The sequence below is a fragment of the Neolamprologus brichardi genome, chromosome 11, assembly GCF_056152115.1.
Source record: "Neolamprologus brichardi isolate AB-2024 chromosome 11, ASM5615211v1, whole genome shotgun sequence".
NCBI classification, from domain to species: domain Eukaryota; kingdom Metazoa; phylum Chordata; class Actinopteri; order Cichliformes; family Cichlidae; genus Neolamprologus; species Neolamprologus brichardi.
In genome coordinates, this window is record NC_142114.1 from 19,189,568 (window position 1) to 19,310,000 (window position 120,433).

Below are 120,433 nucleotides of genomic sequence, written 5' to 3' on the forward strand. Positions count from 1 at the left end.
AAGTTTTTCATCAACATTTACACAACTATGTAACTATTACTTTTAGCCATCTTATTTTGTTGCTTGTTCAGCCACTTTTTTCTGTTTAAATAGAATTTTACTGGAGTTTATAAATAATTATAATATTAACTAGAGCTCTCCAACAATCAGATGATCACCTATGAGCAGGATGACCAGCTGTCCATCCTTAACTCAGCATTTTTTTTTCTTTGTCCCCTTCTCACATTTTGAGATAGTCTCCCATATTTTGATTGCTTTCTCAAAAAGTCTGGCTTTTACCCAAAGTATATGATGGGAAGGCTTTTTACTATATTCAGAACTTCAGCCTGTCTAATGCCACACTCATCAGGGAAAGACACCAAGAAGTCACAGGCTTTGCAGATTTGGGTGACTATGATGGAAGCTGCCATGAAGAAAATAAAGCAGCAGTATATTCTGAGAGACAGGAGGGGGTATGGCGTAAAGTGACAGAATACATGTATGTCATAATCTTATAAAAATAGTGACACTTGTCAGATATGGCTAAAAAAATAAAATAAAATAAAAAAATCTATGGATAGATCCAAACTGAAATCCAAAACCTGTTGAGCAGCTGAAATAACAGCATGAAAACATTCAGACTACCTTTCAGTATTATTGATGTGTCCCACTTTGTCTCACAAAAACACAGCGGTTGCTTCACATTTAGTTTGATCTGGCCACCCTACCTGTGAGCACCACATGGCGATGGTGAGGAGGAAAAAAAAACTCCCTCTTACTAGGAAGAAGCCTCAAATCAGACTCAGGGAGGTGCAGCTGTCTGGCACTGCTGTCTCGGTTTGTGGGGACAGTAAAGGCATAAAAGAAAAACAGAGAGGGTAGAAACAATAAGCAGGATGTGATGCCAGCCCAAAAAATCCAAAGGCATTTGGCCATGATTTGCCAACTTGTGGCAACATTGCTCTGTGTGTACACAGCCCTTCAAAAGAAGAAAAACGATTTTCCTCAAACGCTGCACTAATGTGATAAAACAACATGAATAAAATGTATTTTACAAACGTTACTATGACATTACATCTGATCAGAGACCAGGGAGATGCACAAATTCCTTTGGGGATTTCCCATCCAGTGAAAAAATCTACACAAATCAAATATCCAGAGCCATCTGCTGCGACGACCCTCTGTGGGTAAGAGAGCAGCAGAAAGAAGCGTTGTTACTATGGTTGTAGATCCAAGTCAGGGAAGTGTTTTTACATCACGTTATCAAATGAAACATTGTGCTATCATTTGTATCATTGTTGTGACAAGCTTTTGTTATAATAAGAGTGAGGGGCGGACGCCCTGGACAGGTGTTTTGCAGGGCTAATGCCAGATTTAGACTATGACGTAACCTATATAAGTGGCCGACATCGTTGTCGGAGTTTATGTTAATACACACTCACATTACACAGTACATAATAATTACCGTGAGGTCGTGTCCCGGTGTTTTATATGTGGTACCAGCCAACAAATAAAATGCTGGTACTTTTACCTCCTCGTCCTTTGTTGTGTGATTATTTTTTTTAGGGGCAAATATATTTGTCTCTCAAATCTCTCTTTTTCTGACATTTGTGAGTCCTTATGTTGATGCTGAGACGATGATTGATACATTCTCACTGATAAATTTACAAACTGTGGCAAAAAATTGCTGGAAATGAAAAGGAAGAATCGAGGGTGCCGAACAGGCCAGTCACAGTCGTTGTGGGCTGTGTCGACTCGACATGTAGTTACACCGCGGCGCACGTCAGGTTACTCTGTAGATTTCCCAATTAAGTATGAATCCCAAACATTTAGACCTATGGCCAAAAACACCAGATGACCTGACATGTTTGTCTTTGTACTGTGAGAGGAAGGGAACCCACACAAGCACTGCCAAACTCCGTGTGTGTGTGAGTGGGTTCAAACCAGGACTTTCTGACTGTGAGATGACAGTGCTAACCACCGCACCACTGTGCTGCCCAGCATTGCGTAATATGAACTTTAAGTAAGCACAAGAGACCAATTGAGGAAGTTAACACTTAGCTGCCCTAACCACGGGTAGTTGAACCGACTATCCTGAAATATAATCATGGCATTTTTCTTTTTTAAACTACTTGAAATAAAATTACTCTGTATTTTTAGTTTGGATTTAGTGGTGAAACACCAGTAAATGCAGTGTAAATAAAACCCACAAATTACTCAGTCTGCAGTGTGCTCTTACAGCACATGGCCTGGAGTTATGCTCTAAAAGCAGAGTGAAACTGAGGTTCTTGTAGGTATATCTTACAATGATCTGGGTAAAATTAGCATGTACTTTCCTGAAGCGAATTATAGTAAATATAGCAAATGTTACACACCAACAGTATTAAAAAATAACAACACAGACCTACAGTGAGTTCCACTAAACCCACTTAATACTGAGTCTCTAGAGAAGCGTTAATGCCGTGTTTTTTTTTTTTTTTTTTTTTTTTTAAATGGCATTTTTATTGACATCTTGGCAAGTTGTAGATGCCGGGAAAAGCTTTGTTTCCAAGGTAACATGACAGAAAAATCTCGTAGCTGACATAGATTAGCCCTTGTGTTTTAATAAAAAAGGAACATTTAATTTAGCATGGGAGCCATCTAATTTATATATGGTAATTGGTGTTTTCATCTGTCATCTTTCCAGTGACACGCATGACACATGTCTTCAAGTACGTTATGAGCATTCAAAGGGGATTAATTTCTATATTTGTGTACTACACTCATAATTTTGCCTTTAAGCATTTCATGCAAATAATATCTTGGCTAAATGTGAAGACGGCTAATTTCACCCAGACCTAAACGGATACCTAAAAGTACTACTGCAGTGTATTTGTGATGGATGCAATATCAACATCAGAGCAACACTGGTACGTGGCTATTAAAGGTCAAACAATTTACCAGGCAAAATCATATATACTAGTAATTCTACAGGCGAAGGAAAATATCATAAATCACATTAAGGTCAGCGTACAGTATGTGCTGCACTACACAATGCAAGAAAAATGATACCGTTACGTTGGGAGACAGACATGTTTTATTAAGCTGCATGCATGCAGTACGCACCTTTACATCTCTGCGGTGTTTTAAGATTATTCATCCCAGCTGAAAAAGGTTTCACTTCTTCCACGGCGATCTGTCTTAACAAATAAAGTCTGAGTTACGGGGCATGCAGAAACATGATGTACTTCTTTGTATTTGACTAAGTGAGCGCACTTATGCAAACTTATTCAGCCGGCTACAGCTGACTTCCCAACTTTATTATCACATCGATGTTATTAATGTATGACTGACCTATTTAAGTAATGGTATACATTTATCATTCTCTATGTCTTGTGATTATATATTTATTGCTGGCACATGCTTCCTCTCCGCCCTCTGTCCTTTTCTTTTTCTCCCTTTTCGCTCCTTTTTTCTTTTTCTTTTTTTTTGCATCCTCACCCTCCTCTCTGTCTCTCTCGTCCCTCACCAACCCCCCACACCAACCCCCCATCTCTCTCTTTGCTGAGGTGGCTGTAACTGCTGTGACTTTGACAAAGTATTCTCCACGTGTATTTCAGCGTACGTGTGGATGCAGGGTGTGTGTGTTTCTTTTTTTTTTTTTAGTTTGCAAATGTGTCCGACTGTTGCGCACGCAGCGTCCATCTGTGTGTGTCAGCTTACTGCAGCGTGCTCGCACTTACGTCTGCTGCTGCTGCTGCTTATGTCACGCTACAGTCGTGTGTTCTGTCCTCCGTTACCCTCTCACTTTTTTCATCACTTGCTCTCTTGTTCACCTTGTTTCTGCCTATGTGATACCCCCCCACACCTCCCTCTGCTAGTCCCCTCCCTCATGTTTGCTCCTTCCTCTCTCTCTCTCATTGATAGTGAAGCATATGTGACTGGAATACTGAGGAGCTAATCATTATGCCATGAGCACAGCGCAGTGCTCGGGCAGAATGTCAATTCTCCCTCCTCTCTCTGTCTTCCTCTGCCTTTCCCTCCCCTCTCGTCCACGCTTTCCAAGCAGTAGTTAACATGGAAGCCACATTTGCGCTCTGCACAGTGAAAATTAAGGAAACACTCTCACACGTAACGCCCGGCGCTTGCAAACACTGGGCTTTTAACACCTGCACTTAAGTGCAATGTGTAATGGTTCGGCGAGGTTTACATTTGTGCTGCGGATGGTATTTGGAGTGTGCGCGCGTTACATAGTTGTTATGTAAAAGCGCTCCACATCAATTTGTCAAGAGCAAAGTGGTGTGGGATGGAGATGAGAGACAGCTGTTGAATGCATATTTAGAGAGAGGAGGGAGACTGAAACAGAGAGTGACAGCAGACTTTCTGTGGAGGCCTAAATCACCACTAATATTAAGGTAAATAACCAAGTAGGATTATTCGCATTATATTGTAAACACTTAAAAAGATGGAGGTATGATACGGAGATAGTCGTGCGCATGCAGCAGTCTCGGTGTCACTCAGCAGCGAAGGAAAAAACAAATGAGAGCGGGGTAAATTAAACCAGAGGTAAATTAGACCGCGTGCACGCGCTTGGACTGCGGGGTGCACGTCAGCGTGTCTGATGAAATGGGAGAGACAGCACGCGGAGACTCCTCCTGACTTCTTGAAAACTGCAGCTGTGGGTCACAGCTAGGGGTAACGCTGTGTGTACGCAGCCCTCCAAATCTTCCACCGAAAAACACACACACACACACAAACACACCACATGCACACAGACTACAAAGGAACTTTAAATTTGCAAGTTGGACAGACGCACAAACAGTCATATCCAAATGTCCACATAAACACACACACACACATGCATAGAAAAAACCCCAGCCGTGGCCTAAGGGAACCTCTAGCGTGACATGGTTGCAGTCTAATAGGCTCAAGCATGAGTGAGTAATAGGTGTTCCAGCACTGTCCGCCCACTGGACAAAGACATCTTGAGATGCACATTATTTTATGAGATGCAAAGTGAATAGGTGAAAACATGATGATGCATTGGGTGGGCGGTGAGTGGAGGGGGCTGTTTGAAACCAAAGCGGAGGAGACAGCTCAGCATTGTCACATGCTATATTTGCTTCCTGGTTTGATTAGGGGACAGGTTAGCGGACAAGCCAGAGTTGATATACCCAGAGGCTATCATTTAATATATGAGACGCAAATAGGTTTTAACATTAGCGTACAGCACTTAGCATGCAGGTTATGAATGAAATAAGTCATAGGTTGGACTGGAGCAGTGCGGATTAATTAGTGATCAACACACAAGCATTTTTTTTTTTTTTTGTTTTTTTGCTGCCACTTTATTAAATGAAATAGATTACATCTGGACAAATCTTTTAAAGCATAGTGTACAAACATCACTGTTAGGCAACACAGTGTTGTCACTAGCAATTAAAGCGCCACCTCATGCACAGAGTGACAAAATCAATGATTCAACACACCGTGGTGAGTTTAAAAGCCTTGGAGGACACAAAATGCTAAGAGAGCGCTGGGGCTGTAAGGTTAAGAAAAAGATCTATATTGAAAAGGCTACTTGGACCCACCAGAGAGGAGCAGTGGTATCATAAGGCCAGTGTCCCAGTCTCGTTAGGGGGGATGAGACAGCATAGCCTGATCGAAAGTGGGGATATGGGAGTTAGGCAGTGACATCATAGACTGTGAGCTGCTTCTCTGGAGACTGCCGTCTGCTTGCAATGGGCTCGTGCTGTTGCTGAGTTGTGCCTTGTATGACTGAACATTATAGTGAGAAGGGTGTCAGCTCCATTCAAGGGAGTTGTGCATGAAGAGTCGGGGTGCTCCAGTGAGAGGAGGAATGTTTTTCAGCAATGGTTTGGGTGTGTGGGAGAGGAAGTAGTCCCCACTTTTCTGTGAGTTACATATACTTGATTACAAGTAAAAGTGTTCTACTGAAAGTTTGATTCATTAGTAAAAAGTATAGGCAGCCCATTCTTCTTAATAAGCCAAAGGACTCACTATGCTGAAATGCCATTTACCACTTGAAATCAATTCAACTCAATTAAATTTTATTAAGCATTGCATTAGTTCATGTCTGTCAGGACCACTTTAGTCAAAACTGGATTTTTCTTTTCCATCTGTGGTAATTTCTGTCTGCTGCTGGACCACCTGGGGAGCTGGGGGTGTGGTTTGGGATCAATGACAACCGACATCACATTGATTCGGTTAGAAATGGTATGAAATGAGCTGGGGTGGAGGTGGGTTTCCAAAGTGGCTTACAGAAGCATGATTATAATTAAAATGCTTATCTAATTAACTTGCTATTGAAGACTATCATATATATATATTTATTAAACATTTACTCAAACACTCACACTGGATGGATGCATCCATGGGGGGGGGGGCGGACTCTGGTTCAGTATCATGCTGAAGGATCCTTCGACATGCTGACTGAAGTAGGCAGGGAATCGATCCGCAACCTTGTATCACTCATGTTTAAAGGGCTCATAATCATGCTTTTCCATATTTTCTGTCACTGTGTTGTTACAGTTGTTCACGCTCATATTAAACAACGATGACATAATATGTGCAAAAACTGTTCAGAGCTTCAGACGCTCTAAACACCCAGCTGATTTCTCAGACACTCGGCTCTGTCTTCGAGCACAGAAGCCCCTCCCCCAAGTGGGATATCTAGCTGGCTAGACAAAACCTAAAACCCCAGATAGCAGGTATCACAATGGTGGTTTCTCTGGCGAATCAGAGTTTCTGCTTAAAGATCTTTGCACGCTCACATAAAGGCACCGCCTACTCCAGACAGAGAGCAAAAAAATGGGTAATAAAGATTAAACATAAAATGTAACAGTACAACGAGATGCTGTTACTGCAAATAAACTACAAATGTAACAGATGAATTTTCTGATCTGCGCATTATTAGCTGCAATTGGAGCAGTGCAAAAGAGACTTAACAGCATTTGAAGCAAGCATGAAAACATTTATACACTTTATGAATCACCAGATTAACGCATGCAAATTTCAGTACCAGTGCAGCTCACATAATATGAACTGCTGTAAGTTTACAGCTGGGCTTCACTCGGTTGTTTTAGTAAGGTGCTGCTTCAGAAGTTCCACAAAAAAGTACGAAAAGCATAAATGGTATTTCTTCAAGAGAGAATCTTTATCACGCTCATGAGACGCTGTACACAGAAAGAATCAGTGAAATGATGATGCTTCTGGACGAGTTTAAACCAAACCATGAGTTACTGCAGAACACTTTACACTCAACATAACTCGCTAACCCATTAATCTCACTTTGTAGTTCACCCTTCCTGCATTCAGACCTTCTGTTTGCCAGTGGTAGCCTGTCAGAAGAAATGTGGATGCATCAAAATGACTTATTTTAGACTGTGGCTTCACCCAGGCTCAGTAAAAGATAAATAAGGGTCATATGTAAATCTGAATTCTGCAAAACTGCTCTAGTAGAGTCCAAGAATAAAAATATAGAGATGGAAATGAGCTAACAGCACGCTGTGATACAGTTATGCACTGGTTTATCGACTGAAGATTGCATCTGCCAATATTTGTCTTGTTGACCGCGCACTCATGCATCCGCACCTCCAGCCAATTTAGAATCACCAGTTAACCTCGCAAGCACGTCTTTGGGCCGCTTGCGAGGTTAATTGGTGCTAATGCCTCAAAGAAAGGTCCAAGCCGACCAGGAGCGTTATTGCTAACCGCTACACCACTGTGTTGCTCTTATCAGCAATACATTTCCATACATTTGCACGACTTAATTTGTCCTTATATAAAGAACATGTGATGGAGGCGGTGGCGTCCAGTAAAGTGGATTTCATTTAAATATGAAAAGAATTCATGAAAAATTGACACTATCAATAAGAAATAAAAAAAGCATGTTCGATGATTTATTAATTCACGACGTGAGGAGAACGATTCATGGTGGCGTGAATGATGCAGCGCTGCTCAGGTCGTCTGACCAAACTAGCTCACAGGGCTCTCTCCTTTTATTACAACCTTCATCGCAAAGTTAAAAAAACTTTATTGCAGGTTTGTCTGACGAGCCCGAGGGAATCAATAACGACAACAACAAAACAAAGAAAAAAAATACACCGGCATCGGTTGTTGTTTCGTATATTCTTAGTTAAACGCGGCGCCAGCATCACAATTTCACAATTAGTGGTTCCCCTCTCTGATTGGATCTACGCCTTCATGTGTCTGTGTGTGCACATTAGCGACATTATGTCAACATGCGCCTTTGCGTTTGAGCCGACGGGCGTGTTTACATTGTGGCGAGCTGGTGTGTGCACGTTTGTGTGTGTGTGTGTGTCACGGGGTACGAGACGAGGCGAGTGGTGCGGTCGTGTGATAGTGTTTGTCACCCCGAGCGAGCAGCCACGTCAAACTCTGTCAGGGTAGTTTTCCCCGGCCGTGGATGTAACACATCCCTCTGATTACTCTCTCTGTCTTTCTGTTGCCGTGTGTGTGAGTGTGCGTCTCATTCAGATAGTGTGCGTTTTCTTCATGACCAGCTTTTTCTTTTGCCCCCCCACATTTCAAATGCTTATCGGACAAACTGACAGTGAGAGCAAAGAGAGAGAATGGAGGGGTGATGGGTTTTTTATTTTTGATATCCATCTTTGAGAAAAAATACCTAGGAGGGAGAGAGAGTGTGTAGAGGAGTGGGTGTTGGGAAGGAGGAGGGAGGGTGAGGAGAGAGTAGGAGGGTGCAGAGAGGGACAGAGAGAGAGCTAGCTGATTAGATTGGAGAAAGCCAAGGAGGTACGGGTATACTATTGAGCAAGGGGAGAGGCAGAGGGGAGGGTGACTAAGTGAATGCAGTTTGCCGTCGCGTGTCGCCGTATCGCAGCGAAGTCCACTGGCAGGCGGACGGATCGGACCCGAATCAACAAATGGAGACAGAAAAACTGGATGTATACTGCATGTGAGGAGAAACCAAGGGAGGATATAGAGTCTGCCTTAACATCCTTTTATCTTTGCATCTAATACTACTGTGAGGAACCCACAGGGAGGGAAAGAAAAACAGCGGACAACTCATTTTTCCTCTAACACGTCTGTGAAGCAGAGGAGCTGTGAATAGAGTGAGCTGTGGGACTCGCTGGGATTTCTGAATATAAGCTCAGTAAGTATTTGTATAGGCTGTGTAAAGGCACTGTATGAGTGTGTGTGTATATGTGTGTGTGTGGACTGATGCCTCAGCTTTGTGCGCTGCCTCTGATGTTTTTTCCTCATAAGAAAAAGGCGACTATAAGGAGCGCTGGGAGGGAATTTAAATCCAGTTGTGCCGCTGCAGTGTTTCCCTTTATTGTCACATGTTGTTGGCGTCACTGAACTGCTTTTCTTTTCTAATTTAAACAACTACCCCAGACTTGACTCTGTGTGCTGTTTGTGCCTTTTCCTCCTCAGTTGCCGGTGTGTGTATGTGTGTGTGTGTGTGAGAGAGAGAGCTGATAATAGCAGCTCCATTGGTATTCAGCGGAGGGAGCTCCAGGATCTCGCTGCGCCTTTCCCCAGGATGGGATCACAGAGCAGGGATTGTGCTTGCCTGTGGAGAGCCCGCTGAAATGGGTGAGTGTCCATCCCTCTCCTTTTTTTCCCCTCCTCTTTTCATTCTCTTTCACCTCTTAGTTGATTGTTTCATAAATATATATTTATATATGTGTATGGCTTCAGTCTGCAGTTATATACAGAGCATTTTCATTCCTGATGGGCCCCCCTTCATTTCCTTGTGTCTCACCCACTCACCCTGTCCAGCCCCACCTGTTTCCCTCCATCACTCCTTCCATCCTCCTTTTCTTTTACCTCCCCCCAAACGCCTCAGGGCATAAGCCGTCCTATCCAGTTTTAATGGATATAGACAAAATCTGAATGGCTCAATCCATTTTGCTGCCTGTCTCCCCCCTCTCTTTGCCTCCTTTTCCATCTTCCCCTTTTTGGCTGTGTCACCCATCCCCCCCCCCCTTCTTACTTCCATCCCTCTCTTGGTCTCTTTGGGCTCCTCAATACATTCTGTTTGATTTTAGACACACTGAGGACGCTCTGAGACTCTTTCCTGACAAAGGAAATGAATAAAGATGCTGTGGATGTGTTTGTGTGTGTGGAAGGGCTGCTATTTCTGTGTCCGTGTCAATCTTTTTTTTTTTTCCCCACTCAGAGGGAGCAGAGGTTTGTGCTCAGCCTCAGTGTGAAGGACTGGAGGAACAGAAGGTTATGAAGTAGATCGGTGTATATAATAGCTTCTGGCATGACAGCTGTGACACATATGTACATGCACAGACACACAATGTCACTCTTTTTACACGCACCTCCGTCTTTGCACTCCTCGCTGACATACCTTCTGCCCACCATTTCGCACCCACCTACGTCTTTTCACACCTGCGACACCTTAGCATGCTTAAGGTGCCAACAAAGGCTGGACCTACACACACATACACACGCACACAATAGAAAACACTGAGCACTAACCTCACCGTGCTTAGTCTCATCTTAAATGGTCCTTGGAGAATATCGCTGTCACGGGAGGGTCGTATATATCCAACAGAAGTATTGATTGGAGCTGATAAGCTGAATGGCCTCGAATGTTTCACTGTAAATCGGCCATCACCCACCTCACTGGAGTCACTAAACTTATTTAACGATTTTACTCTGTTAAAAGAGATGATATTACTGCAGGGCTCTGAAATGACTTTTTCCCTTTTTTCCTTTTTCCTCTGTACTTTTCTGACTTAAGAAGAGATCCATCACTCGACTCAGAGCGGCAAGCTTTTTTTGATTAGGATTCAGAAAGGACTTTATCATATTCAACAGGTGCAAACTGTTGCATAGTAACAGAGTCGAGACTACCTGTTGGGTAAGATTTGACATTGCGCCTCTATTTTTAGAATTGGGTCATCTGTTTGACAAAAGGTAGTGTGATTTATTAGGAAATGAAAAATAGAAACTCAGCAGGCATCCAAGTCTGTCTAAGCTCGGGCCATCTGTCATCTGCATGCATACCTGTCTACCTGGAGCGGGGTTAATTTAGAGGGATTTATGAATGCGTTTTGCCACAACATGAACTGATACATAGATAATATGTGTCGCTATTTGGAAACTGTACCAAAGTATGACTCACAAAAGGTTCATTGTTTTGTTTGCATTACATTAAATGCAAGAGAGCACAATGAAATGCAAATAGCGTGACCTGTCAGGTCTAAAGTGACAGTACCGAATATGACGCAGCTCTCTGCATGACATTTCAATCCAAATCTCAGTATGTTATAGACAAGAGCAAAATATTTTTACATTTACTGAAGAGGTTCTCCTCATTTCTTTTGCACCAAAACACAACTGAAAAGTGTTAATGTTGTTTCAACTGCAGAGGAATAAACTGTTTTATGCGTCTTTACCACTGTAACGTCAAGAGTATCACACTCGATACGTGAGTTTTTGTGATGTTTCGAGACTTTTTTCCCCCCCCTGGAAAAAAAAACTTAAATAAATTGCATGATACATTTTTAAGCAATAAACTGCAAAAATGACAGATTTAGCAAATATGATACATATTAAAACTCATTTGCAAATTAATATATATTTTTTTCGTCAGCAATAACAGCAATAACTACTCTTTTTTTTTTCAAAAAAATTGAATTTTCTGGCAATTATTTAATGGTTCAGGTTTTAAAAGGTTAAATAAAAATGAGCATAAAGTTATTTTTTAAAATATCTAAGATATTTGTCTCTCTTCTGTCTTGTTCATTTGAATGTGTCTTATTTTAATATTTGAATCAATTTTGTGTAAATATATCCTCAAGGTATTGTTTTCATCCATTGTGTCAAACAGATAATCCATCTTAGCATTACATCTCACATGATTTTGTGTTATTGCTATAATAGAAGAAAAGTTGTGTTTTTCAGCTAAAAACGACACTTTTTATTAAAATGTGACATCTAGTCTGGACCAACTAGTTATGTCTTGTGCCTTTGTTGCACCTGATGCAGCCTGTGGAGCCTGTGGTGAACAGACACCTTGGATTCTGAAGAGAAAGAGTAAAAATGATTGCATGAAAGAAGTTAGAGGTGAAGATCTGAAATTGGATAGAGGGAATAAAAGTGAGATGGGGATGGCGAGAGCGTTTGAAGATGAGCTTGTTGGGAGAGAGTGAAAGCCTCAAATCATAGAGTGAGTGGAGAGGAGGTCGGCACAAACAAGCAGCAAAGTCGTGGAAGAGTGACAAGGACGGAATAGACAGCAGGACGACAGGCAGGGTGGAGAGTGGCGAGGAGGAGAATGACATGCGCGATAAGGAAGAGTGACACAAATGTCACCATGCTAACCTTTCATGCACTCTCCCTCTCTCCTCTCTTCTGCTTTTCCTCCTTTCTTTCTCTCCTTCTAGATCTGAAGCCTTGCAGAGATGGGCACCAAATGGACAGCATGGAAGCCAACATCCACCCTCCAGCGACCAGCTTTCCACAGCTAACTGCCTCCACCATCTCCTGCCATCAGCTCGAACCATCCGAGCGAGGGCTGAGTCTGCAGAGTTGAGCCTGGACCAGCCGTCTACCGAAAGCAGAGATAAGCAGAGGGCGACAGGCCTCGGAGGAGTCAACGCGCAACAAGCCAGTCGGCGTGTTGAGCGCACAATTGAGCTTCTTGGACTTCATCTAAAATGAAATAGGCTGCAGTGATGCTTGAGCAATGGTACAGAGCTTTTGGATATGTCCGGATTTATCAACCGGATATATTTTTGAGATTACGACACTTTGGTGCACACCTCAGAGCTCAGCCACTTTTTCCAGATTGGCTTGTGGGCAAAAGCGAGTAATTGAAAATCCCCCCTCGAGAGGCGCTCTGTTTTGATTTGTTGCGGGGGAGGAGGGCCTATCATTATTGTTTTTTTTCTTCTTCTTCTTATTTTTTTTGTGGAACAATTTCCAAAACACCCGGCTTTTATCCCACAAATTTCCCCCAGTTTCTCTCACATTGTGGAGAAGTACATTATGAAGCAGTACCATTCTTCTTCATCCTCCCTCAGTGACGGAGAGAGAGGAGGGACAGACTGTCCAGAATAGATAACGAGCAAGGAGACTGGCACCGAGGAGAGGAGAAGGAGAACAAAAAAAAAAGGAAGAAGGAGAAGAAGCAGAAAACGGAGAAACAGGTGGAAAAAGAAAGAGAAGGAAGCCGACAGAGGGGGAAGAAAAAAAGCAGGGACAGCGAGAAAATAAAGGACAGAATTAACTAGGATTGCACAGAATCTTTTTGGAGACTCTTTGTAATTCGTGTTGAGGCTAGTTAGCGCAATGGATAGGGGAGGGGTTCAGGATTTACACTGGGGAGGGGGGGGGGACTTGAGCAGGAGACTAGAATGATGTCCCGCCTGCACCTGCCTGGTCTGTATCTCAGTGTTTGGGAGGAAGACAGGCTGAAAGATGGCCTGGTAAACAGACAGCTGTATTGAATGACAGACAAGCTCTGAGTCTGGTGAGATAGACAGACAGACAGGAAGACGGGTACACAGCCCAAGTGTCAGGCAGAGAGCCAGGCAGACATCCAGCGCCGGCACAGTAGACGGCGCGCAAATCATTGTCATTCTGTGCAGAGCGTGAGAGGAAGGCAGAGAGCAGGAAAGAAAGCAGAAGAGCATCCTGGTGGTTGTAGCTTCTGGAGAATCTCAGTCAGTGCTGTGGCAAGCTCATGCACTAAAAAAACCCAAACAAGCAGTGAGGGAGGGAGGGGGGGGGCTGTTACTAGAAGGGAAATACAGGTTGGGGAGAGGGAGAGCGAGAGGGACGGAGGTAAAGAAACAGAGGGAGAGAGCAGGTGTCGGAAATCCTCCCCTTCATCTGCTTGTCATTTACTCCTTTATGCTCTCTCGTCGTCTGCCGAGGTGATTGGTTTTCTGTTACCGCCGTTCCTCTGCTTACGGGCCCACTGCAATCCCGAGGAAAACGAGAGGTGGGCAGACAGAGGCAACCAGAATAAGACAGCAAAAAAAAAGAAAAAAGGAAAAGGTGGAGCCTTTTCTGATTGACTCATTTTCACCTGTTCCTTTTGTTATTTGTCGAGGTGGGCTCTTGTTATTTTTGTGTTTGCTTTTATTTAAAAGTCAGAGATAGAAAGAAGAAAAACACACCTGCCCAATCGATCCCCCGTACATCCTCTTTGTACACAAACTTCTTTTTCCACCAATTGTTGATTTCTTGCCTTGCCTATCGGGATTATTTTCTCTTCTCAGTATAAACACGGGATTGCTCCAGATTCCTCCTGAATGTCCTCACACCCACTGACACAGTGTGAACTCCTCTGACTCCCCCCACGCCCCCCCCACCACCACCCTTCACCCCCTTGGCTGAAGCGCTAAAACTCTGTGGTCTCAGATCTCAGTGCCTGTGTTGACTCACTACTACAGTGATAATATGGCACGGCGCTTCTGATACCGTCTGATTCATTCTGTAAGTAGGACCCTCTCTTTCTACGCGTGTACGTCTCCACATGTGTGGCGCATGTCATTAGCATGTTTTTTAGCTTGTGCATGCAGAAGCGCAGAAGTGGCGTGTCTCTCTGCAGTGTTGGTTTTATGGTGTCTTCACAGCGGATTTGCTTTCCTGTGCTTCCTCTGCCCCAGGCGGTTTGTGTGTGTGTGTATGTGTGTGTTTGTGTGTGTCTGCCAAAGAAAGAGATTTTGATCTTACAGCCAAGCTTACAACAGCATCAGAGTGGTGTCAGAATGAGGCGAACAGGGTGTCTTTCCCTGTGTGTGTGTGTGTATGTGTGTGTGTATACTCCTACATTTTAGTCCTGAGGTTAATTTGAACTAATTAATGGTGAGTTTTTTGTTTTTTTTTGCTTCTTGGAGCACTTTTTGGTTCTGTGTCAGTGTACTTATATTCATTAGGGTGAGAAAAGGAGGTGGTGAGGAAAAGGGATGGGGGGCTAAAACCGAAGAGGGTGAACCAGCTAATGAGAATGACTCTGATTCCCTGACTAGTTCTTTGTTGCCTCCATTTCACGTCTAATGCCCTGAGCGTTGCACTCCGGCTGCATATCATTTCAGCCTCCTTTTATCTCCCTATGTGTTGCTTGGATGAAACTCCATACCGAAACCCAGCCTCTGCAATGTCCTGCATATTACTAAGCCCATCTATCTCCACGGACACATCCACATCTTTATACACTCCCACAGTCACCAGGCCTCGCACCGGGAGACGCTCAATCAAGATAGTCCCTTCAAACAGACCAATGAACTGTGAATAACGCCATTACACAAACTCCCAGCTCAGAGCGTTACAGAGACAGAAAGATTGGGAGGGTGAAAAAAAACAGAGAGAGACGGAGAGGGAGACAGAGAATAAAAAAGCTTTCTGGAAATAGAAGAGCAAGAGCAGAAGGAAAATGAGGAGGGAGACAGAGAGTGTGAGACAGAAAGCAACAGAGAGGACGACACGGGGAAGGGAGGGTGAGAAACGGGGAGGGATGAGGGAGCGTGTGGGTCTGGAGGGGCCGCAGAGCAGGAAAAGACCTCTGCTCCATGGGAGCGCTCTGATGGGCTTAGCAAGGCCCTCGCTTTGTTCACAGTGTTGGTCAGCCTCTCAGAATTAAGATTACTAAATAATACGATTACTGCAGCTGCACACTGATAACACGCCGCTGCCGATCCCCTTTGTCACTGTCAGAAAACCCAGAGAAGAGGGGAGGAGTGGCATGTGATGGCATCAAAGGCATGAAAGTACTGACTACATTAGCGAATCACAAGAGCTCCGGCTTCTCAATATGGCTCGCCGCTGAGGCAAATTGGGAAGAGTTGGTGTGACTTTTATGTGGCATGTGGTCATACAGAGGGGAAAAAACTAACCTCAGTCCAGGTGTTTTCTCTTTAAATATATGGATGCTGCCATTACATCTTTTCCTTATCTCTCCTCTGCTTGTTAATGATGCTCTTTTAGATTCAAATGTATTAAAAAAAACAAAACAAAACATGAACAGGGAAACCTCTGTGTTTGCAACCTCCTGGCAAATGTGTACATAGAAGCCAAGAATCTCGCGGTGAGACATGTGCCCCTTATCTTGGTGTTTTACGCCGCATCCTCTGCGTGGGCTATTTGTTTTATGTTTCTGTGCTTGACAGCTTTGACACAGATCCCTGCCAAGTTGACCTTGCACTTTGAAGTGTAATAAACAGCTGAATTCCGGGGCATCGATACATGTTCTTCTAGTAGCTGATAAATGGCCTGCTACCCCATGGGAAAGGGGGGAGGGAGGGAAACAAGCAGGCAGCAGAAACCTCTGTCCACTCCTGCTCAGCGGAAGTAAAGTACAACTGTCTGAAACCCACAGCTCCCAGAGTGGTGAGCTAATATCAGGGCTGGGCTGGACGCGACCCCCCTCCTATGAGATATGAAGTATTTCCACTGTCCTCTCAGCGGGGGCAACCATTTGCCTGCAGAGCTGAAGATTAGCTCGGAGCAGGAAAAAGAAAAGACACATTTAGCATGTGCTAGTGTATCACAGGAGTAACAAATAACAAACCAGAGCTGAGGGCGCAAAACGAGATCAATGAAATATGACACACAGCACAAACACGCGGCTCAAAAACGTCCCTAAACCAACTTGGCAAGCGTTCAGTTCAGTTTCTGTTCCTGCGTGGCACGTTTGTCATCTAGCTGAGGTTTCATGTGCGTGTCTTGTGTTTTTGCTTCACTGACATTAGATGAACTCTGACCCCAGGCCCTCTGCAGCTCTGCTCCATGGTCACAAAGTAACTGGGTGACTCACACTGTAGAACCAGTCAAAGAGCATCCGTGCTGGATTATGTGCGCTCTGCTCGTCGAGCACAGACTTGCAGAAACAGAAAAGCAATATGGAGATGATGTGCCAAATTATTAGCTACGTGTTTGTGACATTTAATCTTTTTAAGTGCTTCTCACAGCAGCAGCGTTCGGTGTCGCTGCGGCGCTCCCCAATCATTTCACTCGGCTTTGTCTAAATTGTGGCAGAAGTGTGCATGGTTCACGAGACAGCCTTTTACAGCGAATTTCCCGTTGCCCTGCTTTGTACCAGTCGGGCCCTTTCAGATCACTGATCCAATCCTCCCTCTGGGTTACATTTTTCTAATTGCTGGCGCACATTTTTATTTTGTGATTCCACTTTCGATAGCGTTTGAGAATATCTTTCACTTGTGTTGTGCTGTTCAGGCCAAAACATATTTTCACATTGTTCGCATTATCATTCATTTTTCAGTTCTTCAGTGGGAACAGCTGTTCTCTCTTTAGCTTAGCTGGATTGTAGCAGGGAATGAGATTCATTTCTGGTGGTGGAGCAAGAACAGATCATTATCAGACTGTTATCACTGCTGAATCAATATTTTGGGACTGTGGCTGTCTCTTGGATGGCCGTTTACTCCTAAAGGGCCTCACGCAGCTGCCGCTCTAAGGTGAACTGGGTTAATTTGGGATATGAGATCTCTTCAAATACTGATGAGCCCTCCAGTTTCTTCTGTAGTGCAATGTTTACCTAGCAGTTTGTCCAGGCCTGCTTGCTTCAGGCTAGCTGGCCTCGAGGGATGAATTGAGGAAGTGAATGAATGTGTATGTGCGAAGAAGGTGACAAGAAATGGACATCGGGACACGCATGCCTTTTCCATAATGTGCTCCCGGCTGGGCCGTTTGGCTGGCCATAAAGTGAATGCTGCTAATGGCCTTTCAGTTAATGGAGTCATTAAGATGGGATTGCGAGAAGATAAAAGCAATGTGTGTAATGTGCTTGAACTGGGATAGAAGTGTGATCATTTGTATATGTGTGCTGTTACTGTAAGCGTTTTGTGCATTTCTGGTTATTTGGTGCTTTAGTACCTGCGACAGTAAGATGGCACTTACTCTTTCCTGCATTAGCATTAGTAGAAAAGGTCAGTATTCTATCAGCGTAATTGTAATACGGTCTGAGGGGCTCAGGTGATCAGTCTTGACCCGACCTGTCCTAATCAGCAGGCTGGTGGAGGCTCAGTGAGTCACAACTGTGATGTTTTACTGGCGATTGCTGCTGCCTTGCATGAGCGTCTGAGTGACAAAAGGGGGATAAATCTAATTTAAAGTCGTTCAAGGAGAATGTGCAACGATGGAGAAAGGCATTTTGGGTCGAGTTGCGTGCAGTTTTCATGGTGGCGCGGCTGCTCATTATGTCAGTTTCTTGATTTTAACCAGAGGGAAAGCTTGTGTCACCGTGCCCGTCATTTTTTTAGGCTTCAGCTGTAGATGTTCCAGCTTGCCTCGTGCGCTGTTTGCATTCAATTAAATGAAGGCTGGGAATGTTTCACAATAAGGTCACCGTAAGTGTCGGTATAAATGAATTAAAGTGAAGCAGAAAACTTGATCTAATAAGACAGGCATGAGTAGCTTCACTCGATAAATTTCAGAATGACATCCTGTTTTTTTTTTTTTTTTGGGGGGGGGGGGGGGTTTAACCTAAAATTCAGGTGTATGTTTCACTGCACAGCTTATAAATATCCAACACTAACAAGTTGTTGCCAGCCTCGGGGGTATTACCCATATTTATCTGTCTGATGGTGTCAGTCTATCTATCAGGAGATCAGAAAATAAATTTCAGGGTGAAGGAGCTCACCTTTTAATCTAATCAGCTGGTAAGCAGGCAAAGCCCGCAGCTGGAAAATGGAGTCTCAGCTGAGAATATCATCCTGCAATCACCGATCAAACCTGTCTGAATACCCCTAAGGAGGCCTGAGGGGGTCATGCTTCAGAATGCATAAAGCTGATTTAATTTTATTTAGGGATCGGCTTATAAGAGCATACTTTAGCAATTATCATTCGGATGACAGACAAAAGTACAAACAGGTGGACTGATATATGTGTATCTGTTTTTGTTTGTCAGTGTGACTACAGAAGAGAAGTGTCTTTTAATCCAGTATGAGCTGAACCCTCTGAAAGCATTCTTGAATTCTTCCGTTCAGCTGCTCTGACACATTTCCACATAACTGCTTTTGAGTGTAAGATTGTTGAAAAGTCATTCAGGTAATAGCGGTGTCATCCTCGGTCTGGTAAGTCTGTTTCACATTTTAATGTTTCGCTGCTGCTGCTGTTGAGAAGACGCTCGCCTGACGCTGCATTAATGGCACTGATCATCAACGTCATATCTACACGTGTAGTATAGCTCGCTTAGATCGTATAATATTGAAACTTACTTGAACAGAAAAGATAACACTGGCGTTTTTGAAGAGAGAATATGTAGTATTTTCAAGTTTGATACATTTACTACACTCCATGGGTACACCTCAACTATGCTGGGTAGGACCGCCCTTTTGTGGCATCAATTTAACGAGATGCTGCAGACTTTCCTCAGAGATTTTGGCCTGTATGAACTTGATAGCATCACACAGTTGCTGCTGATTTTCTGGCTGCACATCCATGATGTGAGTCTGTCGTTCCAGCGTTTCCTAAAAGTGCTCTGTAGGATTGAGATGTGGTGACTGTGGACACTTTGAGCACAGTGAACTCATTGTCATGTTCAAGAAACCAGTTTGAGATGATTTGAGCTTTGTGACATGGTGTGTTATCCTGCTGGAAGCAGCAGGAGGTGGGTACACTGTGGTCATAAATGATCAGCAGCAGTATTCAGAAAGGCTGTGGCGTGTAAACGATGCTCAGCTAGTACTCGGAGCTCAAAATGTGCCAAGAAAAAAATCCCCCATGTCATTACACCACCATCCCCAGCCTGAGCTGTTGATACAAGACAGGATGAATCCACGCTTTCATGTTGTTTACACCCAATTCTGACCCCACCAGCTAAGTGTTGCAGCAGAAATTGAGACTCATTAGAGCATGCCGTGTTTTTCTTATCTTCTGTTGCCCAAAGTTGGTGAACTCGTGTGAATTCTAGCCTCAGCTTCCTGCTCATAGCTGACAGAAAAAGCAGCACCCGGAGTGCTCTTCTGCTGCTGCAGTCGATGTGTTGTCCATTCAGAGATGCTCTTCTGCATACCTTGGTTTTAACGAGTGGTTATTTGACTCTTCAGCCAGAGAACTGGATATTTTCTCTATTTTCACTCTTGTTCTCTCTCTGTCATCAACTACCACGTCACATTCTTAGTTATTAAAATCACTTTTCCCCCCCATTCTAATGCTCTGTTTGAACTTCAGCAGGTCGTCTTGATCATGTCTACATGCCTAAATGCATTGAGCTGCTTTCCTGTGTTTGGCTGATTTGTATTATATTTGTATTAACAAGCAGCCAAACAGATGTACCTGTGGCCCATGAGTGTATATCTGTCCTTCTATAAACATTATCACAACTGTCAGTCATATCTTTGGCTAACTCATACTATAATCATATGGGACATTTGCAGGTACTCTACTCTGACACCTGTTATAGTCCTACATTTTCAATTTGAAAAAAGATATAGAACATGGCACCTTTCTTTAGTAATATCTTTGAGATAAATCTGTTGTATGTGTGACACTGAAATGTAACATAACTTTATTGTGCTTATGACATTTTCAAATTGGTCCGATTTCCAGCAAATACAGTAACTGACGATTTTTATCTCCTCTGCTAGACCACCTTTACTTTCCCAAGCCCCCTGATTTCCCCACCATTTACATGTTGTGAAACACACATTAGAAAGACAAGAAGTCGACTCTTCTTCTCATTCCTGAAATGTAGGGAAAGGCTAAATTTCATCACTACTTATATATTTTGCTTTGTGTCGTTTTTCCTCAACACTGGTATTTTGGGATTGTGAGTCAAGAGCCTGTAATCAGCTCCACCAATCAGGAGTATTAACATGCCAGTCAGTTCCAGCTGCCTCTGTCCAAATGGTGATGCAGCAGTTGATTGTGGGCTATTGCCTGAATTTAAACTGCTGCAGATTTAATTGTCCCAGCGAAACGTAAATACTCCAAATGGGCTCATATCGTGTAATCATAATGGAATTTAAAAACATACAGCATATGTGGTCATTTAAGTCGTGTTTTTTTTATGGACTTTAATTTTCTGCAAACGTGCGGTGCGTCTGGAAAATTTTGGCACTCACTTTTCTGCTGAGTCAAATAATTGGCTGTGATGACAACCCGGAGCTGTTGGCCCCTGCTGCAACCAGATACAGCAAAGTGTCATTAAACAGTACAATATTATCTGCATCATCGCCTTTTTGAGGCATAACTTTCAGATGAGCTTGGATGTAAAGTGGTAGCCTGTGAATAGTGTAATTTCATACACCCAGGGAAGGAAGTGTTGACTATAATTAAGCTCATATGGAGGTGTGCGTGACGAGAAGTGAAGATGCTTTGCTATAGAAAAGAAACTCTTTAAACAATTTGACACCTTCCTTGAAGCAGCAGTTTTCTACTTCGCTTAAGCTAAACAATCGCGGCACATTATCCGAGAGGCTCGGTAAAAAAAGCGAAAAACAAATTGTGTCTCTCTGGTTCAGTGGTACTTGATGTAATCTGCTGTGGTGTTTGACCAGTTCTCTTCCAAATCATCACTCGCACAGGAATCAGAGACTGAAGACTCCAGTAATTTGTCATTTTCTCACTGCTGGAGTGACTTTTAACCCAAGCCAGGAAAAGTTATAGTAAGCGTATAGTATTTCTCATTATACATGAACATTTGCCCGCTCGAGTGCGAGTACAGCTTGTGTATACATACCGTGTTTGTACTGTACGTGCGGCGTGAATGTTGTGTAGGTGTTTTCTCCGTCTGTGTCGAGATGAGAGCCGCGTTGTGCTACCCGTGTGTGTGTTTACGATGTTCTTGATGTTGGATTGAAAACACGATGAAAGCCGGGGGACGGGAGGGGCGCGTGTGTTTCATGCATTCTGCCAGTGTCATGGTTCGCGTTGGTGTGCGGTGGATGCCAGAATCAATGTATTTCACGCAAGCAGAGATGTGGTCATGCTGAGAAGCACAAAGAGCTTCAGACTGCTCATGAGACAGTCTTTGATCCAAAGTAAAACAGACTGAGAGAGCACATACTGTACCCTGCTGATCCGCACAGGCGATACCAGCATATTAGCACCTGCAGTCAGCCTCAGTTCTGCTGCTGGCGGGTCCGTCGTGGAAAGTCAGCAAGAAAGTTTAGAATACAAAACGTTGTGTGTTTTACTTTAAACATTTCCAGGTTCAAACTGCTGAACAGTAGGTATTAATGAGAAAATTAATGATTAGGAATAGACTGTAGGAATTAAATGCCAGATGCTCACTGACTTTTTTAATTTAGTGATATCTTATTTTCCAGTTACTGATTGTTGAGACTTAGGAGCAACAGAAACAAGCTTGAAACACACACGAGAAAGCAGATTACATTGAAGGAGTTTAAAGTTCTGATTCAATCATTACACTTTACCTTATTCTACCCACAAGTGTTTTATGCGAGCAAGTTTTAATATTGTTTATTTAATCTGTTTTTTGTTTCTGTGTGTCTGTGTTGCTGCCCTCTTGGCTACCTCTCCCTTGTAAAAGAGAGATTTAATCTCAGTGGTACTAACCTGATTAGATAAAGGTTAAATAGAAAATTAAAAAATGAAAACAATCATATTAAGCAGTCATATATTTTTCTGTTGGACTGTAAATCTGGTATTCACTCTTTTTTCACTCATGTTTTTGGCCTTCACAAACTCCTGAGGGAGCTGTGTGGCTCTTTAGCTGCCAAATGATCCGTTATGCTCACTAGCTAGTCACTAACAATGTGCCATCAGTTTCTTGGTACTGAGCAGGTAGCATCCAGGTTTGTGCTGTAAACAGCTGCCCGCTGTGTCTGGAAGTAATGCTGATGAAAACGGTGATGGTAAACGAAAGTGATGAAGCAGAAGCAATGAACTGAAAGATGCTTAAATGCTCCTTAGGGCTGAAGTGACCAGCAGAGTCACGGGATAATTGTCTGAATCTGCATGTGGAGCTGTCTTTCTAAAACTCACTGCTTATTAAGTACACTTTGCTCGTACCGAGTGGACCTAAATCCTAATAATTGGACCTAATTCTTTACGCTACTCAATTGAGAGCTGGTGACTGTGGAGGCCGTTTTAGTACAGTGAACTAATTATCAGGTTCATAAAAAACATGAATTCTGTTTGCTATTTGACTAATCGACAATGATAGATTTGTAAAATATTTCTGTTTTCCTGTTTTTCCACATTTCGCAGTGGCGACAGTGGGTTAATGCTCACATTGTTAACAGGAATGTGCAGAGTAATGTTCTGTAAAGAAGAAGAGCTTCGAGGTAAATTTAAATGAGTCTTTCTGTTCTGAAATGGCTAATCACCCCCCCCCCCCCTTTAAAAGCTCCAACATAATGATCAATGGTGTCATTTAATTATCAGTAATTGCAGCATGTTTAAGTTATAGTTACAGTACTCATGCTTGCCTAAAGTCATAAAATGCTGCCATAACAACCTGGTAATTCATGAAAACATTTAATAAGCACTGTAATCAATTAACTTTAATCAAGTAGTGATATGAACTGACAACTAAAGCTGTAAAGTAGTTTACAGTATTGTATATTCAATTCAGTTCAGTTTTATTTACATAGTTGGTGACAGTGGGAAGGAAAAACTCTTTTTAACAGGAAGAAACATCTTTTAAAAGCAGCTCAGGGAGGGGCTGTGACCGGTTCAGGATGAGGGGAGGAGGTCAAAAGACACACATACAGAATAAAATAACTCATGTGTATATACTGTATATATTTTTTTATAGCGCTACATCTGTGTACTAGGTAGCTAACGCAATTATTTTTTGTTTGCCTGCTGAGGGATCCTGATATCGTCGGATCTTTGCCCTCTGAAAAATATGGAGAAGACACGCATCCTTCATTTGTACTGCCTGTAGAACTGCGTAAGCTCACCTCCTGATATCACCATTTTCCAATTTTGCCACCTAGACTCGATGGGACATAATCAGTTTGCTAGCAGTTGGCCAGTGGCACTTGCCAGTGATATTCTGTCTCTGATAATAACAGCGGTGTCTCATAAGGGGGATAACCTGCCTTATTGCTCATTGGATTTACATACAGCAGGTAATCGTTGTGACTGCAGGCTATGTGTGACTGATGGTGTGTGTCAGGACTGTACATGCAGCCTTTGTTTTCATTTGGCAATCAGGCCTGTCGGGCAATGCTGCTGCAGAGATCAATGTAGTAGTGTGTGTGTGTGTGTGTGTGTGTGTGTGTGTGTGTGTGTGTGTGTGTGTGTGTGTGTGTAAAATTCATCTAAATGCATACCTGTAGGCCATCATCTTTGCTGCCTCTGTGTATCCGTCTCACTTAGTGTATTGCCTTGAAAACAGAGGAAACAGGGGCTCTTTTTAAGGAGGACCACGCCATTACAATAGCAACCTGATTTACTCTTCCTCAGTGGCTTTGATATCAAAACACTGGTGTACAATAATCTATGCTAAAAGGAAACCCCAAATTCAAAAATATGTTAATATAGGGAAGTGTGTGTGTATAACCATGCGCTCCGAGGCTTATTCAGTGATGGGATTGTTGGAGAGGAGGGAAGGAGTTGTGGGGGAGAGGCGATAGGAAGTGATAGCTCAGCAAAAAGGTGTAAAGCCCTCTGGTGGCTAACTAATCTGCCAGGCTTAGGTCTGCTGCTTTTCTCCATGCCCTCATGGAGTTAAAGCAGAAGCTCTATTGGGGTTCACCTTTCAAGCCATTTGGGACAAAGCCAAGAAGGAAACCCAAACACATCGATTAGCCGTCACAAAGGGGGTTCGAGTGGGGTGTGGGTGGGAGAGTTGGGGGTCTCTTCACTCTCTGCCTGTCCTCTCCTCTGCCTCCTTTGACCTCCTCCTCCAGCTCGGGCCACTGCTTTCTCACGGGTACGGCGGAGAGAAGATTGAGGATGGACAGGGGAGGCGGTTACAGTAAGAATGAAGTGGAATGAAAAAGAGGGAGGTGTGTCGAGCGAGAACAATCGACAAAAAGAAAGATGGGAATCAAACAAACAGGCGAGCCAAGAACAGCCATGTTTTGTTTTGCTCTGATCGCGAGCCAAAATCTGGGAGTATGCTCGTGGTGCAAGTGCTTGCGCGCGTGGGCGCTTTCGGTGTGAGCGTGCGCGCACGGCTCGGAGACAGGTGCGGCGGGCCGGGCCAACGGAGAGCTACTGTAAGTCAGGAAGAGAGAGCGAAGAGGAAGAGAGCAGCTCTTTTGAAAGTGCCAACCGGACAGTCTTTTGAAGTGGCCCATATTGGCATAGCATGAATAATCATGAGCGATGTTTGCTGTCGAGCAAAAGCGAGGCTGAAGGTGTGAAGCTCATTAGAGACCAAGAGGCCGTGTTGATAAAAAGAACTGTTGCCATGATCACTTACTGCATCGAAAAGCCCCGCAAGTTCATGCGGTAGTATTTATCACTTTAACCCTCGTGTTCTTCTAACCGTGCATGCACTGCCGAGAAAAAATGCAGACACTAATTAAAAAGAAGATGTAGATAATCTGCTGTATTATCTGTTCTTTGCTCAGGATTTCAAGATTACCCACCAATTATATTGTCAACTACCCAATGATACTGTTTTGCCTGCGCATTTATAACAAAATTATAATAATTTTGAGAGGTTTTTTGTGCTGTAACGCCTTTTTGCAGGGATAACTTTCACTTTTTTTCAGTAGCTGGAAACAAACTGATGATAACGTCTATTACTCCTGATAACGTTAGCGCAAATTACATAACTCTCCCAGCACTTCCATTCCAAATCATTACTCATCTATAGGCACTTGGAATATTAACCCGGTGCTTCCCCAAGGCTGAAAATATGAACCAGCACCTTATAAGCCCGTGCAGCTCAGTGCAGCGGTGGTGTGATTAGAAACCCTGCCTGGTGAACTGCTAATACACTCACCAGAGTTTGATAGCCTGCAGTATGGCAGGCTGCAGGTTATGAATAACCCTGTGCATAACCGGCCCTCCCCCATATCACTGAGGGTGAAATGCACTGCCTTTTCCATCACTGTTTCAGGCTGTGCTCTTTAAGCTGCTTTTTTTTCTTCTTCTTCTAGCCTGCTGAATACATGTCAAAGCATAGAGTTCATCTGAAAGCATTAGAGGAATCAGTAACAGCCCTTAAGTCTTTCTGAGGCGGATCGGGGTGGAGATTAAGCAACATTGGTTAAAGGGAGACGGGAGGGGAAATGTGTTTTGGTCTTATAAGCATCTGACAGCTCCTCCATAATAGTGAGCTAATCCGTTTTATGCAGCGTGTGTTTGTCTGTCTTCCTTTACACAAACTGGCAACATCCTAACACACATAAAGATTTACACCAAGCCTGCATGCGCATATAAACAATACAGAAACATAGATCCATTGGCATTTAGGCCTAAACCGATGAATGACATTTGAACTGTGATCATTTCCTGATTTGGTGTCTGTCAGAACTGCTCGAGCCTCTGCAGCTAACGACCGGGGAGCCTTATTCCAAGGCTGAGGTGCTATAGTAAGGCATATGGCCGTTCCTGGCACAACACTGTGAGCTAGTTAGACCCCAAATTAACTCACTGTAAGTGCTAATGACAGGTGTCCCTTCACGTTTGGTTTATAGTATGAAAATACTTTTGAGATGCCCGCTATCGCAAGCGTCAGACAAAATATTCCGTTGGACGAGACGCTTCGTCTATTGCTTGGGCGCTCGTTCAAGTCATTAAAAATTAATTCATATCTGACATTTGATATCCATTGTGGAATCACTTCAGTGACATTGATGTGACAGACTCGATTTAGCCAGTTCGGTGACGCGAGTGGAAGAAGTCATTTTTCTCCTTTCCCGTCATTATCTTCCTCGTTGCATCCTGTGATTGCACAGACCAATTAAAACGAATTAACCTCCCATCCAGTTCAGCCTTCTGCCGCCAAATTGTTGTGTCATTTATAAAGCATTACAGCTGCCCCGGCTCGCTCTTTGTTTTTTTTGTTCCACTCTCTCAGGGGCTGTCGAAGGTAATAATTGTGTTTCTTGCTGTGTGATAATGCGGCGCTCTGTGTTCCTTTCGGGTGTGTATTGAAATCTCGATCCTGTCCCTCTGTAGTGGCTATCTCCCTCTGTATCTGAAGAACTGATGCTATCTCCCTCCCCCTGTGAATTTCCTCCTCTCCAGCTGAATTATCTAGCCTCTCCCCCATTGCTCTCCTCCTCAGCTTTCAATATTTCCTCTCTCGCTTTCCTGCCCCCCCCCCAAACTCCTTTATCTCTCCTTCACCACTACATTTCCACCATGTTGCTCCTTCTGTTTTTACTCTCCTCCCTTTGTCTTTTTTGGTCACTACTCTCCTTTGCCCCTTATCTGTCTTCCTCAATCACTCTCCTCTGTCTCTCTTCAGGCTAACTTGGTATCCTAAAGACACTTTGCATGTCTCTGGCCAGGAAGCATCGGTGTGTAACCTGCTAAATTGGAATGTTATGGTGAAGCAACACACACGCATGAGAAACTCTTGAGTTAATGGACAATTTACCTCACCTCATTGTTATAGCCTTTACATTCATTAAGCCCCCTCTGCTCTCTCTTTATCTTTCTCCCACTCACTCTTGTATTCCTTCTTTCTCTGCTCCCCTTGTCTTCATTCTGAGAGCCTGGTTACATCCTTCTGCCTTCCTGCGGCGCATTTCTCATGGGTCTAGTGTTCACCTTTTACTCGCTGCAGCCGTCCTCCATCCTCCAGCTTTGATTGTCCAGTCTGGTTCCTTCAGCCTGTTGGGAGTAAATGGCAATAAATAAATAAATAAATAAATAAATGGTAACAGCCAGCCATAAATCAAGCCAATTGAAAAACATCACCATTAGAGCCTCTTTCCCTCCCTCGTCTGCTGTTTTCTGTGCCCTTCACCTTTGTTCCAGGAGGCAACCAGGGAGGGAAAGTCGGTTATTACCAAGCACTGAGGGTGGGGGGTGGGTGCTTCCAGAGGAACTGAGGTGTAATGACAAACAGAAACGGCACGTGTTACAGCATATGTGTGCAAATTTATCGATTACACGTATTGAGATCTATTCTTCAAGTTGCTATTGGTGCGTGCATCGCGTGTTCTCTGTCCTGACCTGAAGCTTAGAGGAGAAGGCTCATGCAGAAGAAAGAATATCCTTGTGTCAGCACATCCTCAATCCTTTGTGTGTGTGTGGCCACACATGAATTACAGGCTTGGGGAGCAAAGAGAAAAACACGTCACAGTGACACAGTACAAAATGCCCCCAAATAGAAACCGAGATAGACAGAAGTAGGGTGCATGATGGTAAAAACACATTCACAACCAGTGAGTGGAGCAGTGCATTATATGTGCCGTGATGCACAGATGTAGGTGCCACAGACAGACAAACTATATCCTAGTTGACAGAAAATGGGCACATCCATGCAGACACACATTTAGTTATAGCGGCTAACTGCAGGCAGTGCTGCATTGTTCAGGTTTTATTGCGCCCATAAAAGCCGGCATCAGACGGAGGCCTGTCTGGTTTTGGTTACTGTGGCGGTGCTTGTCAGAGTGCACGGCTGAGACCGTTAATGAAGGTCTCAGCGAATAAGAAACACAGTCAGTAAAATAAAATGTGCAGCAATTTACATAAGTATGAAATACATTTTTTCCCTGCTTTTTGATGGTGGTGTCTAGCATATAGATCCACTCACTGGCCACTTTACTGGGTACATGTTGATAGTACTGGGTTGAACCACCTTGTGCCTTCATCATACAGCTGCTGCAGATGTGATGGATGCACACCCATGACGCACATCTCCCAATCCCAACAAATCCCATAGTTGCTCTGTTGGACTGAGAAAAGTTGACTGTGGAAGCGATTTGAGTACTATGAATCAGATGAGTACATTATGGTCATAAAGAGACGCACATGGTCAATAGCAGTATTCTGGTAGGGTGAAGCTTTTAGATGATGCTCATTTGGCCCCAAAATGTGCAACAGAAATATCCTCCACATCATAAAACCACCACCAGCACCAGCAGCAGACTGAACTGTTGATATAAGGCAGGATGAATCCATGCTTTCCATGCGTTGTTTACTCCAAATTCTGACCCTACAATCTGAATGTTACAGCAGACACCGAGGCTCATCAAACCAGACTTTTTTTCCCAATATTCTGTTGTCCAGTTTTGGTGAGTTGTAGCTTCAACTTCCTATCTGTGGCTGACAGGAGTGGCCTGTCTGGTGTCAACAGCAACAATGCCACATTCAGTGTCTTAAATCACCTTCCTTCCCCATTCGGCAGCTCATATTGACCATGTGTTAATGCCTAAATACACTGAGTTACTGCCATGTGATTGCTTGGTTAAAGATAGGTGCAGTAATGAGCAGTTGAACAGGTGTACATAATAAAGTGGCCGTCAAATGCGTGTTTTAAAATGTCCATGTCTAAAATTGTATCTGCACAGGACTACACCAGGGAACCACATTTGCAGGGATAAACAATGTCTGTGTTTACTGACATTATCCTCAGATAGGATTAGAACGTGTGTAATCACTAGTTCTGAGCCTTTTTTCCACCTACTGTTAATAGACTGTCACATAAAAACTGCAGAGCCTGTTGAAAGACAGCAAACTGTTCTTTAAAGCATGTACCTCATTATCCTTTGACACATTTGATCTAGCTCTTTGTGTAAATGGGTCTCCATGCTGTGTAGCAACATGAGCCGCTGCTGTCCAAAGTTTCATTTGTAATTGCAAATATAGTCTTCATATTTCCTGAGCAGGAGTGGGACAGAAGAAAAAACAACAACAAGACAACAACAACAGGCCAAATCACTAAGAGGCTGATTTGCTTGAGATTAAAATTAAAGGGAGCTTTGAGATATTGAGAAGTATTAAAGGCTAATTCCTACTTTACAAATAATGGACACTGCAGATTTACATGGGATTAAACTCACAGATGATCTTTGCTGTTAGAAATTACCTTAGCTGCTTAGGTAATACTAGCCCCGTGTGAATAGCACTGAAGCTAGTGAAGGAGCTGGATTTTGATTTTTGTGAAATATTACATTTAAATATGAAGTTGTAAACTGTCAGAAATAATGTTCCAATTATTTTTGACTGCTCCCATTCAAAAACAGAGAAATGTACTTATTACACTAGCTTATTTTTAGCTGTATCTATGAGACTGAACATTGCATGGTGGTAAATAGCTGTAACTTAAGATTGAGTTGAGCTGTCACTGAAATCTGAAATCTGAACTTCTGCAAGTAAAAAAAACCCAAATTAACAACCGGCACAGAGAAAAGACGCCTCGCGCACAAGCGCATATGAAACGTATTGATGCATATACTGTATGCTTGCACTCGCATCTTCCGCACACTTGGCTGAACCACACATGCCGTGACACATCTTGACAGATACACACCCGTCTACTCATCTTTACAGACTCACAGTGCAAAGGCCATGCTGCACAGAGGTGCTGACGGCTGTCATGTTAATATGCCAGAGAGGCTGGAGGATTGGGTTGTTACCAGCAGCATGAGTTAGACGAGTAGAGCAGAGGGAGGAGGAAGACTTTCATTCCTAAATCATTTATCCACATTTTTCTTCTTCTTTCTTTCTTGACAAAAGTGACATCTTCTCCTGAGCAATGATCTGGTGCCTTATAAGTATGTCAGTCGAGCACAAGCATTGTACACTCACTGAAAACAGGGTTGTTTTGCACAATGCACTACCTTCCCACAGCTAAAACAGTATTATTTCCAAGGCCAAGGACTGTGTTACATTACATCTATTGTGTAACGCGCCACAATACTTACTATGCGACAGTATTGAGGTTTAAAGTAACATTAGCAGGAGTGCGGTTCTGCTTTTCTTTGTCTTTTTTCTTTCTTTTTTTTAAAATTTGATTTTGGAAAGTGTGCACTCCAGCAACCTCAGCCAACCATAATACCCAAGATAGCATTACGCTTGCCAAACTCACTGGTTAGTCTTCATCCTCAAAGTCTGTTTTCTTGTTAAAGTGGAGATTTAAACAGTACATGATAAAACCAAGCATGTGTTTCTTTTGTTTCTGTTTCCAAACAGCGATTAGGCTAGAATAAAGAAATGGGCTCGTCTTACTAACTGGACTCAGTGTTCGTTTGTCCCTTGTTGTGGTCAGTTAACGTCTTTTATCCGTGAATGAGGCTCTAACTTAAAAGAAATACTAAATGTAACCCAATCTTCCCTGAGAAGGGTTTTGTTTGTGTGCAGAGGATTTTATTATTCACTATAAGAAACAAAATCACAATTCGTATCGTAACCTTTATCGATATCTTGGAAATATTCTTACTGGAATCGTGACATTGATTTCAGCAGTATTTCCCAGCACTTCTACTCCACAGTGAGCTTCGGGTCATGATTTATTCCCACAGACTGAATAAACAGAGTAGTTGATGAGAAGAAGAGGGGGAGCTACGGCGTAAGGGGGAGGCAGAAGGATGAGGAGTACGCAAGGCTGAGGGGATAGCTGATGCTCGGATGAAGAGGGCAGCGGGAAGGATGAGGAAGAGGACAAAGAGGTTGTTTGAAGGAAGAATCGGAGGTGGGATTTGTCCTCTGCCGAGTAGGAGTGTGGGCCTCAGTGGCCCCTGCGGCACTATCATCCCAATCTCCATCTCTTAATCACGAAGAACAAAGATCTGCGTGTTATTAAAAATCAGGCCTGTCAAAGGGAGCAAGAGAGCAGGGGGAGAGAAATAAATAAATAATGGCATAGAAGAGTATAAATATAGTGATAACCTCTAGGCATGTGCTATCTATCGCTCGTTTCTCTGTGGCCGTGAAGGAATGCCTCTCCGTCTTGTGCCCCTCTCTTTTAAATAAAATTGAAGCACTGTTGATTTCCATTGTCTGCCTCCGCCACGTCTCTGCGTCCCATCTCTATTTTAGCACAGACTGCCCATCTCTTTTCTCTCTCTCATTTCTATGCTTCTGTTTTGCGACTGTCTGTATCTCAGCATCTTATTAGCTTTGTTCTCATTCCCTGCCTCTTACCTGTTCTTCATTTTCTCTTACGCTCTCCCGCCCCCTCTTCCATCACGCTCTTCTTTCTTTCTTTTCTTTTTTTTTTTTTTTGAGATGTCAAGCTAATCACTCTTCCACTGTCTCCCTCTCTCTCTGTAGCTGTTTGGTGTGAAAGTGATTATGGTGGATGGGGCATTAGGTGGTTTGTGGCGCTTTATGTGTGTGGGTGGGGTGATGATGGCATGTTGAGAGACAGGTGAAAGGTGAGGAAAGGGGCCTGGCTGCAGACGGAGGCGTCAGTGTGTCAGCGCCTATCAGCAGTATTTAGTAGCGGATGCATTAACTCACTGTGATTTGTGGCTCAATATGAAACTGTACAATATTTACAGCCTGGGATAATTACAGGGCTGCAGTCAGCTATCACGGTGTCACCGAGGACATGGGAAATATTAATTACATGTCACGTATTTGGATGCTGACGGACTTTAAGAAGGATTTATGTGCATAAAGCTGTGTCGAATTTCCATATAACGCGTCGTTTCAAAGACTTGGAGAATGAAGAATACTCAAAGTAATCCAAATGCAGACTGTACACTTGGTGTTTGTGCTCTTGATGAATCACTATTCCCACAATGCAGTTCACAAAGAAAAGGCGGAGTTGCTCACATATTGCATCATATCATATATCAGTACAAATAGATTTTTTTTTTATATTTCAGCTGCACAAACTATTTTAATGAGAATACGTTTGTATGTGTGGCGCTGCCATGTAATTTGCTTGAACCCATGCGTTGTGTGACTGGTTCACTTGAGTGACGTGCTAATGCTACTGTAACAGCTTTTTTTTTTTTTTTTTTTTTTTTTTTTTGGAACGATTTCTGCTGAACAAAGTGTACCCCCGTCGCACCCATTCACTAAATTTCCAAATTGAAACAAATCACTGCAGTTTTTATTCTGCCCACATTTGAATGCTTATTAGAATTTCTAATATAAAAGTTTTTGTTATTTAATGTGGAATTATAATGCTCCGAAAGAGGTGTTAGATTTTTATACAAATTACTTTCTGTTCAGTGGCTTCCTCTTTGGGGTGGGGGTGTTTAGTATAAGCCCGGTGGTTTAAAGCCACCGACTGGCTGGTTGACTTTCTGTGGTGAGTTTGCATGTTCTTCCTGCTTGTGCATGTGACAGTAACACAGATGCGAGGTTAATTGACTGTAGGTGTGGATGGTTGTCTTTCTCGCTCTGTCTGATGGACCGGGAACTTGTCTGATTTCCTTCTGGCCCAGTGAGGATGGGCTTCAGTCCCTCCTTGACCCTTTTTAGATAAGCAGCTTGGAAAATTACTGGATGGATGATTATTGCTACACATCAAATCTGCACATCTCTGCATAGCTAAATTATCTGCCTAAGCCTCAACTACTGTTATCAACTATATATGACTCAGCTGACATTTGTCTATGAGTTTGCAAATAAGAACCATGCTGCTGCTTTTGTAAGCTGCTTTGCAACCTACTTTCAGTCAGACTCCTACTTTTTCATGCTTTGTCTGCATGTGAACCCAGTCACACAGGCCTAGAGACCAGTTGGCGACATCCTGGCAACCACCTGTTGCTAGGGAAAAATATTCCCTGACCAGTTGACAAGAGGCTCCTAGAAGTTGCTGGCAGTCTCTAGGTGATATTTGTCATAAATATCTATACACTGTTACTCTAAAAACCTCCCCGTGTTTGCTTTTGTCACTCACAGGTTGCCATAGTTGCCATTTAGTTTCCATGGAAGACACCGACTTATCTGCAACCACTCGCCAGCTGCTTGCTGAGCAGTACTGGCTCTGTAGAAAATGTGATGTAAACCAGAAAAAAGAAGACCTTTCGCTTTCAAAGTAAGAACTGAACTTTTTGAATCGTATTGGTTGCAGATAAAGCACAACGTTTCCTTTCAAGGCCAACAAGCTGTCGTTTTTTAGGTTTCACTGCTACTCGGCAAGAAGTGTATGCAGACATCTTCTGTGCAAACTAAAGGCCTACGATGACAAAAGGATCTGTCTCTAGGCCTGCGTGACGGAGGTCTTAGTAAGTGTTATTTGTAGTTGTTGTGTGTTTGCACACAGAAGGGGAGGGAGGTCCTGAGACAGAGCCGTAACCCCTTAAAATAATGACTGTGCTCTTTAAACAAAGTGTGTGTTTGTTTGTCTGCAGCTGGTGTAGCACTATGTTAGACTGTATTACCCCGTATATTATTGCATTGACCGCTTTGTTTGTCATAATAGAAGTTTAAGTCAGTCATATACCGACACTTCACCTCGCCTCTCTTTTGCTATAAAAATGTATTAACAGAGACCACTCTGACCACTTTGACCTTCTCCTTTCTGCTGTTATCGGTTATGACTTTAAAGTCATCCTGAATCAGTATTTATATTTATCAGTATTTATACTCTGTAAGCACATAAACGGTGCATTCCCTATTTCCCCGTTAGGTCTTATTCTCTCCTCACACACACAAACAGACAAAATTGCACCTGCATGACACAAACCATTTATTCCAATATTTAAACAATCAGCCAAATGCAGTGCAATTTCTCAGCTGCATTCATGATCCTTCTGCGCGATATGGAACACCAGTAGGACATGAAATAAGCATATTGTAGGAAAACAAGTCAGATTTTCAGCATTACTCCAATTTTTTTTATCAGTGAGAGACACAGGTGCACAACATGATTGGTTTTCTAATAGGTAAGTTGGCTTGAGACACATCGAGGTTATGGGACCACCTGGGTGTCTGTGCGCACACGTGTTTCATGGCTTGTTTGACAGCAGTGTGTGTACGTGAGAGAGTGTGTTGTTGCACTCACCCTTGGTTGTGCTCATTAGGCCATTATGAGGATGGTATGTGCCCATTATGTACTGACGCTTCACAAAAGATGCCATACTTTCCAACATAGAGTCACAGTAGAAAGCATGAAAAAAGAAAGAATCAAAATACATGTCGAGATCAAGCGGCCTTACATCAACCTGCAACTGACTGTGAGGCCAGTGCAGAAATGGCTGCTGCATACTGGTTCCTGGGCAACATAATGTGGGTACAGAGCCAAACATCACACTGTTCCTTTAAAGGTTAGCAGCTTGACAGATTGCGGCTGGTTGAGCGGTGTGCTAATGGGCTTGTCAATGCACGATTGTAACAATGGCATCGTAGAGGCATAAAAAGAGGCAAAGATGAAGATATGGAAACGTGATGACGGAACATGCTAGGATGATGGATTTATAAAGCAGAAAAAGTGTTGTGTGGCTTTCTGTTTGTGTCAAGTAAATCATAAGACTTTATCATGGAAAGTTCAAATCCTAATAGCGCTGTAACATTTATCTGAGCATATGCACAGAAAACACAAAGACCGTGGTTCACTTATTCAGAAAGATGGATTAATGAAAATGTCACTGGGAAGTTGTACTTATTTACTGAAGCTAAAACCCAAACATCAGGACCTCTCATGGCTCGTATTAACATGCTTCTTGTGTGATCTGATTATAAGTGGACACCTCTAAATTTAGCTGTTTTCGCACATTAACTCTGGGAAATCTTTGGAGAATTAGACTTGGGCTTTACAAGAAGCCAGCAGGCTTTTTTTTCTTTTTTTTAAAGAGTAATAGCTGACCAGGTGCTGAACACCAAATGCGCTTTTGTTTTTCACCACCTGGATCCACATCAGTTGAGTAGGCATCCCAGATCACCTTCAGATGTGATTAGTAATTGGATCACAGTGCATCTTAGCTGTGTTCACACTCGTGCCACCGCCGCGCATGCTGATGCCAGACTCAGCACACCTTTATCTTCTATTTAGGAGCCGCCTCTTCCCAAGTTTGGTCACTTAAATTTGTAAGTATAATTACGCATTAATTGTGCTTACAAATTATTAAATTAATGAAATATTACAGCAGGACTCTCAAGCTGCTAAATTCTATTCAAATGTGCGATTTTTGCCCTTGGTGACAGGCAGCATTAATCCGACTACAGGGTTTAAACTGCCATCTTACACCTTTTTATGATGTTAAAGATGCTAATCCCCCCCTAGTTTTCTACAGTGAATTAATGCGTTCAGCCAATCAATACATTTTTTCTCTTGCTTTAGCAGTAGCTGCTTGGCTTGCAGTGAATGTGTCGTCCTTGCAGACATGACTACTGTATGGCGCACACAATGCATCCGTCAGTCAAAGCGAGCTAGACGTGCGTGGGTGAGCGTGTTCTCTCATTTACCCTTTTGTGCACGCTTAATTATTGCATCTGCTAAATATATGCTAGCTTGGATTATGACATATGATAAAGGATTGAATGCATAAACCTTAGAATGCACACATAAACATGACATGCACATCCGATTTCTCTCTTTGCTCTACACCTGATGAGCGTGTTTATGTAGCAGTGCTGAGATTCCTGTGGTTTGCTGATGTTCCATCATACCGTTCCCTCGCAGTGAGCTGGCACTGCGCCACAGGGACGGTCACGCTAGTATAGACCCTTTGAACTGAACCGAATTTACTTGAAACATGCAAGAAAAGGGGGTGGAGAAGAAGAAAAACAGAAAAAAGAAAAGGAATTAGGAACAAAGACTCAAAGAAAGAAAAAGCTAATGAAAGGTTTTGCCCTCCAGATGAAGACCAGCCAAGTTAGAAGTTTCTGAAATTCATCTGTGCTAGCATTAATGATTAAAGGCTCGGATTGGGTCCCGAGATAAGGGTGCGTGACGTCCGCAGATAATGCTCGTTTCAACCTTCTTTTTGATTTTGAAGGTCGTACTTGAGGGGCGCTTGACATCTTGACACGCTGACATTTAAAAAGAGTGGGTGTTAGACTTCTCTTTGGCATTTTATTTTATTTTTTAGGAGAGGGTAGTATTACATTAAAGCTAGAATGTGACGAGGGAAAAATATGACTCTGGGCCTGATTTGAACCCAGTCCTGCCTCTCGTGTCAGCGCTAGAGTAGTGCCAGACTTCATAATGCAATGCCGTCCTCTCCAGTCACACTGCACCTCTATCTTTTCCTCCAGTGACAACAGAAGTCAGTCCTGGTGTTGTGTTCCTCTCGCTGTTATCTGTTTGAAACCCAACCCGAGACTTCCCGCACAATCCAGCTCATCAGCAAGTGCTGATAAACTGATTCTCAGCGATTAGATGTTGATTAGTTATTTGCAGCTAGTTCCAGATTAGCAAAAGGGACATCAAAAGAACTAGATGAATGCCAATGAAACAGTCAATTATGGCGCAACAAGACGTCCATGAGCATGATGGAACCTGCAGGCTGTGTGCATTAGTTACTGTACCACTGATGAAGCAATGTGACATCTTGTGTGTGGGCCCGTGGCAGCTTCAGGCCTGCAGAGGCTGTCTAGTTCAACTAATGAGGATGGAGAGAGAGGTCAGAGATGATAGCCAATCTAAATAAGGACCTTGATATGACTTTAACACTGTGTCATAGTTTGTTACTGTGTATGTGTGTGTGTGCTTGGAGGTGATGTCCTCCCACCTTCCTGCTGTTATGTTATGACTAGCATCCTCGCCCCAAGCCCACTGTCAACAGGAGGTGTCATCCACGCAGCTCAGGCATCAACACACTGCTGGCTGGATTTGGAACACTGACAAAGATGGACACACCTTCACAAATACACATATATACAAAATGTATGCAACTGCATATCAAATGTTCTCTTTAGTAGGCATATTCTGCAAGCACAGACAAATAGAGGACATGTGCATGCTCCCACGTGCATGCACATGCTTCCTGCTCTGTCGCTTCTCCCACTGGCTGTTAGTGAGTGTCCGTGTTATGCAAACTCATAACAAAACACTGTCAAAAACTGTGAGTGTATGTCAGCTCACCTGACAGGAACAGCGGGCCATCTTTCATCCCATTTTCACTCTGTCCAGCTGCATCCATCCAGAGACACGCTCTTTACCATGGCTCTTAAATTCAACGCAAGGTGACATGCACCCACTTAAGAGGGCTGCCGACTAAAATTTTATTTGGGTTGTGCTAGAGCACCTAAAAAAATGTTTCTTTATCTGCACCCAGAAATTTTCACCCTGCTTTCTGGCACTGCATTGTTATTCCGCATTGTGTTGTCATGAAGAGGATGCTGTGGTAACACTGTGATCTCTCGGAGCTGATCTCTGTTTGACGATAACAAATGATAAAGGAAAAACACTCTCTAATAAGCTGCCCACTCCGGCTTCTCTACCACAGGAGGATAGTACAAAAGAGCTGCGAATGTGCATGGACAATGGGTGCGGAGCTAGCAGCAGGCACTAGTTGTTGGTTTATTACTTGTCAACAGTGTGTTCATATTTACTTGGGGGTTGTTGTTATATCGCTTACAAATGAAACAACCTTATGACTCTGCTCAGAACTGATTTCACAACCCTCAGACTTTAGACTAATATATATATATATATATATGTATATATGTATATATGTATTTGGTCTGGTTAGCAAAACCAGACCAAACAAGACTTCTCTTTTGATCTACGACCCCAGTAGACGCTTCCAAGATTAGTTTGTGGTCTCAGTTTTACCATATGTTCATTTTGTAAACTTGTAAAATAAGATAAATGCTAAACCAGGATATACTTAAGGTAATGCCGACCTTGTGATTGACAAGTCACTAACATGTGAGCATGCACTGCTCCACTCCATATTGTAAACACCCTTAAATATTAGTAGGTAAGGAGGAAGAAACCCCTTTTAATAGGAAGAGACCTCTGGCATGTGTCAGAACCAGGTCCATAAATTTAAAAAGAAAAGACAGCAAAAAGGAGCGTATAAAGAAACAATGAAGAACAAAAACATGTCTAGTTTCAAAACATCAAGATGACAACTGCTAAAACGCTTCAAAATGCTTCAGGCTTCAAAACCTGACTTGACAAACCAATGTCACTATGGCTCCGTCCAGTCTTTGCGAACATGGTATCGGAACAACACATGACATGTTAAAGGTGCTGGGGTTGTACTGTATGTACAGCAGGAAAAAGCCAGAAAAGTACAGCTAAACCGACATGAACAGATGTCCCTGATGCATGCAGCACTGCACTTGTACATGAAGTATGAAGCTAAAATAGAAACCAAAGTAAAGTGAGTCAATCTTAGAGGCCAATCACAAACTATAGAAACACCTGTGAGTCAAAGCCCAGAGGTTGGTGAAGCAGAGCAGAGAGGAACGAAGGACTCAGCCACACCAACTCTCAGAGCAGGCAATCTGTGAGAAAACATAACTATCCATACATTTAGGCCGACCTGTTTAATATTCTGTTTAATAAGCGAGCCTGTCCGACCGATGAAAACATTTAGTTGCTGTTGACACATCTTATTACATAGCAGTTTGAAGCCTTGATTAATATGGACGCTTTTTCTTGTTTCTGCTTTGTTTCCTTGTTTTCTCCTGATCTGTCGTGATTTTTTTATTTGGCCTCATGTTTTTTTTAATTCTTAAACAATTACCCGGATACACCGCCTATCCCGGCAGATATGGAGCGAGAGGCGGGGTACACTCTGGACAGGCTGTCAGAGGGTTAACGCAGAGAAACAAACAACTACACGCTCTCACGTCCACACATGGCCAGTTTCAAATCGCAGAATAACCAAACATGCGTGTCTTTAAACTGTGGGAGGAAGTTGGAGTACAATGGGAGAAATGTTGGCTTCCTGTCTATACTTTAATAAGTTTTCTCTGGGGTTTCTTTACTGCGCAGCGCTCATTGATTGGGAGAGCCAGCCTCAATTCCTATCTATACTTTAACGCTGGGCTTAGCAGCCACAGTGGAGTTGTTAAGCACTATTTTGCCTGATTGTTAACCAATACCGCCGAGCCAACAGTCCTCACTGTGAGTTCGCTGTCAGGAACAGGACCTCAGCCCCTGTTTCAAATGCACACCAGACGATGGGCTGATAGAAAAGAACGCAAGTAGCATTCAAACAATTCCCAAAGCTGTTTTTCTTGTTGAAAATATTTTCTGGGCAGAAGGAAAGGATTTGAAAATGTTCTGTTGCTACATCTTTAGTTTGATGATAATGGGTATATTTATGTGTAGGCAGTCACAAATGTACTGTATTCAGCATCTCTTTGGTGAGCCAGTGTTTACAGTACGTTTGCAGACACACTGTGGGGGTACGTGTCAGTTTCCACATGAAATGTATGTTCGCTCCTCTGAATCGTAATAACGAAGTCCCGATTCGGTACATCCATATGCTGCCTTCCTGGCTTCCCCTGTGCCTATAGTCTGTCAGCTGTTGTTATTTAAGCCTGCAGGCTCCTGTGATAGGATCATTTAAGACTTACTCGCATCAGTGATAGCGAGAGTGACACCTCCCATTATGTGTCCATGTATGAAGCTGTGTAAAGCTTTGTCACATTTATAGCCATCTCACCTTGCAGCCCCCGTCTTGAAGGCATGCACCGCCACATAAAACGGCTTTACAGTACAGTGTGGGAGTTAAGATTGTTTCCAAAAGTACAAGAATGTGATTTTTTTCTTCTTCTGATACTGAAGGAGAGCACTGACTTTTTCTTTTAGACGCTGCTCCTGGTATAATAGCCTAATTGAGGCAGGAATGGAATTTTCTGTGCGTACGGTTGTGAGACCTGCTGGTCAATCATAGCAACTCACATAGCAACAAGACCTGCGTAGGGCAACTGAAATAGATGAGATGAATCAGTAGCAGTGCTTTACTGTTGGCATGGTGTATGCTGGCCATAGCAGCGCCTTTGTGATCAGTGCTTGTCAGTTTTTCCCTTCATTCTGGGATGGACCACATTGCCAAGAAAAATAACAGTATGGATAAAAGAACCCAATTACATGTTGGAATAATCCAAAAGCGAAAACAGTGTTTACAACATAGCTGCTTTTAACTGAGAGGACTGCCTTCACGCCTAAAGCTGGATACGAGCTAGAACGGACACAAACAACAACAGAAGGAGGGCCACTAGCAGCTTTGCCCCTGGTCAGTCTGTATTTGTACATTCTTGATTGCCGGCCATGTGTACAGATGTTCCAGCTGAAGGTTGTTGACCTGGCCACATGGTGTGCTCACGGTCCGCACCTCGGGTCTTTTACACCGCAGCCTGAAATTAAAACCTGAGGGCATTCTTCACAGATTGATGAGAGTTCACAGAGTGTGGTTGAGCCCGGGGTGAGGGTGACACAGATGCGTACAGCAAACAGGCACGCTTATGCGGTCGGGGAAGGGGACGCATTCATACACAAACACAGATGGACAGGTACAATGTGATCGCAACCTGTTCAGTCACCCTCACGCAGCCCAGAAGCATCCCTCATCGCTCTTTTCTAGATGAGGTCAGCATGTCAACTAGCTCACCCTGAAAAAAAGGGGGAATTAGGGACATTGTGAGTGTGTGTAGTTACATTTTTTGTTAGCATGCTCTAGGCCTTGTTTATATATTAGGCCCGAGTCCTGCATCACTCATTTCAGCACAACACATCAAAGAGACGGGAGCCAATGCCGCTGTACACTGACCATATATGGTTCTTCCTTCATCATCCAGGCACTGGTTTAGCCCATTAGAGAAAGTAGGACAGAGCAGGGTCCTGATGACCATATTTGGCCGGGTGCTCTGTCCCCTGCAGCCATCTTGCCTGCCTCCACCGCACTGTGCCAGGGCACTGCTGCTCAGTTCCTTCCTTATCGTTGCAGATCCCATTTTCTTCTCTTTTCCTCTCCGTCTTATTTTCCACCGCCAGAACACAACCCTCTTCGTCCCCCTTTCTCTTTCTTCTCCCTCTTATCACTCCTTTCCCCCTCCTCTCTCCGACTCATCCTGTTACTGCTCTGGTTTGTCTTTTCTCCCCAAACCAGCTTCTTCCGCTCATCCACCTTCTCCCCGCTTCACCCCTCTTTACTGCTTCCTTTGTTCTTTCCCTTTTCATTGCTTCCTGTGTTCCCCCTTTTCTCTCTTATCCTTTCCCAGCAGGAAGCAGTGGCATCCAGGTTTACTCCGCCGGCTGTGCACAGAGAGCTGGGTCTGCTGGCCCCTGGCCTGTTCTGGCTCTATCCCTGTGTTCCTAATCAGCCCCGCTGCGTGAGGCACACGTGTTTGCAGATTCATTAACGTGCACACATTCTCACACGTAAGCACGGACACTTTGGTGATGGATGAGTTTTTGAGGGTGTTAAGCCTACATCCGCACACACCCACATCCATGTGTTTGTTAATGCATGCGCACTTTCACACACTCCCGATTTGTGTGGGCACGTTAGCACACACACACTCCACCTCCTGGCAGCGGGTTTGATCGCCTGGAAAATGAATACTAAATGCAGGGCAAAATGGCTGGCAGGGATCACCTTGGCTGTGTGCAGCTCACCTCCTGCTCTATACAGGCATGAAACTGGAGCACCTCCATACCTGTCTCTCCACTCAGGATATTCTTGGATCTCACAGCTTGGTAAGGAGACACAAAGAGATATTTTGCTTTTGTTAGTAATTTTCCAGTAAGTAGAGAGGATAAAGGCTCATCATATGCCCTGGCTGTGGTATTCCCTTTGAGCTGTCAGCTTTTCCTTTTAGTGCCTCAGACGGGAAGGAAACATATCAGGCTTTGCTGTGCAGAATTTTTAAAAACACACTGTACACATACACAAACACCCGCGTACAATTTAGTGCCCCTTGTGTGTAAGCAAGCACACAACCACACACATACATATGCAGAACTGTTTAATTTCCCCAGTCACAGGAGTCAAAGGCAGTAGCTAGCAGAGGAGTGGGCCAACTGGGAGCAGGTTTTCCTGAAGCTGATGGAGATCCAGACACATATTCACTCATGTGCATATTGCCTGGCTCTAGAGTGTATTTCCCTCAATTTGTTTTCAGGAGTGTGCCAGTCACATTTTAGTATGATTGAGTTTTACCTTTCTTCTGTTCTTATAATTGTAAAACCCAATTTCAACTTTGCAATATCACTTTATTCGTGATTTTCAGTACAGCGTATTTACCAGTTTGAATACGTGTGCTCAACTCTTCTTTTTTGTACCATTTTCACTTCCTCTTCACTAAATGCCCCACCTGATTAATGGGTGAAATCTGGATGTACGGAGGTCCAACACACAGCCTTCACAGACCGTCGCCTACGTGTTGTAGCAGTTTAATGTCACCAGGGGCCAGTGACACAAACAAGCGGTCTGTGGGCTAATCTTGATGTTCGGTATCTTTTCGTGCTTTTGCTGCTCATGTGGAACTCCGCTGTTGCTCCTTTTCCCGCTCCAACCCACTTTTCGACCAGTCAGTATTCGACCTACGCATAGCGTCATCCACATCGAGTTACGTGCTGCTGGATCCTTGGAGGACTGCACTCTGGCATGTTTGCATTCCTTGTATACCCCTTAGAAGAGGCAAACACCTACTCAAACATACACAAACACAGCACCTTAACACAATCATAACTCTGCTTTGAACTGATTTGATCATAGAGTCCTGCATGTCTGAGAAACACATTTTGCTCTGTTTCCTCCACACTTACACTAAAAATACCTTTCTACACAACTTGAAAATTACAAAAAAATGAGGCAGTTGTAGCTTATCAACTTTTTCTTAGGTCTGGACTACATTAGCAGACTAACTTTAAGTCTTAATATCCACCAAGCAACCAGGGTAAGGATTGTTTTTTATTTTAGCCATGTGCCGAATATACAGATTACTAAATTTGCAGATGTTACATTTCAAATACAAGTACAAAGCTGTTAAATTTCAGTTTTTTATGCAAATAAATTTAAAAAAACAGATGAATGTTAGTCAAACCTGTTAAAGCCTGGCTCATGAGGCAGAGTAAACAGAAAACTTTTACATTTCTTAACATAAGGGAGGAAACAGCATCACTGACTTCATGAGGTGTGTTATTTACAGTGTTATCAGTGTGTCAGTAGATGTTTGAATGTTAGGTGTGTGGTGTTAATCAGGCTGAAGCTACCCAGAAAAATAACAAGGCGCTGGGTGAATGGATAGAGCGAGGTGAAACATCCACCTCTTAAGTGCTCCAAGGAGACTGGGTTAAGGGTAGACTACCTCTACCTTTAGCCCTGGATGGTCTGCCAGTGTGTTGGTGGATTTTAGGAGGTTAATTATCTTTGGAGAGAGCATCTGTCCTTTGGGTCCTTTGGCTCAGGCTTGTTCTGGTGCATCCAGCAGATGCTCAGTTAAATTCTGATCTTGAAAGTTTGGAAGCGAAGCCGACATACTGGGCTCTTTGAGACTGCTGCCATTGGGGAGCGCCCTGGTCACTGACGTGTAGGTGGTCTTCAACAAGTTGTAGTGGTACGAGTCAAAATAGTCCCTGCGAAATGAAAGACCCAAGGTTTCCCCAGAGGAAAATGTTTTCATTTTTGTGTTTTATCCAAATTAATCCTTTAAAAACAGGTGAATGTTAATGAAACATGTTATGACTCATGGGGCATGGTAAATAATGGAAGAGACACAGCTTTAACTAAATCTTTCTAATTTACCAAATGAAGGAAAAAAACATAATTGACTTCATGAGGTGTGTAAGTCACAGAGTGTCAGTCATTAGAGTGTTTGGATGTTTGGTGTGTGGCGGTCTGTAAAATCAAAAATAACCAGGCCGAAGCTAACGAAACAAATGGCTGGGCGAGTGGAGAGAGCAAGTGGCTGAAAACACGCTTACACGTGAGTACTCCAAGGACATTGGTTTGAGGGTAGGCTACCTCTGCCCTTAACCCTAGGTGGGATGCCACTGTTGGTGGATTTTGATGCTCAGTTGAATTATGATCTTGAGATTTTGGAAATGGGACCGATATCTTTGACTTTTTGAGGCTGCTGCCATTGGGGAGCGCCATAGTCACTGACATGCACAATAAGGTGTAGTCCTATGAGTCTGAGTAACGTCTGCATAAATTCAAAGACCCGAAGCTTCCCAAAGGAACAGTAGATTGTCTCAAGAAGAGCGACGCTGTTATCTCCACCTGTCAGTGGGTTTAATATTGCGGCTGATTGTTGTCAACTAAACAAAACTAGCACACTTTGTGAAAATATCCCACAAGTATTCCTCCAAGCCTTTTTTTTTTTCTTTCTTATTTCTGCACGTGTGGCAGGAGAGTAGCATGGCTACTTGGATGGGGTGTTTACAATGCAGCCATGTCTGTGTGTTTATATGCGATTATGAATCTTTTTATGTATATGAGATGTGCTCGTAGCACGGTGGGAATGTGTTTGTGCCCGAGTGTTTGTGTTTGTGAGCGCGTAGTGTTATCAATCCAGACCAGACGACAGAAGCCCTTTAGTGGAGAGTTAGTTCAGTTTAGCATGAAGATGAGGTTTGGAGGCTCGTGTGTGCCAGTGTTACTTTTCCCGTGTGTATGTGTGTCACTGACTGTGTGTGTGCATATTTAGGTTATTTGTGTGTGTGTGTGTGTGTGTGTGTGTGTGTGTGGTCTTTGATGTCAGCTGGTGGCTGCTGCTGTTTGCAGTGTTAGGTAATCACAAAACACAATCATTCTGATCTATTCCTGAACCTCTGCCATTATATATAGCATTCTCCTTATCCACCCACAAACCCTCTACATTTTTCTCTCTCTCTCTCATACACACACTCATTTTGTCTTTTTTTCCCTCTATTTTCCATCTCTCCTCTGCTCTGCCACTCCTCATCTCTGTCCTCCATCTCCTACTCCCACACTCTCTCTATCTCTGTGTTTTGTTATGTATTGCTGCTCTGTGTTGTGTGTCTCCGGGCTCAGGACATTTTTCTTGTCATCTCTCTTTTCCTCCCGTTCCCTCAACCGCTGCCCCTGAGCCCCACGCACACCCCACCGCTAACGCCCCTCCCACTACCCACCCTTTCTGCCCCGTTTCTCCCTAGTCACCTTCCAACATCTCCTCTATACCCTTCCCGTCCTCCTCTTCCCCTCCTTTTTTGCCTTCCATCACATATGTGCACGCTGTCAGAGGGGGAGTATATTGATTGCACGCTTGGCTGACAGTCACACTAATGGACAACTTAGTGTGTGTGTGTGTGTAGTTTAGAGGGGGTGTTTAAACAGCAGTCTTGGCAATAACTCACCTGACCAAGCGAATGGCCATCGGGCAGGCAGGTGGACTGAGCGGTGCCGCAGCACACGGTGCGGCTTGACAGGCTGCATTTGAAAGCAAGTGAGCCAAATGTAGGGCAACTTTCAAATCACACCCTAGTTCTTCTTCTTCGGGGGGAATTTGTTTTTGACCAGACGCGCCAACGTGAACACACTGGCAATAAAACAGACGAGTAAATTCAGGAACTGCAGCAACCCGTCTTCCCTGGTGTCATTTTATATTGTTTTACATTTATCTCAGACATGCAGGATATCAAAAGTGCCGTTTTCAAAAGCACAGTGCAGTTTGTTTTTTGCTAGATTCTGAGCCATGCTCCGCTATAATCACCACTGCAGCATGGACAGCAACAAAGTGTAAGACGTACAATGCAGTTAAAATGCTAATATGGGCAATTCAATTAAAAGTATCTCTTTTCCATCGCCTATAACAATGTTCGGTGGTGTTTTGTGTCCACTCTTTTATGGATTATTATGGAAACAGAGAGTGGGTTTATTTTCTCTCTGGCAGTTTTTGGACATGGCCATGATGATTGCAGAGCCTAATGCAGCAGCAGCTGCTTTGACAGTAGAAAAGCTTTTGATATATGGTGCTGATCTAATAGAGAGAGAGACTGTGACATTTGTGTTCTGCACAGACACGAATACTGCACATGCATAACTCCAACTGTGCTATGAGCCCTGCATGCAAGCAGCGTAATTATATGATTTCTTTACATACTAGCAGAATGCATGCATCATTACTAACAAACCGCATGTACGTGTTATCATAATTGCCGCTGGCATAGCGTGGAGCACGTACGATGCATAAATACTGTCAATTAAATTATATTGTGGGACTGTGCGTTAGAGCACATATTACATCACTTTCAACCTCATACCTCATGCTTTTAATTCATGTCATTTAATTTGTATTCAAACGTGGGAAGATACAGCTGTTAGGCGTGACAGCGGTGATAGTACACCACGAGTAGTAATTCAGATAAATAAGCAATTGAGTAAACACATTTCTCATGCATAATTAAGTTTAACCTGACCTAGATCAAGTAACATGAATGAGTGATTCTAATTTGAGTTGCCAGTTGTAAACCTTATAAACAATGAATGTGGACATTCATAATTCTGTAGTAAGCTGCGGAACTTCTAAGGCTAATGTACCATGGGCTAACTTAATGTATTATGCATCCACTCACCAGTGCCTGGTACTGATTTACTGAACAATGGCGCAAACAAATGCTAATCCCGCATTAAATATGGTGCTCTTGCATAAATATCCTAACCGACATTGCTTTTAGCATATACTATGATCTATTAGCATAGAGCGGGCAGAGGGATAACCAACAATTTAGCATGAGAAAGCTGAGCAGAATGTAGTGCAGCGCTGTTTGACCACTGAATGACAAAATGAATCACTTAATTAACCTTGTGAAGGTTACACTCTGGTCATGGAGACACTTGCACAAACACACAGTCTGAATGTGACCTGCATTTCTGCTGCAGATAAGCACAGAGGCGCTTTCTTTTCTTTGTGTATTCTCTGGCTGGATTCAGAGGCAGCCACTCTGCTGTGGAGATGGTTTGAAGAGCAAATTCATCCCGCTGGTGAGGGACATTAAATATTGACTTAAAGACAGAACCAAGGTCCAAATATTGAGAAATTATTCATCATTTGTAAGATATAATGTTTTTGATCATATGAGCTGTTGTTCTGCGTCAGACCTCTGGCCTCTTGTGCTTTCCGTCTGACCTTGATTATAATCCCATTATACCCATGTTTAGATGAAATATGCATTGAAGTTAGCAGTTTGCTTCTCCAAAACACATTCTCAGCAGCCAAAAACATCGATAACACATTCATCTGCCATTCTATCTGAACACGAGGCACATAAATAAAAAAAGTATTTTTACAGCAGTGTTATGTTTTTGATTTCTAAATAGAATTTTTTTTTTTTTCTGCTGTTGATCATAGACTTCCCTTTTTCCGATGAAGAGGTTATGTGATTGGTGCTGTTTGTCTGTTTGTTGACAGGATTACTTGAAGGTACAGTCGTTTGTTTTGTGACGTTATTTAAGAGAATAAATGAATAATGTATTCATAAACAGACATGGATTAGCGTGCAATGACATCTACCAACAAATTGATGCCTTCTATCAACTTAGAATCCATTAATCCATAAAAAAATCTCCATAATTGGGCCCCGGTTTGTGAAAGCTGCCACGTTGCCATATTGCGGCGCCACCTTGAATACAGTGGCTGAGATGGATATCGACATCTCGCCTAATCGTGTTTTACGTATGTGGCTGGAGACCAGCCACATACATAGTACACCAAAGCTGGAGCAGACGTTCAGAGATAAGAGAACTCATAGGTGTTAGTGTGCTGTGGAGGGACATTAAAATTCATGCCTGCATCTTCAGACCTAAGATATGAATGATCATACCTATATTTTATTTTCAGAGAAGGGGTTGCCATTACCAATGAGGTGAAAACACGAAGGAAAGAGACAACGCTACTGACATCGTATTAAAATGTCCTCTTCTTCCACCTCACCTCAAGCCTCTCCTGACTTGACATCAGGGCTCTAACAATTGAAAATGAGCATAAACACTATTTATGCACACTAATTTTCAATGTTGTTACTTATTGACAACAGATTAGACATCACTCCCCCCTCAGTTGTTGCTGTTTAGCTGGCTGAACAACAGCAATGCCTGGTTATAAGCTAACATTATGCCAGCTGATGTTAGTCCTAAGTGTCCTAAAAATGAAACAAATGGCAGCCAGAGTTGTTTGTCCGATAGCAGCCACCAGTATATAGGATTGAACACTTGAATTGAGGGTAAGAAAACAGAACAGTTGAATGCAATCTAGTGAAAATTTAGACATGAAGTCCTGGTTGTCTATCAGCAACCAGGACTTTTAGAATGATTATTCACTTACTTCTTTATTACTGTTGGTTGCATAGTGGTGCTCAATGTTGCCTCATAGCAAGAAGGTCTATGGTCCGTATCCAGTGTTGGGAAGGTTACTTTTAAAATGTATTCCATTACAAATTACAAAATACATGCCCCAAAATGTATTCTGTAACGTATTCCGTTACGTTACTCGATGAGAGTAACGTATTCTGAATACTTTGGATTACTTAATATATTATCATGCTGTTTACAACTACATGAATGTACTATTGCTGTGATTTATTACTGTTATGAAGGTGAAGGTCCGCGGCTCTGAACCGTAGTAAAGGGACCTCTGGCTAATACGGTGGCTTCATGCTCGTAGCCAAAAACTAGCTTTACTTTGTTGTCTGGGTCAACTTTGCTTGTGAGAAACAGAGAGAGGCGTTGAAAGGCTGCTCCAACGGAACTTATTATTTCGGAGGAAAACACGAACACAGCGTACAGTCGAGTCTTAGAGCTATACCTGCAGCATTCTGCCTATTAGCTTAGCACGACAACAACAAAAAGGCCTCTCTAACCCAGGAAACTCGCAGCGAGAGAGCGTCACCCTGTAACCATGGCAACCGTAACGCTGCCACCTGGAACAACAGAACGTAGCTGTCAAACAAAACCCAAACAGTCCTGACCCGCCACAATATGAAACAGGAAAGTACCGCTGTGTAATCCATTTATTTCAACAAAGTAACTGTATTCTAAATACCACCTTTTTAAACGGTAACTGTAACGGAATACAGTTACTCATATTTTGTATTTTAAATACGTAACGGCGGTACATGTATTCCGTTACTCCCCAACACTGTCCGTATCCACCAGCTGGCTGGGGCCTTTCTATCTGGAGTTTGCATGTCTATGTGGGTTCTTTTTGAGTGCTCTGGCTTACCCCGATAGTCCAAAGAAATCCCTGTTAGTTTAAATGGTGATGGTAAATTAGTTGTAGTTGTGAATACAAGTGTGATTGGTCTGTCTTAGCTCTGGTGTACCTCCCTGTGGACAGTGTCAAGTGGGAGTTGCTGGTCCTAAACTGAATAAGTAGTTCAGAGAATATCACAAGATAAAATAGGAAACAGAATGAGACATTTTGCATCCTATCTTTGCAAATTACATTAAGAAGAAGAAAAACTGGGAACCATGGCCCTGATGCTCTCAAGAAAACATCATAAGCTAATTCAGCTCTACGTACTGTTTCCTTACAGATCTAGAGACTCAATTTGTGCATGCTGTGAAGGCATTTTTAGCCTTGGTGGAAATGACTTTTTCCTACTGCTAATATTTATTTAATCATATAATTAATATATAGAACATATTATATTTGTTTAACTAAAAACATTGCATTGCCTCAAATACTTTGCACATTTATTATGTAACACTGCTGAAACCTGATGCCTAAAAAGCTGTTTCCAACGCACCGTAGCACACAACATAAGTGGATGAATCCTCAAAATATCTTCACTTTTGCTCTGAGTGTGGCGTCCTTTTTTGTTTCCCAGCTGGGTCTGAGAGGTACTGAAAATGCCTCCTGCTCGGGGCATCTGAAAACAAAGTGCAGAATGCTGCAGTCGGTAATGCATTTAGCACAGATGGATACACAAATAAAGAGCTGTTTATGCAAAACGGATGCACACCCATGTTTTGAAAGTGTCCAGTCACTCCATATTTCAGTATTTTGCTGAATCTCGCCGCCTCCCCCCTCTCCCCCCCCCTTCTCCCCCTCCCCAGTCAGTTCCTGTCAGACCTAATAGTGTGATGTCTCGTCTTGAATGGAGATGACCAATTTTAGACTCAGTCATGGGTGTTAGAATCGTACAACATGTTCAGGAGACTCACAATACATTCAGGCAAAATGGAGAATCAAATTTTTATAAATATCGACCATTAGCCCCCGGTTAGACCACAAATTTGAAAACGTAATTACATGCCTAATTCAATGCGATTATTATGTATTGCAGATGATTAACCAGCTCAGCAATATCAATCCGAGCAATTCACATAATACCAAGTTTCAATTCATATTGAACAATTAGAATCTGGAGCAAGTAGTCATAGTACATACACAGCCTCAGGATTAGCATAATAAAATATGGTCAGATGAAAGCAGTTTTTATGGTCAGTAAGTACACATATTAATGTATTTATGGGCTGTTAGGCTTGTAGAATAAAATAACAAAAAAAAGGGTAAAATAATTTGATTAAAAGGATAGTTTATGGCGCAAACTGAATACTGAAAAGTCATTATTTTTTGTGTTGCCTCCTCCAGCTACTTAGCATTTTCCATGCCACAATCTGACAAAGAACATTATTATTAAAAATTAAAAAAAATATTTTCCTGGCATTTCCACTGTTCTGGCTGCAGAAAGAAAGACAACATGGGAGAGAAGGAATAACATCACCCAAGGTCAGGAGCTCTATCCATACCCATGTGTTTTCCAGCAGGAGACAGGCTGAAAAAGAGTCCCTCGGGGCTTTATTGTGTTATCCAATCGCTTCTGTGACCTTTTTAAAATGGATGGTGCAGTTTTTTTTCTTTTAAATGAAATGGCTCATAAAGAACTTGATCAATTATGTAATCCAATACAGCCACCAGCTTTTTTTTTCAGTTATCTAAGCACATTTGGGGATAAAAAGTTGAGTCATTTCTTTGTCATTTTTTTTGCCTTTATTTCGGAGGTGGTATTTTTAGACTCAGGTTTTGGCGACAGCGAGATTTTTCCCACTTTGGTAACACTAAGGCCACAGTCAGTATTATCTTTTAAGGCGCAGACTTCAGATTGTCGCTGAGTCAACACAGATTGGCGATGTCTCGAGTCGCATGGCATTATTCACGGCTTATATTCACCATCTGGCGCTAATGCAAAGTTCTCAGCTATTTTAGCAGCAGCTTCAAAAGTAAAAAATGTATTTTTCATTCACTTATCCTCGGGCACAATCCTCAACGCAACTCGAAAACAATGTCGGACAGAAAAAAAAAATCATGAAGATAAGACGACAGATAATTACTGCATTTGTCTTTGTTAAATCTGATAATTTTTTATTCATAGCCCAGTGCCTGCTTCTAAATATATTAAAATAATGAGCTAAACAAGTAAATATGTGGCAAAACAAAAAAAGCTTTGATTCTACAAGGATGTGGAGCTGGTTGGGAAGTACTAGGACAAATGGAAGTTTCTGATTAATTGCCGTTCTTGCGCTCTTGGTAAATTTAAAGTCTCCCCCTTCTGTGATCGTTTAAACGATCAAGTTAAAGGCTGTAAAATGTTAAATGTCACAGGAAGACATTTCATGGAAACCGAAGATGTTTTTACATTGCCTTACAGGCTGTTTGAAAGTCTTTCATAATACCAGCAGTGATTTAAAAAAAAAATGCCCTTCATCTAACTTTGAGATGATTCAAGTCTTGTTCATTTATTACAAGTCCAGGCACATGCTTCTTTTTTCCTGGGCAAAGAAATAAAATTCTCACAGATTTCTTTGTAAAATGCTTTAAATGAAAGAGGTGGCTGAATAAGCATGATGTAAGAGTTTGCTTCCTTATAGGATTTTAACCCTGGCGTTCCACATCGATACTTGGACCTTGTAAGAGTGCACGATCATTCCTGTCCTGAATGGGAACACTGGCTTGCCCTACATATGTGGGTATTTGCATAGTTACTTTGCATAGATGCAAGTGAATCCTTTTCAGATCCTTAACCGAGTCTGCGAAGTGCAGTCAGAGAGAATTTGTCTCTTGCCCGGGGCAGCTGAAAAACAAACCAAATTTGAGCATGCTGCTTTCTGCAGAGCAAATTAGTACAGACGAAAACACAAACCAGAAGCCCCACATGTAAACGTGAATCACAACAGCACTTTTGCAGCACTTGGTTTCCCCTTTGACTTTCCCTTTTTTCCCTCTTCTTTTTCTGTTTTAGCTTTCTCCTCCCCCCCTGGTTGCTTTCTGTCGGCGATGAGAGTACGACAGCTTGTCCTGATCTCACACGACCAATTTTAGATTTAGCTGTGTGAGACAAAATTACACAAGCATCTGAGTGGACATGCAGCAAGTCCCGGTCATATATATACTACACACACCTGAGTCGAACACAATGTGCACTCTTGTTCCTGATCACGTACTAGAAACACATTCTTTCTGTTTCTGCCTCTCACTACTAGAGCGCAATTACTCTCTTTCTCTCTCTCACACTCTCTCTCTCTCTCTCACACACACACGCTCACACACACGCGCACACACACAACCACACACACACACACTGCAGCAGCAAAGCAAAGCCCCGCTTCACACGACCAGTGGTCTCTGACTCCCCGATCTCTCATTTACCTGTTCCATCACTTTTCCTCGCTTCTCTCTTTTCCTCTCCTTCGCACTCCCCTCCTCCCCCTCTTCTCATCCTCGACTCTGTTGCCACGGTAGCAAAACCTGACAATGAGAGAGCGAAAAACGGAGAGAGAGAGAGAGACATAAAGACTGAATGCCATCTGAGTCATTTTATCCTCAACCTGTGTTGCGTGTGTGTGTGTGTGTGTGCGTGAAGGTGAATGTGTTGGATGTGTTTTTGTAAATCTTGTGTGTTGTGTGTGTTTGCGCATGAGTTAGCGAGAGAGTGAGCGCGGTGCGTGGGTGTCTAAGTGGGAGAGCTGCGTGGAGTCGGTTCAGCGGTTCATCGCGGAGCTGTGGCAGTGCGATGGGCAAACGCACCACCTTTGTCTGTCTCACCGCACGTAGCCGGGCCATTTCCGATTTCTATTTCATGTTCGCCGCACGTTGTAATTTTAAAGTAATATCCTCTCAGTCTGACACACAAAATTTATAACTCTGATATGCTTTTGTGATGCAACACACTTTCGCTGGCTGTACGTAATGTTACATGCATCAACATCTCCGTGTTAATACGACGTCTTCGCGATACTGCATCACCTCAACTTATGCTAAATCAGCTTTATTTGTATAAAACTGTCATGACATACAAATATCTCAATGGGTTTACATGCTGACTGTGGTGCTCGCACAGCTCTCTAAGAAAAAAATACTACTGACACACACAGACACACGCATATAGAGGGAAAAAAATCCTTTAGCACATGAGCAAAAAGAACAATGAAAAGAATCCTCAGGAGAAGCTATCCAAAAAAGACATCCCTCCTCCGTGGATGGCCGGCTGTGCAGTAAGGAGCAGCAGTTGTGGAAAAGGCAACTACTATAAAAATAGCACAAAATTATAACAGTTAATAAAAATTCAACGCTCAAGACATTTCTACCTCAATGATGGGGACACACTTACATAAATTCCTATAACTAAACACGTAAAATCAGTTTATGATGAAAGCGAAAAGATTTTATATCCACTCTGACGTCCACCTAATAGCCTCCACTGATTTAAACTGACAGCGCTCTATTCTTACTCAGACATTGTTCTCTTCGCAGTGCCCTGCGCAATAATATCACTCTTATACATTCCAAGGCTTTGCTCTGAATGCAAATTTTAGCTCTCCAAACAAGCCAGGGGGCGAGTGAGTTCAAGGAGAGCTCCCTAATTGTGATTAAAGTGCTGTGCTTACATAAGCCACAGTTGCAACAAGTGGGAACTGCACCGACAGCTGGATACAGTGAGCGGCGCATCTTTTTCGAGCAGTTTGTGGTGAAAGCAGTGAACTGAATGTCACACACACACACAAACTCACGCGGGCACACATGCCTCGGCTCTGAGCTGAACAGCAGGTGGTACATATGCATGCAGGAGGACTGAAATGTAAACTTGCTGCTGGCGCATGCAAACAAATAAAACAAAGACGCGCATCGGAACTCGGACATAGAAAAAACAAATCAAATGACGCACTTACACGTGAGCAAGCAAACACGCACACACACAGAGTTTTGTTTGAGAGTTTCGGCATGTGCGTGCAGCTTTCGGGTGCCCGTGTGTATGTTTGTGCGTGACATACTCGGATGTGACAGTGTCACAGGAGCACGGTGGTTCCCCAAGCAGGCGGTGTCACCGACTGAGGGCCTCTTTGTCAAGGAGAACACTGGGAAGAATTTATCCATGTTCAATGAACAGAGAGGGAGAGAGAGGGGGGAGATGGGTGAGGGGGAAAGGGGAGGCTGTAACAGAGAAAGTGCACTGTCGAGATTGAAGAGACCGCTGAGAGCTAAGATGGGGAACGAGAAGAGAGGGGTCAGTAAAGAGACAGGGGTATAGAGTGTTCCTGAAGATGAGACAAAACAGATCGAGGCTGAGGGAGAGGAGATACAGGGATGGGGGAGAAAGCAGAGAGAGAGAGGAGAAGGTGAAAATGAGAGATCAAAGTGTCTGCAGCACTGCTGAAAGAGGACAAGGTGGAGACATACGAAATATATGGAAGTATCTGAGTGACTTACGTTGGCCACAATAGTGGAAATACCTGATGCAGTAAATCCTGCTAGTGGAATAGTGATGACGATGATGATGAGGGCTTTTTTGCTTTCTTTTTGCTGCTTGATTATTTGTTGCCTTCACATTTAACAGAAGCTGGGGTAACATCTTCAACTTTTTCGTTTTTTCTGATCGACAGCCCAAAATCCATTTACAGTCAAAGGAAATTGCGAAAAATCAACACTCGATTTGCTGGATCCTGCAGTGGTTTGGCATTTATTGTCAGAAGGAATTATCAAGATTGATTAAAGATCTGTAGAAAATGAAGTTGCCTTTCTCAGAGACTGTCAGACAGAATTGCCTGTCACAAATTTGGACAGTCATGTGTTAACGGTGCAGGATGAACCGTGCCCTTTCAATTGCAGCATCATGAATGGCTTTCTTACAGGAAGCTGCAGGAGTTCAGAGATTTCATCAATGCAATGACGAAATAAGTGTTTGCTTTTTAAAACCTGTAACTCCGGTCGATCCTTCGCCTCAGACTGTGGGGTTTCAGTTGCCTTGCAAAAAAAGGGTTTTAAAGATGTTAGCAGAAGTTGATGTTTTTGCAGAAGCTCTAATGATAGGGTTGATTTAACACATTTTTTTTCAGATTGCAATTTGCAATGTTGATCTCGAATGAGAGAAACTCTTAGCATAAAACAATTATTTAGCACCGTCACTTTTATTTCTGCACTATTTCAAATTTGAATGATTTACTATAGCTGTTCATGTTATTGTGCCCACTGCCTTTGTAAGGTTTACTTTGCATTTGGAGTAGTTTTAAAATATGAGTGGTTGTTATTCCGTGTGGCCAAGCTAATATAACCTTTTACCCAGCATTCTCCAGTCAAGTAAACATTTTCAAAAATCAAACTTCAGATAGACGGCTCACTGGTAGGCAGCGTCACATGAATAAATCATGGTTTCTCAAAATGTTCAACTTCACCTTGAAATCTTCAGCCTAAGTTTGAAAGGAATGGCAACGATGATGTTCAAATCCTTAGAAAGAAAAGTGCATTTCTGAAAAGAGGAACCGAGAGAGAAGGACAAAGCTAAGCTAGAAGAGAAAGTCAGAAATGGGGAGATTAGAGAGGTGCATCCAAGGTAAAGTGAAGGGGTCCAAAGCCAAAATGCTGAGTCAATGCGACCAAGAACATGTGCTTCTGCTTTGATATTAGATGCGACACAAAGAGCTCAAGACATAATTCTGCCAAGAGGGCCAAAGTGAAGGGTCCCTAGTACTTTTCCACCCCCACTGTACACAAACTACTTACACACACATGCACACAAAAACGCACACATTAACTAGACCGACCACTCGGCTCATTCTTGCTGTCTGGGGGTTAACGAATGCTCTGAAATGGCCTGACCGCGCTCATTCAGGCACGCTAGCCCAGCTGTCTGCAAACCGGCCGGCTCTAGTCAGCAGTGACTGTTAATTGTGAGAAAAATGAGCAAAATAGCACTTGTGTCCCATAATGGCTGGCGGTACAGTCTCCTTAAATCCACAGCCACTGAAGCCGTTCCACTTGCAAATTCAATTATAGGAATGATTCATCCTTCCATTATGATAACTGTCAGATTTTCTTGTGTCATACAAAGAGGCAGAAGGGGAAAAACAAATCATTCGCCAGCCCACCCCCTGCTGAAACCCTTCTCCTTCTCCTCTCCCCCCCTCAAGCTGTATTTCTCCATCTGATTTCTTTTTCTCTTTCTTTGCATTCCTCTATTCCCCCCCCCCCCCCCCCCCCCCCCCCCCCCCCAACTCCTCCCCTGCTATCGCTCATCCCGCTTTCTTTGCCTTAGTCTCTGTTCATCCTCTCTTCATCTGCCTGGGGGTGCGAGGCGAGATAGCATTCCCTCGTTTTCTGATTCTCTCCATACACCCCCCCACCCGTCCCTCCCCTCTCTCCTACTCTGCCATACAACCCACCCATCCCTTCTCCCTCGTGCTCTCTCTAGATAATTAAGATCTCTGATTTTACGGTTTTCTCTTTCATAATAGGCTCTGCAGACACTATAAGCGAGCCGCCAAGTCTGCAGCACTTACACACAAACAAAAAGAAGCGCACACACAAATATGCATATGTTTTCAGACAGACACACACACAGTAAGATGAATGCATGCACCAAACAACTAAATCTCCGACTGGAATGAATGTGCTCCACTCAAACTCTCCATTTTCCCTCTCTCTCTCTTTTATACACTGTCCTGCACACATGCACAAACACACACATACACACAGAAAGTCAGGATATTTATATATTTTAGCTTTTGTGTATTTGTCAGCGGTGCCAGCATGTGGGGTGACTTACAGCAGGGTGCAGAATGAAAGCGAGCTAGGGGAGCTTGAAGCAGTGTTTTCTCTACAGCTCAGACTAGTCTGGCTCTGCTCGGCCCTCTTGCTGCTTCAGCTCCCTGCAGACTGACACCCGACTACTACAGGGACTCATCCATGTACTACTGTAGCAGTGGAGCTGGTACGGCCGCCAGAAACACAGCCCTCGCAAATTAAACACGGCAATAGTCTCTCAACATTTGCTCTCTATTTCTTTCTGACTGTGTGTCTCACCAAATTCCCCTCATCCTATTCTGCTGCGTTGCAGCCGCTTATTTTCTTTCGTTCACCTGCAGTGATGGAAGAGGTGCTCAGACCCAGAATTTCATGCCACAGTTATTGCGGCAAAAACCATCATAGGTAAAATGTATTGTTGCAATGATAATCAGAGTTTCCTAGAAAACTATGAGTGCTAAAATACAGGTTTATACTGTTTTCTCTGGATTTCTATCACCCGGCAGTGTATGTTGCACCTAACATTACTAACATAAAATGCACTTTAAACAATAGAAACAAAAAGAGGGATTTAAAACATGAATTTATGTGTTTGAATTAGGTGTTTGTAAGTTTAAATGTATTGAATTGTTTGTATAAATGTTACTGCTGCACACCTATAAAATAGCCCTGTATAAGTTACATCCACAGTAACTAGAACTGGTGACCACTGTTTTTCTGCATGACCAAGTCTCCTCTGGATTATTAAACATAAAGCTGTTTATAATGTCAGACAGTAATCAGACGTGTTGGTAATATGACAGTGTTTCACTGCTGATTATTGACTATTGTAATATCACTCATATATTGTCAGTAAAAAAACAAAATTCTCATATGGAAAAGAAATGTAAGAAAACTTTGGCATTTTTAACATTTAATATACAATCATGTACGTTTTCACTGGACTCTATGCAGGTCTTTGAAAATCTAAGTACATCATTCTGTAGCTCTTAGAATCACTTATAGCAGCAACAGCTTGAATTAATTGTTTTCTTTATAACTATTTTTACATTAATTCAGGTCTGTGTGATTTGAGGGTATCTGTTTGTGTGAGCCAAGATTTAAAGTTTTTAGAGTTTTAGCTGTTACAGTCGCTCATATGACTTTAGAACATTTTGGCATTCAGAGGAGTTCATGGTTGAATCAATGACTGTAAGGTACAGAGGTCCCGTGGCTGCAAAACAAGCCAAAATCATCAGCCCTACCCAACTGTGCCTGCTAATTGGTATGAAGTGTTTTTGTTAAGGTGCTGTGTTTTGTTTCTGCCGAAGGTGGTGTTGCTGTGGATTACGGTTAAACATCTTCCACTTTGGTCTTGGCTGTCCAATTACATTGTTCCAGAAATTTTGTGGTTTGTTCAGATCCAACTTTGCAAATCTGTGCCGTGCTGCCATGTTCTTTTCAGAAAGAAGAAGCTTTCTCAGGTAACCCTTCCAAACAACCACACTTATTCAGTCTTGGTCTTATTGTACTGTCAGCTCTAACTGTTAACATGCTCACTGAGGCCTGTAGAGTCTGAGCTGTAGCTTTTGGGCTTTTTTGCTGTTTCTCTGAAGATTGCACATTATGAACTTGGAGTGAATTTTCTGTGATGTCCACTCTCTTTAAGATTGTGGCACTGTGTTAACACTCACCTGAATGCTTTGATCGGTGACAAAGGGCTGCTGCTTACTATACTAATTCCTGTAGACTCAATAAGAGTGTACTTAGTTTGCTACAGAACTGCAGCTATGAAAATTTTTATTTTTCACGACTGGCCTCTTCTTCTTCTTCTTCTTCTTTATCTTTCAGTTACTCCTTTTAGAGGTCCCCACAGTAGGGTGCCTTCATCTCACCCTATCACTAGCATGCTCTTCTGTCACATCAACCCTCTGAATGTCCTTCTTCATTACATCCATGAATCTTCTTGGTGGTTTAGCATTACCATCCAGTAAATCTTTTCTTGTTATCTTGTCTTTTTGACACAACTGTAATTCTAAAAATAAACATTTTGCTGTATAAAAAACTAGCAAAAAGAGGCTGCATTAGTGGTACATGAGACATATGACTTTCTGTCATTTTTTTCTACTTTTTTTGTCTTTGGGAAATAGTAACCATATGCAAAAATGACCTTTTATGTATGATAGAATATATTTTATTATATGCACTACATTAGAGACTAGTTTTTGACATACAGTGTGAGTAGAATTTTAATGGTGTGGTTAGGTGAGATAATTAAAAATACCCACTTTAATGTTGGGAGCTTATTCTACAGCAATGAGTCATATTTGTTTTACAGTGTGTTACACATTTTGTTTGGTAATTATATTCCTAAAAACAAACTATTTGATGTCAAACACATGTAGTGAAAGGAAAAGCACACATTTCTCTTTAAATATAGTGCAAGTATGAAGTAACTTAGATTAAAAAATACTAGAGAAAATTGGAAGTACTTCAGATTGATACCTGAGTACAGCCCTTGAGGAAATATACTTTTTCACCGCTGCCTTTCTGTCTCTATACTCCTCTGCGTCTCCTCCTGCAGAGACACTTTCCAATCTCTTCTCTCTGTATTCAATTTTGCTCTTTTATTCCCTCATCGTCACAAGCCTATTCCCTCGGTTTGATTTTTTTCTCTTATTCTCCTCTTATTCTACTTCTATCGCAGATTTCCATCTTCTTCCTCACTCCCACTATTCCTCTCCTTGGAGTACAGAAACTATAATCTTCTCTGTCCAGTGCTGTCAATAGCTCTCAATAACAATGAAATAGCACCAGTTCCTCCCCATCACTGATGAAGGCATAGCCTCAGTTCGGATCTTATTCGTCATCAGGGCAATCTGCTTCTTGGTAATAGCCAATCAAATGGCTCCTGTGAAATGCAGCGCTCCCATGATAGGTTCCCCATTGTTTTGATTGACTGCACCTGAGGGCCCGCCACTTCGGCTGGCCTCGATCAATACCCCATCACACACACACGAGGAAAGCGCACGCTCATACATGCACTGGAATAAACACAGGGACACGCACACGTGCACACACACAATTTGGTGAAGAGTAAATTGAGAAGGAAACCACTGGTACGGCAAGCAAACAGAATACAATAGTAAAAGCCAGCAAAATGGAGTACTTGCAGCACGACGCACAGTTGCGTTACAGCAGTGCGCCACGCTGAGCTCGTTGTGCGCTCAACTTTGAATTCGTGCACACAAACATGATGACAAGGAGGAACTTTAAACTGTTGGTGAACTACTTACTAGTTTTCATCTTTGCCGTGACACACTGTGTTGAACAGGAATGATTTATGGAAAACAATGAGATGGAAAATTGCTCCCATATTGTGCCTCTTATTCTATGTTGTGTCACACATACAGATGGCCTCGCATAAGCTCTGCCTCTGTTCACTTTGAACTACAGCAACCATAATGAGAGCGGCACAGCCATCTGCACGGTATGGTGTATGTTATTAGTATTACAAACATGTTGACGCGCACATTTGCCCACCCTTCGATTGCGAGACATGTAAAGTCAGGCAGGATGAATGGGAGGCCGGTTACTGCATAAAGAGCAAAGAAAAAGCGGAGGAAAGGGGAAGTGTGGCTGGTTTAGAAGACTGTGAAGATAGATTCAAAGCAGAGGGTTGCAGATTTTTTTGATGTGCTTTAAACATCAAAGTCAAACGAGTGTTGGAAAGGTGAGTGAGGTAAAAAAAAAACAAAGATAACATGGACATCTCAAAGTGAATATGGCTATAAAAAAAGGACAGAGGGTGGAGGCGTTTTTATTCAACAAAGACAATCCTCGTGATCCGTGTCTTTGATGCACACACGGTGTATGCTCCAGTAATACCAGCTCACCCCTGCATGCATTCGTCAGGGTCTCAGGTCAGCCCCCTATGAATCCATCAGCCCCCGTTCTCAGCTGCATGGGTCAATTCAAGGTCCTGAACCTGAGTGTCCCCGCTGTCTGTCAAGACCTCAGACCAGTGAACGAGATGCTTGAAACAATCCCAAGTCAACACCCTCTACCACCATAACCTCCTCACCAACACCCCCCTCCCCGTCCCCCTAGCCTGGCTGTCACACAGCACTCCTTCCCCTCTCCTCTGTCTTCATCCCTCCCTTCATCTCTCCATTCTTTCACACCGCCTTGTCATGTTGTCAGTCAGAGCAAGGATGTGTCACTCCTGGAGAGAGCTGCTTAGCACCACTGGAGCTCAGCTGAGCTCCGTTTCTTTCTTTGTGTTTGTGTGTCTGTTTGAAGGTTGTGATGGAGGTTAGGTTACAAAAAAACACGTAAATGCGTATCTTGTGTAGTGGGGGTGTAAGGAATATATATATATATATATACACTGTTCAAGGCAGTTGTCTTTGTCATGAACTCTGTGTTTCTAGTGTATTGACATATCTGTGTGTTTGCATTTGTTTGCGCTTGTGTATATATGTGTGTATGTACAATAAGGATGTGCATGACTGACTGCATGACATCTTGCGTGTCAGCTGTGATGTTTTCTTTGAACTGCCTCTGGAGATCCCTTCAAGGATGCATCCTGTCACTTCTAAACGGCAGCCTTTCCACAGGAGAGGTGAATAGAGCTGTGTGTACTGTATTTTATGATTAGACAGGCTGTATGCATAGGACTGGGCTGCCTTGTGAAGTGACAGTGAACATCTTCATAGCTGATTTTTAAAGTGTATTGTATGTGCTGTCGAATTACAGGTGCTTCCACTCCGTGGGAATCTGACAGTGCAAATTGAAGATAAGCTAAATCGTGATTTGAAGAGAGACCTCTTTAAAGCCAGGACAGTGATTTTTTTTGTGAAGTAACATGTCGTGCATTCCTCCGCTCCTGCAGGTGGCGGTACAGGCAGCCAGCAGACCATTCTCCATGAGGAGCAGTAGAAGATGCCGGCTCTGCCAGCACTGCTGCTGTCAATACACTTCCTCTCCTTCCTGCTAGTCACCATGCCGCCACGCTCCCTCAGTCAGGCCCCTCTGCTCTCCTCTGTCCGCATGGGTGAGTGGCCACCTGTCCTGCCATATCCACATAAAGGGGCCACCAACTCTCAGCAAAGACACACTACTTCTTCTTCTTGTTCTTCTTTTTTTTGTTGTTCTATATTGTTGTTCTCTATATGCGGAAATTACACAAATTCTATTGTTTTCTCAGTATTTGTGAGCTATTCAAAGGATGCTGTCAATCTGCACTATAAACGCCAAACACCACAACTCTTCCGTGCCCAAAATTAATATCATGGCAAAAGGAAACTTCTTGAAGAGCGTTCCATCCATCTATGCATCCATGTATCCATCCATCCGGTTCAGTTCAGTTGACTTCCATTCAGTTCAATTCATGAAGAGCCAAATCGCAACAGCAGTCACTTCAAGCCATTTTTTTTATTGTAATGTAAAGACCCCACAATAATAAAGGGGAAAAAACGACAATCAAAAAAAAACCCTTTAAGCAAACACTTGGCAACAGTGGAAAGGAAAACCTAACAGGAAGAGACATCCGCTAGAACCAGGCACAGGCAGGGCAGGCAGGGCAGCCATCTGTGTAGAGTTGAGGGACGAGAGAAGGGACAAAAAAAACCACACCATGGAAGGAAGCCAGTGATTAATAATACTAATGATTAAATGCAGAATGGTGTGTAAACACATAACGAGAGATCCATCCAATCATCCATCCATCCATCTTCTTAAGTACCTACCTCCATAATGCAAGAGGAGGTATACAGCCTAGAGAAGTTCCCAGTCTATCACTGGGGCTAAAGGTGTGCCAGCATATGGTAAATGTGTAAAGTAATGTTATCATCTATGTACAAATGTGTGCTGAGGCCTTGATCCAGGTTCATCGTTAGTAAAGGTACACTTGGTTGCTTCCTTATTTCCCACAGCAGATGGATCCACATGGGCTTGGGACCAGCATTAGGAGTCCACTAACCTGTGACCCTCTGAGGCTGGCTTTGTGTCTCCCTCCAGTCTCAAACTAGGCACCACCTTGAACCACTTAGCTTTATCGTTAATAAAACAGCATCATATTCAGTGAAAAAACACAAATAATGACAATATGTGTCCTCTCATGCAGCGCTCAGAAGCAAATCAAATAAGCACATTTCCCAAAATGTTTGATTTATGATGTTGTTTGGATCTGGCACACATACTAATCTGAACGAGGACGAGTACTTCATTCCTTTGGCAGTCGGTGGCTGTGATCCCTTTATCAGCCCCACTTGTCCACCCACTACACATTCCCACATCTACATGAGGATGGATAATATTGTTAACTCGTCTTCAAGCTTTACGCCTTGTTATGTTTTTAGCTTTCTCCTCACCACTCTCCCACTCTCCACTGCCCTCCATCTTCATCCATCCATCCATCCTCTCCTCTGCTTCACCTATCTCTCCTTCCCTTTCTCCCTCTCTAGCTGCAATCCTGGATGACCAGTCTGTGTGTGGGCGTGGGGAGCGGCTGGCGCTGGCCCTGGCCAGGGAGAACATCAACAGCGTGATGGAGGGTCCAGCTCGAGCCCGCGTGGAGGTGGACATATATGAGCTGCAAAAAGACTCCCAGTACGACACTACAGACACCAGTGAGTGGTGTGAGAATGACCACTGTGGCAGAATCACATTCCAGCAAACACTATTGTCCACTGGGACATAATGCCCCACAGATAGTGAAAACTGGGGATACAAGAAGGTTTTATTGGTACTCTTGAATATTAACAGTAATAGTGACAAATAGAGAGAAAAACCAGGAGCAGCGATATTACAGTACTTTAATTCTAAAACACTTCAGAAATGTGCTGTTATAGAATTATAAATACATAAGATTTTATTTTCTCAAAAGCTGCCTCTTTAAAAACAAAAACCTCAAATGATACATAGGGTGATAAAACGCAAGCACTTTCATGCGATTAGGAGCCAGTAAGGGATTTTGCTGATTAGTTTACATGTCATTGGAGACCAGTAATGGGCCACTAAGACTGTCTCATTAAAAACAGTGGACCTGTGCCCTCCAGTAACAGCTGGCGCTGTGTGCTGTGCAGACCATGATGAAAACAAATCATCAAATACTAATACAGATCAGCAGTACAGGCAAACAGAACACAGCAGAGAGGCTGCTTCATGAAAATTGTATTGATATAGAGAGTGTGCAAAGACAGAAGGAAGCACTGCTGAATCCAACCACTGAAGAGATAGAATCCCTGCTCCTATTCTAATCGGTCAGCGACCCTGCCACAAGCTACTGGCAAAATGTCTGTGTGTGCTTGAGAAGGGTTGTGTACATATGTGCATGCTTGAGTTGTAGGGGTGTGTGTATGTGTGTGTCCTTGACCAATGGGCAGGAGACTCTGACAGGCTTGTTTGCTCAAAGCATTTTTTGGTCTCTGGATCAGAGAGCTCGTCATCTTACGGCTACAACTGAGGCGCGCATGCACACACTCAACCCACACAGGCCTTTACACATGCATGCACACACAAACCCTCTCTGCAGACGCTTATGCACATTCACACACAGACACAATATGAGCATATACTGTAAGCTCGCACATTGGAATCAATTAATACAACAAGCTAGTACACAGTAAAGGAAAATAATCACAGTTTAGTCATCAGGCATTTTTGATGTGTCTGTGAATAATTTTTAGATGGATTCACAAAAACATTGTCAATAAAAAAAGAGCTTAGCAGGGATTAAGAGAGAGAGTACAAAAACCTGTCAGTAGGTATTTTTTTAGCCTCTCAGTGGATAGCATTCCCAGTGTTGCTTACACAATATGGACACAAGCATTGGGCTAAACCTGTTAATCTTTTAATTTAGGTGGGTTTTTTTTGCCACAGGTGTATAAAATCAAGCCCTAACCATGTATTCTGCCTTTACAAACATTTGTGAAAGAATGCGTTGTTCTAAATGTGGTATTGTAAAGATGCTACCTTTGCAAATAGTCAATTTAGGAAATTTCTTCCCACTAAATATTCCAGGATCAGCTGTTGCAAAGTGGAAATGTTTAGGAACCACAGCGACTGAGCCACAAAGCAGCACACCACGTAAAGTTACAGGGCGGGATTGTTGAGTGCATAAAAGTCAAAAAGCTTTGCCGACTTAATAACTGCAGAGCTCCAAATGTCCTGTGGCGTTAACCATTGTCTGTCATGGTCACTGCTCAGTGCAAAGTTTGATTATAAAGGGAATGTTTAGGAAATAACTCTAAATCTCGGCTTTGTTTCCCATATATTGAGCTATATGTTCAAAATGACATTTAAACCTCGAACAGATTAGCGAACCCTGCATTTATGTGCTCCCAGGAAATTTATATATATTACAGAACCATTCTCAAGCTGTTCTTTAACTTCATGTACTTTTGACTCCGCATGTGAAAACCAAATAGAAGCTAAAATAAGATTTTTATAAAAACACTTTTTTAAATAGGTGATTCCAAGAAAATAACTACCTTGGCTGAGGTGTTGTCAAGGTTACGGCCATTAAATAACTCTTCCAACTAACCATGGTAACTTTGTATGGATGCAAAGTAAATGTTACAAGTTTATACCACACTAGAAATTAAATGTTAGCGAGAAAGTTGATATTTATTAAATTTGTTTCTTTTTTTTAGTGTCCACAACATATTTACTCTCTTCTGCCATGTTTTTATTTATGGCTGTGCCAACTTCTGACTCGAGTTGGCGTTCTTGTGGGTTACTCGCCACTTTAATGTTTTATGGGGTTTATGTGCAGGCATGAAATAGCAACTTTTTTTTACACTTTTGCTTTGATATCTGGGATCATTCTGGGAACTCATCAGCTAGTCTGCCTATGTAGTCTCAGGGAATGATTGCCATTCCCGCTGTGAGGATAGCGGATAGTTTGAGACTTCCTTTTTATATGTGGTGGTCATTTTTTCCCTAATGCTGTATCCCATAGTGTAGTGGTCTACGGTGTCCTAATAAGTAAAAGGTCCTTGGTTTCATCTTGGGAGGAGAGAAAAATCCCTTGGGAGTTGTATCAGGAGAGTCATCTGGTGTAAAAATCTGCCAAATCAAGGATGCGCAGCTACCTGCTGTGATGACCCCATGTGAATAAGGAAGCAGCAGAAAGTGGCTTTTAATGGAACGTTAAAGAACATTAAAGAATCCCCAAATGATAGTTGATGGCTTTAAGATTGCTTTGCGGCAATCTTTTGTCCTCTACGCTTACTCAGACATGATTGGTAAACAATAAAAGCCAGAACGCTTCAGATTGTGTATGTTCATATTCTTTATCGAAACGATTGTGTGAGCTGTAGAGAAGCTAGAGTGGAAATTTTCCTTACATTTCAACAGATTTTAAACCAGTTCAGTTATTTTTGTCTTCGTTAGGTGGGAATTCAGATGATAATTATGATCAGTAATACTTCCAGGTCTGTCCATAAGTGAAACTTTTCCCTTTATTTTTTATGTATATGAACCTAGTTGGTGTATTGTAGATAGAAAACTGTAACAGGAAACACACACACACAATAGACAATATAAATGTAAACATGGATACTGAAATTCAATATGTCAAAGGAATGTGAATTATACACTAAATACACACTTATAGTGAAGACATCTGTTGGGGTTTGAAGTAGTGAAACCAGCAGTATGCTTGATTGTACTGCAGAAATAGTGTTTGCTTGAGTCATTCCTGAGCATAGAACTCTTTGAGTTAATCGTCAGATAATTTCATGAATACTTAATGTAATAGACAAATGTGTAAAGCTGTTTCTCCCACACTAATGTCCTCCTCCAAACAGGATTAAAATGCAGACTGGCGTTTGTTCATCGAAGCCGACCACCAGTCTGTTAGTATTGTTCTGATTCCAGGGGTACACTACAGTTGTCTTGAAAATCATTAAAGCCGTTAAAAACGACTACCTAAACAAGTGAATAATAGCAGCAGGCATCCCGTGGGCTGCCCTGTTGTAGTCCTTGGAGGATTTCCCTCAAAAATAAATCAGATTATAATGAGGCGGATTGTGCTGCAACAATACAACGAGTGGTTAAACTGAAACGGTAATGCGTCCTCTGAGTTCTTGGTTGCATTTAAATTTCCACGCTTTTCCCCCTGACTGCTGCCCCTTCAGTATGCTAACGCAGCGCTGCCTTCAAAACAAAGCAGAAGAAAAGGTATATGTCTGCTTATTCACTGTTTATCTCCTTTTTTGTTTTGTTCCCTTTCAGTGTGTCAGATTCTACCCAAAGGCGTTGTCTCTGTGATAGGTCCCGCCTCCAGCCCCGCCTCTGGCTCTACTGTCAGTCACATATGTGGGGAGAAGGAGGTGAGCGTGGAAGATAAACGTGTCTCATAGCTTTTCCCGTCCTGTTTGCTACCATTGCTGCTCATGTAGGTCTGATGAATGTTGACTTGCTTGTTCTGTTTCTTCTGATATAATTAAGCTTCACCCACTACTTCGTGCTGCTTTCTTACTTCTTTTTATTAAATGCATGTTTTGGCGTAGGTCCCTCTGTTTTCTGCCCTTCCCACCTTTCTCATCTCCATTCTCAGCCTCTAGCTACTCTAATGAATCATCCTTAATCACCACAGATCTGCGTTTTCTTGCCTTTCTTATTAGTTTCCTCTCCTCTCATCAGATTCCTCATGTAAAAATTGGACCCGAGGAAACTCCTCGCCTGCCGTACCTGCGCTTTGCGTCTGTTACTCTGTACCCTAGCAACGAGGACCTGAGCCTGGCCATTGGAGCCATCTTGCGCTCATTCAGCTACCCCTCAGCCAGCCTGGTCTGCGCCAAGGCTGAGTGTAAGTACATGCTGCGTGTTGTATAGTTAAACAGTTTATTATGTGTGACTGCGTGGCTGTGTTTGTATTTAGGTGGGTGTAAATGCATCGGCTGTGTCGCTGCGTGCCCGATTACCTCACGTACTGTATGTGTATGTTTGTGTGTATGTGCAAATTGCTCTGTGGGAGTGTTGGCAGATTCACTGTTACACTGTTTGGGCGGATATGACTGTTTGGCGCTGCTGGACATTCATTTTTGACAGTCTGGTCATGAAGTTCTGTCTGTTGTCAGAGTTCAGAACATGGCTCATGCTGCAGCCCTTCCAATTATTACTCATGCTCTTGCACACTGTCTCTTATCCACCTCAGAGGGTTGTTAGGCCAAACCAGTGTAATAAATATTCTTGTTTAAAATGCTTTCCAGTATTGGAGGAACTTAGGGGACATTTGATTTAACTTTGCCCGGCACTCAGAGAGCTTTAACATCACAGGGGATTCAGGGCTTAGCCACTCGCCCTATTTATTTTCATTTTGAAAGAGTGTGTTATTGATTTATAATGCACTCCCCAAACCAGAGCCTAAGGAATTAAAGCGCTTGGCAGGATGATGACTAGTATTAATAATAGTATTGTAGTATTCAAACACTTTGTGATACAAACACTTTTTTTTTAAATAGTAGAGGTGTAATGGTTTAAAAAAAATAACAAAAGAAACCCCCGCGGTCTCTTGCTTTTCTGTTTTCCCTTTTTCTGATAACCTTCCCGTTGCTGTAGACATAAAAAGTTAAGTGCAGCAGCTCAGTGCAAGAATGTAAACGCAGACAAAACAGAAGGATTATGTGACAGAGACACCTCGGGAGGAATAAGTGACAGCTGTAGCAGAGAAGAGGAGGAATCGCTTCATCATTATAGTAAACTGAAGGAAGAGTATGGCATGTTAGCCAAGCTTTGTGTTGTTTTCTTGTTGGTATAAACACCATGTTTGTAAATATATGATGAGTAATAGTGGTTGAGAAAAGGCTCACGTGTCCTGTTCTTATGTTGTTTGTGCTAGTTAGCCGTGTGGAGGTTCTGTGGCAGTCTGGTAAAAGCCTAAATGTTTAAAGATCATAAGAACATAAACTCAGTCTAATACTCAGAATAGGTTTTGTTAATATATACCTCATACATACATGATAAAATGTCCTCCTCCTGGATATGAGCTGTATACTATAAACTTAGCAGGCACTTTATTAACTACACCTGTTAAACGATTGTTAATGTAATTATCTATTCAGCCAATCACATGGGAGCACCTCAGTGCATTTAGACATGTAAAGATGGTCAAGATGTCCTGCTGAAGATCAAACCGAGCATCAGAATCTACTTGAGTCTTCTTACACAGTCATCTCCAGCGTTTAGAGAGAATGATCTGAAAAAAGAGAGAATATCCAGTGAACAGCAGTTCTGGGCGAAGATGCCTGTTGATGTCAGAGGTCACTGAGAGGAAGGTGTGCAGAAGAGCATCTCTGAAAGACATGAAACACTGAAGCTCCAGCAGCAGAAGACCACATTGGATGTCACTCCTATCAGGTAAGAACAGGAAACTTTGCATGGGCTCACCACAACTGGAAAACAGAAGAATGGACAAACTGGTTTCTTCAGCATGACTGCACTCAAATGGCCTCCACAGTCATCAGACATCAGTCCGATAGAGCACCTACTGGCATGTAGTGGAACGAGAGATTCACATCATGGATGTGCAGCTGACAAATCAGCAGCAACTGTGTGATGCTATGATGTTAATATGGATAAAAATCTCTGAGAAATGTTTCCAGCACCTTGTTGAATCTGTGCCATGAAGAATGAAGGCAGTTCTGAAGGCAAACGGGAGCCCAACTTGATACAATTCAATGAGCTCTTTGTCCAGTTTCTAATCTCATTTATTACAGCACAATGATCAGGTTATAAATTATGGGTCACAAAGGAGGGTGATTCAGAAAATGCTTTGGGGCGGGCTTACATTGTCAAGTCACTACTGCACGAGAGATCCACGCCCTGCTTGTCATGTCTGCTTCCAAAACACCAAGATGGTGACAGCAGAAATACTCGAGACTTCACTGACAGGGTGGTTGCCATCACTATGTCTTTGTCCTTCTTTTATACGCAGTCTATGGATATGATGCAAAAATGTGGCTCAGAGATCAGTGTATAAATTGAATCATTCCACCCCTATTAAATACATGACAGAATACGCCTATGCTCTCTGCAAATCCTCATTTTTCCACCAAACTTTTTGTCCAATTCTCTGCAAAAACGAGTTGGTATAATTTGTTTTGCAGCTTTTGACTCCTCACACCAGCCACGCAAAACCGTCCAAGAACAGAAGGGCACTTACATAAAGAATTAGTGGGACCACTGAAGTCTGAACACATCCCTTGGCAGTGTTAAAAGGGTAGTTTTGACAAACAAAAAGCTCTGACATTATGAAAAATTGATTCAATCACTGAGATGCTTTCATTATCTTTCCAGCAGTTAGCCAGCAGTCCCCTGGTTTCCTGAAAGTAAGCTGAATTCCTTGTGGACTTGTCATTTCATTGAACCAAGAGAGCTTTGAAATGGCATCAGACACCTTTTTCAGTTTTGATCATCTGTTGAATGGGTAGATAAGAGCCTTGTCTTTTACCGGGCTTTTTCTCTCATAATAATTAGAGACGGCAGATCGCCTGATAGTTACCGTGTGGGTCAAAATGCACAGCTTTTAGTGGTGGAGAAACTGAGGAGTGCATTTTTGTGTAATATATTTGGCTTGAAGGTGATCTTTACAAGGTTATCGCACTCACAGACTCTGACCCACTTGGCTGCGCTATCTATCGCCGTGGAGCTGGTTGCCATGGCTGCCGAATAGGTGCTAACTGCCACTCAACAGGCTTGTTCCACACTCTGAACAACTGTGTGGGTGTGTATGTGGCACTGTTTGTATGTGTTTGATGTCATTTTTCTGAGTGTTTGGTTCACTTTGTCTGTACATGTGCGGCGGCTCTGCTGTGGCGCTGCAGAGGTTAAACATCAGACAATGTTTACCGCTCAGCCCACTTGTTTTATTCATCATGTTTACACCAGTGTAAAGTGAATTCTGTCTTTTATTTTTTATTTATTTATTTGGCAGCAAAGTAAGTAAAGCGCAAAGTCACACATTTTGCTTACACCCACCATAGATGTAGATCCTAATTAAGGCGTGTATTTAGAATCGGGTCAGTTTTGCAACAGCGTCCTAATGGCTTTAATCTAATTTATCCGTCTTTTAGCCAGATATTCTGTTAAATGAGTCAGAGATTTTTGGGTCATTTCCGATGAATCCTTCTCTCGCTGTGCCTGGGTCAGTACTTGCTATCTGAGCCTAATTCCATTATGCAGTTTTCATGAGATGGATGAGGTTAAGGACAGCGAGAGGGAGAGACTGAGCACAAGGAGCAGGAGGAGACGGTGGCAGTGTTGGAGCAAGATGGATAAAGACAGAGAGAAGTAACTAGAGCACAGGGCTAAGACAGGAGAGATAGAGAGGTTAGAGCTTCTCTGCGCGAGAGAATATGTGAACGAGGGAAAGTGAGAGAGGGGAGTAGAGGAAGCTGTAAAGTGCATTGATTTTTTTTTCTTCTTCCCCCTCCTTCCTCAAACTAATTAAAGTTTTGGCCTGGTTCAGTGATTACCCCACTGCTTACAGAGGCTTTCTCCTGCTGAAGGGCTCTGTGTGCTACCTCTTCCCTCCTCTGCTCCTTTCTCTTCCCTTCCCTTTGTCCCACAGATGCCTGCCCCACCATTTATTTACATAGCTATGGGTTCTTTACTATGGAATTACAATTAGGAGGCATCAGAGCTGACTTTCTAGTAAAGGCTTATTCCACCCATGTTGTCAAGTGAGTCTTGACATTGGTTGGACTCATATTCAAGAGGAATTTGCTTGAAGTGTTTTAAGTACTTTATTCCAGTCTTTCAGCTTCTCTTTCTGCCCATCTTCTTTTATTTTTTTTGCCCTAGGTTTTCATGATTATTGCATGTCCAGTTTTGCTATTGGAGTGTAAGATTTTCCATTTTTCGAGCACATGCTGTTGTACTCAAAGTGCATAGTGTACATTACGCAGAGATCCGAAAAGCATTAACTGAAGGATGAGACAACGCAGGCAAAGTGCATTACAAAGCACTCAAAGAGCACATAACTCTGCTGAGGCTGCACGACCTTCTGAATTTATTATTCTATTAATAAAATGTTCGGAAATTTGTCATGTTGATTGGTTGATGGCGTCCATCAATTTTGGAGGATACCTAAAACTTGTCTGGGAATATTAAGGCTTTGTACAAAAATAAATTTCTATTGAGGCAGACTCACAAGAACCAAGTTGTGTGTGTGTGTGTGTGTGTGTGTGTGTGTGTGTGTGTGTGTGTGTGTGTGTGTATGTATGAGTTATGTTATGTCCTCCTGCTGCAGAAACATAGACTGCTCAAATGGCTTTCGGTTTTGCATCCTTTCGATATAGATTTATATACAGATAACTGCATTTCTTTTCTGGTTGCAGTAGTATGATGCATTTAAATGCATCAATCCATTTATGGTCTTTATCAATATTTATCAGTTTTGTTAGAATATTATCGAGGAAAAACATACAGTACTGTGCAGAAGTCTTGAGTCACCCCTCATTACTTAATGTTGCTAGGAAAATGGGAAATAGGTGCAGAGATTTACTCAAACATATGTATTCATATGTTGCTCATATACATCCTCCTGAGAGCCAGCCTATTCATTTATGTCCTCTTTGGGTTGTATCTTTTGACCTATTTGAGCTACCCTACCCCTAAGTCACCTAAAAGTTCAATGGGAAGGTTTGTTTTCCCTCTGTTCTCAGGAGTATATGCATATGTATGTTGCACATATATCTTTGCAAGTACATGATAACGTAAAGTCTGTAAGGCAAAATTGAGTTTGTGCAATTCTAGAGAGCTTAAAGTTAATATTTAGTGTGACTACTTTCAAGCTTATGATTTCTTTCAGTAGTCTTCAGGAATAATTTTCCAGGCTTCTTGGAGGATATGCAAAGTTCTTCTTTGGATGTTGGCTACCTTTTATTCTTCCAAGCTGATCTCACACTGCTTCAGTAATGTTGAGGTGTGGGCTCTGGGGAGGCCAATCCATGACTGATAGTGTGCCATTGTGTGTTTTTCTGTCTGGGTATGGGCAAAAATTCTAATTTGGATTAATCCCTCCACAAGACCTGTTGTCACCGATATTCAGTCCAGTTCCTGAGTAATTTGGCGTACCTCAGCCTTGTTTAACTTTCTTAAGTATGGCTTCTTAACAGCCCCCCGTCCACTGAGGGCATTTCTGACGAGGCTTCAGTGAACAGTAGATGGATCAGTTTCATCTCTCAGGTCTTGGTTGAGATCTTTGATGGATTTTTTAAAATAATTTCTTAACAATATGACTCTCTGGTACTGTTCATCAGCTTGAGATAGTTTTTTAGTCCTCCACTTCCTTTATCTTTCTTGAGGACACACTGCACACCATGCTGACATTAAGAATCAACTTGTTGGTACAAAAATACAATTTTATGCCTGTCAAACTATGTTATCTTTGCCATGTTTCATAGGTTTACCTGACAAATGGGAACGATTTTCTGTGCTGTTGTGTCAGGCTGCCAACAAAGTGCCTAAAGATACAATTTAAGATTAGTTTTTGCTAATCCCAAAAAGTTGAGTCTGTTAATCTGGACATGAGTTAGAAGTCTTTTGAATGGTTTGAATGGTTCATAGGTGTGTGTTAAGTAACAAAAAACATTCACGTGAAAGCTCCCAGATACAAGGACTGGACTGAAAACGAGTGACAAAGCAGCCAATGTCCAAAGAAAAACTTCAAAGGACTTTCAGGAGAACTATTAGCAGATTACAAGATAGTCAAAGCATAAAGAAACGAGGGCTGATTCAAGATTTTTTTTCACAACACCATCAATATAAAATCTAACTACACGTAGTGAAGATAGAGGTGAAAAATAACACAAATCCCCATAACTTGTTAAAATGCATATCTGCATCTTTTATGCACGTCCGGATTGATGGAATAACCTCTGCATAACAATTGTTCCGAACATCCCTGGGTGTAAACAGACGTACCCTGAGCTGACAGATTCATCTGGAGTCATAGATTTATTGGAAAATAAATGCAACCTTTGAGTCACAGTTGAGGTGTCACGAGAGCACGGTGGCACTTATCAGCGTCGAAAACAAATCACTTGTTTTCCGCATAATTCTTCTCCATATTTCTGTAAAATGCCGTATGTCAAGTAGGTTGTTAACTAAGAGGGAAACAAACAAACAAGGCAGAGCTGATAACAAAAATCTTTTTTGTCGGAATTACAATAGATAAAAAAATAAGTCCTAGTGAGAGATATGGTTAATGGGAACACGCGGCAGACTTCATATTAAATGATATTTCATTTCCTGGGGATTTAGACAAACCATCAATCATGCTTCGCAACGAGACACTAATATATGACCATTCCAGGATAAATCAGATTTTCAAATGTCCTGCATTGGTTACGTTTTGAAAAACACAAGTCGTATCTACTGATACAGACACTGATGCGCGCCTCGTCCCTGTTTTCGATCTCCCTCAGGCTTGCTGAGATTGGAGGAACTGGTTCGCCGCTTTCTCATCTCCCGGGAGACCCTGTCAGTCAGGATGCTAGATGACAACCTGGACCCTACGCCGCTGCTGAAGGAGATCCGTGACGACAAAGTGGCCACGATCATCATTGACGCCAACGCTTCCGTCTCCTATCTCATCCTCAAGAAGGTGAGTTCTCAAACGTCAATACGTTCCCCAGAGCCACCTACACATTTTCAGGAGTCGAAGCTACTCTCGCATACAGTGCAAGCAGTATGTCTCAAGGGGGTTCGCGTATATCTCTCTTTTATGTACCCACATGAAGGGCATGCGGAGCTCACCATCTGTAAAATAATAAAACAACTCGCTCGGAGCTCCACAGGCTACACATTTGTTGTTGTTACTGAATTAACATCTATTTTTACCTTCTCTGCCCTCCAGAGCTGCATAGGGAACAATATTTATGCGTGTCTGCCAGCAACGATCACTTACATTCTTATGAAAGTATTTGACAAAAGAACATCTTTTGCTGGGATGTGGTGCAGATGTTACCCAAGCTTGTTCTGATTCATGGTACGGCTTGTAATGCCGATAGCCAGCACAGTGAGTCATGGCTTGAATGTGTATGGGATGTTTTTACTGGGCACATTTGAGCCGCTGTCCGCCCTCAGCGAAATGTCCTAGTGTTAGCCTGATGATGTAAAACTGTGATTAACGTATGCTCTCTCCACCCCCTCCCCACTTTTCTCCCTCACACCCTCTCCCCTTTTGTACCCCGACTGCTTCCTTTCCTCTCTGCCTGTCCAGTAGCTCTCCTCCTTTGCCCCCTCTTTGCCTTTATCAATCCGCCCATATCCTCCATTATTCTACCGTTTCCGCATTCTCCACTTTTTTGATCTTATTTCCTCTCCCTCTCTCTTTTTGTCTCGCAGGCGTCAGAGCTTGGGATGACATCAGCATTTTATAAGTACATCCTCACCACAATGGTAAGAGTACGCAAATTGTTCCCCTTCCCCTCTTCTGTCCTCTCTTCCTTCATTTTTCCTCCTTCCTCTCTCCTGCTTTTCCTCCTCTTTTTGTCCCTTTATGAGCCAGCAAAGGTGTTAACAGGAAGAAAGTACTCAATAGGTGGAAGTACAGAGAGGTGAGGGGAAAAAAAAGAGAGAGGCGATAAAGATGGAAAGAAGAAAGAAGAGCGAAACATTTGAAAAACGAATTACTGTATGAAGATGTGGATGTGCAGAGGAGGATGGTGGGGAGGAAAAAAGAAAATAAAGTGGGGGTCTGGGGTGGAGGTGATGACAGATGTGATGTGCCCTTTTTCTTCTGCCACCCGCCACCTTCCCGAAGCTTGCGGTGTTTTCATCCTTCTCCTTGATATGCTCCCCTCCTTTTCAAGCGTTTGAATAAATGTACCATTTTATGTTGCGCGTCTGATTTTTATTTTTCCACTTTCCTCTCTCTGCCCTCTGTGCGGGATGTGGTCCTGTGCTTTTAGATGTACTTGTATGCATATTACTTTAAAAAAAAGAAAAGAAAACTCTGTTCCATTAACCTCTATTTTCCTTGTATCTCAGTCTCCGCCTTTCTTCTAGCTCTCCATCAGAGATTAGATGGTGTCACTCCCCATAGCCTCTTTTTTTCTTTACCACCCTCTTCTATTGCACAGTATTTTTCTTCTGTGCTAAGATTTGATAGCCTGTCAACATCACCCTGTCACACACCTCAATTTTCTATTTTTCCTGCAAACACCCTCCCCACTCCTCCTCTTCCTCTGTAGGACTTCCCCCTGCTGAGACTGGATGACATAGTCGATGAGCAGTCCAACATTGTCGGCTTCTCCATGTTTAACACCACCCATCCCTTCTATTTGGAGTTCATCAGGAGCCTCAATCTGTCTTGGAGGGAGGGCTGTGACCTAACGTACCCCGGCCCTGCGGTCAGTATTTCGAGCCCATGAGTACTCATGCGTGTACGCTATTAGAGCTAATTTTTAATGCTTTGTTTATATGCCACACAACATTAAGCTACTTTATTCCTCACACTGATTCATGGAGCACTTAAACAACTCCAGCTAGTCTTTTGCTTGTATTTAATGGGTATTGATGTATCCATCTTTGTTTCCTCCCCATTGGTTTACTCGAACCTCTACATCTTTTCCCTCCTCTTCTTATTTTCCTGCCTTCTCCCCCCCCCCCCCCCCCCATTCCTTGTTAATCTTTCAATCCTCTCTGCACCTCTAATTCCTGTTAACTCTTTTTTCCCCTTTCTCTCTTCTTGTTTCTATCCATCTCACTTTTCCCCCACCTCCCCTCTCCACCTTCCACAGCTTTCTTCAGCGTTGATGTTTGACGCTGTGCACGTGGTAGTGGGGGCAGTGAGGGAACTGAACCGCAGTCAGGAAATTGGAGTGAAGCCACTCAGCTGCACCTCACCTCAGATCTGGCAACACGGGACCAGTCTTATGAACTATCTGCGCATGGTGAATCTCCATATTTATTATATGTCCAAAGCAGGAAACAAGATGTAACATTTGATATCAGACATCAGTTTAATCTTCTTTTTACATTCACGCTTTTCTTAACAAGCTTGAGTAAACTGTGACTCCTATTTATTAACGCTAGTAAGATTAGTGTTGCTGCAATTAGCATTTATTTTTAGAGCAGGTTAAACTTGAGAAAACACAGAAAATACTGTTTTAAAATTGCTATTCTACAAAGCCTCAGGTGACATCTTCAATTAGAGCTTGAAACAGTTACAGCGCTTGAAGTACTGAGTCGATGGAAATAAACCTACCATAATTTTTATAGTCAGTTAATTATTGGAAAGACTAAATATGAGCTGTTTTCAGCCATAAAAAATTGAGGATTTTCCTTATGTGAAATTAAACTGACTCTTAATGCTTGGGAATGTTGGTTAGCAAAAACGAAATATCATTTTGTGACCATCTGCCGCTCCCATCAGCGCGTTAATGATCCACCCCACTCGCTGCTCACGATGTGGATTTTGATCTCAGACACACACCTGTCACATTTCGTGCCTGTAACTAGGTTACAGTGTTGGACAAATTATTCAAAACCTCCTTTATGATGTTTTCTGCTAGAGCTGAGTTCTCCAGGACTACATTTGGAGAACACACACAGAGGAAAAACAGACTCCCAGGGGAAAAACAACAATAAACAGTTAGTTTGATAAGTATTTGGACAATAACACAATTTTTGTGATTGTGTCTTTGTACACCGCCACAGTGGATTTTAATTCAAACAATTAAAATGTGATTGAAGTATAGACTTTAAGCTTTAATTCACAGGGCTTAACATAAATGTCACATTAATTGTTTAGGAATTACAGACACTGTCATACACAGTTCCCCTTGTTCAGAGGCTTAAAAATAATTGGATCAAATAACACAATTTCAAATTTGAGGATTGCTTTTAATACATGGCTGAAAATCCTTTGACTCCCAGATATCTGGAACCCATGGACATCACCAAATGCTGTGTTTCCTCTCCCGGGATGCTCTGCCATGGTTTATCTGGAGCCACCTACACTTGCTGCTTGTTTGTGGGGCTCCCTGCACTTGGTTTTACCTTCAGTGACTGAAACACTGCTCTGATGACCTGTGATCACGAGATTTGGAGACTTGGCTACTCACAGATATCCCATTTCTTTGCCTTGGAAACTCATGGGATGCTTTTGCAGTTTGCTTCGGGTCATTATCCATTTGCGCAGTGAAGGACCGTTCAATCAGTTTTGCAGCATTAGGCTGAATCTGAGCAGAGAGTGTAGCCCTGTACACTTCAGAATTCATCCTGCTACTTCTATCTGCAGTAACATTATCGACAAACACCAATAATGTGGTTCCCATGGCAGCCATGCATGCTCATGTCGTATGCTTCAGATGATGAGCTGTTTCTCTCTTCAATACTGATGAAACAAGTTCTTCATGTTTCATCAGTCTGAAGAATGGTTTTCAAACCAAACTCTTTCAGATGTTTTCTCTCCAATCTTGCCTTGTTGTTCTTGAGTGTAACCAGTAGTTTGCAGCTTGTTGTAAACCCTCACAAAGGTCTCTCTTGATTCTGTCTTTGATAATGACACGGCTATTTCCTCAAGAGTGTTCTTGATTGGTTTGATGTTGTGAAGTTGCTTTTCTTAACCAAGGAAAAAATATGCTCATCTACTTTATCTGTCTTTCAGGCCTATTATTAATAATGATAATAGTAATAACAACAATAATGACAATAATAGCTATTTTATAGCACTTTTTACCGTTGCAAAGTGTTTCACAGTTTGAATAAAAACCATGAATTAAAGATAAATATGAATGTTGTAGCATACAGACACGTAGTCAAACACTCGGTCTTGCATTCATTTATACAAACACACTTCCATACACAAATTAGATGTAAATTATGGCCAAAGAAAGATGCTTTTTCAGATCACCTCTCTGATTTGCATTGGCATCTCGTTGGACCTCATACTGAGAGTTCAAGAAAACGGATAAAAACTACAATCAACCTCCACTTTTATCTGCTTCACTTGTCAAAGGAACACGGCTCATCTGGCAATGAAAACTGCTCGTCAAGCATCCAGTTACCTTTGGACCTCTGAAAATGTCAAATAAAGGCTGTAATTTCTAAACAGTTAATGTAATGCTTATTTAAACTCCTTGAATTACAGCTGAAAGTCTGCACTTTAGTCACGTATTGAATGTTTGATTTAAAAGCCTCTGTGTTTGTGTAAAGACCCACAATTACAAAATTCTCCAAATATTTGCTACAAAAACTTGGTACTTTGTAGCATATAAAAAAACTGAATGAAAAATCAAATAAATAGACTTATTCAATTTCCAAACATAGGTGTAGTATAACGACACGCCACAGTAGTTTCTACACTGTCAAGATCACATTTTACCATAAAGACACACAAAAGAAACAGACAGATAAAAATGATGACTTCTCCTCTTCATAGTGATTAAAAGCAGAGAAAAGCAAAGATCCTACCACTTGAGAAAGGATTGAATTAGCAGCAAGTGTTCAGAAAAGACTCATAATTATTCATGACTCGTCATTTTGTTTAGTTTTCTTTTAACTGAAATATTGATAAATGAGAAGAGTACAGCTGAAATGTGTATCATCCTCATCTCATGTTGCATGTAACCTCTCTGTTTTGTTGTTCTTTGTCATCTCCCATCTCTGGTCGTCTGTTTCTCTCATCGACGACCTGTTGTCAAGGCAGCTCGAGTCTCATCTCTCACTGCCCCCGCCCCACCGGCCCGACATCTGTCTTTGTTAGTCAACATCATGGTGTGCTCCATCTTCAGCGCTGCGCCATTCATCATAGTTCTCGCTTACTGTGCCAGCACCTGGCTTTTGAAGAGAGGGAGCTGAGCTGTGAGCTGCAGGTCTGAGTCTTATTAGAGAGCTCTTGACCCTCTCTGCTGCTCTGCCTGAGCCTCTCGTCAGTCAGTTTCTCCTAGTTGATCCAAAACTGATCATCCTTGTCTAGTCCAGCCTCAGATGCTTTCTCTGCCTGTCTTAGTCTTTTTCCCTCTCTTTCCTCCTGATCACTGGTGATACTATCTGTCTAACCATGACCGCTAGTGAGAAGAAGTATGTTTGCTTTATGCAGAATGCTGGCTTAGTTTATTTCTCCACATCTTTTCATGTTTTCTGTGTTCTCCACTCTGTTTTTCTTACCTTTCCTTCTCTCCTTCATGCTTCTGTCATACTTCCTCACCTCACTCTCTGTCTACCTGCCAGGTGGAGTACGATGGTTTGACAGGGCGAGTGGAGTTTAACAGCAAAGGTCAGAGGACCAACTACACCCTGCGGATCCTGGAGAAACACAGAGGAGGCCACAAAGAGGTCAGAAGTCACTTGCTATCATGCAGCAGCCAGGTCACATTGCCCTCAGGTTCTGGGTTAGTTACAGGTCACTTGTCTCATTTCAGAAAGCCTGCAGCAGCGTTTAACACCGAGGTCAGCCTCATCACAAACTCCCCTGATAGCAACAATATCTTTACTCTGTGATATACGTTTTATTTGACAGCATTTTACTTTTTAATTGCTGTCAGATGCGGCTCATGTTTGAACAGTGGTTTCAGTTTGAATTAATTCTACATTTCACTGATTACAAATGTGGAGTGTTAAAGCACGGGAGCTTTTTTCCTAAAGATTTGCTCGATTATTTGTTTTCTGATCGAAAAATATAAAACCTCTGTGTCATAAACGACACATTTATTTTCTTTTTATGGTTACAAACAATAGCTTGACATTGGTTTGTAAAAATCAGTGTTTGATATTTGCCTTAAGCTCAGTGCACAGCAGACAGATGCGCAGCTCTGCTCTGGTGTTTGTTTTTGTCTCGTATAGAACTGGATTTGCTTTAGGCTTAGTTTTAATCTGTATTTGATTTGGACTCTGTCCTTAATTGAACTCTGAGCTGGATTGTAGCTTGCAATAAGCTACACTAATGTGATCAATGATGGTTCCTTGAAAATCTTGTGCTCATCTTTTTTCACAGAAATGGATCAGAGGTGTAGGTGTAGTCTAACAATCAGTTAGGTTTGAGTACATTAAAGGCTGGGCCATGAATCAATATCATCTCCCATTCCCTTTCAACAGAAATGTACCTTCACAGTACGGCCATGTTGGACAGAAGTAGAGCCGAAGTTAGCAATTTTAATGAGCAAAGTTTTCACAGTGAAATGCAAATAAAGCACAGCTCATGTGGAGAACTCGGGGGACACTCAATTAAAACAATTAAAACAAAAAGCACACTCTTAACAGAAGTGTCAAAGCTTATCTAACTTGTCTTGTTAAAATGAAGAAAAAATGAATTCTGTGCTCCCTTTCCTACTCTAAACAAACCAAGAGTACAGAATAGTTTTTCTAAACAAAGTGTAGCCTTAACTGTGGTAGAAGGAATATCAATGAGCAGAGAAAACAGGTTCACCATTGGCACGGTCTCCAGGGTGCAGCAACAGATTACAAAACTTCAAAGAGACTAGAATTCATTGACAAGCAGCGTGCACCAAACTACAACCGTCCTCTCGAACAGAGACACGCTCAAAGGGGCGGCACGGTGGCTCTAAATCACAGGAACAAGTGAAGGCACCATTTAGCAGCACACTCTAATCAGCATTTAAAGCCAGAATATGGGAACAAAGTAATTAACGCTAAAAGTGAAAACATATATTTAATGTGCCCCTGCTTTAACTTTTTTTGACTGGCAGTGTGTAGATATAGTTATTGGAAAGCAAGCACTGAGTATTGTGTATGATACACAGCAATGTGTAGCAGGAAAACACTGTGTTTACTTGACAATGAATATAATTGAGCAATAGTGGGGGTGTTTTTTAATTGCTGAATTTGTAAGAATAATAAAAATAACTTTTTAAAGTCTCATGCTTCCAGTTTGATCTCTTGAACTAGTCAAGCACAGGCCACAGTAGATTAGTTTAGGCTAGTTGGACAATGTGCGCTACCAAACTGTTGGCAGGCCCAGCAGCAAATGAGGTGTTCAGGAGCATTTTGGTACATTATTGTGACAATGCAGTCCACATGAGTAAGCTAGAAGGAAAGGTGAGGGCAGGTGGAAATCAGAGTGCATTCCACCTGCATTTACTAAATGAAGTATACACACCACTGCAGCCTCCGACTGAGGGGGAATTACGCTGCAGTTCATTGGCTGGAGGAAACACTTCTTTTTCACCTCTTCTTAATGTCTTCCTGGGCTCTGCACTTGGCCAGCTGTTTTCCATGTTAACACAAAATGCCACCTGCTACATATACTTAGAGGTAGACTTTTACTTAGTTGAGTGTTAACTTGAGGTAATGAACATCTCTGCACAGCGGCACCCACACTCCAGGCAGGCAGCAGTGGTTCAGAGATAAAAAAAACTCCTCTTAAATGTCAGGGCAGGATAAAGAGTGTCACAGGAAAGCTGTGATTCTGTCTGTGGAGTCATTACCTCTTCTTTGACCTATTGAAAGATGTACAGTAATATCTCCTGAAGAAATGCCTCTGCGAGCTGCTGTTCCACCCAGCGCATTGGTTAGGTCATAATCACACACTTATGTACCTAAGTGACTTTACAGTCTCCATAAAATGGAAATATGGGAACAGTATTTATGCAATTTAAAAAAGGTGTGCGTAAGGGAAAAAAAAATTACAGTGGAACTTCTGATCATGAATGCCTTTCATTACCGCCTTTGCCATCTTGTCCCAGCTCATTGCTCTGCTTATAAACAGGAGCTTTTTTTCCCACAGTGGTGCATAGTACTGCGAGTACATATACGGCTCCGTGGGGAACAATTAACTCGCTATGCATATGCAGAATCTAACAGTGCGGAGCCCAAATCCCAAAACATGAAACGTGCAAAAGGTGTTTTTAACAACAAAACAGCTGCTGTATATTATTTATCTAAGAATAACAGCTTATTTTTTGTCACGCTTTTTCTTCATGTTAGATCGGTATCTGGTACTCAAACAACACCCTGGCAATGAACTCCACCAGTCTGGATATTAATGTCTCAGAGACGCTGGCAAACAAGACCCTCACTGTCACCACCATACTGGTAAGGTCACGGCTGCTCTCTGACGCTCCACATTAGTGAGATCGGAGTTGTTTTTTTGTTACTTCGCAGGCTGTGCTGGAGCTCGTGCTGTGTTGTGGTCTGTTTCTGATAATTTTGCTGTCGCCGCTGTAACTGTCATAGAAACTGACAGATCACCGAGGGAGATGTGTAACTAAAAACCAGACTGCTACAGTCCTGGTCTACTGATTATGTCCAAACCCAATAAGCTGTCTCCTTGTAGGGTTTGGACATATGATTGATATCTACAGGTTGGTGTAGAGATGTGAAAGAAACACCCAGACAGATAGATTCAGATTCACTGAATCCTAAAATACTGTTAACATCCTGTGATAGCACACTGTGTTAGCTAATTAGCCTTTTCTAAATCAGTCTGTTGATTGTTGATGATGCGTAACTGTTGAAGCCAAATTTCATAACATCGAACATTACGCCGTTTATGGGGGAAATTAAAAATAAACATGGAAAACATCTGAAGCAGCTCGAGCTTTAGGACAAAAAAAGAAAGGAAAGGGAAAGAAAACAACTTGTTTCTGTTTCTTGGGTTGTGTCAGATATGAAGATGTTTAGCAGTAAAGAAAAAGCCATTTTGCTGTATTCTCCCAAGATGTAGACAAATTCACTGTTGTTTGTGTGTTAGAGGGTTTGGGTTGGTTTAGACACATGATGCAAGCTTTATGAAACAATTGTTGTTGTTTTTTGTTTTTTTTAATGTCAATATATTTGGCGCACTGCTCAGATCTGCAAGAACACTGCCTGCCTTCCCTTGATACCCTGGTTTATCTGCGTCGATCCATTTTGTGGCTAGACAGTGGTTACTGAATGTTTTTTTTCTACCCTTACCTACGTCTGTAGCTATCTTCCACAATCCAATTTATGTCTTTTAAACCAATTTAGTATTGGACTTCCATAACTGTAGGGGACTCACAAGAGGGAGATAAAAATGGTCTAAATTGATTCTGCTCAAGCTGAGATATCTTGACTTTTAGCACTGGGCAAGCTCCAAGAACAACAACTCTAAAATTCCCGAGATGCATCTGTGTATTGTTCTTTTGTGCCATGTCTCTAAAAAAAAGCTTTCTAGCCTTTTCAGTTAGGAAAAACGAACTAATGCACCTTTTGATAAGTAAAATGATTACCATGTTAAATGTTTTCTCTTTTAAGTGCCTTTAATTTGAAATGACTGCCAGAGTTATCTTTGAAGACACAAATTCAGGCTTTTACAAAATTGTCTGTGATTCCCTAATAGAAAAGTGCTGGCATTCCCATATCGCTGGAAAAATGGTTATTTGGCTTGTTGCAAAGAACACAATACCACACGTGACTGTGGAGTAAATATAAAGCCAGTTAGCGCAGAATAGCATAGCGCAAACACTGCAAAGTATTGAGGTTTCTCACATGACATCATGGACACATTACGCCACCATACTGGATGTGAGAAAACTACTGGTTGCTAGGGAAACCTGTATTACCAGACTGGTTGCCTGTACTGTAGTTCCTGTAGGTTTCTGGCTTTTGCTGGATGAAATTGGTTGCAAAGAAGATGGTCCACCAAAAACTTTCTAGCAATTACTTTGTTTCTTAACAGGTTGCCATGGATGCCTGTAGCTTTTCACTTACTTGCTAGTACTGTACTCACCAAGCGGTAGTACAGCTTGATAAAGCGTGACACAAACCAGAAATAGAGATGGCTTGCCTTCAAAGTAAAAAGTTTTGCCTCAGCACTGCAGTTAGCGTGTTTCAAAGGGCACAACTTTTACTCCATTTCCAGCTTGCATCCACTTTTCAGTTTCACTACAGCTTGGAGAGTAGCTGTACTGTGTTTGTAGGACGTCCGTCACTTCCATGCGAACTACAACTGCAACAGAATGCAAGTTGTTTTTTCCCCCATAGCTGGGTTTGGTGATTTGGCAACTTCCAGCAACCACTTGAAAATGAGATGAGATGATGAGATAGCCTTTATTTGTCAGTTGCAGTTGCCCACAACCGAGATGACCTTGCCGACCGTACATACAATACACAAACATCACATTGGGGAGACAGGTCAGGTTAGGTAGCAAGGAAAAAAAAACATCAAAATGTGTAACACAAAAGGATAATACAGGAATGCACAGGTATCAACACACCATAACACAATAAAACACAGACAAGCAACATGGGAGAGTATTCCAGTGTGTACAGCTGATCTGGGACCGCTGCAATCTTCGATTGCGCCTCCAGCTGATCCGGTGTCCACATCGGATGGGAGGTAAGCATAGGAGGAGGCATTGGATTCGGGGGAGGGAGGGTGATAGTGAGGGCGTATCAGTATCAGTGTACATGTTTTGTGCGTGTGCATGTGCATGTGTGTGTATTCCGTGTTCAGCTGAGAGAAAGTGTCACCACGCCCGGTTAAGCGAAGGTCAACAGTGTCCAGTGGACCCAGGTGGCCTTGAATGAGGTACAAAGAGTTCTGACAACAATCCTGTTATCATAGGAAGAATTTGTTGTTCCAGTCAGCTTCAACCTTGGCAGGCCTTCAGCTGGCGCCAGGGGGGCTGCATAAGTGGAGATGGTGAATGTTTGGGTTTAGTGCGAACAACTGCATCCAATTTTTACAGTTGGTCTAATGTCCGTTACTGGTCACCAATTATCTCAATTCCCGTTGTTCTTCTCCAAGATCTTATACATATTGCGTTCAAAACTCAGTCTGAGTACTCACACCCCTGCCAATCGTCGATCATGTCGGCCAGCCTTATGGGATTTTGAACAGCTGTAGCCGCTTCCTGTTCTTTGATAAGCAAGACCAAGCAGGTCCAAGCCAGCTCCAATCAGCCCGAACTCTGTTATTGTGGTTCCAAATTGGTAGATGTCGTTCATTGTCCTCCATCGAGAGTGTCGCCAGACACACGACGCAACCGACCATCGAGTATCCGGCAGCAAACGTCTCCGCAGAACAATCGGGCTCTCCCAAGCCCAGCAGGGTGTCGCTTCCATTATGGGACCAGTTGATCAAATCCATAATTCTTTAGGTTTTAGAGAACAAGACTGAGAAACTCTTTGAAGGTTAGAGTTAGACGAGACTAGACAAACACATAGAAGCAGCAGCAGGGAAGATAAGGGAGGGAGAGGGGGAAAGATGCGTCTGCCTCCTCTGAGAGCCAAAGAGAGTCAGGGAATACTCATTTTCCCTCATCTGGTGGTTGCCATATGGTCTAGGCCCAAGTGACTGTGGGCTTACTCACTTGATCCTTCATTGTCACCATGATTGTCACACCAAAATAGCAGATAAGTTAACATTATGTTGTCAGTGGTCATCTGTCTGCATAAACCTCAATATAACACAAGTAAACTTTGAATGAGTTGTAGGTGGAACTCATTATGAGTTTCATCGTGTTTCCGGCCTTTTGCTTAGCTGTCTTTTATTTTAGTGAACTCAGCTCTGATCCAGGCAGATCAGCTGATCTCAGTGCTGGCCCTCTTTGGCTCTACGGTTCACCTGACACCCTCCTACACATCCAATTGGCTATTCCATTCAGGGCATGCCATTGAAGCTTCTATAGCCTGCAGACCAATCCTCAGCAAATCCACTCTTTCTTTCATGCTATATCTGACATAATCAGCGCTGTATCTTTCTTCTTTGATGCCTGCTTTGTTTTGTGCTAAGGTTCTTGCTGCTGCTCTGCGGGCCTCTGACGTTCCACATATGTGTATGAAGGATGGTGATATCCCACAACAGAGCCATGTCATCAAACATAAAATCCTGCAGATAGAAATATAAATCTCCCTTTGGCTGTAGTGATCCTGACTTAACACTCTAACTTTCTTCTTTTTTTGTGTGTCTTCATGCCAGAAAGCAAATAAGCATATTCCCCCAAACATTCAAGCCATTGCTTTAATTAAGCAAATAATCTCTGATCAAGCAGATATTTATAGTTTTGGACTGAGACCTCGTCATGTGTCCCTCATGTTCAGGAGAACCCATATGTGATGCGTAAAGACAACTACCAAGACTTCCAGGGAAATGACCAGTATGAGGGCTTCTGTGTTGACATGCTGAGGGAACTGGCAGACATCTTGAAATTCTCCTTCAAGATCAAGCTGGTGGATGATGGCCTGTATGGGGCCCCAGAGCCCAACGGCTCTTGGACTGGCATGGTTGGAGAGCTAATCAACAGGGTGAGTACTCTCACTCCCTCTCCAAGTGTTACACACACACACAAACACAGACACATGCACATGCACACTCCATAAACACAGAAACATGCACTAATATTCTAAGCAGTCTCCCTACAAAAGGAGGCGTATAATGAACACAACTATGCATGCACACACTGCCACACCAGACACACACACTCACACTTGCTCTGTAGCCCCAAACCACAACTCTGCTGTAACTTCCCATGTTTCAAATTGCCCTCAGAGGGGAGTAAGACTCTTATCTAGGACAAAAGCTGACTTGATAATTCCCCAAAAGAGAGTGGTAACATTGCCTAAAAATTGTCTGCACCACCGTTCCTCTCTGTAACACCCCCCCCCCCTCCCCCCCTCCCCATTTCTTCCTGTCCAGGCCTAGTGTGCCTCTGATAGACACTCTGGTTGAGGCAGGCTAATGAGAGCCCCTCTCTGCTTAATTACCATAAGGTATACTTCAATTACCAGGCTGTGGTCCCCGTGTGGGGCATGCCACACTGGTGCTCCCCCAGCTCTCCACGCTTCCTCTCTCCCTGCCCTTCCCACTGCCTGATCACTCAGCTCTAATTAGCGGCCCATGTTCATCAATTAGCTTTTAATGGAAGAGATGGAGAGGAGGCAGCACAACCAGAGACCTGCAAGGTTTTATACAGGTGGAAAGACCAGTCACCCAGTGCTTACTCGCAATTAGCCTCATTTTTATGGTGGGTAATGGGTGTGAGACAGAGTGCACTTCTGTATGTTTCTGCAAATGTATTTTCAAGTGCATAGTCAAACTTTTAATTTTTCATCATTCAAATAAACATTTTGAACAAGAAGAGTGCTCTCTATAGTCCATCTATTTTGCACTCCTACCTGACCATTTGTTGTTGTTTTTTTCTTGCCTCTCATTCACTTTCTCTCTCTCTCGCTCTCTTTCCACCAATCTATCTTCACAAATCTTCCAGAAAGCAGACCTGGCCGTGGCAGGTTTCACCATCACATCAGAAAGAGAGAAAGTTATCGACTTTTCTAAGCCGTTCATGACCCTGGGGATCAGCATCTTGTACAGAGTTCAACTGGTGAGGGTGTTATCTAGGCCTGTGCACATACTCGCTACAGATCTTGTGCTGGATTTTATTTCTTTTACCTTCACTGCTTTATTGCCAACTGGGTCATACAGAGAACGACAACTTGCACTTGTTAAAATGAGGCTTAAGGAATCTTATCTTCGAAGCTGATGATTGTATGTCTGCAGTATCCTGCAGGCTGCATCCACTAAGTCCACACTGAAATTTATAGGTATAATTCATATTGCTCAATAAGTCAGTGTGCTGTAACTGGGCAACAGCTTTACATTGCTAATGAGGCTTTGGATCTAAGCCAAGTCTGCTTCAGCACCAAGCATTGTGAAACAGAGTGTTTATGGATTGTAGCATTAGTGTATCAAAGCACTGCAGACTTTAGTATCAAAGTGCAGTGAAGGACACTGCCCTCCTGTGGTGCAAAGGGGACTCTCCCTGACAACTGAGACATTGAGACCTTGTTTTCTAACAGATTGTAGCTTCCTGTATGTCCATTAGTCACCATCTGTCTCTGCTTCTACAGCTTTCTACTTCTCTTTCTTCTCTTCTATGCACCAGGGTCGGAAGCCCGGTTATTTCTCCTTCCTCGATCCCTTCTCTCCAGCCGTCTGGCTCTTCATGTTGCTCGCCTACCTGGCTGTCAGCTGTGTGCTGTTTCTGGCTGCAAGGTCAGTGCATTACATCACACACTGTACTGATTGTCTGCAGTTCACATCAGAGCTCCATCATTTTTTATCTTGTTGAACACAAGTCACCTGTCACATATTGAAATTTCTTACCTTATGCAACCTACCGCAGACAGTTTTGACAAAGGTTGAATGACTGATTGGAGATGACTTGAGTGATGTGACAGAGGTACATTACGTGGTCGCCTTACTTTACCTTTATTTTTCGCATCAGGTTAAGCCCCTACGAGTGGTACAATCCTCACCCATGTCTTCGAGAGCGCAGAGACATGCTGGAAAACCAGTACACTCTGGGAAACAGCTTGTGGTTCCCTGTTGGAGGCTTCATGCAGCAGGGATCAGAAATAATGCCCAGAGCCTTATCCACCAGATGTGTTAGTGGAGTGTGGTAAGTTATAGTATGATTACAATGCATTTGTTTGTCTTTGTCAACCAGTATAAAGTCCACGCCTACTCAGAAATATGTCTTGCATTCACTGTCTCTTCACTCGTAAGTTTGTCCTTCACTGTTTAGAAAGGTGTTTATACTGAGTTGACATTAGTAGGCTGATTACGGATTCCTCCGCTGAAGGGAAAAGTTTCTACAATATAAATTTAAGACGCGGCTGGATGTGGAAGTGAGTAAGGAAGAAGGAGTCAGCTACTTTATTGATTTTCTTTTTTTATAACACAGGCACAGATTATTATTCAAAGCAGCATTCAAAGAGTATTTTTCTTGAGGGGATCTTTGCCTTTTTTATCAGACTTTTGAGAAATTGTGTAAAAGGTACTGCATGATGTTCTAATACATTTTACATGTTGCAAAATGCATGCAATCAATTATATTTGAACAGGATTTGGTTGCGCATAGGTCAGTAGTTTGTGTGGAGAGCAAAACAGGATTTACCTTTCCCATCATTCGATCTAGAAACCATTAGCAATCATAGCTATGATGATGATTTAGCTTTTTAAAACGTATCTGATTTATAAAACACTGACAAGCACCAAAACCTAGAACACTGGCTGCACCAGAAGGCTGCATAAAAATGGGTTGTTACCCACAGAGACTAAGCGAGCAGAATAGCTGATGCTTGCATGGGTTTTTGCTAAACACAAACGTCCACCACAAAACAGTAACTACTGAACAGTAGAAGCAGTGAAGATAATGGTAAATGGTCTGTATTTGTATAGCGCTTTTTACTAGTCCCCACTAGGGACCCCAAAGCGCTTTACACACCCAGTCATCCACCCATTCACACACACATTCACACACTGGTGGGGGCAAGCTACAGTTGTAGCCACAGCTGACCTGGGGCAGACTGACAGAAGCGAGGCTGCCATATCGCGCCATCGGCCCCTCTGGCCAACACCAGTAGGCGGTAGGTGAAGTCCGAGTCGGGGCTCGAAGCGGCAACCTTCCGATTACAAGGCGAACTCCCAACTCTTGAGCCACGATCGATAATAGTAAAATAATAAAATATTAGTAAAGTTCAATATTTAAATCATTTAAAGTTAATTTGTATATCACCAAATCACTACATCAGACATCTCAAGGGGTTTTATACTGTAAGTTAAAATCCATACAGTATTTTGGAGAAGATCACAGTAATCAAATGACTCCCTGTGAGCATGAACTTTGTGATATTGGGAAGGGAACCTTTAGCAGAGTTGGGCTCAGGAAGGCTGCCGCGATGGCTCAGGGTTGAGGGGAAATAGAACACAGGGAGACAGGAAAAAACAAAGACTAGGAGAGACTGCAAACAAAAATTTGAAATGCTGAATACACACGGGAAGTGAAAAGAAATGGAAAATGGAGAAGAAATACTCAGTGCATCATAGAAAGTCCTGCAGCAGTCTGACCCTATTGCACCATAACCAAGGGATGGATCAGGGCGCCCTGATCCAGCCTTAACTATAACCTTTAGCCAAAAGGCAAATTTTAAGTCTAATCTTCAAAGTAGGAATCCAAACTGGGAACTGGTCCCAAAGAGGAGAGGTCTGAAAGCTGAAGGGTTTGCCTCCCATTCTACTTTTAAAAACAAGGAACCACAAGAAAGCCAGCTGTCTGAGAGAGAAGTGCTCTGTTACAATATGAAATTATGTGGTCTTTAAGATATAATGGGGCCTTTTATGATGGGGGATTTTAAATTAATTTCTGAATTAAATAGGGAGCCAATGAACAGAAGGTGGTATTGGAGAAATATGAACTTTTTTCAGATCCCTCTTAGTGCTCATACTGAAGGGGTTTGCATTAACTGGGGATTTTTAGAGATGACAATAATGAATTTATAAGTACATGAATAATTCTTCAGCATCACTTAGACAGGATATTTTAATTTTAGAGATGAGCAGATAAGACCTACATGTTTGTTTAATATGTGCACTGAAGGAAAGAAATGGTGAAAAATGAGTGTTACTGGTTACATCCTGAGTATCTGGTTAGACATGTGTCTAATATTTTTGGGGCTAAGTACAATTTAGATGCAGGAATTAGGAGATCATTCACACCTTTGTGTCTTTAAGACATGCCTATAGTTTAACTAGTTGATTTGTATTATCTGACTTCATCTAAATAGCAATGCAAATGTATGCTGTATCTTCTAATAGTAATGTCTAAGAGAAACATGCTAATAGAATCGGTCCTAGCACATAACCCTGCAGAACTCCATATTTAACCTTGTGCGTGAAGAAGATTAGCCCGAGTTACTGGAGTTGATTCTAACCACTGCACCACAGTACCTATAATAGCAAAGGTGGGCTCAGATCTCTGTAATAAAATGTTGTGGTCAACAGTATAAAATGCTGCACTGACAAGCACAGAGATGAGTCCACTGTCAGAGGCTATAAGAAGATCATTTGTAACTTTCACTAATGCTGATTCTGTGCTGTGATGAGTTCTGAATCTTGACTGACACTCTTCAAATAAACCACTCCTCCGCAGATGATCACTGTTTTACAACTACTCTTTCAAGGATTTTGAAAAGAGGAACGTTGAAGATTGGTCTATAATTATCTAAGACAGGTGGATCAAGTGGTGGCTTTTAAGTAGAGGTTTAATTACTATTACTGTAGTACGTAGCCTATTGATAGAGATAAATTAATCATATTTGGAATTGTAGCTTTAATTAATGGTAAGACCTCTTTGAAAGTCTTGTAAGAATGGAGACTGACAGAGATGTTGATGGTTTAAAGGACGAAATGACTGAAGTTCTTTTAGAAAGATTGTTACAAGAGAAAAAGTCAAAATAAATATCTATAGTATTGGCTACAGTGCTGAAAAGAAGGGTTGGATTTTTCCTGTTTTCTTCAGTCTGTGACAAATAGCTTTACAGAGGGCTTTTTATAGAGCAACAAACTGTGTTTCCATGCAAAGTGAAGATTTTCTAAAGCGTATGTTTGTGGGTTATAGCAGGGAGTCAAGCATCTCTGATTTGTTGGTTTCTTTACAGAGGAGCCACAGTAATCAGGGCCATACACAGTGAGGATATTAACAAGATAATTAAGCTCTGGGAGTAAATTTTGGGTAGCTGTTCTGCATTGTGTTGGTACAAAGCATTAAAGAAGATAACAAAGAAGAAAGCACCTCTTTATATTTTATTACAGCTCTTTCCAAAAGACATGCAGTGCACTGAATTTGTTTTCCAGTGCTCTGTAGTCCATTATTATTTAACGCACTAAGTGTTATTAAGTGTTATTAAAACAAAAGGAGGGTTTTCAGGGGACACTGCTCAACGTTCAGTTTCTATGCTATAAGTCAGGACAAAAGCCAGAGTGTGATTAAAACAGTGAGTGAGCTCATTTACATTTTGAGAGAAGAAAATTTAATCTAATAATAAATGTTGAGGCTGTCATTTTCAGCATCTACATGAATGATCACCCATTATAATTATTGTAACAGAAATGAGAACTGAATGCTATAAAGAGGGCCAAGTGGACGATGGATGACTACAAATAAAACAGTTTTCTTGTATTTTCCAGTTAGGGTGTGCAAGGTTAAGAGTAAAGCTTTTGAATTAATTTTTAGTTGATTGATAACCTAGAGTGACAGATTGCTGCCACTCCTCCTCCTCAGCCTGTGCTTCAAGGAGTCTGATGCTTGATGTGACTTTGGGGCGTTGACTCGTTTAAACCAATAAATTATGCCTTGGTAAGTTTTCTGTGAGGCAAAATAAATCAGTATTTTATCCATTACTAACCATTTTTATAAAGTAAAAACACATGTTAATACTTTATAATCACCAGATAATCAGGTTCCAAACAATACATAAATGAGTTTTTAAGATTTGAAAAGATTTTCCATATTAACATACTGTATATTTTTTTTTAAAAATATGGTAAATACAGTTTTAAGGCCCATGTCTGGAAGAGAATAGTTCATTTTTTAATGTAATTTAAAACATTTTACTGGATGTGTCATTAAAAAACTGTTTAGGTCCACTGCTGTGTGAGAAAAAGACATTTGTATTTTAAAAGGTTAAGGCATACTGCTGATATGTAGCTCATAGGTTTGAGTCCCGTAGTGACAGCGTTTTATGGAAACAATTGACAAAAGCTCACTAAGCTCACAGAAATACTAGCCTGACGGCACTCCTATAGTGAGAGTGAATGTGAGAAGAGGCACAAGAGAACGAAATAATAACCACTAAGAGCTGAGGAGATAAAGGAAGACAGGAACAGCTAGATTACACGGAGGTGAGCAAGATGTTAAGCATAGTCAGTACATGATGTTCTCTTTGAATAAAGTTTGTTTGACATGCAAGAAGTCCCATTTTCAATGTTATTAGTGCGGAGTATCTAAAGTGATGGGAAAATAGATGTGGAGCTACAATCATTGCACTGAAGTGTATTATCATTTGAAAATGATTAAGTGGGGCTATTTTACTGTGACACTTTTTAAGATGTTCAATTTGATAAACGTCCTGATGTGTCAGGTGTTTCCTTTGCTGGGTTTGAGTTAACCCAGCAAATTGTCTCTACTGATATACGCCAAAATAACTGGTGTATTATGTATGAATTTTGCAGCTTATCAATACCATGATGGATCACTGTTGCCACTCCAGTGGTGCTTTATCTCTCCCTTCATCTCTCTTTTTCCTCACCTTTTTTCCACCTTGCAGGTGGGCTTTCACCCTGATCATCATTTCCTCCTACACGGCCAACTTGGCGGCCTTCCTGACCGTCCAGCGGATGGAGGTTCCCATTGAGTCTCCAGACGATTTGGCCGACCAGACGAACATCGAGTATGGCACGATCCACGGCGGGAGCACCATGACCTTCTTTATGGTGCGGCTCCGGTTGTGCTTGGGTTCGGAATTTGGGAATAATTATATGTGTGCTTTTATTCGTGTTAAATATTTTTTGTGTAGCTGTTTGGATCGACTAACTCCCTAAATCGCTCTGATAGCAATTCAGGAAATAGTTGTTCATAAAGTTTTTTATGCATTTGTGTGTTACATGTAATGGACCGTAGTGCTTCTCTCTTCATTGCTGAGAATGGAGTGAACGATTATCCTCAAATTTGCCACTCTGTCTCTGAGTTTCTCTCTTGTTTTCTTTATGGCTGTTTGTGTTTGTGTTAAGTGGCTGACTGCCTGTGTTTGCTTATGAGAACGCTACCGGCATCTGTGTTGACATCTGTGTTTGTCATAGTGTGGGTGTGCGCACGTGTGTGTGTGTGGGTCTTGTATTTGTGTGTGGGTGTGTTAGTATAGAGGAGTGTGTGTAGGTGAGTGTTTAAAAAATGTATTTGTTTATATGTTTGTATACATGGTAAATGGCAAAATGCCAGTTAGAGTTTATTTTTCAGTCACTAGTGTTCGTCCAAATGGCGGATATAAGAAAGAATGGTGTGTGTTTGCCTACATAAGCCAGTTTCATTGCCACAGTACATTACCCCACTCAATACCTAATCCACACACGCATACACAATCTCATTGTTGTACACAGATGCTACCATCTATACTCTTTTCCTTTCTTCTCCTATACAAAGAGATACTACATGTAATTGTACATTTAATCCTGTTTTGGAGCTTGCCATTTTTTGTTAAGTGCTGAACCACCTCCTGTGTGCCGATTTACTTCCATCTGTATGAAAGATGATGCATCAGCTACGCTGTGAGCAAATAATCTGTTGCTTTGCTTCACTTTCCTTTTTTCTCCCTCCACTCTCCGCGCTGCTTTTTCCCTCTGTTTGCTATTGATATTTTTACTCTGCTTGCCATTGTTCACACCTGATTTCTCTCCCGTGTGTACTTCCCTTCCCGTTTATCTTTCATATTCCTTCTTGTCGGGGAAACTTGTACATTCACCTGTAATTACTGCTGAATTGCCGTTGTTGTGTTCCTGTTCCCTCTGCAGAACTCAAGGTACCAGACCTACCAGCGGATGTGGAACTACATGAACTCCAAGCAGCCTAGCGTATTTGTGAAAAGCACGGAGGAAGGCATCGCCCGTGTGGTCAACTCCAAGTATGCTTTCCTGATGGAGAGCACTATGAACGAATATCACCGTGGCCTGAACTGTAATCTCACACAGATCGGAGGCCTGCTGGACACCAAGGGTTACGGTATTGGCATGCCACTAGGTAAAAATAATGCATCACAAAAAGTTCATGCAGCACCTGATAATGTATTACCTACTTTTAATATTTCTGTATGCAGAGAAATGTCTTAAAAATATATCTCATTGATAACTTTTTTAATTGCTTCTGTGCTTTCCAAACAAGCTAAGCTGCACACAGTTTAAAACCTGCTAATGAATTCACGAGTGAAAAGATTTTGAAAATCAGCATAAAGATCAATATGGATTTAGTGATCACGCTTCAAAGCCTTGCAGCACCCTGCAGCAAATAGTCACCTTATGTCTCACCTCAACCGACGTGCCTGACGACGCTTGGCCTCATCCAGGATTTAGAGGTCACTCACGTAGCTCTCATGCTCTACCCTTTGAGAACAGGGTGGGCCATTTATATGGATACACCGTAATAACATGGGGAGGGTTGGTGATATTAAAGTTCTGTTTGTGGCACATTAGTATTTGTGAGGGGGCAAACTCCTCAAGATGGGTGGTGACCATGGTGGCCATTTAGAAGTCGGCCATCTTGGATACAACTTTTTTCAATAGGAAGGGGGCCATGTGACACATCAAACTTATTGGTAATGTCACAAGAAAAACAATGGTGTGCTTGGTTTCAATGTAACTTTATTCTTTCATGAGTTATTTACAAGTTTCTGACCACTTATAAAATGTGTTCAGGGTGCTGCCCATTGTGTTGGATTGTCAATGCAACCCTCTTCTCCCACTCTTCACACACTGATAGCAACACCGTAGGAGAAATGCCAGCACAGACTTTAATATCACCAACCATTCCCATTTTATTACGGTGTATCCATATAAATGGCCCACCCTGTAGACTCCAAATATATCCATAAAGTCATGAAAAAGCAACTGGGAACCTAGTAGAGATATAACACTGTTCCCAGACATTGCTGACACATTTTAAAGGTGCTATTTCACAGCATGTGAACTAAAAGAATAACATGAAGTAGTATTTAAAAAAATTATGCATGCAGATTTTTAGTTTTAATTATTTTGAGTGGTTCAAGTTAAAATATAACTGATAAAATGCAACAGGTTAACATTTCAAATCCCCTTTAATGTACCTGACTTGTGACTTGAGTTGCATCCATGTCATCAGCTAATTCGGTGTTTGCATTAATGAGCAGTTTAACAGGTGTACCACATAAAGCGAAATACTGTGACTGAGCATCTACAACAGAGACCAGGCTGCTTAATCATAAGTGACAAGGAGCTATCTCGTTTCTAAAATTATACAATTATTTGACAAAAAGAAAAAAAAACCTCATTAAATGACAGCGTGAGAAGCATTAGATCAATTATGCTAAATAGACACATGTAGTTGTCTGTGATTTGTGAGATTAGACCTGAAAATTGTCTTGTACGTGGTCGGTTTATTTTTTATCTGTGGGATTAGCAGCTATTTCAAATGGAAGTAACGTGCATACAGTTAATTGCTTTTCCACTCACGCCCAGCGCTCGTGAAGCCACTTTTTAGCACTTAGAATCACAGTAATCTGTTCCTATGAAGAGGTCAGCCATATCTCACTGTCTATTATTGACCAAGGCTGTGGAGGAATGGAGAGAAAAAGCAGACACAGAATAAAGAAGGAAAGACCACAGAGGTGAAATAAGCCTTTGTAAGGGACCTAAAGAAGAAAAAAACCCCAAACATATTATCTCAGTCACCTCCAGGTAAGAGGCTGTTTAAATTTAAAGAAATAGGCAGATATTTTTACACTTGAATAATTTCTTGCTGGGAGTTAGATGACAGATCTCCTTAAGGATATGCTATTAAAATCTCATTAGGGTGTCTACAGTTGCTGTTCATCAGCAAGCTGCTTGGCAACCCACCATAACCTCTGTTCTACCTTCTCGTGTCCTGTGCATTATAACTTGTACCTGCTTTACTGGGTTGTCTTGCTGCATCTCTCCCAGCCTCCAGCTTTCTGTGTATCCACATAGAAGCATGGGAAAGTGGTGGGAGGTGATGCCAAATTTATATTGCTGCACTCATTAGTTGTCCTGATTGAAATCGGGTTTTTTTCTGGCGGGAGGTTGGTGTTCTCCAGCAGTGACTTAGCGAAGGAGGCATGATAATCACTGAACAACTGTCAACACTTTCTATAGAGACTGTTTATGTGCAGAAGGCCTGTCTAATAAAAGCTGCCTGTTGATTATCTTCACAGCTAAATACCATTATGCTAAAGAAAACATATTTGTCATTTGCACAGACGGAACCTTTAAACCCTCTAAATCTGTTCCAGCAGATCTGGTTTGCTGCATACTTTGTATGCTATTCAACCAGCTGCTGAACCACTGTGTCCGTCTAGTTGTTATCTTGCTGTCTATCTCTCACTAATCCTCTCTTTATTCTCACCATAAGATCACTTCTAGCCATCTCCAAGCTGCAGCGGCAATTCTCTTTTTCTGCTTAGTCTCTTTAACACTTAATCATTTCATGTTTTCCCCCTTTTTCTGAAAAAAAAAAAAAAAACTCTCTCCTGTCTGGTCTCTTATGCTGCACCTTGCCCACCACTTGCTCTTATCCTGCCTTCTTGTTTTTTTCCAGGATCTCCATTCAGAGATGAGATCACACTGGCCATCCTCCAGCTGCAGGAGAATAACAGGCTGGAGATACTAAAGAGGAGGTGGTGGGAGGGAGGCCAATGTCCCAAAGAGGAGGACCACCGTGCCAAGGGTGAGTCGACCGCAGCTGTCTGCCTCCGTTGCCTCCTTCTCTCTAATGTCCCCAGTAATAGTCTCCTCACTCTCTGCTACCGTCCAGCTAATGGCTAATGCCTAACCTAATGTCCTTGCGAAGGGTACTTAGCACAATCTACTTTCCCAGATGTCTTCTGTTTGTCTCAGGTGGTGCATAATGTGAATTTTATTGGAGACAGTGTATCTGTTTACATGTGTGTATTAAGAGTGTGTATATGTGTGGGCAAAGCCTCTGTATGAATGACAGAGATGATGAAAACATCTCTGCGTTTATGCCACTGATGTCAGATGAAAATCTCTTTTAAAAATTATTTTGCTAACAAAATGCTTCAGTTCAGGCATTTCAGTATTGTTACACTTTATCAGTGCAGCTTATCTCAAACCCTTCAGGGCCCTATAATTCTGTTTGTCACTCAAGCACTTCATTCCAGGCAATTTAAATTTGAAACTCAGATGAAAGAGTACTGAGCAGTGATTTAGGATTACACTCACATTAAGTTTTTGGTTATTACTGTGGGTCAAGCTGTAGAAGATAGAAAGTCTAGTACTTTCCACAACGCAGCATGGTAGCATCTTTGTTAGACCACTTACTTCCAGCAGATTATCAATTAGAAAATATGAATCATGCAAAACTTACATTATGAATATTATGACAATTAAGGTGTTTTCTGATACTTAATCAACAGCTGAAATAGAAATCTGTACAAGAGCAGTAGCATCAAGCTAGAGTCTGGTTAGCTTAGCTTAGCTTAGCATAGCGCAAAAAAAAAAAAAAAAAAAATAGAAGATAAAAATAAGCAGCCTGCGACTATCAGCAGGTTTAAAGTGCACACCATTAGTTCTCCCATCACATAGTTAGGTCGATTTGTGTTATTTAACCTCTGTACGCCACCACAGTGGATTTTAAATAAAACTGTCAAGATGTGATTGAAGTGCGTACTTTTAACTTCAATTCATGTGGTTTAACAAGACATTTAATGAGTATTACATTATTTGTTTAGAGATTACAGCAACATTTTATACAAAGTCACTCATTTTCAGAGCCTCAAAATTAATTAGACTAACATAATTTGAAATACAGGGACTGTTTTTAATATTTGGATGAAAATCCTTCAAGCCATTGACTGTCAGAAATCCATGGATGTCATCAAATTCTGCATTTCCTCCTTTAAAGGGCTCTTCCAGGCCTCTGCGGCAGCCACTTTCACTTGCTGCTTGTCTGTGGGTGTTTTATATTTAATAAAAGAATGCTCTGTTTGGTTTAGATTAGGTGACTGACTTGACCAGTGAAGAATAAACCCATTTCTTTGCCTTGAGAAATTCTTGGGTTGTATTTTCAGTATTAACTTGTGAAGCACTGCCCGATCAATTTTGCAGCATTTGTCAGAATCTTTCTTTCTTTCTTTTTGCTTTACATTTTTCTTCCCCTCACTCTGGCACAAGTGAATCTAGGTTTTCCCATTTAATCGATTTTTTTTCCAGATATCTGCAGACTCTTTATTTGTTCTGTGGAAAATACTAATCTGGCCTTCATGTTCTTGAGTGTAACTACTAGTTTGTAGCTTATTGTAAATGCTCTGTATTTGCATTTATGAAGGCGCCTCGTAATTGCAGACTTTGACAAAGATACACTTACGTCCTTACGTCCTCGCGAGTGTTCTTGGCTTTGTTAGATGTTATGAAGATGTTTTTCTTAACCATGGAAAAAATTCTGTCATTATCCAGCTTATTTGTCTTCTGTGGGTTTTCAGGCCCTCTGGTGTTGCAGAGCTGACCACTCCAACACCAAAAGACAGACTTAATTCTTCTTAAGAATGTATCAGATTTTTGATTTGGCCACGCCTAAACATTTTGCTCTTTATCTAGGTTTATTTTTCTTTTTTCAGCCCAGTGATGGCCTCCATCACTTGCACTGACAGCTCTTCAGGCTCTATTTAAAACGACATTGAAAAGCTATAAAATGCAAATTCAACACTTTGAGCCAATGTCAGATATTATGTTGGCCTCTTTTAACATGAAATATTGAGGGAAATAATAATGCGGTGGTGTACAAATGCAAAGGTAGGAAAATTGTGTCTTTGCCCATTATTGTCCTCAGTGTTTGTACTTGAACCTTGCCGTACACTGTTCTCTTCTCTACATTCAACTTAAATTGCACGTCTTTTTGTTATTTTGTTCCTGTTTTCTTTAGTTATTTTTCATCATTATCTAAAGTGAGAGCCTAATGATAGTTGTAATAGTTGGTGCTGTATGTGGTACAGATGGCAAAGCCTCTTGAGGCAAATGAACAATTAGTGCACTGATAGCAAAACAAGGCAATTTTGGCCTCATTTTTTTAGGTTAATGATTTTAAAAGTCAAGCTTTTTCACCATGTTTTATTATAAATTAACTTAATTGTTTTCAGTTAAGGAGTTATGTTTTACTAACCTCATGTTATTAAGTTAACCTAAAAAACAATTATAGAATAGAATAGCCCTTTATTGGCGATGTACATGTACAATACCATTATGGATAAGTAACCTAACCTTGATATGTTTTAGTCCCTTTTGTGCAAAGGCCCACGGCATCAGGATCTGCAAAATTGTAATTTTTTTAATTCAAAGTTTAATTCACAACATTGTACTTTTGAACTGAGCCAAACTTCATTCTCACCAACACGGCAGGTCATCAACCCTGCAGCTCACTTCCCTTAGAGTATCACAGCTGTAACAATCTAACATGAAAGTAAATGAAACACAACCTCGATGCTTTAACAGTAACAGTAACAAACATCAAAAACAATGTCGTATTACATAACATGCTTAATAATTCAGCTCTCTTTGCTGACACACTCACTCATGTCTGGGCTTATTAAAGCACAGACTACAGCTGACAAACAGGTGTCGGTTTCCTTCCTAGTCTCGTTTTTGATCGTATGTACAATCGTTTCTATTTATCATGCACAATTTTGAGCAGCTGCACATTATTACTTTCCTAGGATCCTTCATCACGTGCACTAACTGAATATCAGAATGCACACATTCAGATTGAAATAATAGAAATGAGTACAGTGAAGTTGTACTTTGTGCTGCTTCCTAACCCTAAAATAGTCGAATATAATCATAAATCTATTCAATAATTTATAAATAAAATTATATAAGTTAAGTAAGAGACAATGAATTATAATTGTCAGAAGTGCTCCTTCAACTATGTCTTTTTTCACTGTGCTTGTAAACCTCCTTTGACAATAAACAGTTGCCCATGATGATGCATTTGCGCACGTGTGTGCTAATCTTTGTCTCCTGTGGTCTGTTGTCAAGGTCTGGGCATGGAGAACATTGGGGGCATCTTCGTTGTGCTGATCTGTGGCCTCATTATCGCTGTGTTTGTGGCCATTATGGAGTTTGTGTGGTCGACACGCCGCTCGGCAGAGACTGATGAGGTATGCCCCCATACCTGCCCTCGCCGACCCCACAGACACACCCCAGTAGGTTCCCATGGCATCCCGCCATCCCTTTTGATTATATTATTTGGTGTGTGTCCCTGTGTTGTGTTCGTGTGTGTGTGAGAAAGAGAATGGATGGGTTACTTTTTCAGCTTTTGCCTCCATTTGTATGTGTTTGTTTGTGCCGTAACATTCAAGGTTCACTGTGTTTTGTGCATGTGAGATGAGAGGAATGTTTAAGTACGTGGCTCTGACCTGCTGTAGCGTTCGAATTTTACGACAGCTAGAGAATCTGATTGCATGTTCTGCCTGTTTTGATTTCACTGTGCCCTTTTAGTGTTCGGTGTTTAACAGTATGGCAGCAAGTGTTTGTGAGCTAAACATGATAGTTGGATAAGCAATATTGTGAAATGCCAATATTTGCTTGCATAAAGAAGTAGTGTGAACTTTTTTCCCTGGCATTAAATGTCATGATGTATCTTCTTTTACATGCCTCACATGTACGCTGGTATTCTTCGTTTCCATTGTTGTGTGTATTGCTTCTCACTCATGTCATTGTGCGTCTCCCTCTCTCAAACGCACACACCCACACACACACACACCCACACACACACACTCTCCTCCTGTCATACGGCCATCAGTGTGTGTTCTCCAATAACGAGTACTGTTTCTGTTTATGTGAGCACATGACTTTTTATAAATCATGCTTTCATTGAGAATGTGGTTGGCCTGTAGTGGACACGTTGATGCATTTTGGTAGTCATGTGTGCGTATCGCAGTAGTCATGCAGCTGGAATGATGATGGTGGATGTGAAAGTTTGGTTTAGAATGTGTTTATGTGTGTGTGTGTGTGTGTTTGAGGCTGTGCACAGTTGCTGTACGAGTGAATGCTTCTGTATTTGTGCGCCTGAGTGTGCCGGCCTGCCTGTCCGTTCATGGTGCCATAATGAAGTGCCCATAAACTAAACATTTTGCTGTTCCGTGTGTTTGGATTGTAATAACTCTCTCTGCTTCTTGGATATTCTCCCATCTCTATCCATCCACACATCCTTCCTATGACCTCTCCATTTATTTTCAAACCATCTTTCCATTTGTTGGTCTCTGCGCCCTCGCTTCTCCTGCTCCTTTTTGTTTACCATGCCCACTGTGTCTGTTCTGCCTTGTTGCCGGCTTGTTCTTTTTGTTTTGCTTTTCCTTTCAATTTTCTTGTTCTCCCTCCGCTCTTCTATTTATGTACTGCCTTACCACTTGTCTTGTTCTGCTGCCTGCCTACTTTGTGTCTATGGCACCTCCTCCCCTGCCTTTGCCTCCTTTCCTCTTCCTTCCCTTCCGTCTTTCTTCTTTCCTCCCTCCTTCCGTACGTCCTTTAGGTGTCTGTCTGTCAGGAGATGATCACAGAGTTCCGAAACGCCGTCTCCTGTAAAAAGAGCTCTCGAATGCGCCGCAGACGGCCCCTGAGCAGCTCAGCAGCCTTGCGTCACCCTACCCGCATTGCTCTGGGGGCCCCTCGGCCCCTGCGCCTGGTCCGGGAGATGCGGCTCAGCAACGGCAAGCTGTACAGCGGAGCTGGCCCCCTGACAGGTGGAGCTGGAGGGGGAGCCGGAGGAACGGGGCAGCCAGATCTGGGCCCTGGGCCCCAAAGGATCCTAGATGATCCGCTTGGAGCCAACACCACCCCACCTCCACCTGCCCCCACCCCTGTGATGCTGCCTGCGCGCAGCTGCACTCACGTGAGGATCTGCCAGGAGTGCCGCAGGATCCAGAGCCTGAGATCAGGTAGCAGTATAGGATCAGCGTCAACAAGAATACCCCCTTCATCCGCCCCCCTGCCCCGGATACCTCCACCCCCACCCCCATCCTCATCCAATACAGACAGTGAGGGTGGAGGCGTGCCCAGCCCAAGGCGACTACATCACAGCCCCCCAGCTCATACCCCTCGACCCATTCCACCTCCGCAGAGCAGCAACACCTCAGACCTTCTTGGGGACCAGGACTGAGGAACGAAGCGGGTGAGGTAGAGGGGTGAGATATATGGGTGAGGGACATTTGTGCTGCTTAGAAAAAAACACTGTTTCCACTGATCAGATTCATCCGAGAACTAAAATGTTTGAGATGAGAGAACAAAGGAGTAAAAAAAAAAAAAGAAAAAAAAAGAAAAAGGAGTTGAACTCATGATAAGGCCAGCCAACACGGAGAGAGAACGAGAAGAAACATGGGGGACCAAGACTTCATCCACTTCAGAACTGAAGACACAGAGAGGTGGTCATCGGTTAAGTGTTTGCATTTGGCTAAGAAGAACAGTTCAGTTTGGATAAAAGAGAGAGGAGATGCACATGACCACGCGTCAGTGCCCGCTGGCCTCCTTTTGTCTCCTTACTCCCCTCTCATGTCACTTCTCATTTGAGGGTCCTGGTTTTCTTTCACGGACACTTCACTGGAAGCTAACCAGCCCTTTACTGAAATGAAGCCTTGCTGGTGGACATACTGTATCTGTATGTGGTTTTAAAACAGCAACTGACTTCCAGAGAATTTATTCCTGATGTTTTTTTTCTGTTGTCTTTTTGTTACCATTGTTCTAAGTGGGAATTTCAGAGTTAAAAAAACAGACTACGTGTGACAATATGGTGGATTATAACATACCAAGACACTTGACAACAGCTAATTGTGTTCGAGAGTTTTGTGCCCCTCCCTGTGCCCCATAGCTGCTTTTTGGATGGGATCGGGGAAGCTGGATGAAACGACTTCAAGGCAACGTAATGCAAACGGTAGCAGAGAAAACTGTTGGTCTGCCTTTCTTTACACTGTGTGTGCGTGTGTGTGTAAAATTTGTGCTTCCTGTAAGTCTGTCCGTAACTGCTCAAAACGAGGAGAACCGTGTACCCAGCAACAGCTTCTTTCTACCAATGTTAGATATTCAGACAGACACAAAAAGGGAGAGAGAGGGAGCGAATGAGCGAGCGAGCAAGAGGCTTTGAAATGTGAAATTAATGTCCCTCGTTATCCTGGGTAACGCTTGCCAAGCCCTTACTTCTTTTTCACCTCTGTTCACACCATGTAGACAAGATAGAGAGACTGGGCGAGTCAGAGACAGAGAGGCAAGATAGAGACGAGCAGGAAAAGAGGAGGTGGAAAGAGCCAGAGAGTTAAAAAAGGACACTACTGAATTTGAATAAGAATTCCCTCACTGAACTACTTCCATTATTAGATCTGTCCTGATCTGTTAATTCTGGGCATCTTTTAAGGGGCTTGTTAATGCGCCAGCAGACTATAAATGCGGCTTCCTCCCATCTCTCTGTTCGACAGGCTATCTTGGCCGTCCACAGCAGCGGCTCCTGCCAGTATGATAGACTCAACACAGCCTTGTCAATACCGTCTCAAGCTTTTGATCACCTAATTACTCCCCTCAGTGGCTGGGGACCCATTCAGGAGGGGGTCGAATGCAGGGAAACGCGCTGATAAATAGATAGAAGAAATGTTTTTTCTCTCTGGCTGGGAAGCGAATCTGTTTTAATTATGTTGTTAATGTTATAGCCTTACAGTTTTGTGAAACTCCAATGAAAACAGACTCTAGTGTACAAGCAAAGTGTGCCTAAAGGGAGAAATACTGGTGGGTTTGCATGTTTTTGCCCTTCTGCTTTAAAACTTGTTTAGTTTTTGCTCAACATACAAGACCTTTTTAGACCAGCTTCAACAACTGTGGCACAAAATACATTACATACAACAGTTATCAGTCTGGATTTTTTAATTGTCAACAAATTGCAGTTCAAGTAGGGGACATGTTCCTTTGTATCGACCCTGTTAAATACTGACTGCAACAACCAGTGCCTGAAAATAGTCCCCCATTAAATATAGCCTTTACTATTCTTTCTCCAACATCTGCTAAAAACTGCAGTTCCCAGCTGTGTTGCTTTTTTAAAATGGGACTGCACTCCGTGTTTCAGTGGGAATATAGACATTGTTTACAAATCCTCCATCTTCCTCTGTTTGTGGGCACTACCGTCGTCATATTCACTCAGATGCAGTGTAGTGCTCGGCCTGTTGTGGTCTAATGGAGAAAAAAAAAATCAGACCAGCTTTATGTCAGCAGTAAATCCAATTATTTACATGAATGCGAGAGAGGCAGCAGGCGTGTTGTTCTCCTTAGATCAAATATAGGCGTAATTAATTTTACACGCTGCCGCGGTAAAGCGTATGTATACCTCTGCCGAACAGTTCATGTTATGTTTGCATGATTAATGCAGACATATTACTCAGAATGTTAATGTTCCATTATTATCATGTGCAGCATTTGCATTTTCTACAGGTCACTGACTCGATGTGCATTGAACCTGTTGCCCAGTCAGTTCCCAAATTAATCCCTGCTGAATGATTCTCTACTTAGTGGACTGGGGGCGTTCGATACACCCACTTAGTTGTGGTTAGTGTACTTACAGTGACAGTTGTAATAAAGTCTTTCTGGAACACCGACATTCCAGATGTAAGAGTTAGAAAATGCAACGGTTATAGTATAAGACAGCGTCTGTGTTTTGTTATTGGGTTTCTTCACAGATTGATTTCCTGACAGAGTTTATGAATGTAATGCTTTAGAAGCGGATTCCTAATTATTGGAAAACACAGTGTCCCCGCTCCCTGCCCGCATCAGTATCTTTCTTTTTTGTCTCCCTCTTGCCCGTAGTTTGGAATTGCCGTTTTCCAACGTAAAGATGTGTCCCCTATTATCTTCCAAATCCCAACTGCAGCATCCCATAACCAGCAGTAATGCTAAGTGTGTAAGATAATGTGCAAAGCCACCAGTTCACCCTTTACAAATCCCTCAGAAAAATGAAGGCATTGTGGTCTAGACTAACACTGCATTGCTATATAATGTTATGCATTTTGTGGGGAAGCAGGTTTGTTGACACTGTTGTGCTCCAGATAACGAATGATAACATTGTTTGCACACATTATGCCGTTTCTCTGAATGATTGCTGTCAGAAGAAGCAGGCTTGATTTGATGCCTCTCTCTCTTTCTCTCTGTTTACTTCTGCCTTTGTGTCCAGAATGCTGACAGGAGCGAACCTTTTTCACAAATCTTTACAGCACACACAAACAAAAACACACTCATCCGCAACGCCTTCGTCTCCGATTCCTTTGTTGTCTAAAGGCTGTAAACCCACCGGTTGTTTGTTGTTTTCAAAGTTGTCTTCTGAGTTTCTTTAATGACTTCCATGGTTCATACAAGCTCCGGAAACCTGATGTGTGACAGTACCACACAGCCATCAAGTGGCCACAAACAGCTTTAAACCATCAGCTGAAAGCATTTACAAGCTGCAGTGCATTACCGTGGAGAAGCGAGAGGAAGGTACAAGCCCTAAAAAATACATTCAAAAAAAAAAAAAAAAAAAAAGCCAAAATATTGCTAGTATTAATCTAAATGGGAAGGGAGGGTCACAAAACAGATCCAATGGGATGTCTGAACATTCACTCCACGAAACAAACATTTGTTTACTTTTATGTTGTTTTCTTTGGTATTTTTTCATATTTCTATACTAGTGCTAAATGGATTATTAAAACTAATGACTATTATGATGAAATTGTTATTATTACTATTGAAGACAAGAGGCTCTGTGGTGTGCGTGTGGGTGAAGGGTGGAGGATGGGAGGTGTTGGGATGAAGGTGAAATGATGTTCTTCAGAGACCGCCCTGTTGTTCAAACCTATAGACACACAGACTTCTTTTGGAATAAAAACATTCAAACAGTCTCACAGTGGTACGTGTCTTTGCTTTTTTTTAATAGAAAGCTCACTGATGTCATGTCTTTATTCTAATAGAGGGATGAAGTGATTTAGTTAAGGGACAGATTTAAGAAACAAACAACTCTTTCAGTCATTTAGGCCCTCAATGTCAATAAATACACAGTAATGTGAAAAAAGAGAGTCTTGATAGGATGATATCCTGTGAAAAGTACAAAAAGTACAACCAGTGATTCAGTAGTTTGCAGAACTACTTTCAGCAGCAATAACCTCAAGTAATTGTTTTCTCTTTGAAGTTATTCTTTAAAGCATTACTTCTGTTCATTGAGGTTTGCAGACATTGGTCCCTGCACAGCTTAAGATCAGTCATGTTGAGGTCTGGACTCTGACCATTGCAACCTCGATTCTTTTCTTTTTTTAGCTTTTCTGTTGTAGATTTGCTGTGCTTGGGATTATGTCCTGTTCTTTATAGAGAGCAGAGGCTGGCTTTCTCCTGGCAACCCTTCAAAACAAGCCATATTTCTTCTGCTTTTTTCTAATTGTACTGTCATGAACTTTAACATTTAAAATGCCCACTGAGGCCTGTAGAGTCTGAGAGGTAGCTCTTGGGTTTTTGGTTTTATGTAATATCTCTGAGCATTGCAGAGTGTGATCTTGGGGTGAATTTGCTGTGACATCCACTCCCGGAGAGATTGTAGCACTGTGTTAACACACACCTGAATGCTCCAGACCAGCAAACTGCTAAAACCTCTGCTTTTGTAGAGGTGCTCACACTTGCTGATGATCACTTAATCAAGCTGATTTGATTAGCACCTCCTGGCTGCTACCTACCCTGTTAATTCTCATGTAAACACTAAGGGTGTAGTTCGTTTTTCATAGCGCTGCATAGAGGCCAGTGAAAACTTTCTTTTTCACATGCCTGTGTGACACAACACCTTCTGATGCTGGTTTTATTAAATATTTTGACCAAACTGAAGACCTTATATGTACTTTATATATATATATATATATATATATATATATATATATATATATATATATATATATATTTTAACAAAATGTAATTTAATTACTACATAATAGATTGTATTTTTACTTCAGGGTTTCCACACTTAAACTTTACAATATTTTTTTTAGGTGGTAACCTTAACCTCGCTCAGTGATAAGCTGATATCAAAGTGCTTTGATACTTTACAAATACAAATAATAGTACTGGTGCAACAATGTTATTGACAAAAACTACCCAAAGGATCATAGTAAAGGCAGCTGTTCTGCAGAGATACGCATATCAGACATGCATCACTTAATACATACACACATAGGATATATTCATACTGGCTCACTTGGACACATATGGACTTTATATACTTTTATTTGATATGGTAGTTAAGTAGTTTAAAATGTATGGAATGTAGGCTTCTGGTTTAAATCGTATTGATGCATCCTTAGGCTTTTTAGCATAAGATTTTAATCTTCCTGTAGACCGACCTTATTTAAAATTTTTACCGCCAACAGTAACTGTCAGACAGAAATAGTGCAGTAGAAATACGAACTTACATTTCAAGTACTAGCACAAGTGCAAAATGTAAATAGTGCATACACTTAAATGAATGTACTCTTTGACGTTTCTGTCCAGCACTGAATAATGCACTCTCTCCACACTTTCTCACGGACAAGACGAAACTCTAGAGTTCAAGAAGAGAATAAATCACCACCTGTCAGATCTGTCAAAACTATTTTTTCTTTTTTAGCAACAAAGTTCAGTTATACAGCCAATCTAGAGACCGTTACACAGAGAAAAAAAAAACAACAAAAAAAGAAACAACAGCTTTGTGTTCACAGCACAGATTGTAAAGATAATCAGATTTCTCAAGAACTGACTTTCAGTATTAAAAACACACAACAGATTCAAATGAGCTGTCAAACTAGTTTACAACAAGAAAATATGATTTTGTTCATACAAGCTCTGATAACACCGAGTGAGCAGACACTTTCACATCACACCCACAGACTGACACTGTGGGGAAATGCTGTTTGAAAACCAGAAGGTGACAGTTTGTAAGGTATAGACCAGTATGGTATGTTTGCAAACCACATTTTCACCCTATTTTTTTCTTTCCCGTTAAAAAAAAAAAAAAAAATACTGCAACACCTGCAGACAGGACTGTGACATGATCATTACACAAATGTTCAACAGAAAGGACTGGGAGAGATAAAGGAGGACTGTTGTTATTACTACAGCCTGCCTACACACTTACAGAAAACAGTCCTGGGTTTTTGAACATGTTGTATGATATGGAGATAAGCAGGCACCTAATTCATAAGAACAAAACCTCGAGTTTACGGTTTCACAATCAGGATGCTGTCATGCAGGAACACTCCAGCCTTCCTCTCTACTCACAAAACCTCTAACACTGTACAAGTCTCAAAACCCGGCAGCAGAACAGGAAACAGGAGTACATGTTTTAGTTGTGGCACATCGTGACTTCCAGTTCAGTTGAAAAACAAACAAACTAAAAACAGCTTAACATTGTTTTTCAATTCAAGCTTGTTCTCTGTGAACGAGCAGTTCTGTTCTCAGTCTCTGCTACTGTCAAATAAAGTTACCAAAATAAATAATACATCCAGGTTGTGTTATTTTTTTTTAATTACTTTTTCTTTTTTGTCTGATTGGTTTGGAGGAAGAGAAGCGGGCAAACACTTTTTCTGTTTGTGTGTCTTGTCTCATGCTGCCAAACTTCATGTTTTCATCTTTTATCCGAGCAGAGTTAAACAGAATTGTACTAAAAACATCTTCTTTGCAAATTTTGAACAAAACCAAGAACAAGGTGGGAGTTGTAAGGAATTTTCTTTTCCTTTTTTGTGTCCATTTCCCGTTGTGCACAGCGAAAATTTACAACAGATCATCCTACCTACCACTGATTTACATTGCATTACTTCCACGTAAGACTTGTGGTTATAAAGTTTTAAAAACTGGATTAGAGCAGATTTATGCAGTTTAAATTGGCTTGAAATAATGGAAATCAAACAACCACAGATTACAACATTTAATGCAGAAAAAAACAAACATTCAATGCATGTGATTTGTCTAGAGTAAATGTTAAATAAATAATAAAATTAACAAAAATGCAGTGTATGCCATCTTGTCATATTTTTTTTTGGGCAGTTCTGGACACACAGCAACTCTAAGTCCTGCTTGAAGTTAATGCATCCACTGAGAACAATGTCACCCTGCTCTGCCAATTTATCCAAGAACCAAACAATACAAAAATTACTCAGGTTCAGTGGTCTCTCCTGCAACCAGAGGGGACAGAAGGAAATATGGTCCTCGTCATTATTTTTAACAGCCAGTTTGTGGTAAATATTCCCAATTCTCCACTGAGCGAGAGGGTGAAGTTGGTAGGACAATCGATAATTTGCAGACTGTGGAAATTGCAGATGCTGGGTCGTCCACCTGCAGCATTGTCATCTTTCCCAGTGGTAAATTTGAAGGAACCACTAAACTGGTTGTTAAAGCTAAGTGAAGTATCATATGCAACCTGTCTGAGTAGTGCCTTGTCAAAATTAATTGTACTCAATGGCAGACAATCTATACAAGGGTAGCCAGACCGAAACAATTACTGACACCAGAGTGGAACACACTTTTATTTATGTTCTGTTACATTTTTCCTTCCTGGCTAAATTCTTTTTGCCGAATAGTTACATTATAGTTACTTAAAAAAATTTAATATGTAGGTTTTTTTCTCCTAGTAGGAGTAGGGCTACACCATGATGGCCCTTATATAATATGTCTGTTATTATGTAATACTGAGTTGATACATACACTTAAAGCAATTCATCTGCCTCACATCCACGGCCAATTTAGAATCACCAAGTTACCTAACATGAATGTTTTTGGACAATAGAAGGATGTTCAGCTTGGGGTTCTGAATCTTGCCCAAGAGCACTTCCGCATGTAGACTGGGAAAGCTGGGGATTGGACGACTGTCTGCTTGGTGCGTGGTGGACAACTTGCTCTATCTCCTGTCCCAGAATAAAATGTCTTTATAAGGACAAAGGCTCCATAGAAATGGTTTTGCAAAAAGATTTGCTTGAGTAATAGTAGTTACTGGGCTTCAACCACTGGTTGGAGCAGCCAGAGTTGGATTTGTGACCAGTGGATCCACCACTGGTTTTAATTCCAGAGGCAAGACTCACATAAGTTTAATTTGTCATTAAATAGCAATAAAACACTGTGGGTTAGTATTTAAATTTATCGTGAAATGACTGAAGTTTAAGTCTTACTGTCATGTGTCCTCCCCCAGAACAGCCAAAAGAGATGGTGATATTACCAAAGATGATCGATGCTGGACTGTTTGAGCTGATAACAGTGATCACAGTACCCACAATACATGTCACTGTTATCAGAATAAGGTGAATACAAGTGTGTGCGCAAGTCTGAAAGCATATAATTTATCTGGCACCAGGATTTTATGATGATATTATGATGATATATTAGTAACACGACAGGATTTTTATACATTAAACACATTTAGCTGAACTCAGATAGTCAAGCTGTAACTAAATCTATTTTTTATCACTCAGACATCAGACATCTTTGGTCAGACCATACTGGTGAGTTCCTCTTTTCCCAGTTTCTAACTGCAATAGCAAGTTCAGTTCCTTTTATTAAATCCATTCTGTCTCTCAGATACAGTGGATGCAGTGATGTGTGACTGAAAGAGGCGAGCTCACAGTTGATTTGACAGGTTTAAGTTTTCTTGTTCAAATTTTGATTGTTCAGATGATTCATCTGCTTGAACAATAAAATAAATTTCAAGCCAACTTTGATGAGAACAAAGAAAACAAAACTAAGCTCTAAATTATTACACATGCAGGTGCAAGATCCTTTCTATGGTGATCCAGATTGAGACTGAGGGTGTCGCACTTCAAAGAGAGATACAATCCAGCAATTATATATATGTTCTTTTTCTTGGCGATGGGAAAAGGCCCTACAGCTGTGGATATAAGTTTGTGTATCATTATCTTTTTATTTGCTATCATATCATCATAGCCATTAATAATTAAGTAAACCTTAGGCTTAAGTCAGCCTCAAAAAAACATCAAACTCTGTCTGAATGCAAGTCTGTCAGAACAGTAACAGATGTGTGCTTTGTTCTGTGGTTTAAAGCAAGCATTAATAAAACATTAGGTTTAACATTACAGTAAAACTCATCAATTTTACAATGAGCCAAAAAAAGAAGAGTTATAGGAACTGTTGTGATATCACTCATAGCTGAAGGGACAGCACTTAAGGGGTTTTTGTGGGCAGTGGTGGTGCACTGTATGTGGAAGTGGGGGTGTGAGTTGTCATCTCAATAAATGAGGCTTCTTTTTTTGGGTGAACACATTTGGTGCATTGTGAAATGAAAAATACAACAAAGAAGGCAGAGGAGCTAGAAAATAAATATATGTGACAAAAATGGGACAACATTCCTCTCCCATGAGCCCAGCAGCTGGTTCCCTCAGTTCCCAAATGTTTATGGACTGTTGTTAAGAGGAGATGCTACACAGTGTAAAATCCGTCATTTTCAGGCGCTTGCATTCTGTTTGTGATATTTAGATTTTACACAGTGTCTTAACTTTTGTCAGAATTCAAATCATGAGCAAATGAGACTTTTTAAAAAAAGTGCTGTTGATAAACGAAGCGATCAAACAATAAGAGTCCTGTTCTGAAGGTGGGTGCTTTCAAGACCAGCTGGTAACATAAATGATGGCTGTGAGTTTCCCCTTCTTTAGGCCAGTAATGCAGCAACACCCCAATACAACAGGGACCCCGTGTGGTGAAATGATGAACAACACTTCATCTTGGTCTTAGTCACTGAATGCCTTTAAATTGCTGTTAATATGCTGCATTAATCCCTACAGATAGGAAGAATCAGTATTGTGATCATTAAAAAGAGTTGTGCATTACTAAATCAATATCAATAGAGTAATATATCAAATTATATTGGTAGCAAAATATCAATTAACATCTGTCTTTTTTGTATATCATTGCAGATCTGCAATGCTTAGTGTTCAAATACTCAGTTTGATGTATTCTAATTTATTATGCCTTCCAAATACAGACCACACAGCTACTAGTCATGATGGAACTTTCAGAGAGCTAAATTAATTAGTGAAATTAAAATTTAAAAAGTCTGCCAAAATGTTGTGAGAATTTTTGTAACTTTTAAGCAGAAATGCCCAAAGTCTCTGGTTCCTGTGTGACTTTCTTAGAGTTATTGTAAATCTATTTCAAAATCATTCCCTTCAAACCACCAGTCTTATCTTTGCCATCTATTTCCTGCCAAAACAGAACTCATCATACCAGAAAAGAGAAACAACAGAATTGGTAAGGTCTGTGAAAATGGAAAAATTTACGCATCAGTAGCATCAGCAACAACAACAAATAAGTATGTACAAAAGTATAGCGGTAGCAGATCTATGCACTCTCTATGGGACTAAATGACAGATGAACCGCTGCATTGAAGTTTCTTGAATTTGTCAAAAAAAACAAAACAACCAAAACATTAAATTGTAAATAAAAAAACGTTGATTTAAGAGCTTAATATTGTAAACAGCGAATAAATATATAAAGAAATAAAAGTTTACTGCAGACAATATTTCATACCCTCAGTGAAATCACACAGCAAATGCTAGAAAATTGGCAGTGATAACAATGGTGTTCTGTACACGGCTGCACCATTACAGAAACTTTGCAAACTATATTTTATCAAAAATTACACTCACAACTCAACATCTGAGGACAGGATTGTGACATTTATACTGAGCAATGTTCTTCACAACAGACTGCAGCTTTACAAAACTTACAAACCATACACTCTGTCTTTTCATTTCATTTCTTGTATTTGATTTAAAGCTGCAGAAGTAAAGTTTCATATCATAAATAATCAAGTAAATTTTCCATTGTATTTGCCACTTAAACATTGGCATACTGGTTTCTTCATTACCCAGTGTCTTCTCTATTGATTGTGTAATTTTCTATTTTAATCTTCAACTTCATCTTTGATGTTTTTCAAAGGAAAAATAACTTTCTGTATTCTGTGGCATTAGTGGCAGCACTCCTTTGCAGGATAAAAGGAGTTGGCTGTGTTACTTAAATCTCCTGCAGAAATACATACAATATAAACACTGCAGAATTAAAATCAGGTGCAGTTTGTTTTTGCAGTAGTGGTGGAGATTACCATAGAAGCTTTTCACTGCATCATGGTAAAAGAAGAAGTTATTTGCATTGATAAAATGTTGGAGGCTTGCAGAAAGCTCACTATGTCTGTTTGTTTGTTTTGTCCCTGCAATACAAAAAACAAAACAAAACACCAATTCCAAATAACTTGGAACACTATGTTAAATTAATCCAAAAATATATAATATAGAAAATGTATTTTTATTTCATTTTAACAGCGTGCCTAAAAAAGGTTGGGACAGGGCCATTTTTACCACTCAGTAGCGCCCCTTCTTCTTTGAACAGCAGTCAGTAAACAACTGGCAACTGAGGAGACCACCTGCTGGACTTCTGTGAGAGGGATGTTGTCCCATTCATGTCTGAAAAAGGATTCTTGGGTCTTTTTTGTGGTAGTTTTCTTTCCATGATGTACAAAATGTTTTCAGCTGCCTAAAGGATGCAGGCAGACGAGATAAACTCTCAGACTCTTCTACTACAGTTTTTGTTTTAATAGTTGCAGTATGCAGTTTAGCATTGTCTTGCCGAAATCTGCAAGGCCTTCTCAGCATTACTTTCAGATAACTTCACATTTCTATTTGTCTGATCACAGAACAGTTCCACTTTCCCTCAGTCCATTATAAATGAGCACTGGCCCAGAGAAGATGATGTTTTTGGGTCATGCTCACATATGGCTTTCTTCTTTGCAATGATAACCTACATTTCTACAGACAGTACCTTCTAGAAATGTTGTGTGAGAATCATCCTTGTTTTTAATGCAGTGCTGCCTGAGAGTCTGAAGATCATAGACATGGGTCAATCCTGATCATCAGCTTTGTTGTTTTGTACAGAGTTTTCTTCAGATTGTCTGAATCTTTTGATCTTTTTGACAGCACATGTCTGCTTTTGGGTCATAAATGACGCCAAATATGACCATATTCTTTTGTAATTTTGAGATTTGAGTCAGTGTGGAGGGTGGTATGTTTTATGTACTGTTTATAAATTTTTTTATTTTATATAATAATCTAATAGTTATGAATCCATGGGTTGTTTGCTAAAATATCTGGAGGTTATTCAATTCAGTTCAATTCAATTTTATTTATATAGCGCCAAATCACAACAGCAGTCACCTCAAGGCACTTTATATTGTAAGGTAGACCCTACAATAATACATACAGAGAAAAAACACAACAATTATATGACCCCTATGAGCAAGCACTATGGTGACAGTGGGAAGGAAAAACTCCCTTTTAATTCCTTTTAATTTCTTTTATTTAAAAGAATAAAATAAATATTTAGTCAAAATTCTTTGTTGGTTTAACTTTTATCAGTGGGTGTTTTTTAGTCATTGCTGGACTAAAACTAGTTAAGAAAAATATAGTAAAGTAATGATAGGATGTATACAACTTAACTGCAAATTCCATTAATGTACATTTTTCACTGTCTTTCCAACACTGAGTAATGCACAGCCCCCATGCTATCTCATTCACAGGGAAAAACTCAAAAAACCACCACCTGTCAGATCTGTCCAAACTTTAGCAACAGAGTTTTTTTTTCTGCCAATCTAGAGACAGCTACATAGAAAACACAACTCTGTTCTCACAACACAATTTATAAAGATAATCAAATTTCTCAAGAACTGACTTTCAGTATGAACAAGCACACAACAAATTCAGCTCAAATGAGCCTTTGAAATTACTTTGCAACAAGAAAAACTGATTTTGTTCACACATGCTCTGACAGCACTGAGCGAGCAGACACTTTCACTCCCACAGACTGACACTGTGAGGAAATGCTGTTTGAAAACCAGCAGGTGACAGTTTGTCAGGTACAGACCAGCGTGGTATGTTTGCAAACCACATTTTCACCCTTTTTTTCATACAGTAAAAACACTGCAACACCTGCAGGCAGGATTTTCACATAATCTTTAAGTAATGTTCTGAATTAAAATACTGTGGGAGATAAAAGAGTACAGCTATTGTTACGACTATAGCCTGTGCCATATCATGCAAAACTACCTGCAACCAAAAACACTCCTTGATCGAACATATCTAACAGTATAGAAGCAAGCAACAATCAAGTCAAAGCGAAAACCTTTAAACAGAGTAAACATCCAGCAAACTTCACTTTCACAACCCCAATCTAGTCCTGTATTATATGTTTTGTGTGTGTTTAAGGCTGTTGTTAAGTTCGAGGATTTAGAAAAGAAGAAAGAAAAAATTGAAACGGTCTACTTGCAATTACTATTCAAGTCTCAAAACTTTGCAACCAAATTGAAACTGGCTGTCATGACTGGAGAAGAAAATGAAGGACCCACCGACATAGACAGGAATAAGACTCAAGAGTAACAGAGCTAACAGATTAAATAACAGAGTCTGTCTTAAAACATGATCACTTTCCCAGGTGATGGAGTCGGGGGGGCGACTCAAAATCTCAAAAGATTAGAATAGCTCTTTTTGAATTGAAGTGAATTTCTGTGCAAACAGTATAAATACAACATGTGTCTTGGTTTAGTTCAGAACACATCACAACAGTAATGGGAAAATTGTCCAGAAGACGGTCATCAAGACCCTCCACGAAGGTGGTAAGGTCATAGCTAAAGAGGCTGTTTGCAGAGCGCTGTACCAAAATATACTGACTGTCTTTTAGGTACATTTGAAGCATTTTAATTAGTTCTTGGAAAGGTGACAGTGATGTCTGTTGTTTGAAACAATTGTCAAGAAAAGTTGAGTGAAGAACTTGCGAGAGGTTCACAAAGATTGAATTGAGGCTGGTGTTAGTGCATCGAGAGTCACCACACACAGACATCTTCAGGAAAGTCATGTTAACCAGTAATGCTGAACAAGGGACAATGTGACAAGCCTCACCTGGGCTGAGGAGGAGAAGAACTGAACTGCTCCTCAGTGATCCAGTCTTCTTTTCAGATGAAAAGAAATTTTGCATTTAATTTGGAAATCACATTTTAGAGTCTGAATGAAGAGCAGAGAGTAACAGAATCCAAGTGTTTGAAGTCCAGTGTGAAGTTTCCACAGTCTGTGATGATTTTGGGTGCCATGTGATCTGCTGATGTGTCTAAAGTCAATACACAGTCAACACAGCCAACTACCAGGACACTTACTTCATGGCTTTACCTGCTTTATGAAGATGCTGATTTCCTTTCTCCAGCAGGACGTAGCAGCCAACATACATGAACTGAACCCCACAGAGAAGCTGCAACATATTATCAAGATGAAGATGAGAAACACCCGACTCCGAATTACAGATGAGCTGAAGGCCTCTATCAGAACACCCAGTGCCTCATGCTGATCACCTTCATGCTATGGCACACTGATGAAGTAGTGCTGAGCATATAAATAAATATACTTTTCATAAGTTGGACATTTCTGTATTGTAAACAAGTTTTAGTGGAACTTGTTCTAAAGATTTAGGACACAGTTTCCTGATTTTAACGAAGCCATAATCATCAAAAAGGGGTTTAATTATTCCACTTTGGATCTAATGCCTATAGAATATATGCATCTAAAGTTTTTAATTAAATTGTGGAAAAATTAAGTTTTATATATAAAACTTGATAATTACAAACAGAACTATTACACATCACAATCTGTTGAACACTTATTTTCTTATTTCCTTCCATCCCATCAAATAAAAAACACAAATAAAAAACAAAATCTCCAATTAAAGATTTATTTATTCTTTTACTTCTAAATTCTCTTTTGGTTGTGTTGTTTTAATTTTATTTTAATTTTGCTTTGTTCTTCTCTTTGGTTTGGACAAAGAGGAACTCTGTGTGCTTACTCACACTTTGTAATTGTGGTTCTCTTTGCAAACACTTTTTCTCGATGTTTGCCAAATGTTGTATCAATTTGAGTCTCCTGCTGCCAGACTTTGTGTTAACATCAAAGTGGACCAAATCAGGAACACTGTGTGACTCATAAGACGTCTTCTTTTTTGTCCGCTGCCTGTTGTGCACAATGAAAATTTGCAACAGAATATCCCGCCTGCTGTTCACGCTTATTTACATTTCATTTCACACAGGTAAGACTCTAATGTTTGTACTTCTTTTCTGCACAGTATATTCTAGAATAAACGTTATTAAAATTAACGTTATTACTAAAATAATAGTGGAAAAAAGCAGCTTTTTTAGCCTTAACTTTTTGTCACCATGTCACTATTTAATTTTGGCAGTTCTGGGTGCAAAACAACTCAAAGCCTCACCTGAAGTGTCTGCATTTATTGGAAATGATGTCACCATACCCTGCCAATTAATCCAGCAGCCAGAGAATACAAATATTACTCAGGTTCAGTGGACTCTCCTGCAACCAGAGCAAGAGGCAGTCCCCCTTATTGTTTATAACAGTCAGCTTGGGTTGAATATTCCCAATTCTCCACTGAGCCAGAGGGTGAAGTTGGCAGGACAATCGCTGATTATTAAGGCTGTGGAAATGGCAGACGCGGGGTTGTACACCTGCAGCATTTCCGCCTTTCCCAGTGGTAAATTTGAAAGAATCACCAAACTTGTTGTTGAAGGTAAGTAAAGTTATCTGATCTGTTTGTTTCGGAAACAATAAATTAATATTTTTAAAGAACCCTCAACATTTGCTAAAGTTATACTTTTGAATTTTGCCAATTCCCATAAGAAAATTACAATTAACAACGTGAGTCTGCTGTTTAAATGGAAAGGATGCATTTGACTATGGGATTGTAATCTTACTGTGAGGCGACTGTGCTTCGTCACATCCGTGCAAATACTTAGGAACAAAGGCTGCATGGAAATAGTTCAACAACATGATTTTGTTGAACTATTGAAAAATAGTTACTCTCATAGGTTTGAATTATTAAATAACAACATCAGAACTATTACTTTACATCATGTGTCTGAGGTTATAATCTTATTGTTGTGTTTCTCCCATAATGATACCAAGGTGAGATGGTGAGATTACCAAAACTGATCGCTTTTGGAGTATTCTTGCTGATAAATGGGGCCATGATAGGCACGACTTATTTCATAATTAGAAGAAGAAGGTTTGTACAAGTGTGTGTGTGTGTGTGTGTGTGTGTGTGTCTGTGTCTGTGAGCTGTTAGAAAGGATATTTCTTCCAGGACCAAGAATGTGTCATTATTAAATATTACTGCGCAACGTTAGTCAGCAAGTCAATATTTATAGGTGAGAAAATTCACCACTGAAATCAGGTATTTATACTGTAACCAATCACAAAACTTCAGGATGAG

General features: G+C 41.7%; 2 protein-coding genes across 6 annotated transcripts in view; both read left to right on the forward strand.

The window, feature by feature from the left end:
- Window positions 1–9,408: 9,408 nt before the first annotated feature.
- grik5 (glutamate receptor, ionotropic, kainate 5) lies at window positions 9,409–108,003 on the forward strand. Of its 5 annotated transcripts, none has more exons than XM_087848279.1 (22): window positions 9,409–9,558; window positions 12,369–14,427; window positions 62,501–62,662; window positions 64,074–64,238; window positions 67,849–67,946; window positions 68,260–68,425; window positions 75,048–75,226; window positions 75,970–76,023; window positions 76,818–76,976; window positions 77,367–77,519; window positions 80,803–80,907; window positions 83,515–83,622; window positions 87,595–87,798; window positions 88,761–88,874; window positions 89,436–89,545; window positions 89,778–89,951; window positions 94,660–94,825; window positions 95,900–96,125; window positions 98,691–98,819; window positions 102,143–102,309; window positions 102,909–102,945; window positions 103,638–103,827. In XM_087848279.1, exons 3-22 carry the CDS (start codon window positions 62,551–62,553, stop codon window positions 103,688–103,690), a joined length of 2,679 nt encoding a protein of 892 aa, XP_087704405.1. In that variant the 5' UTR covers window positions 9,409–9,558; window positions 12,369–14,427; window positions 62,501–62,550; the 3' UTR covers window positions 103,691–103,827. The 5 variants fall into 5 exon arrangements, with proteins under 5 accessions (XP_087704405.1, XP_087704406.1, XP_087704402.1 ...); XM_087848280.1 differs by having other exon boundaries at window positions 102,143–102,264; XM_087848276.1 differs by lacking the exon at window positions 102,909–102,945 and having other exon boundaries at window positions 103,638–108,003.
- An 11,172-nt stretch (window positions 108,004–119,175) lies between these two features.
- Window positions 119,176–120,433, forward strand: part of LOC148100536 (nectin-3-like protein) — a 1,542-nt gene continuing 284 nt past the window's right edge. Inside the window, exons 1-3 of the mRNA XM_087847786.1 lie at window positions 119,176–119,239; window positions 119,390–119,731; window positions 120,127–120,226. Of these exons, the coding sequence (XP_087703912.1) occupies window positions 119,176–119,239; window positions 119,390–119,731; window positions 120,127–120,226 (506 nt within the window). The remainder of the gene's footprint in view (window positions 119,240–119,389; window positions 119,732–120,126; window positions 120,227–120,433) is intronic.

Bases quoted from the DNA above. Each gene is read 5' to 3' on its own strand.
- grik5 (XM_087848276.1), top strand. From the start codon at position 62,551: ATGCCGGCTCTGCCAGCACTGCTGCTGTCAATACACTTCCTCTCCTTC. The intron at 80,908-83,514 runs GTCAGAAGTCAC...TCTTCATGTTAG, and splicing joins ACAGAGGAGGCCACAAAGAG to ATCGGTATCTGGTACTCAAA. The intron at 87,799-88,760 runs GTGAGTACTCTC...CAAATCTTCCAG, and splicing joins TTGGAGAGCTAATCAACAGG to AAAGCAGACCTGGCCGTGGC.